The 135444-nt window shown below is 43.1% G+C and overlaps 1 protein-coding gene across 4 annotated transcripts; it reads left to right on the forward strand.

Moving 5' to 3' along the window:
* Window positions 1–6767: 6767 nt before the first annotated feature.
* DCX (doublecortin) lies at window positions 6768–106315 on the forward strand. Of its 4 annotated transcripts, none has more exons than XM_033137443.1 (7): window positions 6768–6897; window positions 8386–8776; window positions 28970–29310; window positions 81476–81578; window positions 93029–93166; window positions 99708–99805; window positions 105798–106315. In XM_033137443.1, exons 2-7 carry the CDS (start codon window positions 8413–8415, stop codon window positions 105852–105854), a joined length of 1101 nt encoding a protein of 366 aa, XP_032993334.1. In that variant the 5' UTR covers window positions 6768–6897; window positions 8386–8412; the 3' UTR covers window positions 105855–106315. The 4 variants fall into 4 exon arrangements, with proteins under 4 accessions (XP_032993334.1, XP_032993335.1, XP_032993336.1 ...); XM_033137444.1 differs by having other exon boundaries at window positions 99708–99802; XM_033137445.1 differs by having other exon boundaries at window positions 93029–93151.
* The last annotated feature ends 29129 nt before the right edge of the window (window positions 106316–135444 follow it).

Here is a 135444-nt window from a genome sequence, read left to right on the forward strand (position 1 = left end):
CTACGTTTTCTGGAATGTAATGGGTATACAGAATAATATATACAGCCTCTGGCTTCTTCAGCAGCCTTCCTCATTTCTGTCCCTTGGCCCTCTCCTCTGCAACCTCCTCTTCTGCCTCTGGTTCTGGACTGCTCTCAGCTCCAGCCTCTTCCTGCTCACTAAACCCTGTTACCTTTCCAGCTTCCATCACCTACTCCCTCGACTCCCTCTGACCACTCATCCCACCATCAACTCCTTGGCTCTGAGCTTTCTTCCCTTGGTGGTTGCCAGCTGGTGTCTCCCACCACTCCTGCATCCAGCCAGTCCATAGCAGTATATCTGATCCAGCTACTGCATGTTTGTATTCAGCTACTCAGAATAGACCCATGGATAGGCTGGCCCTGCCTTTGTCATTCATATGGCACTTTTGAATGCTAACACTTGTACAGTTTACCTCAGTTTGTGCAATTTATTTTAGCAAATCAAATCTAGCAAGATCTAATGTTAGAACACACTCATTGAAGTAAATGGATGTAAGTATGGGTCTACTCTGTGTATGACAAATGTTGGATCTCATCCATCAGCTCCATAATTCAGACATAAAGTTATGTCTAGAAGGCAGTACATTGTCAATGGCCACCTAGAGACTTGCAACTTGGTTGTGGTACAGTGAGATTCAAACCAGGAGTTTCCATGATGGCTGCTTGTAACCATATTTTCTTTCATCGTCCTTTTCCAAATAAAGGAGTGGGGGTGGGGGAGAAGGAAATCTCAAGGAACAGGGCAGCTATATATATATATAGCCAGATTTAATTGCTCAGGGTAAACATTGACTCTCTGCTACTGCTTGGCGGACAGAGCGTTTCCTTCATTTAGGCCAGGTAATTGGATTCAAGGAACTAAATTTAACCTACCTTTTTATCTAAATGAATTTATTGATGGGAGGAAAATGGATGCAATTCCAGTGCCTCAGTCACTGGCCATGTCTGAAGTCATTAAGCAATGATGGCTTCACAAAACCGCCTTTTCCCTCTACCCAGAGAAAAGTGATGTCATCAGGGACAGCATCATCATTGAGGCCCATTAGTGTCTCAACAAGCATCAGATTAGCTTATGTGAGGCTCCAACAAGGCACTGGCTGGATTCATCCTGGTGTCCGCAGGGCTGACTGACTCTGATATTTGACTCCAGAAAAAAAATAATGCATTTGCAGCCCCCTTAACTGAGAAAATCATGGGAGTAATGTTATTTTCATGGGGAAATCATGGGGGAACACAAACACATACATGCAGAAAGTGTTGGGGAGTAGTGATGTTGTCCAATGCGATGTTGTTGTGCCATACCACATCCACTGGTGTGAATGAAAATTAACATGTCATGACAGTTTCTCGGCCCCAAAGCCACAGTTCCGTAACAAAGCAAATCTAGTACAGTGGTACCTTGCTTCTCAACCGCTTTGGTACTCAAACACCTTGGTTCTCAAATGCTGAAAACCCGGAAGTAAGTGTTCCAGTTTTCAAATGTTTTTCGGAAGCCAAACGTCCAATGCGGCTGTCAGCTATTTTTTTCTGGGGCACCTGCACCAATCAGAAGCTGTGCCTTGGTTTTTGAACATTTTGGAAGTCAAACAGACTTCCGGAACGGATTAAGTTTGGTGCTTTTGTTTTTGCTATTTATTTTTGCATTTTTGTTTTTGAGGCTTTTTCAGTTTAATTAAGTTCTGCCTGCATGAAGGAAATGAAGGAAACGCTCTGTCCGCCACATGTTTTTTGTGACTGTGTGGAACCCAGTTCAGCTACTGAATGATTGACTGTGTGACTGTGGAATTGGATAGTCATCCAAACAATGACTATCATCAGTGCAGGTAAGAAAAAAAAATAATTTTAATTTTTATCATCTCCAATACTGTCTTATTTATTTTATAGTACAGTGCATTGATTATTGCTTTCATTTTATGGATCAATGGTCTTGTTAGATAGTAAAATTCATGTTAAATTCCTGTTTTATGGGTTGTTTTTAAAAGTCTGAAACAGATTAATCCGTTTTGCATTACTTTCTATGGGAAAGCGTGCCTTGGTTTTAGAACACTTTCATTTTGGAATGGACTTCCGGAATGGATTAAGTTTGGGAACCACGGTACTACTGTATTTTGGTGTGAAAGGAATAGAAGTGGAATCAGGAAAACTAACACAATATTCCCCATGTCTGAATGCACCCATGGAGGGAATGATTGCACATGATGTGCAAAATATGGATAGAGATTCCTTCCCCCACCCTTCCATAATAGCAGAAATCAGGCTCACTTAATAAACCTGATGGGCAAGAGACTCAGGGCAAACAAAGAGATGGTGATCTTTGCAGGCAGAACTTAATTAAATTGTGGAATTTGCTGCCACATGATGAGGGGTATCCATTAACCTGGGTGGGTTAAGAAACGGGTAGACTAACTCGTGGGAGATAGGTCACTGGACACTACAACAGCAGGGCTGAGGAACCTGCTGGCTTCCAGATGCTTTTGGGTTCAAACTCCCATCAGCCTCAATGAGCATGGCCAGTGGTCAAGGATGATGGGTATTGTAGTACAGTAATATCTGGAGGGCTTTCACATTCAGAGGTAGTATGCCTGTGAACACCAACTACTGGGGGGCAGCAGCCATATCTTCAGGAGCACCCGACTTCATTCTGCACATTATTTATTTATTATTAGTTGCAGTATTTTTATATCCACAGCATTTATAGACCACTTTTCAGGTTCACCTCACAAAGCGGTTTACGTAAGATTATTACAACAACAGGTATAGTTTTGGGGTTGGTTTTTTTTTTAAACATAAGTTGCAATAGAACGGAAAGGATAACTTGTTTGTTTAGAAAAAAAAGCTGTTACTGCTTCTGTTTCTTTTCCTCTCCCCCAGGGCCACTGCTCTCATTAGGCCAACTAGGCAGCAGCCTAGGATGCAGACCTGCGAGGGGCACAGTTTTATACAGATTAGTTTTTCCTTTTACAATATTCACATTTCCAACAATATTTTTAGTTTTATTATTATAATATTTTATATTAATGCTATGAAACCACTGAGATACCATTTTGGTATGTGATGCTTTTAATAAAGATCTTTGATGACACAAGCCTAAAAGGTTTAGCTGGGAATACTTCCCAAACTGAAGCTATGGCCCTTGCTGATGCAATTTGTAAGTTCAAGTTTGTGGTATCCCTTGTTATATGGTACAACATCCCTATGGAAGTCAATCTTACAAGCAAGCTACTACAGAATAAGGAAACTGGTTTAAATTCAGCTACAAGCCAATTGGAAGTGACCATCATACAACAACAACAACATTTATTAGGTTTGTGAGGTCCATGCCTTTACACAAAACACCATACAACACCATTAAAAAGTAAACAATAAAATTATTAAAATAGGTTTAAGATTTTAAAAGCCTGTGCCGCGCTGCCGCAGCAAAGGGGACAAATCCAGACCAAACAAAAAAAACAAAGAGGCAAAAAATGAAACCCAACAGGCTGCAGGTGTGTTGAGGGTTTTGATAGATGCTACTGAGATTGCAAAGGAGCTCGAAATTCTACCAGACTTTGGGACAGAACAAGTTAGAAAACAGAAAAAGAAACAGCAGTTTGAGAATGAGGCCCAAGAAGAGACACAACAAGCTCCAAAGCCACAATTCAATGTAAGTTTCTACGATGCTGTCTTAGTCATGGCCATACAATCTGTTCAAGAGAGATTCCAACAGCTACAATGTAATTTCGTATTTGGCTCCTGTGTGATATATAGAGTATCAACAAATCTGAATATATACTTAAGGCCTGCAAGAATTTAGGAAAACCAGTGATGCACAATGGGAAATAGGATATTGATGCCGAACATCTGTGCTGTGAAGTTACAGCAATAGCTTGAAGACTGCCATAGTCTATGCTACCACAAGGATAATTTCTTCTTATACTAGAGGAACCCTGCAACTTACGCAGGGGTTAACGTTCTGGGGATCATGCTGGAAGCCAAAATCATGTACAGTGGTGCCCCGCTAGATGAATGCCTCGCTAGATGAAAAACTCGCTAGACGAACGGCATTCGTCTAGTGGAAGCTGCCCCGCAAGATGAAAAAGTCAATGGGGCTGCTTCGCAAAACGATTTTTTTTTAGTGTGAAAACCTCCGCGCTCCATTGCCGCTTCACTAGACGAAAAATTCGCTCTATGAAAAAACTCGTAGAACAAATTATTTTCGTCTAGCGGGGCACCACTGTATGGTCAAAACAGATTGGGTGCAATGGTGGATGGGATTGCCAAAGTCTTTCCCCCTTGATGCCCCTCCAATGCCCCCTTTTACCTTTTTTATTATTATTTTACTTTCCCCCCAAGCATGTAAAGCTGAATGCACACAAGTTAAATGCATCTAGGTTGTGAGTTTACGGTTCAACAAAAACTCATTTGCCTAATGTTTCTGTTCCTCTAAGGATCTTTCTCACACTTCCAGTGTCTGACTAGTATTGAATACAGTTTCTCAAAACTCAAACTTATAGAAACTTACATATGCTCAACTGTGCAGTAAAAGAGACTTGTTGGCTTGGCAAATATATTAGTGTTGCCATATTTCAAAAAGTGAAGCAATCCGGACACAAAATCTACACTTTTGACATACCATACATTCGCCCGGATGCTGTTTTGGAGGGCTGAATACCGGCTACGTCCCGGAAATTCCAGATGTATGGCAACCCTAAACAATATCAGTTGAAGATGCCAGAGCATCAGTACTTGGCTTGAAGGAATTGGTGACCAAATTTCCGAAGGAAAAGGCATGCAAATTGCAATTCTGGTGTGTCTGAAATTGAAACTTTTAAGAGCCTTGAATTTTAACACCATAATTACCGGTAACAAGATCATTAAAAGTGATTTGTGTGCTAAAGCATTTTCTTTTGTGTTTGAGAAAGATAACCAAAGATTGTTTAATTACGTATACTGTACTTGGAATTGAAATTTAGACATCTGTTTTTGAAAATCGAAGTTGGCAATTTGGGGGTGGGGTACAAGTAGTTAGCGTCGCCAGGTCAGCTGTGCCTGTGGCCATTCAGAAGCAAGCAATGTGACACCACTCACACATGTAAACAGGGCCTGTCTTGATTGGCATTAAGGGGAGGCAGCAAAGGTGGATTTGGGGGGGTGTCCTCCAGTTGCACCTCAGGGGATACCACAACTATTATTTAGGCTGGAGCAACAGATGTAGGGGGCACCGCATAGGGCATTGCTGAAATTGAGACCCCCAAGGTCCACCACTGGAGGTGGGTCCACAATGAAGGCCAGAGCCAATTGAATAGAATAGCCCAGCATCTTTCCCCCAGATGCATTTGCAATTCCTATTCGCTCCCATGTACCCAAACAAAGACATGGAATGGGAGTACCTGAACAGCTGTTGGGGCTGAGTAACCATTTCCCACCCACTTCAGCCCACTGTTGGGCAAGACATTTGAGTTTTTTCTGCCTGCAACAGACAGTGTATGGGGTACAGGGTTATTTCTTCAGAGATATGCAATCAATTCAGTGCAATTAGTAGGTCACAAGTGGCTTTGCCAGATCACGTAAAACATGATGTAAAAGTAAGGAATTTGGTTCTTCTTCTTATTATTTTATTATTCCTGTATTGCAGGCTATTGGACTAGATCATGAGTAGGCAAACTAAGGCCGGGGGGGGGGGGCTGGATCCGGCCTAATCACCTTCTAAATCTGGCCCACGGACGGTCTGGGAATCAGCGTGTTTTTACATGAGTAGAATGTGTGCTTTTATTTAAAATGCATCTCTGTGTTATTTGTGGCGCATAGGAATTCATTCTTTTTTTCTTCTTCTTCAAAATATAGTCCGGCCCCCCACAAGGTCTGAGGGACAGTGGACCGACCCCCTGCTGAAAAAGTTTGCTGACCCCTGGTCTAAGTGGAAATAAGAAGGGCAAGCTTATCTCAAGTAGGTGTGGCTTGGAGGAGCTGATAATAAGGGATTGAACTCAGAAACAGGGAGGGGGTGTCCTAAATCAGGGGTCGTTAATATTGGCACCCTTCAGAAGTTGTGGACTCCCACACCCATCATTCCTGACTATTGGCTATGCCGGCTAAAGTTGATGGGAGTTGCAGTCTAATATCACCACATTGGGCACCATGTTGGCTGCTGCACCTGCTGTAAAAGTTGCTGCTGTTGGCAAGTGCCTAAGGCATGCCTTTACAACCTAAATATTTACCCATACTGTGGGATTGGGGCTGCTTTTAATCGGGGGAGGCCATTGCAGATCTATTGTTTATAATGGATGAAGTTGTGGTCTTTAAAAATCATTCCAACAAAGTACCTCCTTGTTCCCAGCCTTGTGGGCAGATTCTGTTATGCCATCATTTGCTCACAACCTCCCCCTCCTAGTCCACAAGTCAAGTGTGATTTTCAACAGGAATCAGAAATTCAGCTTACAAGACTTAACACCTTCATTGCATCTGCAAATTCGTAGCACTGTGGCGTAAATCAAATGTTGGCTGATTCCAGCTGGGTCTGGAAGGTCATTAGGACAAGTAGAGACAATGGGAGGTTCGCCTTGGAACATAGTGAACAATGCAGTCAAGATGTAGCTCCCTCAGCCCTCTTCATCTGCTTAAGGAAATGAAATCTGCTCTCTTTCCTCTGTTAAGTTTGGAGAGGGAGAATTTTAGAGAGTCAATCCATCATGAGCAGCAAGGCCACACTAACACAAAAATACTTTGCAGAAGGGCTCTGTGTGTGTGTGTGTGTGTGTAGTGACTCAAGGCACTAGGACCTAGGAGGAGTCCTAGCCAAACTGGCAGGAATTTCTTGCTTGGAGCTCAGACAACAAAGACAGAGTGTGGCTGGGTTTCTCTCTCTTAGCATCTCCACCCTGCGAGCTGAAAAAAACCGGTGAGTAGAGCTTAAGATTTCCCAGGCAGAAAGTAACAGATGCTAGATGCACAAGAGAGGGGGAAAGAAAGACAAAAATCTCTTGACTGCAAAAGTTGTGCTGAGGTTGCATTGTTTTCAGAACATTGTTCCTAGACCCGTGAGCATCTTTAAGTGCTGGCAGGGGGAAGCATTTTCTTAAACTTGGAGAAAGGAAGATAGGCTAGTGGGAATGGAAACTCCTTTTGCTACCCAACAGTGACAATAGGGTCAAAGACAGGTCACTGGCACTGAAGAGACAGGGCTTGGCTAGCCGGATGAGAGGCAGAAGGAAAGCAACAGCTTTTTCCAGGATTTGTACCTGATTGCTGAGTCTAGGGCTTTAATCCCATTTCTGTTGTGTGAATCTGTGATGAGAAGATGTGAGCTGCATGTTAATAGCCCCGCACAGCCAAATGGTAGCGGTATAAGGTTTCCAGGCACCCAGAGCTTTCTTTCTGGTTTGGAGTTTTCCATTGCAAGAGGATACACTCTCGTGTCTTAGTTCATGCTCAAGATTATTTCTGTCATTCCTCCACCCGCCCCCCTCTCCGCTCCGCTGCAGAAATTCAATTGACTCTCTTGTCCGCTCCCTCTTCCTATAGTAGAACTACGCCGCAGCTTCTGAACAATGAAAGGTGCGCTTGTAGTGGTGTGATGCACACACCTTCAGCAATTAAAAAAAATGCTTCATTAAGAGGGAAGGCGTGTGGGGGAGGGGATAAAAAACCCTCTCCTGATTAGATGATGCAGTAGATTAACTGTGCAGGGGGAAATCTTGCAATTTACCATAAACTTATTCCAATGCCATTTGAATGTCAGGGATTCCCACCCACTGCCCCCCAGATTCTAATATCTGAAACTGATAGCTAGATCAGAGGAGGTATCTGAGGGACTGGTCACAAAGAAGGCTGGATCCTAGCTATAGATATCTTCCTGGTCTATCAGCCATTTCAATTTATAGTCCCCCATTTGACATAGCCCTGTGATTCAGTCTATCGCTCCGTCAGTGAATGGGCATGTTGAAAACCATGCAAGTGGAGCTGGTGCTTCAGTCTTTGGGATGCTTAATCCCTCAGGGTTGCTTAGTCTGTCACTTCCTTGTATCCATCTACCAGCCGAAGTTCTTTTTTTTCTGCCTACATTTCTGTCCCTGTCTCACCTACTAAGCCAGATATAGCAAGGGGTCCTTAGAATCCCTGGGGCCAACTCCATGCAATTGGTTGCATATTATTAAGTCTGCTCCTTTGTATTATTGCCTAGAGTACACCCACCCTTCCCGGCACTTGAACCACACCCCCACATACAAGGAAGAAACCTTTTACAGTGTTACTCCAGGGGAAGTAAACCATAAGAGCAAAAGTGTGGGTTTCTTTCCACATCCAGGACCACCTATTGCCAGTTATTGGGTTGACTCACTTAATTCCTCCCTTTGCATCTTTCCCTTCTCCTGTTCCTTCTCTGCCTCAGCTTCACACCTCTAGGGCTCACCGAGCTATGGAACTTGATTTTGGACACTTTGACGAAAGAGATAAGGCGTCCAGAAACATGCGAGGCTCCCGTATGAATGGCCTGCCTAGCCCCACTCACAGTGCCCACTGTAGCTTCTACCGGACCAGGACCTTGCAAGCGCTGAGCAACGAGAAGAAAGCCAAGAAGGTGCGCTTCTACCGCAACGGGGACCGCTACTTCAAGGGGATTGTGTACGCTGTTTCCGGAGACCGCTTCCGAAGCTTTGACGCCTTGCTTGCTGACCTGACTCGTTCTCTGTCTGATAACATTAACCTGCCTCAGGGAGTTCGCTACATTTACACCATCGATGGCACCAGAAAGATTGGAAGCATGGATGAACTGGAAGAAGGTAATTAGTAGGAAACAATGATTGCTTGCTGGTGCAGGGAGGGCATGGGTGTGTGGAAGAGTTATGATCAGCTTAGAAAGCAACGCATAGGAGTCCCACTACTTCAGCCCTCATTAGAGGAGCACGGGTCATGATCCAGTATATGAATGGCAAGGGCCTGGTTCGCAGGATTGTTAAAAGAAGCAGTATTTCATCCATGGGTTCTTTTTCATGAATGGCAATAGAATTCATTCAGAACCTTGGGTATGGATCCTATGAAACTGCCTTTATTCCAGACTTTTGATCTATCTGGCCCAATATCTGATGGGTGGTACCTTTCCATGGTCTCAGGTGGATGTCTCCCTTCAGCCCCCCTTCCTGAGACTGCTTCACAGAAGACTAGGCACACATGCTCAGTTCCTACAGGGACTGAGAAGAAAAACAGTGCCTATTAAAAGGAGCATGAAGTTGTCCACTGGTTGTTTAATAAGGACTTTTCTCCCCATCATTTAAATGATATGCTGGGGGGGGTCAGCAATGCACAGTATATTTGCATGATTTCTGTACAAATTGTGGGCGTGCTTCTGTACTATGTGTGAATATGGGTGTGCTTGCATGTATGTGCATTTGAAGTCGAGTTCATTTGGGGAAGGAGGGTGGAAGGTGCCAGGTATTCAAATATGCCGCATCAATTATTGCCGGCTAGCGGCCTTCTCCTGTGCTCCCGCGGCACGCCAGGAGGCCCCAGCAACCAGGACCCTGCAGGACCCTGGGCCCTCCATGCCACCAGCATCACTTCGGCCGCCGACGCGGCCTGATCCCGGGCTCCCGCCGCACCCCCAGGTCGAGCGGGAGGCCCCTTATTACAAGCAGCGGCGGCAGATGGGCCCTGAGCCCTTGCTTGCCGCCGCCAATGAAGCGGGCCCGATCGTCCAGATCCTGGCCCTCCAACTCAACTCAAGCTTACCTACTTCCTGGAGACGCTCCTGGACCCTGGATGCACCTGGTAAGATGAACCTGCGGGAGAGAAGCGAAAAAGGGGGGGAAATCTGGCGGCTCTGCCGCTTTTACCTGGCCCTTGACCCCGCCCCCCGGCCTCTGTCCTTTGTCCCATCCTGGCCGGAGGCCGGTCAAGGGCTGACCTGACCCAAGGGGAGTGGAACCTGCCCAGGTGATCCCGCCCGGTGCCGCAAACACCGCCCACCTGGGAAGGGAGGGCGGGAATTGTATGTTGATTTTGTCTGTTTGTGGCTTTTGGGTGTTATGTTCAGTCTGTCCATAGGGATGTCCTTCTGTGGGTCACTAGTGAGGTTGCCTGAGGGCGGTATGTGTACAGGGCAACTACCATCGTATGGAGGGGCATTAAGGACCATGTCTGTGTTTAGAGCATGTGTGCATGTAAGTAGTCATGCCCAGTATATTTGCAGGATGCATGTTCTTGGGCCGGAAATATTACTAGAAAGCATGGTGTTTGTGTTATGCCGTTTGGGATTATGTCTGTCTGTGTGTTGATTTGGAGTGGGGAGGAGAAGGCTGTTCTGAGTATTCCCTCAGGACCATGTCTGCAATATCACTCTCCGTGCCGCCTTGTACCCAATGCATCAGTGCTTCTGCTTTGTATTAAAGGGGGTGTGCCCAGGATTTCTATAGGAGCGAGTGTGAATAAGAATGTGTATCCATGTGGTTGAAAAGTACTATTCCACATGGGTGTGTCTGGGTGAAGCTGTGTCTTGGTATGGTGCGTGTGAACAATTTGCACTACGTTCTGCAAGGTATATGCATGCATTTATGTAGCCATTCCTTACAGGCATAGTTGTGCGGAGTCGCCGGTCTGTAAATGTGACTCAGTGTCTGCAGCATGCAAAGTCACCAATTCCAAATGCCCAAACCTCACATTGTGAGTCATGCAAAAAAACCCAAAGTAGATTGCCTTAAACCTTGTAAGATCATTTAAGATGATTTAATAAAGCACATTGCTGATATAATCTTTAGTTTATCATTTGTGCTAAAGGATGCTTTTTTAATTGCTCATCATTACTGCAACGGTTTTTTAAAAATGTTTTGTAATACAAGTTGAGCTTTCTCATGCTTCCAGTACCTGTGGCTTTACAAAACATTTTGTGTGTGTGGGGGGGGGAGAAACAAGGTTGGAGGGGGTGAAAACCACAGGATTTGCCAACCATGTGCATCAGTGTGACTGCAGGGTGTGTCCCTTTGTTTGGGGCGACTGTGTTCAGTGTCTCTATAAGGTGCATCTGTGGCAGCTCAGGAGGGATGCTACATGGAGATGCCCCAGGGGGAAGGTGTGTCTGCTGAAGTGAGAGAGATGTAGTAGATGTGGGTGTGGATCTGTCAAAGGGGGCAGTTGGAGTGTGAAAGGGGGCGGAGCAGGAATGTTTGCAGTGCTATGCCTTTTAAAAGGAGGCAGGAATGGATAGAGAGATTGACTAAAAGAGGGAATTCAGGCTTGTTGATGCAGCAGAGTCTGGCAAGTCTAATATTTCTCACAGTGTTCTATGGCGAGTTTGGAGATTCCTGCAGGGGGTCATATTTTGTGATAAAGTGAGGAGTCCTTTAAAAAAAAAAAGATTGCCATTCTCCATGGTATATCTGGGAGGCAAATGAAAGGTTTGTTCCTAGTATGTATATCTAAATAAGCATCTTTAAAAGCCTTGATTGTATGGTTCCAGTCCTTTCTAAAGGTGGAGATTCTGGATATCCGTGCCTACAGCTGCTACCTTTTTTGTTTGTCAAGGTGGATGCACAAATAGATTTATGTTCATTGTGTTCCTGGATATGCAAAGGTTAAATCCTATGTTGCTTCTCATCCCTCTCAGGCAACGTTTCCATGTACTCTTAAGTTGCAGAGGTACTCTGCCACTTGTCTTTAAGCCACTGAGTTGCCATCTTGAATGATGTCATCCCATGGAAATGCTGTCCCTGAAGCTAGGATTTCCAATAATGACATCATGGTGTCAGCAATCAACCAGGCCTGCTTTGTTACCATTTTGCCATGGGCAGGAAACTGATGTGCATCAGACATGAAGAGGGCAACATTCAGTTGCGGTGGCTGCTGATGCTACTGAGTCTGCTGTAAGTCTTCAAGCTTTGTTTCAGCACCTGAGTTCCACCTTTAAAGCAGAAATCCAAGTGTTTTCCCCATTCACCTTGCCTCTTGGCTTTTTGTTAACACATGCGACTCCTGCTCTGCCTTCCTCTCTTAGGAAGCAACATCTTTGCACTACAGGAAAAGAAAGAGAGAGAATAAACTCACCTGTACATGTACATTTGTGTGTCTTTGAGAAGAGTGGGGATAATGAAGTTTGAAAATAGCTGGAGCAAAGCCACTGCAGTTGTTCTCCTCTATCTTTCTTACTTGTGCCTTATCCGTCTTTTCTTCTCTTCCCTTCCAACTTTATGATTCTGTGATTCTCTTGATCCTCCCCCCCCACTCTCTGGCAAAATCAAATTGGAATCTACTTGGGGCAGGGAGCTGATGTGTTTGCATTGCTACTCAGTAAAGTCCCATGAATATTGATGATGCTACTGAGATAATTAAAATCATAATCATAAAGCCACAATGATTTACTACTAAAAACTCATATGATATGGGATTTTGGGTGGGTGGAGGGGACACAATGGATTTGCTGCTAGAGTTACAATGGAACAATACCCTCAAACAAGTTCAGGAGGAGTTGTTTTACCCTTGCAATTATATAATTAATATTTGTCCACATGCATGAGTGCATACACACATGCAGGGGGCATTTGTGTGGAAGCCTTGTGGCATAAAGGGTCAGTGCATCTGGCTGTTAACCAGAAGACTGGTGGTTTGAGGCTGCCTAGGAATGGCTGTGGGCAGGATTCCTGCATTGCAGGGGGTTGGACTAGATGACCCTCAGGATCCCTTCCAATTCTACGATTCTAATTTTTACTTCCAATCCCTGAAAATTACTACTTATGCAGAATACTTTGATATGGCTATGGCAGGCTTGTTCATACATCACACATTTGTTTAGGCAAGCCTATACAGACATATAGATGTTGATGTGCTTTAATCTCTTTTTCCATTAATTTTAATTATTTTGAATTGTTTTGAACTGATTTGCAATAATTTTAATATTTCTTTCCATGTGCTTAGTGGTTTTACTGCAATCAAGTGGTGTATAAATTTTGTTAAATCAGTCAAATATATTATACTGGATGTAGGTGCAAGCTAAGATTACACAGGTTTGTATGAAAGAATGATTGCTTGTTGATTTGTACAGTTCAACTATTCTGTTCACAGGTCCACAAACTGTACATTTGTTGAATGTAACATGTGAACACCACTTGAATGTCTACATTTCATTTATCTTTCCTGGTATTTAAATGCAATGAGTTGTTCACACATTATATTGTGCACAGGTACAAGCTGTCTCTTTACACATGCACAAATGTATTTTCTTGTTTATTTGTACACTTCATCTATTGTGTAACACACAGAATGCCCATACACTTAATGTTACATGTGTATGAATGTACAGTTCAAATATTTGTTGACTGTACACTCATTGAATGTAACGTGCAGATACCCCTATGATGTGCTTGGGAAATCTGGCAAACTGATTTGCCTCTCTTGGTTACTCCGGTCCAGAGGAATTCAACCCAGTCCCAAAACACAGCCCTTCATTAAGCACACACCCTGCTTTCTAACAGCACTTTGCCTGGATCTACTGAAATACAAAAAGCTTTGTCGAAGCCTCATAGAATTGTAGAGTTGGAAGGGACCCCAAGGGCCAACTAGTCCAACCCCCTCCAATGCAGGAACTGGAACCTCTATTACTGTTCACATGAGGAGGAAGAGGGTTAGAGCCCTGTGCTTGTGTCACCATGTGTGGAGGTGTGTCAGTGGGTGGAGCTAATATTGAGAAATGTTCGGTTCCAAATATGGCCCCCACCCTCAGAAAACAATAGTTGCTGAACAAGGTTTTGCAACCTGGGGGCAATATAATGAAGTTGTGGGATTTCCTGCTACAAAATATGTGATGCTGATCACTAGCTGATAATATCTTCTAAAAGAGATTAGATACATTAATGGAGAAGGGAAGTTTATCAGTAGCTACTTTTTAGGATGGCCCAAATCAAACTTGGGGTGTCTTTGGTCCTGCTTTACAGGGGGCAGTTCTCTGTTTCAGGGGTGGAGAAGCTGTTTCAGAGCAAGAGCTATATTACAGAAGAGTTTGGACTTCAGGTGGGCAGTATGTGGCAGTAGGGGCTGGTCCAGAAGCAGAAGACCAGTGGCTGTGGTTGAGATTACAGTTGTACCTTGGAAGTCAAATGGAATCCGTTCTGGAAGTCCATGTGACTTCCAAAACATTTGGAAACCAAGGGATGGCTTCCAATTGGCTGCAGGAAGCTCCTGCAGCCAATTGGAAGCTGCAGAAGCTGCGTCGGATGTTCGGGTTCCAAAGAACATTCGCAAACCGGAACACTCACTGTACAATAGTTTTATGTTCAGCATCCCAGTTGGCATTTGAGTGGGAAGAGACAGATGTCTTTTCAGCCTGAGGACCACATTCCCTCCTGGGGAAACTTTTGGGGATCACATGGAAGTAGTGGGTGTGACCAGAAGCATCAGATTCGACTCTATTTGAAGATGTCCTTATTTGAAGGACTGCCTACTCCAAGTCAGGTTTAAGAATAAATATGTAGAAGCAAAGATGAGAGAACAGGAGCCTTGAAGTTACCCATCAATCATTAATGCCTGGAGAGCAGACTGAGCCTTTAGGTCACCTGATCTCAATCTCCCCTCCTATGTACTGTACATCTGCTTAAATTATAATCACTATTTCTAAATTTACACCTGTAATTACAATTCGGCACATGCAAATTTTATGCATACACATGTGCCTTTTTCTGCCTTCTCATTTGTCAGTGCAAAAATGGTCACAATAATAGAACCTCTGACAGGGCCGTCTTAGACAGATTGGCCGTCATGGCGCAGTGATCCCTCCGGCGCCTCCGACGTGCCGCCTCTCCGCCTCTGGGGCCACCTCCCTCCTGCGCTGGCCGCCCCTCGGGAGGGGGGGTGGGCATGTGGGGGATGAGGGGCGTGGCGCTTGAGCAGCGCGGGACTCTGTGCGCCCTTCCAGCGCTCCAGCTGGGGCTCACCGCGCGGGATGGGAGGCGAGGGCGGCCGGCTCGCAGCCCACCCGGGAGCGGCATGGGTGGCAGCGGCTGTGCCGGCGGCGCGCGAGCGCCCGTCTGCCTGTGGGGGCGGGGGTGGGGGCAGGTTGGGGAGGGGAGGGGGAGCACGGTATACCGGCAGGCTTGCGGGGGCGACCCTAGGGGGGCCGGTGCCCTGGCGCGTTGCACCAGTAGCCCCTATGGATAAGACGACCCTGACCTCTGAATACCAGCCTCTTATGTTCTAGCCAGTTTCACAGTCATTGGTTTCCTGAAGAGTTCAGATGGAGCTTGATGGATCAAAGTAAAGCATAATCTGCTTTCTCTGAAAGTTCTGTAAAACTGTAGTTTGAAACATGATTGACATAGCACTAGTACATTCAACATTTGTACTGCTAGGTAAAATCTTATGTTCTGCATGCAGACTTTGTAAAAGGTGTTATAGGACTTTTGACAGCAGGGCTACAGAACGCCCAGAATGACTAGGCTCCTTTGCCATCCTGGTGCCCTCCAGATGTTCTGGACTATAACTCCATCTGGAGGGTACCAGAATGGCATAGGTAGCTATAGAGAACTCAGTGAAATAATTCTGCTATGACTCTGGGAATGTGAATGCCAGTGCTATATTTAATGCCTGAAAGGGCTGTCGGCAGCAGAGTGAGCAGCCATGCTTCCTTGAGTTTGCTGAAGGCCAGCTAGAAATGAAAATAGACATTAATGGGCTATGATCTATGATATATTGCCAGCATTTGCACCTGATGTAGTAGTTATAGCACAATGCATTTCATTTCAGGGAGTGACTTTCTTGCTCATAGTTTGAGGCAAGGTTCATGCATCAGGAATGCTAGAAGAAAACAGGCTTCCATGAGGAAAATGAAGTCCTTTGCAGAGTAGGTTTGGCTATCTATCCTTGCACATTGGTTTATTAGGTTACCTTGTCCCAAACTAAATGGTTTCAAAATGCCAATGCAATGGGCAATGGTGGAGCTGCTGCATCTTCCACCTGATCCTTCCACTTGCCCTTTTGTATCTCCTGCTTCCTGTAGACAAACTGGATTTCAGTTTCGCCTCATGACAAGCAGGGTGGGAGGGTGTATGAAAGGATCATAGAATCAAAGAATTGTAGAGTTGGAAGGTACCCTGAAGATCATGTAGTCCAACCCCTTGCAATGCAGGAATATGCAGTTGTCCACGAAGATGAACCAAGTGAGAAACTTCATCTGTCTCCACCCTGTAACATTTTAAATTGTAGGCAGAATCTACAACAAGGTTGGGGAACTTTTTTTCTCCTGAAGACAGGATCCCTGAAGTGAAAGAAGTCTGTGGCCTGCTTTGCCAACTCACTGTAGAATGGGAGAAGTGGAAAAGGCGGTTGGGGGCTGGATGTGCTTTAGGGGAAATGCATGGGCTTGGTTAACAGGTCTGGTGGGCTGTGATAGGCCTGTTGACCAGAGGTTCTCCATGTTGGATCTACAGGTTGTGGTCTAGTAGCAACTCAACAGAGTCCATTCATTCATTCATTCATTCATTTTATGACTGACACATTTTATTACTGAAACCTTAAAAAGGACAATAGAACTAGTAAATCATACGACAATAATGCTAAACATACTGAATAAAAAAACCAAAATCCAATAAAGCAGCCACTGGAATGGCTTTGTGGAAAATCAATGTGTAAGCAGCTAGCAGATACGGAGGCATAAGGCAGCCAATTAAAAGGAAGACTGTCATCTTGTTAAGCGGCATAGATGCCAACTCCCTGGGGTGCCCGAGCACCCACAAAATTTCCCATGAAGGGGCCAGGCATCCACAAATTTTGGAGCCCCAGGCACCCATGACCACAGACCCAAGTTGGCAGTCCTGTTAAGTGGGGTCTGGTGAAGGGGGCAATATATGGACCTATCAGTCAAGGAAAGTCATATACCATAATTATTGCCTAATAAAGTTACACTTCACTGGGATAAGTGGCTTCATATGTTGTTTGCTCATGTGCACCACAAGAGCCCTCCAATAGGCAGCAAAGTCCATTGGCTTAGTACTCCCCTTCAAAACCTTAAGATGATGAGTTATTTTTTTCTTAAGACAATTCAAATTGAACTGTAGCCAACCAGTAGGGATGGATGGACCAGCCTATTTCTATTATCTGTCAATTTTGCATGACTTCAATCGTAGGTCCATTCCATCTTGGTTTTGATTAATTTAAAGGGGGGTGGGGAAACACGCACGTGAAAAATTCAGATGCAAATTGTATGGACTTTAGGCACATTGTTCCCAAGCATTTCCCCTCCGATGGACAAACAAGGCAGGCATGTAAGTAGGTCTGTAGCTTAGGGCTCAACTTGATCTGATGTTAATTTTGTGTGGATGCACATTTGTTTGGTTATGCAAATAGCATAACCTGAACAACCCCAGGTCCACCAGAGGTGGGGCGTTCAACTTCTTCTCATCCTTTCATGGACTTGTGCAGCTCCCCAAAGCCGTTGTTTGCAGACTTCCCTTGAAATGCAAATGGAGAGGTGGTTTTTGTTGGAATCATGGCAGAGAGAGAGAGAAAGAGAGAGAGAGACTGAAACTGCTCATCCCCACAGTCCAGAGGCTTCCCCATGCATGGCATTTACATAACAAAAGCATACATCCTAATTGCATTGATGCAATTATAGTCACATGTGGCATTGTCTATATAGGAAGCGGTGCTGGTGGTCTCTCCAAAACATCACAGAATCTGACTTCTATACTCCTTTGTTTCTATAGTATATTATTAGGGACACCTCTTTTCTAAAAGCCCAGCACATTTACAAAACATTCCCTTTTCTATCCAGACACACTTCTAGAATCCAGAAATATTAGCTGAATTAGCTTCAGCATGGTATGGTGGGTCCCCCCCCCTCTTTCTAACAGCTTGCGTCATTCTGAAAAGGATACAGTCGTGCCCCCTCAGGGGGGATGCCCTCCCTGCTGTGCAGATATTATATTATTTGTTATGCTAGCAGCTGTCCCTGGAGGGTCTGATTGATTTGTACAAACAAGGACAGAGGCTCTAGGAAAGACAAAGCTTGAAATATTTCAAACCTCAATATTTTAGGGGTTTTCAGAGCCTTCTTATGTGGGTTTATTTAAGGTTCAGGTGACAGAGGAAAGGGCAGATGTAGAGAAATTCCAGATGGGTTCTAAACATGTGTAATTCCCACTCAAATTGTAAATCCCTGTAAAGTGAAAGCTGAGAAATGCAATCCAAGTATGGCACATAATGGATGATGGGAGAGAGATCAGCTGACAGTCAGAGAAATTGGCTGTTGCCCTCTGGAGAGTATTCATTCAAATGAGTTTTCATGGCTGAATTTCAAAATGGCCACAAAGTGTTCATATCCAACTGATTGCCAATGCAGAACCTGATGCTTTTTTGAAGTTTGCACGCAACATGTTTGAGGTGTAAAATACCGGTATGTATTTTTATTTCAGGAGGTGAAAGTAATCTGTGCATGAGGCAAACACACACACTTGCAGTTACATGTGTCATGAGGTAAGATCGTCTGTAGCTCCCTGATGTCTGCCTTTTGTTGGAGCTGCATCAGCAGAGATCATTCCATATACAACTAAAGGGTTAATTCTGTTAGTATTCACAGGTGAAGAGGGGGGCAGGTAGAGGTGTTGCTTAGCAACCAAGCAGAGTACCATTATGTTTGCTGCTGAGGTAGCATGTGCTCTGATTGATGAATGAGTTCTTGATCTGTTTGTTTCGTTGAGTGTCTACCTGCTATGTATGAGGCCTGGAGTAAGAAAGACAAAAGCCCTCTGTATATGTCTCATCCAGTTATACAGTTTTTGTTCGGTTTTCCTCAGCAAAGTGTTATCAGCATTTCTTTCTCTCTTTTGACTCCGCCTCTGTTATTTAATTCACTTTACTAACACCTTTTCATCCAGAGAGCTACTTTCCCTCATAGGCAGCCATTTTGAGGGGCAGGTACCCATGGTGGCTCTTATTTTTCTAAGCCTACCCACAAACCAGAGGCTTCTACAGTCACACACATCACTCCATCCAGGCAAGAAGAGGTATCATGGTTCTCAGACCCACTATAGGTGTGCAAAAGTATGTGAGGAGGGCACAAAGAAGGGCTGATGAGGGGTGTGGCCCAGGGAGAGTCCTGGGGGCCATATACATACAGGGTTTTCAACCAGAACCCGCCGGAACCAAGGATGCCAGTTTGAATAAAATGTTGGAGAGGGGCAGGTAAGCCCCATCCCACATCACACACCATTTGAATGGCAATACCTATAAACTTTTGGGGCCCTCAAATATTTTACTGGGGGGGTGGGGGCAAAGGGACTTTGTCCCCTAGGAGTTGGCTGAGTTGGAGTTCTGGCACCTCTCAGGTGGGTGCCACTGCCATTCTAAAAGAATGGGGGTGGGGGGTGTTCATGGTGTGTTCCAGTATCTATTTTTCTAGAAAAATAGCACCAGATATATACATACATAATTTTATAGGTATGCTGCCTTTCCATTGTTAAAGCCATTAGAAATAGAACAAAAGTAGTCATAACCAGGCCCTTGCAGAGCCAGGCAGAGGCCCGGGCCAGGTAGATAATGTGGCCCCCCTTTTTTTACCCTGGGGATTTCAAGGCTATATATATATAAAGACAAAATGGAAAATGAAGATATACAATAGTGCTTGAACTTTCAGCGCTTTTACATATGTAACAAAATTTATAGGCTGCTTAATAAAATATAACAAAAGTCTACAATTGGTTTACACAGTGCCTTTTTTGTTTAAAAGATGCCGGCACTCACCATGAAGTTGTTACAGTGAGCGCCACACTTTTAATATTTGGGTGGGGGGAGGTTCAGTACCCCCAGGAAGAAAAGGACCGGATTTATATAAAATAGTAAAAAATGTTTACAGGAAAATACCAGTAGGATTTACAGACTATCAAAACAAGCAGGTGAGCAAACATAATAAAACTCTCAGTATACAGTGGAGCCTCGGTCTCTGAAGCGTCTCTGAAGCTGAACGATTTGGAATCCGAATGCTGAAAACCCAGAAGTGAACGCTTCGGTTTTCCAATGCGTCTCAGATGTCAAATAGCTTCTGAGGAGCATTTCTTCATTTTCTCCATTGAAATTGTTGAGCACCCATTGCGCCTCAGTTGTCGAATGTTTTGGAAGTCGAACGGTCTTCCAGAACGGATTACGTTTCACAACTGAGGTTCCACTGCATATATAAAATCAAGAGAGTTTAAGAATGTCTGCCTTGCCTAAACAAAAGCATTTTTAGTGAGCATCGAAAATAGCACAACAGAAACATTTGGTTGTAGAGCACAGGTGCTATCAGTGTTTAAAAGGGAAGAACGCAACTATGTCATAACTATGTCATAATCAGAGTGTGCTTTTCCCTTTCAAAAGCTCGGAAATCCTAAGAAAAGATGCAGACCCCAGGTCTGCTCTTTCTTCACCTCTTTCATCTCCTATGGGGTAGAATTAGGTTGAGAGTGGTCTGGAGGCAGTCTAGCACCAACCCAGTAGTAATGTTTTGAGTTCTGCCAGGCTCAAATCAGATTTCATTAAGATGAGGCATTTTCCCAGCCAAGGATTTAATGGGCTCTAATTCCTCCCAGCCATTATCTTCTAACTCTCTACTCTCCTTCCTTCCCATCTAGCTAGTGCTGCTCTAGTTAGTCATTCATTCATTCATTTGTATAGCATTCTTCAACCAAACAGGCAGTTTACAACATAAAAATCAAGTGGGAGAGAAAAAGGAACTTGAATTGAAATACAAGCTGGACAATCATTCCAGAGTCACACAGCCAATTCAGTCCTAATAGGCAACCATGATATCGCAAATGGACCTGTGATAGAATGGCTTTCATGCTCCCTTCCGCTCCCCTTTTAAAAACCATCAACTTTTAAGCAAACCATAGTTTTCCGTTACCTCCAAACTCAGCAATAAGTGATTTGTTTAAACAGTGGTTTCAGAAGATACTACAGGTTGATTGTAGCTTCTCCCAAGTTTGGATGTAATGTGGGATGGTAGGGACTTCCGGCGGCGACGCAATGGCGGAGCGGTCGTGGGTTGCCTCGGCTGCGAGGCGACCCAGCCCGTCCCGGGGGTTGGAGCCCCGCTACCGCTAAGCGGGGCTCCGATAGGGTGCGGGAAGAGCGTCCCGCACCCTGGGCTCCCCGGCTATGCCCACTATGGCTCCGAACCCTTCCCTCGCTCCCCCTGTAAAGGGGGAGTGGGGGTGAAGGGAAAACGGAGCCGGGCTTCAGGGGACAAGCCCCAACTGGGACGCGAAGCGGCGGTTGCCCCCGCGATGTGCGTTAACGTTCTACCTGTCAAAGTTGGAGTTTAAGAATCCCGGTGTCGTGAGTATTGGATTGGATCTGTTTTTGTGCCGTGTTGACGACCTGGGGGACATTTGGAAAGGGAGCCTGCCTCTTTCTCTTCGCTTCGGGAGATAGAAAATAACCAGCTTAAGAGACTGCTGTTACAGCGATGGCAACAAAGTATTTAAAATTTGATAAGTGAGACTTATGGTTTTCCCCTCTGGGGATTAAACTGGTGGACAGTATCTCTTTTTAAAAATTTTGGTTCTTGCGCCCTGGATTCGGGGAAAATGGCCGTGAAAGACTTTGACTGAATGGAAAGTTACTGGCAAGATGGAGAAGTCTGAGAACCGAAACTGCAATTTGACACCTATGCCCGCTTCTGCCATGCTCGGCTTTGTTTTTGACTTGGTTACGAACTGTGAAATGACCCATGAAGAAAGGACTATCTTATTGAGACTGGAACTGCTCAACGGAAAATTGGAGATATTGAACTGTCATATGTCAAAAAAGTTATATCCCACAGAGGAGACTGTACAGGAAATGGCTGCATTGGAGGAGAGCCTTGGCACAGAACTGAAGGGGCTGATTGAACAACAGGATGAAAAGGTATGGCTACTCCGGAGTAATGGATCGTCCCTTGGGGGTGGCAGACCCAGGACGGAGAAAATTGTTATAACTAACTCCCGAGGTGAGAGCTTGGGAGCGAAGGTGAGAACTTTATGTTTATATCTACAAATAAAAGAAGAATGTGATGATGAACCGGAGAGGCTGGGGGAAAAGATGTGCACCCTGATGTTCTATGCAAGGACTACTTTGGACTTAGTCTGGATCTGTGGCTATGTAAAGAAAAAGGATACTTCGAGGAGCAGCTCTGGAGCAAGACGACCAAAGAAAATGGACAGAAGGGGGATAGGGTGAATGATATTAAGGTATAAAGGAAAAGAATGTATTATGGTAACCTGAAACCGGTGTGTCAAGACTTTAAGTTTTTAGAGAAAGAAAAGAGGTACTCTAAATTTTTGTTATTAACAGCAGTTATAGGGAATGAAGATATTTGTTATGATTTATTTTGAAAATATGGGGATAAGAACCAGAATCTTGTGTGGAATTAATATTAAGTTATAACATGATCTGATCTATGTTAAGTTAAGAATGGGAAAATATTGTTTATTATGAAACAAGATTTGTTAAAAAGAAGCTTTTGATTTTAATTTTTAGATATTGGGATTTTTTAAGATTAAGATGGTATAAGATGTTATTAAAGTAATATTTGGGATTGGAACCGAAGGCGAAAAGGCAGGGGAAGTCTGTACCAAGATTCGACCAAGAAATTTTTTTTACAGCATAAGAAGAAGAATTATTGGTATTTGTGTATTTGTTTATTTCTAGTTGGGGGTGGGTTAATGTGGGTGTTATATTTGTATGTTGTTTGTTGTAAAACCAATAAATTCTTATAAAAAAAAAAGTAATGTGGGATGGTAGTTTGTTAATAATAATAATAATAATAATGGCAGAAGTGAATGTTAAGAAACATTCTCCTCGTCATAGATGTACAAAAAGACATCAGATAGGATCATTCATGTAGTGGGGAACTGGTTTTCAGTTGATATCTAAGACAACCAAATACATTTGCTTTGTATTGGAGGTAAGTGTCACAATCCCCCAAGACTCAGATTTCTGAGCATGTGGAGAGTGGGGGAATTTTTGTAATATATCTTGGGAGTGCCCTCCCTGTGGAACACCCTCCCATCAAATGTCAAGGAGATTAAGAACTACACAACTTTTAGAAGACATCTATCTGAAGGCAGCCCTGTATCGGGAAGTTTTTAACATGTCTGGGGAAACCTAGCCAGATGGACAGGGTATAAATAATAAAATTATTATTATTATTATTATTAACCAGACAGGCAGTCTGGTTGTCTGAGTGGTTAGCTACATACAATCTAGGAACAAAACAAAACAAAACAAAAATAGGGAGCCCTGCTGGATCAGCCAATGGTCCATATTCAGTGGTACCTCTGGTTACAAACTTAATTTGTTCCAGAGGTCCATTCTTAACCTGAAACCGTTATTAACCTGAGGTACCACTTTAGCTAATGGGGCCTTCCACTGTCACCGCGGCACCAATGTGCGATTTCTGTTCTCATCCTGACGTAAAGTTCTTAACCCGAGGTACTACTTCTGGGTTAGCGGAGTATGTAACCTGAAGTGTTTGTAACCTGACGTGTTTGTAACCCAAGGTACCACTGTAGTCCATCATCCTGTTTTCACGATGGCCAACCAGATCCCTACATGATAAGCCCACAAACAGAATCTGAACACAGCAGCACTTTTCTCAGCTGTGATTCTCAGCAACTGGTACTCAGAAGCATAATGTTTATGGCATTGCAATTAATATTCAGGGTGTGTTTCTTGAACTGCGGTACAGACACTTAGAGTTGTCAAAGCCAGACTTGCCTGTTATACTTCTGGTATTGCACTGAGTAGTAAAAGAATTTCAGCATCTTGAATGGTGTTGCATATGGTCCCTGGATAGGATTACGGCTGCGCTGTAAATATCATTGGGTGGGTGGGGGAAAGTTGACATATTTCCCACTCCCCTTCAAGAGTATTTTTGTCACTCATTCTCACCAATCCACTTGATTCCCAGTTCTCCTGAGCTGACAATTTGCATACCATTAGGGTATTCTAGTACCATGTGCGGATTGATTGATTGCCTTGATCCATCGACTCCCTGTTCAAGAAAATTTAAGTGATTTAAAATATATGCAATATAGTTCCATAAAATTCCATTTGTAAAATCCAAGCAGAAACAACAGTGACTCAATTAAAACAACAATAAAATGTTCATTATGGAAAGCCTAGCAACTTGGCAGAGATGTTGAACAGATTTTACCCCCTCCAAGGAGAAAGGGAGAAGGAAGGTTTGCTTGATTGAAGATGGAGAAAAACACATACACACACACATGACTAAATATATAAATGTATTTCCTCCACACCAGCTCACCTATGCTGTTGTATGAGAATTAGTGCTGGAGAAACAATAGAATAAGTAAGTGCTATTCATTCATTTGCTCTAAGCTTATTAGAGGCTTCCTTGTGCTATAAACCTTGCCATATGCTGAGTGAAATGAGCCTCTCCTACTCAGCATCCTGAGCTTTCTGTAAACACCTAAGGACATGCAAGGACACAGGCACTTGGGGAGGGTGCTTTGAGGAAACAGTGAAGAAAAAAGAAGTCAGCATTAATTAGTGACCCTCAATAAGGAGAATTGTAGTCCAAAATATCAAGAGGGAACCAGGCTGATGAAGACTTGTCTGGACCTAGTGCAGAAGTGAATGCATCTCTTACTAAAACACAGTGACTGACACCTGCTCATCTTTTTCTATAGAAGATGGACTTCTTTTTCCTTCTGGAGGTCATGATGCGAATCAGCATTTGGGGTTCACAGAAGGGATGTACAAAAGGGCCTTAATTGATTCTGACATTCACTCAGGTTTTCATCTGATATTTTCCTTTCTGCTGCAGTTGGTTTATTTTACACAACTTGTCTTCCATTTATCTGAAGAAGTGTGCATGCACACAAAAGCTCATACCAATAACAAACTTAGTTGGTCTCTAAGGTGCTACTGATGTGAAAACATACATATTCTTTTAATGTATATCATAGCACACACAATAGACCTGCACGGTGCTATTTTTCTAGAAAAAGAGGTGCTGGAGCTCATCATGAACACCTCCCTTGTTCTCTTAGAATGATAATGGTGCCCACCTGAGAGGGGCCAGAACTGAGTTCCAGCAAGTTCCAGCTGAAAAGATGTCCTGGATCTGCAGATCTCAGCCATCAACAGATACTGTATTTAGATATCAGTTACATTCCCTAGATGTTCCCTTTCAAAGTGAATGAGATTCCAGAGGTCCACAAAAAACCATCCAAAGAGTCTTGTGACACCTGAAATACAAAGTTAATGAATTGGCTAAACGTCCATCAAAAATCCATCTTTAGCTACAATTCCAGCAGTGGCTCCAAGAGGTTAATCTGGATGGCCTAGAAGCCTCCCTTCAACTCTTAATATTCTATGAAATAGATTCTTGCCTTAATCCATCAGTTTTGTATGACATGAGTGGGGAAAACCTGAGGTCCTGCCTAAGGTTGGTGGGGTCAGAGGGAAAAGTAGGCAGAGCAATGTAGGCACTTACTGTACCTCTGTACAGCCAGGCAAAAGGCAGAGGTTTTGCACACTCACACCTCTTCACCCCAGCAAGCAGGAGGTGTTACAAAAGTTCAGTGACAGATTCCAGCCAGGCAAAAGGTCTCACTTAAATAGAGCACAGAGCAGAGTGGATTGGGGGAGGCGGCATGGGGAAGAGCCCTAAGGGATGGATAGAAGTCCACATACACCCCCTGGGATTGATGATCGCTACCCTTCTCTATGACAATAATACTTGAATGTAGGTCACTTGCTCTGTGATAAGGAGAGAGCCTGGGGCCGGGGCAGGGCAAGGTTCATTCTAGATGCAAGATGCACAGAGTTCTGACATTGCTCCAGCAAAAAACATCCTAATGGTTTTCCCACTTGCACTGGAAGGTTCTCCTTTAATTAAGGGGGCCTAGCCCTCTCCTGTAGTCTCCTACTAAGGCAGAAATGAGGGAGTCTCTGGTCCTGCTGGTTTGTCTCTAATGGAGTAATCCAAGTCTGATGACATTAGTGCCACATTCTTGGGCTGGAGGGACACTGACTGAAGATGCTTATCCTGTAGCAGCATGCCTTTATCCTTCTGGTTCAGACTGTGGCTCTATGATCTGGAGATGATCTGACTCCTGGTTACCAATGGTAGGGGCAGGAAGAGATTTGGCCCATAGGCGTGTATGGTCCTCCTTCAGCCAGGGTGTTTCTGTGCTTTGGCCTCTATATATTCTTTTGAGAACAAAATTAAGTAGTGATGCAAAACATACTAGGCATCCTAATCTGGTGTTTGTTTACTCAGAAGTAAGGCCCAAATAAATTACTGTGCACAGGATTGTTGCTGTAGTCAGTAATATGATCACAGCTTTTAAATTGGCAGGCTGAAATTAATTTTAAATTACTGATTTTTATTCTAGCTTGTCTGTTGAATTTGGGCATGGTCTAATTTTTCCCATGTGATGAGTGAGCACAAGGTGTTGGTTTGTTAGATATGTTGCAATGTAGAGAAGTAATTATATCACTGACAGCCGTAGTATTAGTTGACAGGTTGTTTGATTGCAGTTGCCCCAAGGTCATATCTCTTTCAGTAGATTCAACAGTTCAGCAGAGACATCTTTCTATGGCTCCAGTTTTCATCAGAATAGCTGTTCCTGCAAGAAGCAAATCAGAGAGACAGATTCTCTCCCTTTATGTATATAAGAATTTCTTATTGTACATGATAACAAGTGCCTCATTTTTTATCTGGGATAGTATCCTCTTGGCAACTGTTCTGTTGGTTGTAATCCTTTGAGGAATGTTTTGAAAGTAGTTTCTTACTAAAATACAGATAACAGCTCCTTTTTTTGTTCAAATTCTGTTCCTCTTTATAGTTACATTAAATGCACTCAGCAATTAGGAAAATGAGTCTGAAACAGACTCCCACAAGAGGTGGTGGACTCTCCTTCCTTGGAGGTTTTTAAGCAGAGACTGGCTGGCCATCTGTCATAAAGGTAAAGGTAAAGGGACCCCTGGCCGTTATGCCCAGTTGCGGATGACTTTGGGGTTGTGGTGCTCATCTCTCTTTACTGGCCAAGGGAGCCGGTGTACAGCTTCCAGGTCATGTGGTCAGCATGACTAAGCCGCTTCTGGTGAACCAGAGCAGTGCACGGAAACGCCGTTTACCTTCTCGCCAGAGCGGTACCTGTTTATCTACTTGCACTTAGACGTGCTTTCAAACTGCTAGGTTGGCAGGAGCTGGGACCGAGCAATGGGAGCTCACCCCGTCGTGGGGATTCAAACCGCTGACCTTCTGATCTGCAAACCACAGCGCCAACTGCGTCCCCTGCCATCTGTCATATATGATCTAATTGAGATTCTTGCATTGCAGGGGGTTGGATTATATGACCCTCGGGGTCCTTCCAACTCTATAATTCTATGATTCTATAAATATGTGTGTTTACAATAAAAGCCTTTTCCTTAGCACTTCAAATGTTTATGAATGTTCGGTGACATCACAACCACCTCAGACAATCAAACAATGTTCCTCCCCTGGCCTTGACTGTTTGTCCCATTGTCTATGAGACTGCATGTCTCATATCACCTTATCTCTAATAGTATTCTAAACTCGTTCTTTGGGGAAAGGTTTTTTGGGCATGAATGGTTGCTCCCTTTGGAACTGCTTTTAATTGCTGTAGTTAACTTATTTTTTTAATGGTTGCTGCATTTTTAAAACCTTTCTCGCCCTGCTGTTTCAGTGTTTAATGGCTGCTTAATCAGTGTTATATTGTGCTTAAAATGGTCAAGTGTGCATTAAGTTTAAATTGGTGTCAATGAAAGTTGTTTGTTAAATCTAATTATAATCCGGAAGCAATTTTCGGTGAGCGTGGGGGTTGCAGTTGGGAAGGAAAGGGTTAATCTTCTTAATATACTTACACACACACACACTGCATCCACTGCACAACTATTAGTTTTATATATTTTTACGTATGTCCCATTGGAAACTGTCTTCTAAGTCCAAATGGGGAGACTAGGGAGGGGACAAAGAGACAGTGGTGAAGAGAGGAGAAAGGAAAGAAAGTAAAAAGGCAGAATGAGGGAAGGGAATGGATGGTATATCAGAGCCCTGCTCTTACCTGCTGCTCCACACCTGGGCTGCATTCACTTGGCAGTTTATTCCATTTCCCTGATGCTTCTCTAACTGTTCATCTCCACATTATTATTGAGCTTTCACATCACCTAAGAGCCACGTCCGGAAAACTAATGGAACACAGAGCATACTCAAAACTCATTTCCATGTTACCATATTTGATTCCAAAGGGGTGGGTGGTGGGTGGTATGTGTTTGCAGCCCTCTTTACCTGGAAAATCACAGAAGTAAAGTGACCAAATCTGGAGCGGTATGCCAGCGTGCAGATCTTTCCTGCTGTTTTCATTGAGGAATCATGAGGGGACAGAAGCACCCATGTGCGGAAAGGGTTGTTGGGGAGCAGTGACAATGACTTTCATTGTTGTTGTAACTAGGGGTTGGCTAAGCTGGCCCCTGCCAAGGGCGCTGGTGGGGGGTGGGGGTGCAAAAATCGCTCCTTGGGGCCTCAACAGAGGAATCTGAATTCTGGTGCGGGCCATTGCAGCAGCAATTGTGTGTTGGGGGTGGGGTGGGGGGGTGATCAGCCAAATTTCACCCATGGGCCAAACATTCCCCACCTCTGGAATAGAATGTGTGTCTGTGAGTGTGTGAGAGAGAGGAAGGAGGGAGGTATTTCTGGTACTACTGAAGGGGAGGGTGAATTTTGCCCTCCTCTGCTCCTGCTACTACAGCCTTTAAAATTACATAAATACTGGGCCCTCTCCTGGAATAACTGTTGCTGTATCAGGAAGGTTGATAAATTGATAATGCCCAATGAGCTTTTCCCACTGTTTTAGAAATCCACCTGTGTTTAAAAAATGTGATTGCAGGAGGAACTTCTCTTCCTCTGGCTCTACTTTTATTTGAAATACCCCATTGCTATATTGTCACTCCTGTTTTCTAACCCCTTCCCTCTTTTCCGTTCTCAAAAGGGGAAAGTTACGTATGTTCATCTGACAACTTTTTTAAGAAAGTGGAGTATACCAAGAATGTCAACCCCAACTGGTCTGTCAACGTGAAAACCTCCGCCAACATGAAAGCTCCTCAGTCCCTGGCCAGTAGCAACAGTGGTCAGGCCAGGGAGAACAAGGATTTCGTGCGCCCCAAGCTGGTGACCATCATACGGAGCGGGGTGAAACCCAGGAAGGCTGTCCGTGTGCTGCTGAATAAGAAGACGGCACATTCCTTTGAGCAAGTTCTCACCGATATCACAGAAGCCATAAAGCTGGAAACAGGAGTCGTCAAAAAGCTGTACACCCTGGATGGAAAGCAGGTAAGACCATTTTGTTCAAATGCCCCCAAGACCTCCAAAGTTTCACAACAGTACAAAGAGTGGAAGAAAATACAAACATAGAATTGTGTGGCGTTTTCTCCAGATACTTAAAAATACCATCAAATTCTTAACCAGGGAGCATCAGAATGGGAGACCCATTACAACACTGGTGTCTTCTCCTCTCCCACATGTTATCTGGAGTCTTCAGTCAGTTTAGAAGCCAGGATTGGAACTCCTTCCTAAATTAAAACAAAATAAAAAATTCTTATTTTGTTTTGACTACGGCAGACCAACACGGCTACCCACCTGTTCCTAAATTAAGACAGTGACCTGTTTGGAGGGTCTCATTTTCTATCCCACATCCACTCTTGCCACTTGATCATAAGGAAGCCCTACTCACATGATGGGTGAGCAGGTAAGCTGACTTGGTCATATGATGCTCGCGTCTACACTGAAGCTGTGTATACACTAATATCAGTCCAAAATAATTCATGTTTTTCCTTAACAGGCTGCTTTCAATCTAGATTGATTCTAGGTCCTGCCATCTTCAAGGGTGGGTGTGGCTACTTGTCACATGTTTGAAAACCCGCCCCTTGATTAAGTTATCCTTGCCTTTTGCACCCTGCACACCTCCCAGGTGAATGAAGAAGGAAGTGGGGTTTGTAGTGTTGGTGTACAGCCACCCACAGTGTCATTGTCCAGGTGTGGATATACTCACGAGCGCACAGGACAGCCTACATCTGTTTTCAAATTACAGTGCAGTATAATGCAGAATCAATTTGCAAGAAGTTTTGTTTTTTAATTTTAAATGAAACCAGTTTCTTGAACTGCTTTTCAGGTGCAATTCAGCAAATAAATAAATAAAACAAAGCAATGCAATAGATCTGGATTGTGCGTAGACTACATCAAAAAAGCAAGTACTGAGTCTCCAATTTGTTCTAGAATAAAATGCCACACAGTCTGAGTGGCATAAGTTAGCTTCCTTCACAACTGCATCACAAGTCATTCTACGGAAGGTTCCTAGCTCAATGGTAGAGCACCTGCTTTGCATAAGAACGTAAGGAGAGCTCTTCAGGATCAAGCCAAAGGACTATCTAGTTCAGCATCCTATTCTCATAGTGGTCAGGCAGATGCCCATAGGAAACCTGCAAGCAGGACCTAAGTGCAACAGTATTCTTCCAACTGTCAGCTGGTCTTCAGAGGCATATTGACAGCCTTCTCTGCCCCGAATTTATCTAATTCTCCTTAAAGTCATCCATGTTGGTAGCCATCATTATATCCTGTGGGAGCAAATCAGGTCCCAGGTTCAATCACCAGTTAGGCATGGGATCCATCCCTGTCTGAAATCGCTGTTGTGAGACAGCATAATACTGACCTAAGTGAACAGTGGTCTGAATCAGTATAAAACTCCTTCCTTCCTTTCTCCCACATACATATTCACCCTTCCCCACTTTATGCTTGACCATTAGCCATGCTGGCTGATGCTGAAAGAAAACTGTTCTCCACCCAAAGGGTACCATGTTGGAGAAAGCTGGCTTAATTCATAAGCAGGAACCTCCTTTTGAAACCTCCTTATTTCTCCCTGGTGAAAAAATGAGAAAACCTAGTATGTAGTTATACCTCTTAACCCAGTATGTTCAATATATGGGCAGCTAAGGGGAGTGGGGTAGGGGCAGCTGCCCCCCCCCTAAATCAAGTAAATCAATAAAAATATTTAACTGAGATTCTGCACCCCCAACATAAAGCCACCCCCTAACACAAATCCTGGCTATGCCCATATGGTTCAATATGCTAACATTTAAATGTAGTTAATGAAAAACTGGGAATCCTTAGCTTAACATCCTTCAAATATTTGAAAGCTGCACAGTGCAAGCCTAAGCATATTTCCTCAGATGTAACTCTCTCTGTGTTTCATCAGAATTATTCCCTAGTCAGCAGGCACAGGATTGCAGCCTTAGCCCCTTCACACTCTACAATTTTATAATCTGTTGCAATATCCTCTTCTCGTTTCCCTTACCCATGTTTTTCCATATTCCTTCTCTGATGCTAAAGCCATGCTGACTAAGTGAACATCTACTGAAGCCTAAAATTAACCTGCCAAAGTGGCCACCATCTGTTCCTATAGAAGCCAGATTTTTCATGCCAGTGGTTATGTTACTAAATTGTCACTGGTATTAGTATCAGGCGGGAGAATGCAGCCAACCATTGGAGGAAAACAGATGCACCAACACCACTGTCCTGAGCACCACTGAACTGTGAATATTCTCCAAAGGATTCTCCCTCCGCTGCTGCTGCTGCTGCTGCTGCTGCCACCACCACACACTTTAAAATAAACAATGCAGGCAGATTGTACCAGAGTATTATTTTGGCTTTAGGGCGCAGTCTCAACAGTTCTCAAGCTTCACACTAGTCAGAACGTTTTAAAGCAAAATGGGTTGCTCTCTGTCTAGAAACAAAGTGAGTTGGATGAGTGGGTAGAGATCATTTGGGGTGAACAGATTCCCTGGCATATTGCATCCCATTATTGCTGTGGAGGAGTCAGCTGAAAATGTACTTCTCTTTCCTTTGGGTTTATTACTGATATTTTCCAAAAGTACGTCTGGAATTGGCACATGGACAGTTTCCTGAAGCTTTAAAGTGTCCTGCTGTTCACTGGTTATCTCTCTCTCTCTCTCTCTCTCTCTCTCTCTCTCTCTCACTCACTCTCACTCTCACTCACACTCCTCAGTCCCATGTTGCTGCTTCTAATGTGTGCAGATAAATTAGAGTGCAAAAAGGAATGTGGATGCAATTCCTTTTGCACTGTACTTCATCGGTAACTGAGGGCTAATCCACACTTCCTCTGGTCCCACTGCTTTTTCCTGGGGATAACTGCTCTTTAGTGTTCAATCTGGCTTCACCCGGATTGCCATTTATTCCAATCTATCACTAAAGAGCAGATTTTCCCTTGGAAAGGAGCGGGCAACAAGCTGATGTGTGGATGAGCCCTCAGACTGAACAAACACAAGGGACTGAGAACACACATGTCCAGCAGCCTGAATGAAGTCCAGAAATAAAATTTTAAAATTGAGCATAGGAAGCTGCCTTATATTGACTCATACCATTGGTCCATCTAGCTCAGTATTGTCTACACTGACTGACAGCAGTACTCCAGTACTGCTGGAATCTTTTTCAGCCCTACCTGGAGATGCCAGGGTTTGAACCTGGGATTTTCTGCTTTCAAAGCAGAATCCCTAGTGCTGAGCTGTGGCCCTTCTCCATAATGCTAATGCCAAACTCTCTATCTAGCTATCTATATACATACATTCAAATAAACTGCACCTTTCTTTAGGGCTACTTTTCAAAATGAGGAAAAGGACTTCCAGGTGAGCTGATCTAGGACCCTCTGGACTCCCTGTCCTTTAACTTCCCTACCTCCTAGGACCTCTTCCCCGTCCACATCTCTTCCACAAAACTTCTCCTGCCCACAAAACTTCCCCTGCCCACAAAACTTTTCCTGCTCAGCCAAACTGACAATGTTGCCTTCCCTCACAGACTTTGGAATACAAATATTTTTACAGCTTTGTTCCGACCTGTTTGCAATGGAGGGCAAGGGGAGTAAACTAGGGATTAAAGTGACATAAAACTCACAGAGCCAGTGTCCTAATTGCTCACATTAGTGAGCAGGCCTGGCGTGGAAATTTTTAAAGGGCATCAAAGGAGTTTCAAATGGCATCATTGGAGACCTGAAGGAGCGTCTCCACCCCTTTGTTCAGCACGGACACTGAGGTCCAGCTCCGAGGGCCTTCTGGCAGTTCCCTCACTGTGAGAAGTGAAGTTACAGGGAACCAGGCAGAGGGCCTTCTTGGTGGTGGCGCCCGCCCTGTGGAACTCCCTCCCATCAGATGTCAAGGAAATAAACAACTACCGGTACCTGACTTTTAGAAGCCATCTGAAGGCAGCCCTGTTTAGGGAAGTTTTTAACATTTGATGTTTTATGGTATTTTTTATATTTTGTTGGAAGCTGCCCAGAGTGGCTGGGCAAACCCAGCCAGATGGGTGGGGTATAAATAATTAAATAATAATAATAATAATAATAATAATAATAATAATAATAATAATAATAATAGACTTCCTGAAATCTCCCTAAAGTTCCATTCTTTTTCCTAACCTCTGACAGCCTGAACATATCAAGTTCTTGACTTGCTCATCAATTGAATGGTTCCATTGGGTTATAAGTAATGGCTTGAGAATGTACAACATGCCGTCAGGATCTGCATGTTGTGCAGGGCCTGCTGGAGATTATGCATAATAACCAGAGATTGAACAGAATTCAGCCAATATATACACATTCCCCAAGGTCATGGTCAGAGGCAGTAATGCTTCTGAATACCGACTGTTTGACACCACAGGAGAGGAAGATGCTCTTGTTCTGGAGTCTTACTTGAGGGTTTCCCATAGACATCTCGGTGGTCACTGTGAGAACAGAATGCTGGACTAGATAGGCCATCAGCCTGGTCTAGCAGGCTCTTTTCATCTGTGAAACGCGCATAATTCTCTCTTAATGAACAGGTTATTTGCTCATTCTGCACATATAAGATGGGCAGGGTATAAATAATAAATAAATAAATAAAATTATTATTATTATTATTATTATTATTATTATTATTATTATTATTATTATTATTATATTTGGGGGAAGGTTATAATATGCACCTACCAAAAACAAATGGGGAGGAGGAACATTGGCTTGTTGTTCCATAGCTTTTATTTTCCTGTCTTTAGCTAAGTGCTGCTGCTGCTTCTAAATGTTACCTGTCTTTTCCAATGAAGTTATATACATATTCATGTGTCAGGACATTTGTGGTTTTACACACCAGAGATTTCCAACCCTGTTAGAATGTTTCCCTCCAGCAGTCTTTGCCTCTACAAGGATGTAATGTGGCAGGTGATAGGTGGACTCCAGATACCTGCTGGAGAAGCAGATGCAAATTTGTACCAAGGCTAGGTCACTGCTAGATTCTGCAGAGCTCTGTGAATTTGCCACCATTGCTTAGATGATGCGTGAAGTGAGATAGTTTAAGCAGTGGAAGAAGAAGAAAAGTTAGTGAACATCTGTTTCCACAGAAGGTACAAATACAAATGAAACCATTGTTTCCAGAGCTATGGTGGTGCCATTCTTCAAGAAACAACACCTAACATGATTGCTTCAGACCCATAACATTGGCTACATATTGACACGTGGATATTCAGTAGTCCAGGGGCCACTAACCTGGTCCCCTCAAGATGTTGTTGGACAACAACTCCCATAAGCCTCCACTAGCATAACCAATGGTCAGGGATGATGGCCATTCCTGCTGGCTCATACTGATGAGGGGACCAAATGTTGCATCCTTGAAAGTAGACAAGGTCCTCAAATCCAGAGAGAAATGTGGGCTTGGCCAGAGGATCACAAGGATCCATAGAATTGGATTGGCCAGGTTTGGTATCTAATATATTAGGAGTCTGTTGTTTTGCAGCTCAAGCCACTGATATCAGGGATAATATCAATTGTAAAATGGTGTAGAGAGATTTAAAATGGCACCACTAGGAAGCAGATCTTTTTCAATGAACGATGACCTTTCTATTATATCCTACTTTGCAAAATGGAAGATAATTTAAAACCAGTTTGAGGGACAGTTTATAGTGCATACACAGAGGAATACACACACACACACACACACACACACACACACACAGCAAATATACAGCAGCTGGAACAGTGCAGAAGGTCACAGCTTTTGCAGCTCTGCTCCATTAAGAACAATGGAAATGATAAGTGGTATTGACTCCACAGGAATAATTATGCAGCCAGCCTGCCTGCAGGGCAGCAGGGGAGAACAGGACGGTGAGGTCCTTCGTTTCTATCCCCCATCCCTCGCCATCTGTTCTCTGCCCCTTAGCTGATATCTAGTCCACTGGCAGGGCCTGAGAAAGCTTGTTCTTCTCTTGGCAATCTACAGACATCAGTCCCTACCATGTGCTGATGGGCTTGAAGGCTCAAGAGCCTGGTAGGGGTACTTGACCTCAGATACCATGTCTGGTAGAAGGGCAAATGGCACAGTCTTTCCACCCCTTCTCCTTTTTGACTAACTTACGTATATAAAGTATTTTCTTGGACAGTGAAATAAACATTTTTTAAAAAGCTGGATGGAATGCTTGGTGTAATTCTATGTGCCCTATTTCTAAGTTATGTGAATAGAAATAAATGTATTCGTACTCTCCTCCTCCAACATCTCATGGCTCCACGAAGAGTATTCTTATGTACTTGGTGAATTTCTGGGATACACATTCTTTTACTTTTCTGCCAAACCTTTCTGCATTAGGCTTTCTTGATCTTGGTCTAAGAACTTATGGAAGCTTCTACTGATCTGATCTTCTTATATTTCGATTTACTGCATGCTCTAGGTTGCTTTGTTGGGTGTTTGTCAAAAAAATCAAGACATGCGCAAAAAATGAGAAGCCAATCAACCAAACAAAAAACCTGGTTGGAACAGTAAATAAGGTTGGGGGTCAACTATTAATTTACTTCCAATATTTACAGACTGCTTTTCACCATAAATGGTCTTGAAGTAACCAATTTTTAAAATGTGTGTCATCTTGGCTAGTAACTATTATCCTACTTACCTTCCATGAATTTCTCCAGCCCTCTTTAAAGCCACCCAAATGTGTGGCCATCACTAACTCTTGTGGGAGCTAATTCCAAGGTTTAACTATGTGCTGCGTGAAGAAGTGCCTCCTTTTATCTGTTCTGATTCTTCCAGAATTCAGTTTCATTGGATAACCCCATCAGATTCTAATATCATGAGAGATGGGGGCAGGAGACCTATCTCTGTCCACTTTCTCCAAGCTTGAGGTTTCCAGGCCTGAGGGAGCCCTGAGCAAAGTGTTCTCTGGTGGGTCTCTTTCTCCATCAATGGACCCTGGAGGGCTTACCTAGAGAAAGAGAGCAACAGTCCACTATGTATTACAAGATGGCTTAGCTGCCATTTTATTTTCACATGATGCCCTGAGACAATGTCCCACTAGGGGCATTATGGGAAATTTAAATTGCAGTAGACTTAAAAGGGGCTATATCAGGCAGCAGCCCTGGGCCATACCAGGATGCTGGGCAACGGCAACTGCCCTGGGACACCAGGTGCTGATGCTGACCCAGATTAAAAATTACTTGAGTATATACTGAAAGATATATACTCTTAAACCTGAAAAGCTTTCCTGGAGAGTTCATTTCTGGACAACTCAGCTGTAATGGGACTGAAACACTTCCTCTCGCCTTCCTAATGCAGCCATATCAGAAACCTTATCAACTGCTGGCAGACTGCAGGATTACATGTAAATGAAGTATCAAAGGCTAGAATTAGAATATTAGCTATGATGAATATGAGTTTTGCATGCTCAAGTGGGCTTCACAGTGGATTAAAAGCACCCTAGCCTACATCTCTTAATTCTTGCTGAAAGTTTAAGGCACCGTTTTCACTGAATTTTAATATGGTGTTATTACTTTCTATGATACTATGGATTTTCTATTATTTTAGACAACTGCAGTCACTGAGGTTTACATCTGGACAAGCATATGTCAGGATGAAATGAAAGCAATGAGACTATTATAGCCAAACATGCCAGTCTACAAACTGCATTATTGCCTGTGTAGGGAATTTTTATTTTTAACTTTTTGGCATCATTTGTTGTTCAAAATTTGAAATGGAGTTTTGCTGATGTTGCTAGCCTAGATCTTTAATCCTTGTTTTTCAGTGAGATTAGGGACTTGCCATCAAATCACCCATAATCACCAATGATTGCATGTTCTCTGCATATTTTTTTAAGCAGCAAAGGAAACTCTCAGCTGTGCATAATAGCAAGGATTTGGACACCTCTTAATTACTAATGTTAAGTATTCAATTGGCAAATCATCCTCATTGCATGCTAATTAGTGTCACGGTCCAAATAAGAGATGGGCACAATATAGACTACAAGCGCTATGAGGTCCAAGACGCCTGTTTTAGAAACTATTTGTGCAGCCAGTGTGGTGTCCTCCAGATCTTTATTGGAATACAACTTTCATCATTCCTGATCCGATGGGTGTTGGCCAAGAGTTGACAGTGCCCACTTTGCTGCCATCACTGCCATAAACAACTGAAAATATATATATAATCTATAGGCAAACAAGAGTACCAAGACAATACAACTGACTGGAGAAAATATTGCATAGCCCTCATGAAGAATTCCAACCATAATGTCTTCCTCAGGGTCTTGGTCTCAGTGCTGCCTTTGTAGAATTCAGTAGGGAAAAGGATGGTGACAAAACTCAAACTGTTGCCCATTGGGAGTGATAAGGGGGAAGGTAAGGAGCCCAAAAATGACAGGCAAAGCCAGAGCAAAATAACACCCAGCACCAACCAATTTTACTTCCTCTGCCCCTGTCCTGGACAATCACTGGACTACTTGTAAGTAAGAAGATAAGCAGGCCGGAGCTTGCTAAGGGAAGGCTGTGTTTAGTGAGGCAGTGCTCCCTTTGCCTTTATGGGCTAGCCTCCTTTGACAGCCATGTTTGTGCTAGAGCTAATAAATAAATAAATAAAACCCAGAGTCTCATCCTGCAAAACCACAGGTGTTTTGAAGGCCCACCCTCAGCACGAGAGACTCTCCAATGGCAATATTTAGGCCATGAGACAAAAACCTTCCTGATTCAATGTCTCCCACCTTCCCTTCTTCACGTGCTTCCTTCCCATAACTCATGGCTTTGACTGGTGTGTGTATTCCCATTCCCCCCAACCTCCCTTTGTGTAGTCTGGCAGCTGCAAGGACCAGTTGCTAGGTGACAGCCTCTGCAGCACAAAGCGCTCCGGCTGGGCAGGTCAGTCCTGCCATTTTCAGACAGCTGTGCATAATTTCTATTTGCCTTTCTCTCACTGTCGCTAAATCACAGGGAGCCGAATCAGCATAAAACATCTAATGGAGATTAAAGGGCTGCACTTATTCTCATTGCTTTATTCGTCTTTAAAAACACTTCTTTGGTGAAAAGAGATTACACATGGGTAGGCTTGTCTTTGACTAGAGCCAGACCAGTGGGGTTAAAAATTAATGCCGGCCCAGAGTATTTTTTTGGCATTTAGGGTGTGTTGTGTGTGTGTGTGTGTGTGTGTAAATACACTCAAAAGATTGGATTACTCATTGTGGACAGGCAAAATCAAATAACAGGTGTGGTGAGATTACCTTTGAAGGAGAAAGAGCTGTAGCCTGTGGCAGAGTACTTGGTTCGATGCCCAGCATCTGTAGTTTGGACTGGGAGTGTCCCCTGCCTGAGATCCTGGACACCTTCTGCTGGTCAGTGTACACAGTTATTGAGCTGTATGGGTCAGTGGTCTGACTCTACAGTATAAAAAGCAACTTCCTATATTTCTGCAAGGGGGCTATGAACTTAATATCCTTTTCTTTGTTAATAGGGAAAAATGCTTTTCTGCCACTTCAGGGAGCCAGTTGGCTGACCTATGTAATCCAAGGGTGTTCCCTTTGTAATTGAAGAACCTTTGGCCCTCCAGATGTTGCTGAACTTCAATTTGCAGCCCTGGCCATCAGCCATGCTTGCCTAGGGCTGATGGGAGTTGTAGTTCAGCAACATCCGGAGGGCTGAATGTTGCTCGCACCTAATATAGAAGGCCATTCCTAGGTAGGTTCCAGGGAAGGTGGGGGAGATGACTGCTCTAACTGAAACAGAGTTCACCAGCATGCAAAGTTGAGATCCATTCCAGAGACACATTCTGTCTTTGTGCACTGCTAGAAGATCAGATCCAGATTCCTTAGATGGCATCATTGTAATCAATGTTAGTCCTACTCAAAGTTGACCCACTGAATCCCATGGGATTCAATGGCTATGTGTCTGTAAGAGTGATGATTACAGAGAGTGAAAAGTCTTATCTTCTATGGGCAGGGAGCAGGGGAAGGTGGGTGCTGATTTTCAGATTTGAATGAAATTGTAAATGGAGATAGTCAGAGGCATAGCGAGCCGCTTGGCTGCCGGGGATGGCAAGCCAAGCGGCACCCCCCTGGGGGTGGGGCCTTGCTCCGTAGCATATGCGTCATGATGCATGCACTATGGAGCGCAGCCCAGGCAGACTGCTGCGGACATGCACAGTCCGCCCGGCACCCCTTCCGTGCGGCAGCTGCTCACGCAGAAGGGCTGCCGGGCGGCGGCTTGGGAGTCACACTCACGCGGGGGGTGTGTGTGTGGCCGGGTGGCGGCTTAGGAGTCAGTCCGCCTGGACTCCCAAGCCGCCGCCTGGCCACCCCCCCGTGAGTGCAACTCGCAAGCCGCCACCCGGCATCCCTCCTGCATAAGCAGCCACCACACAGAAGGGATGGAAAAGGGGTGCCAGGTGGCAGCTTGGGAGTCTGGGCGGACGGCGCATGTCTGTGCAGGCTGCTGCAGACATGCGCAGTCCACCCGGATTCCCAAGCTGCCACCCGGCGCCCCTTCCGTGCAGCGGCTGCTCGCACGGAAGGGCTGCCAGGCGGTGGCTTGGGAGTCACACTCATGGGGGGGGGGTGGCACAGAGTATCACCCTCCCCAGGCTGGAACCCGGGGGGCACCGCCCCCTACGCTCCACCCTTGCTACGCCACTGGAGATAGTTCTAACAGATGAAGGTAGATAAACAGATGGTACCTGAACATGAGCACATGAGTGGGTTGGCCATTTGGAACTAGGATGATCTTCATTCTAATCCTCTTTCACTCAGCTAACCCTTTTCCAGCTTTTATTATAATGCTCACACACCTTGACTGAATTTATTGGAAATTAGTTCATGGGCTATATACAGACTGCAGCTGGATCTGCTGGGCTTTTGTATCCTTAACAGTAGGGTTGCCATATTTCAAAAAGTAAAAAACAGGACGCCCCAAACGTTGCTGAGCTTTTTTTAAGGAAACACCCAAAATTGTTGAGCTGAAAAAAATGACTTTTCGGTTGACTTGCCTAGGATCCAGGACAAAGTGCTGCTTTTTGGAAATCCCTCCCCTCCAGACATCAATTCGGAACACAGAGGTTGACCTTTGGGGGGTGAAGCCAAACGGTTGGAGGATTACAGCACCTGCTGTGGCTGTAGAGACCAATATGTTTTATTGCAAGTGGGGCAGATGAAGTTGTGTTGCTCCGCTACTGGAGAGGAAGAAACATCTCTTAATTGTGGGCTTTGGCCTACTTGTCAAATACCACCCACATCACAAAAACATAGTAGTCGCAGCGGTGTTGCATTCTTGCCCATCTGTGCATTGGGAGGAAGGATTTGTATATCTGGCTCTGCTAGAAGTAAGAAGATTAAATCCCTCAATTAGCATAGGATTTGACACAGCAGATAATACCACGGAGCCCACTGAGGTTTCTGCCTCTTTTTGATTTCCTATCAGGCAGTGCAACAGCTCAGATGCACCAGTGCTAATCAAGATGTCGTATGCTTGCTCAGACCTTAGCTTTTGCAGGGGCTTAAACTCAGAGCCTGTTTTAATGGAAGAGGCCATAGCACAGTAATAGAGCATATATTTTGCATGTACAGCATGTCATGATCCAAGAGGAAGCCCACCAACAAGGAGGGGTGGTAGCCAAGATGAGGCAAGGTAAAGGTCAGAGGGAGTTCAAGGTATTGGTTCAGGACCAAGCACAGTGTTCCTGTCACTGAGGCTGGACATCCAAGTTGTCTCACCTAAGTTCTGGAGCATCTGACTGAGTTTCAAAGCAGTACTAGATGATTATTAGTCAGAGGGCAGTTGCCAGTTCCTTTGTCTGTAAACAATGACTTCTTTGTGGCAGTAGGGGTTTCCACCTGTGGGGATGTCTGATTAGGGTTCCCTTGGGGCACTGAAGAGTCAGTAGACCAGCCGTCAGAGTCTGGCAGCTGAGGTGTCTCCTGAGGGCCCAGGGGACTAGAGCTCTGTTGTCAGCAGATCTACAGAGCATGGATCCATCTTCACCTCAGAGCTTCAGTTGCCAAAGGACTCTGTCTCCAAGGAAACTTTATCTGGGGTCATGGTACCAGATCCCAAGTATCTCCAGTTAAAAGGTGGAAAGGCTAGGAACATCCTCTGCCTGAAGCCTTGGAGCACTATCAGCATAGAAAATACTGAGCAATTGGGATTGTTGGTTTGATGTAGTACAAGGCACTTACAAGGGGGGCAGCAAGTAGTTTGTCTGCATCTGGCTAGCTGAAGCTTTCCCACCCCTGCCTTGGAGCACAAACACATGGAGTTTCATTATACTGAGAGGGGCCACTGTTGCATCTAGATGAGTACTGTCTGCAATGACTGGCAGTGACCTCCTGGGTTTCAGGTAGGGATCTTGCCCCAGCCAAGTCAGGTAGCTGCCAGTTTAGGCTTTGGAGGGTCATATGTGTCAAGTTCCAAATAGTATTTATAGACCACATGGGGTATGGATGCTGATCAGAACGTGTACCCTCCAAAGCCTAAACTGGAGGCACATTATATGTGGTTCCTTTTTGCATGTGCTAAGCTGCATCTACAAAGACAGGAATGAGGCTTTTCCTCTGAACTGGTACATCATGTCAATGTAGCTTTGCCAGTCTCTGTGGCTGGCTGGTCCTTTGGAAGGAATGCTGGATGCATGTGGCTTATTAATTCCGCTGTCAAGTCTTTTCCCAAGCTGGCCCTTTGTTGTAGCTTATTTCTCACCGCAGAGCTCTTTTGATTCCCAGCCCCCTCCTCTCACTGGAGCTTCAGTTCCTCTTGGCTGCTTCTTGCTCACCCCATTGTTACTCCATATTCAGCCTGGAACTGCATCTCCCCAACATGCACGTCCAGACTATTAGCAAAGTTGGTCCTTTCTCTCTTTTTCTCCCAAGTTCATGTGACCTGTGCCTTTCTTGGATCCAAATACTCCAGTGCATTGACTCAACTCATGTAAAAGAGACAAAAGAATCAGCAAAACATAAGCTGGACTCACCAGAGCCAGCTGGCAGTTCTGTGTGTGTGTGCGTGCGTGTGTGTGTGTGTGTGTGTGTGTGTACACGTGCGTGCATACAGAGGGGGGAAGGTGGGTCACCAAACTGTTACAAATGCTTGTTTTGATCTTAAAAAAATGAACTAGAGTTCACAGAAACAGTTGTGGCTTTCCTTAGGAATTATACTGCTATGTCATAAAGTCCTGTGGAGTGGGGGCTGACACATCCACATTCTGAAAACTGTAATTTAAAAACCAGCTGAGTGTGACTGAACATGCCCTGAATGATACATTCAGCAGAATCAAGGATGCATGCTTTTCCTAGAGTTACATGCCTAAACGCTTTACATATACATCCATACGCCCACCCACCCCTTTTGGTCTATAGCGAACTAGCATGGCAGAGGTGGAAGTTCAACCTAGCCTTCTCCCATGCATGAAACCATGGCTCAAGACTCCATCCCACTCCTATCAGACAAGAGTCTTGAAGACTCAGAAGATGCAGAGGATTTGCATGTGAACCAGAAAGCAGCTGCCCCCTTAGAAAATTTTGATATTACTTTCCTTTCAGAAATAGCATTTAGCAGTACATTTTTATAGGGACATTACTGTCTTTTCTGAAGATTAATTTTTGTTCTGATTCAGCAGTAAACAGTAGGTTTTCCTGGGGAAAGCGTTGAGACAAATTAAAAAGCTCTCAGACCTGTGCCTAGTAATCACACGACAAACAAAAGTGTGAATGAGCCCTTACTCTTATGTTCAGGGGCCCAAGGGGCCAGCAAACTCAGCAGGGGGCCAGTCCACCGTCCCTCAGACCATGTGGTGGGCTGGAGTGTGTGTATATATATATATATATATATTGGGGGGGATGAACGAATTCCTATAACCCAGAGATGCATATTAAATAAAAGGACACATTCTACTCAGGTAAAAACACACTGATTCCCGGACCGTCTGCGGGCCGGATTTAGAAGGCGATTGGGCCGCATCTGGCCCCCGGGCCTTAGGTTGCCTACCCCTGGGTTAGAGCATGGTGTAGATCAGTGTTTTTCAACCTTTTTTGGGCAAAGGCACACTTGTTTCATGAAAAAAATCACGAGGCACACCACCATTAGAAAATGTTAAAAAAAATAACTCTGTGCCTATATTGACTATATATAAAGTAATTTTCCCACGGCACACCAGGCAACATCTCGCGGCACACTAGTGTGCCGCGGAACAGTGGTTGAAAAACACTGGTGTAGATAACACCAAGGTTGCAGGTTCAATCCGTATATGGGACAATTGCATATTCCTCCATTACAGGGGGCTGCGACTAGATGATCCTCAGGGTCCCTTCCAACTGTGGAGTTCTATGGTTCTACGAAACCCTTTTTATCCGAGAAAGATCTGTTCATGGTGCTGAATGCAGGTTCCATTATCAAGACAACTCTGGGCAATGGAAAGGGAAATAAACTAGGATGACCCTTGGTATCACATCCTTTGGAGGGCCTAGTTTAATTATTTGATCATCCTGATAGCCATACAAACTAACAAACCGGTTATGAAATGTTTATGTTTTGGCATATAGTCATGTCACTTTCCTGAAGAAAGGAGAGGAAAGTTTATCCTGATGTTAAGTAATATTTACATTAACATTCATTATGCATAGAGCAATTGGCCAGAAAAGGGAAGAAAGCAGGAATGTTTGATGCTGTAGGTTATTTTTGTCTATATTTGCACTACAATTTAAACTAATATTCAACTTCCTCCTCTAAGTGTTTTTTTTTTTTATAGATGTTTCACACAGCACAGGATGACATGCATGCACACACACCCCAATTTTATTCTCATAGCAACTGTGAAGTAGGTAGGCTAGGCTGAGAGACATACATGAACTTGCAAAAGCCAGCCAGCTGGTTTTGTTAGGATTTGAACCCAGGGCTCCTTGGTCCCAGTCCAATGGTCTAGCTAGCCAGTATACCACACTGGCTTTCAATATGTTAAGTATTGAACCGTTTTCCCTTTTGGCTAATGAGATGTCATTTTGTTTACACACGTATGCTTACTTTTTAAAACCCCATCACAAGGTTATCTTAATATATCCAAAGCATACAGTTACACTGTGGACAAGTTTCATTTCATCTATATGCTTCTTTTCATTTTGAGTTTGGACCATTAAAAACATGTGAGATCAACTGCTGGTGCATGTTCATAAGTGTACTTGCTTACTTTAAATTGTTATATATCCACAAAAGTTCATACAAACATGGAAAGCTATCTTATACTGAGTCAGGTCTTATGTAGCTTAATATTGTCAACACTGACTGGCAGTGGTTCTCCAAGGTTTCAGAATAGGGCCACTCCCAGACCCACTGGTGCTCTATCACTGAGGAATAGTCCTTCGGGTATATTCTTATTTATTGAATTTTTATATCGCCCTATACCTAGAGGTCTCAGGGCAGTTCACAGGACAAAATCAAAATATAAAACCACAAAAATATATAGTAAAAAGAAAAACAACAACCCAATACCCCCCCTCCAAGAGCCACATTTTAAAAGGGCATAGGATGCCAATCAAATCAACCGAAGGCTTGTTTAAAAAGGAACATTTTTGCCTGGTGCCTAAAGGTGCATAATGAAGGCGCCAGGCGAACTTCCCTGGGGAGAGCAGAGAAGGCCTGTTCTCATGTTGCCACCCTCTGGGCCTCTCAAAGAGGAGGCACACAAAGAAGGGCCTCAGAAGATGATCTCAGGGTCCGGGTAGGCAGTGGCAGAGCAACATGCTGCAACCAGCGGCATGACGCGTCACCCGCGGGGGCATGACACACGTCCTAGGAGCATGGAGCATTGCCTGCCTGGGTGTGGCGTGCATCCCGGGGTTGCATGTCCCGGGTGTGTGTGTGGCCACGATGGCACCCTATCCCCAAATGATACCCAGCGTGGTGCGCTCCCCCGTCCCCCCTTCGTACGCCAGTGCAGGTAGGTTCATATGAAAAGAGGCAGTCCTTGAGGTATTGCAGTCCTGAGTCATTTAAGGCTTTATAGGTCAAAACCAGCACTTTGAAGTGGGCCAAACAGGCTCCATGACATGGAAGAGGACACTCGGGCGATTGTGTTAATACCCGAAGCCATTTGGGTGTTCCAGAGGTCGGCCAGGGCTTCGACAGGGGCACCAGTCATATCAGCTGGAACCCCCCCCCCCCCGGGGACCGCCCCTCCAACAAGCATGCAGTGCTGGATGAGGGATGGGACATGCTTACCATGCTTGCCACTCCTTCCCTCTTGGCACTGGGCACAATAAGGCCCTGTGCTGTGGAAGCCAGGCCAATCGGAAGTGACTAGGATATAAGCTGCAAAGAATAGAGAGTCAAATCTATACTAAGCATCTGTTAGTTATTAGCATCTACAGATGCAATCCTTCCGACTTACCAGTAATTCTCTTTAGCTTTAGCCTTTGCAGTTCTGCAGTATGTTTGACCCAAATATCCCCATTATGGTTTTCATATTTTTACACTTCCGTTCACATAAGTTGAAAGGGCTTCTCCTGATTCTGTTGCAGGAGTTGGTTTAGAGAGCCAGTTCATGGCTCCTTATCAAATTGCCAGAGCCCCAAAGGCTGTCTGAAAACACCCTCAAAAACATTCTCCATAGACCCGCCCCGTTGCGTCTTCTGCTTATCTCCACTGCTTAAGTACTTACACATTCAAATTCATTTAGACACAGGGCTCCGGGGAATCTTTATCCTCATACTGATAATAGGAGCATTGTTTGATTTGTTTCAGCCATTATCATTTTCTTTTGGTAGGATAAAAAAATAGAGAGCATTGTATCCACTTAAGTACTTCCATTATTTTATGGTGAAAGTATGTAGTGATTCTGCTGCTGTCCAATGAAGATGCTGCCACCCAGTATTGCTGAGGTTGGAAGAAAGGATGAGATGAGATGAGAGGAACCATGATCTAAAGCTGTAAAGATTCTGCTGCACCAGCATGGATGTCTTTTAAAGGGGACCAGCATGGATGAGCCAGTGTGATGTAGTGGTTAGATTGTCAGACTAGAACCTGGAAGATCAGGGTTCAAATCCCCGCTCAGCCGTGACGCTCCTTGAGTGACCTCCGGCAGTCTCTGTCTCTCAGTCTAACCTACCGGTACCTCACATGGTTGCCATGAGGGGGATGAACCATGGGATCCTAGCAGTTCGAAAGCACGTCAAGTGCAAGTACATAAATAGGTACCGCTCCAGCGGGAAGGTAAATGGCGTTTCCGTGCGCTGCTCTGGTCCACCAGAAGCAGCTTAGTCATGCTGACCACATTACCCGGAAGCTGTCTGCAAACAAACCCTGGCTCCCTCGGCCTATAGAGTGAGATGAGCGCGCAACTCCAGAGTCGTCCGCAACTGGACCTAACAGTCAGGGGCACCTTTACCTTTTACTGTCTATTAAATGCTCCTGTGTGCTGCTATACACATATATTCTGGCATCTGGAGTTAGGAACTATGAAGTTTATCAGTGGCTACTAGGCAAATTTATTTGTTAGAAACCATTGGCCATCACAATGCAAACAGTATAGAAGTTTATTTTAGAATAGGTGGTCCCCAGCACATGGGATCCTATGCTGTGCAATGAAATTTTGGGCTGTTGGGCTGCTAAGGTAAACTGCAGGTGAAGCACATTTATTCCCATCCATCAGCAAGTAGCAGATTTTCTCTCTATTATTAAAAGAGGAAGCTACCTATTCCTTGGAGAATTAATACAAGGAGCTATACAGTACCTAATGAACAATATTTCCCACCTCTTCGTGGAACAGGTATGCAAATGACATTTTGCAGGTATCCTGGCATATCTCCCATCCAAATATGCTGTGGGCATAGTTTTAAATCTCAACGCTATAATTGCCTTCCTCAGCATAGGAATTGATGATTCAAATGAAGCTCGAAGTTGGAAGAATTAGGGCAGACAAAAGAAGAGCAGTGCATTTGTAAAACTGGAATTTGCTCCCACAAGTGGTAGTAATGGCCTTAATTTTGGGTGACTTTTGAAAAAAGATTTTTTTTATAAAAAAAATTCCTTCCAGTAGCATCTGGAAGGAATTAAAGAAAAAAAAAGAATTAGACAAATTCATGGGTGATTTGGGCTACTAGCTATGATGGCTTTGTGCTGCTTCCATTGTTGGAGGCAGTATGTCCCTGACTACCAGTTGCTGGGTATCATAAGTGGGGAGAGCACTGTTGCACTAAAGTCCTGCTTGTAGGCTTCCAATTGGGGCATCTGGCTGGCCACTGTGAGAACAGGATGCAGGACTGGATGGGCCTTTGTCTTGATCCATCAGAGCTCTTCCTATGTTCTTATACTCCATTTAAAGAACAGTGTGATGGTCCAGTTTCCTTCCCAAAGCAGCTGTTTGATGCTGCCCACTTGCTTGGAATGGTAATTGAACATTTTTTCCAACTGTGAGCCTGAGCTGCTGCTGCTATTGCTGCTGCTGCTGCTGCTGCCGCCATAACCAAGTTGCCCATAAACTCTTTGTTTCGGCAACTGCTGCAGTGCAGAAAAAAGCAGGACAGGCTGGGCTGCAGCCAACCTTCTGGATTTGTTAATAGGGAAAGATGTCCAAAGGGAAAACTTTTGTCAATATGCCCTTCCCTTCCCTTCGCTTATTTGTTTTGTAAGGTGAGAAAGACCTCCATCTTTTTATTTTAAAAAAAACAACAACAATTTATTTCCTTGTTGCTTGGCAGCAATCCATGGTTTCAAACATTCATGGTACAAATTTAAATAGTAGCAGCAATCCTGGGGAGCTACTGATCAGCAGCAAATCTACACTGCTAGCAATGCTTCTGAAATTCTCCTCCACTTAATGTCTCACTGGATTTCAAAGCTCTGAATTACTTGGTCTTCTTTCAACAGTGGAGTGAACGTATTAGGAATTCTCCACCACTCCATGAATTTTTTTCCAAATTAAATTTTCTTCAAAGCATGGTGTAGTTTATTTGCATCTTGCCATTCTACTCTCTGCATTGCCAAAGCAACCCAGGTACTACCTGCACAACCTACCGTGCCAATTTATTGCACTCTTTATCACAATGACTTTACATAGGAAGTTGCCTTTACATAGGAAGTTGCCATTGGCCCATTTAACTCAGCACTGTCCACCCTGACTAGCAGCAGTGATTCAAAATTCCAGACAGCCCCACCTGGCAATGCCAGGGACTGAAGCTAGGGCCTTCTGCATGCAAAGCAGATGCTCTATCACTGAGCTTAAGCCCTTCTCCCCCTTAGTCAGGGGGACTAAGGTGGGAACCTTTGGTGGCAGATTTACCTCTGCCTCTTGGATCACTCTGGCTCCTTAGGGTGACAATTGTCAAATTCCATTGGGATCTTCATTCTTGTATGAGTTTAACAGATGGGAGAATATCACCAGCTCTGTATTTCCTGTCATATTGATGTATGTAACTTGGCACCCCCCCCCCCATTTTACAACTCCTGAAGGTACATTTGTGAGCCATGGGCTAGCAATATCAGCAAGTCTCTGGTTTTGCAGGCCAGAAATATGAATCTTGGGGGTTTATAACACATCTTGCAAATAAAGGAAATATAATGACAACCAATTGGACAGTGTTCTTGAAGCTACTAACATGAGTTTGGCCAAACTGCGAGAGGCAGTGAAGGATAGGCGTGCCTGGCGTACTCTGGTCCATGGGGTCACGAAGAGTCGGACACGACTGAACGACTGAACAACAACAACAACAACAACAACAACAATGACAACCAAATTCTTCCACGGCTTAGATTCAGACAAAGTCAGAAAATACTTCTTTTCCCACCCCCCATCCATTCAGTCAGTTCCTAAATACCCTCTCATGCATCCATTCATTCAACCAATCAAACCCCAAGCTCCACCAACCCGCCAGTGATTCTCCAACCCACCTTCCATCTCACTCCACATAGCTTGAGGGTAGGGGAATCAATGGCAATAGTAGGTATTGATTTGGATTGAACGAGAAATGTTTCAGGGTTGAGGAAGAGGCTGGACAATGTTGCTCCCCTGACAAGTCCGTATTGGTTTGAAATGGCTCAGAATAAACTATGCCAAAATTACCCAATTTTTCTAAAGCTGGAGGTGGGGGCTCAGCTCTCTAACCCTCTCAACTACTGCTAATGTGGGCTGCTCTTTAACCCTCTCAACTACTTTACTCCAATTGCTGAATGACCACTGAGAACACACATTCACACCCACCCACCACCCCACACTCATAAGGAAAGAAGAGCTGCATTGAAATGGTATGAGGAACATGACAGATGGTGGGTAATGATGACAGATTGATTCTAGATTGACATTGATAGAATTTCACCCTTTGGCTCTTGAGTACCTAATGCATTCCAATTTTTTTTGCCGTGGCACCTTCAAGATACAAATGTTTTTATTTGCATCTTTCTCATTTGCCTGCCAAATAAAAGTGAAGACTCTTCAAGTTCTACATTTTGTCAAAACATAACTTTGTTGATTTGCTTCTGCCTATATACAGAGAAGGTCCAGGTCCCCAGAAAATCTGAGGACTATATTTATATTGAGTTACCAAATCCAGCCCTTAGCCTGACCTAGCCAAATGAGAGCAGAAGGGGTCTAAATCATTTCCCTGAAGACTGCAAAGGGATTTTCTATGGACATAGAAGGCAGCAGGGAGCTGATGAGCCTTTGCATATGGTTCGGCCATGTGGCAGAAGGAATGCGACATGTCCAAATAGCTAGGGCCTTGAAGAGGTCTCAAATACCATAATCACAGGTGCAAAGTGGACGGATTATCTTTGATGCAGAAATCACTGTCATAGGCCATCTGAACATTTTCTATTACTGCCTGGCAAGGTGTGTAAGTAGATAAATATGAAGCAAAAGCAGAGTGAAGGGAAGGGAAGAGGTAAGCAAAATCCTTGACTGGCACTTTTGGAACTTATGCAGTGGGGTTCAGAAAAGACCAGTACTATGAAGAAGATACCTGAGTTTTAATTTCTTTTTTTTAAATTATTTTAAAATAAATTATTATTATTACTATTATCAACCATTATTCATCACTTACTACATAACATGTCTCAAAGCAACTTACAATTGTAAAAAAAAAACCCAGCAACCTCATAATGATGCAAATATAAAACAACACAGAATGATATGCTTACTAAAACTGCAATATTATCCCGCAATATGATAAAATGACAACTTCTAATCTAACCCATTTCAATGCAAAGCAAATGCAAAGCAATTGCAGGGAGGATAATCAATTAAGTATCATCTCCAGACTGAAAGTAACAGCAAATACTGATAATAACTGCTGGATTGATTTTTGTTCCGGACATAGGATAACTAAGCGCTCAACCACCATTTCCCCTCTGATTTCCACTTTGGGCAAAAAAACTAATATCCCTACTTCATAGTGTCTAATGCTTCCTCCAAAGTATGCTTCACAATGTATCATTTAAAGCACCAATGGATCCAGCTTGTAGGACAGATCCTTACCTCCCTCAACTCCCCACGGGTCAGCTTTGACAGGTGGTTGGGGCCATCCACCTGTCAGTCACTCTGCACAATTAGGAGGCCAGGTGATGACTTCAAAGGGGCTCCCTTTAGTACCACTTGGGTCAGAGGTAGAATGAGCTCCTTTGAAGGTGAGCAGCTAGCCAGTGGCAATCAGGAAGAGAAACATTCCCATGCAACAGGTGATGACAGTGATGGTGGTGTAAAAGGTAAATTGGGGTGACCTCAAACCTATCTCTCCCAACCCCAGCGTTTGAAACTGTTGGGATATTCAGACAAAAGAACTTCACTCAGTGCATAATTAAAACTATGGAACTCACTCCCACAGGACTTTAAAAGAAGATTAAGCAAATTAATGGAGAATAAGGCTATCAAAGGCTACTAGCCATGATGGCTTAACTTTGCCTCCAGTCAGAGGTAGGAATGCTACCTCTGAACATCAGTTGCTGGAAACCACAGGAGAGGAGAATGTTTTTGTGCTTAAGCTTGCTAGCTTCCCATGGGCATCTAGTTGACCATTGTGAGAACATGATTCTGGACTAGATGGGTGACCAGCCTGATCCAGCAGGTTCTTCTAACATTCTTATGTTTTGGCTTACACTCTTATGACGCCACTTGCATGGTAGGAATACGTATGGAAATATAGTGATAAAGGTACGTTATGAATGGGTGGGTGAATAATAGCTGCAGTTTCCCTTCTCTTCCTTTCCCTCTGCCTCTGCTTTCTGCTGTTTTTGATGTAAGCTCCCAGGTGATACCTCTTCCACCTGCACCAGTCAAGCGGTCCAGAAGGAGAAGCTGGATGAGAACTAGTGGATATTATTACGTATATAAAATCTCTCTACTCGAATATCATTTCCAGAATCTCATAGCTGGAGGTCTGGCCCCAAACCTGGTTAACAAAAGTTGTAGCCAAAGAAAAATGCTGGTGGGTTATATCCAAATAAGACACTGAAATTCATAGATCTAAGTTAGTGATAGTCATTATTTTCAATTAGTCTACTATGAATAGGAATAACATTGGTTACAAGCTGATGCTTCCTCAGTGCACTTTTAAAAAAATCCATTATAATGTAGTTAAAAGTGCATCTGCTATGGGGTAAGATAGATATGTAAAGCTAAAATATAGATATCCAAGATACACATTTTTTTCAACATGATTCTTTTATCTGGGAAAATCTGATTCCACCGAATATTGCATCATAGGAGGCAGGGGGGAAGGATAAATTTCATCTGATAAATAATTACAGAAGCATAAATAAAACATAATTTATTCTTTTAAAAATATCCCTCGGGTTTGGCACTTCTCCAGAGCTCTTTAAAACATAACGTGAGTCATGTAAACCCAATGATGATTTTTCAAGACAACCACAAACTCAGCTAATTTAATATTGAAACGGCTGTGATAGATGATTTAAGGAGTAATCTTTCAAGAATTGAAATGCAAGCCAGCAAGCCATTCAATATACTGTCTTAGAGCTCAATAAATCATGTGTTGGAAAACTTGTTGATTGCCTGTTTCCTGGGTATGCCCTTCCATTTTACCATAGCTCAGTAACACGTCCTTTGCATGTAAAAGGCCCCCGTTTTAGTCTCCTGAGACTTTACTTAAAGGGTGTTTGGTGTGAAGGCTGTAGAAATGTTTGGAGAGCTGCTGTCAGTCATAGTAGACAAGGGGTGGCGAACCCATGACTGTCCAGATGTCATTGGACTGCAGCTCCCATTGTTCCTGACTATTGGCCCAACTGAGGACTCGTCCACGTTTCTGTGTGTACTGGGATTTCTAGGCACGGTTCTGAGAGGTTTTTCTTTCCTTAGGAAAACACACTGTTTACTGCTGAATCAGAACAAACATCAATCCACAGAAAACCCAACTGGAATTTGAACAAACATCAGTCGGGTTTTCTGCAGATTGACATTTGTTCTGATTCAGAAGTAAACAGCAGGTTTTCTCAGGGAAAGTGAGGAGACAAAAGAAAAACGTCTCAGACCCATGCCTAGAAATCAGAGGACAACCGGAAGTGTGGACAAGCCTAACTGGGGCTGATGGGAACTGGAGTACAGCAACATCTGAAGGGCCACAGATGGTCAGGAATGATGGGAATTGTAGCCCCAAAACAACTGGAGACCCAAGTTTGAGAAATGCTGCCCAAACTTGGCCTAGCAAAGAGCATATTATTATTATATATTAAATTTCTACACTGGCCTTCAACTGAGGATCATTGGGCGTTTTACAATATAAAAGCACAAAAATACATACCATAGTAACAGACAAAACAACAACAACCTAACACCCAAGCCATTGATTCAGTTTTTGTATACCATTTCATTGTGTTTGTATCATTTCAGGACTTTGATTCGGATGTTTATGCATGATTTATCCCTGCTATGTAGGATGATAAATTTGCATGGATCACAGTCTCAGTCAGCTACAATAATACCAATTTGTTGATTGAGCACTGGTGTACATCTTCCCATGTTTTACACCCCTCCTGCAAAAGTTAGCACACTGTTGGCCATATGAGGCTTTGTTGCCATCCTTATAGATGAATTGTTTGTACAATTTTTATTTTAGCAGTTGGGTGGCTGGATGGATCAGCAGTTTGACAATGAATAAAACAGCTTCATGTGTCATTACTAAATAAGAAAGCAAGGCTCATGGCTAATGTGGGGTGAGGAGGAAGTGGAAGATCATGAAGTGAAGGATCTGTCATGTGCTGCTTGCACACTAGTGAATTATCCAATTCCTGTCCAAGCTGGGGATGCTTGAGTAATTTATTCTTTGCAGACTCTGATGCAAACTGATCTGAAGTGAAGCTTCTGAACAGAAGCACAGATGAGAATATATTGGTTCTTTTGATTTCACACTTCTCTGACTTTTTTTTAGAGAAGTCATTTAGAAATGTGTATTCATTCATTCATTAATTTTTAAAAAAAAATGGTTCAAAAGTACAATTTATATATGTATCTAAAATATTGGTGGTTGGTGTGTTTATAGGGATTAACCCGGAGGTGGAGCAGAACAAGTGAAGTAGATATGAAGCAGAAATAGACTTATCCATCCACCCCAAGAAAACCTCCTTTCCATGTGCTTTCCAAATTCTGCCACTCATTATGCACCACTGGAGAGGGTAGTGAAATGCTGAAGCGATCAGCACAAAGTGTAAACAGAATAAAATATGCATCAGAAGAATTAAATATGTATTGGGTTGGATTCTACAACTGTAAACCTGACCCTTGGTGGGAAAAGAGCTCACTGTCTCTGACTCCATTCACTTCTACAGATGTTTCCCAACTGTGCTCCAGAGAGAACGGTGGAGCTGTTCAGTGGTTCTTCAGTGGTAGACTAGGCATGACTGATAAATTTATCTACAATGATTGTAACTTTATCTACAGTGCATAGTGATTTTATGGTAGATACATCAGGGTATTTTGGAAGACAAATCACAGTGCAGAAAGCATTCATTGAGGATGGGGATCTTGAAAAATACCATACTACTAATGCTGGGGTGAAAGTTGCTAGTGATGAAGATTCAGCTTCAATTTGGGGGCACCAGAGATGGGTAAAAAAAAAACACAAGGGAGGGGTCCACTGCCATCACTGGAACCCCTAGTGGTTGTCATCTTGTCCCCACTCCTGCAAAGACCTAGAGCCATGCTATCCCTGAAATATCATTACTCTGATCATTATCTTGGGGTTGTTGTTGTTGTTCAGTCGTTCAGTCGTGTCTGACTCTTCGTGACCCCATGGACCAGAGCACGCCAGACACGCCTATCCTTCACTGCCTCTCGCAGTTTGGCCAAACTCATGTTAGTAGCTTCAAGAACACTGTCCAACCATCTCATCCTCTGCCGTCCCCTTCTCCTTGTGCCCTCCATCTTTCCCAACATCAGGGTCTTTTCCAGGGAGTCTTCTCTTCTCATGAGGTGGCCAAAGTACTGGAGCCTCAACTTCAGGATCTGTCCTTCTAGTGAGCACTCAGGGCTGATTTCTTTAAGAATGGATAGGTTTGATCTTCTTGCAGTCCATGGGACTCTCAAGAGTCTCCTCCAGCACCATAATTCAAAAGCATCAATTCTTCGGCGATCAGCCTTCTTTATGGTCCAGCTCTCACTTCCGTACATTACTACTGGGAAAACCAGTAATGGGGTAGCATCTCTCAATCACTGCATTCATGTTATGTATATGGAAACAGGAAGGCAGATAATAAGCACAATGGCTTGGTTATACCTTTGCTGCAGCGGTGGGGATCTTTTTCCTGACTAGGGGCCACATTCCCTCCTGGGGAACTTGGGGGTGTATGCCAATGGTGAGTGGAGCTAGAGTCAAAGGTGGGCAGAGCAAATGGGTGTGACTCTTGCGTTTATGAGGCCACATGAAAGTCAGAGGTTTCTACTTCCAGACTCATCAAGGCAAGCAAGAGCCATCATCAAGTTCAAGGACATATCTCAACTCAGATAAAAGTACATACTAAGTACTGCTCAGAGCAGGGCTGGTGAGGAGGTGTGGTCTAGCAAGGAGGTGTAGCCTGGCCAAGAGTAATGCATTTTGCATCCAGGACAGATATCTCCCACCCCTGCTGTACACATTTACCACAAAAGATATATATTTAAAAACATATATATCTCATAAGTTAATATGCCATACCCATAATTAAACCATACAATTGTCTATAACCATATGCAACCAATTTCCCACTCCTGTTATTCTTTCCCAGTAAGCAAAGGAGACACCAAAGAGATTTCATTACATTTAATTTCTATCCTTCCACAGCACTGCTACATGTATGTAAATTTTGGACCCCTCATCGCTACCCAGCGTTTATTTTCCCATTGCCTGATTCTTAGAGTCTCCTTGCCCCACCTAACTTGAAGCCTTGCAATTAAAATCCTAGCAACTGCCAATAAATTATAAATAAACTCAGTTTCTTATTTGAATTGAAATGCTTTCAGATGAACTAATACTGCAGTTTCTGGGTCCATTGGTATAATTTTGGCTGTCTTTTAAAAGGTGGTGTGCATTTATTATATATTTCTCGAAATATTTTTAAACTACCCTTCAGCAATTGGATATTGGGGCAGAGTACAGAATAAGACCAAATAGGGCATACAGCTATAAAAACCACAATCATTAATATATAAACTATAAAATACAATTAAAAGGATGTTAAAAGGTTTAGTTTAGCTTCCAGTACCATTGTCCTGGATTGCTACCACATGCATTTGCTGTCAGCCTTTGTTTGTTTAGTTAGTTATAACAGTGATCATTTTGCATGGGAGTTCTGTTCCTGGCTCCCAAGCATGGCGGCGGCAATGCACATAAACCCGTTCTGCTCCACCCCATCCCCTTTCTGCCCTGTTCTGGGCCCAAAAGGACCTGCATATCAGTTGGTTGCCACCTGTATTTATTATTTGTACCTATAGCCCTCTCTTCACCCATATGTTCCCAGTTAACAGAGGTACAAATTATCAGTAAGATCATTTATGTATTTTAACTGTTTTTGTGGAGTACTCAATTCAAATAGAAAACCCTCTCAGCAGTTTACTCCAAAAGAACTGTCAAAAGGGTGATGTAAGCAGCATGAAACCCCTTTTTCCTGTGTCAGCACTTACAACCTCAGTGCTTATCCAATAATTGCCACCAGCTTTGCCATGACAAAGTACAAATCTGATTTGCACAGAGGTTAAGAGCATCTGTACACTGTCTCTGCAGTAGCTAAGGGCAGCATAATTTGTAATTAAAGTCTTTAATTTCAGATAATCTTCATTAAGACTATAATATTTCCTCATATCCAAATTCTTTCAGGATTGATTGTCACAGATGTATAGCAGCAGGTTTTGTTTTGTTTTTGTTTGTTTGTGTTGTTTTTTTTTTTGCATCAAGTACTTCTTTGGAGGACAAGCTGAATGTAAAACAACCAAATAGAAAATTCTTTCCAGTAGCACCTTAGAGACCAACTGAGTTTGTTCTTGGTATGAGCTTTCGTGTGCATGCACACTTCTTCAGATACACTGAAACAACCAGTTAGATAAAACAACCAGTTAGATTTCTTACAGCAAAGGAAGATTGAGAGTTCAATGGGTATTATTGCATGCCACCCCATTCTCTGACCAGTGCAAGATTCCAGGGGTTCCAGGCACTTAGCCAGGGTTCAGTTTCCTCAGAATGAGGCACAGCAGAGACTGTGGTGTCTTTAGGATATATGGTTTGTTTACACATATATACAACCTGAGCTTCTGATTGAGAGGCTCATAGCAATAACACAATCAGATCCTACTTTTCCCATAGCCATAGCCTTGGATCCCAGCAGAAATATGTCATGGCTCTGTCTCTGCAGTTGCTGCCTACTTCTAGCCCAGCCCATCCACACAATTCCGCACTGGCTTTTGACCTCATAAGGACCAGACTGTTGGGGGTGGGACCCATTTGTCCTCTGTTACCTTAATATCTCATACTTAGGGGCCATTAGCAAGAAGCTGGCCTGGGTATTCCAACAACTGAATCCTTGCTGGATCCAGGAATGTGAAAGGACTCAGACATACAGCCTAACTCCTGCCCAACTCACAAAAAGCATATTCACACATTTGCAATATGAATATTGGGGCTTTTTGATTGGGTAATTAAGTCCATATTTTTAGGGAAGATCTGTAAACCTAAGGAATAGTTATATATGGCGCAGACTTGACAAGCACATGCATATTAGGAGAGATTCAAACTGAAATGCTACTACATTTTCATGTGTGTGTTTTTTATTGAACTCATGTGGGGAATTGAATTTAAGACGGGGGGAAATGAGAAACTGGAATAACTGAAATCATCATATTTACCCATTTCTATCAGCCTGCTTCAGTTCCCCACCCCTACCATAGAAGGCAGGCAGGCGGAGCAGCCATTTTTCATTTATATTCATCACAAGTCTGTGAAGTCAGCCATTAATGTTCCAATCCTGCGGATAGTTTAAAAGATAACGACTTGCTGTTTTAAAAAAAAAAAGTCAGGGCATAGACAGTGCTGCCATGGTATCTTGACACAGGTATTATCTTTTCCTAATCCTGTTTAAAGCTTGAGTATGAATGTTTTCCATCTTTTACTCCCTCTAATGCGGCGTGCTGCATCCTGATTTCGGACAGTGATCCCTGCAAACAAATGAAATCTGTATATTGCAAGGCATTCATACAAAGTGTCGGCAAAGCATGAAATTTTTAGTACAAGAGTGCGTTGGGAGAGTGGTGAAAATTTCACGCTCAACTATGCACAATGATCTGAAAGGATGACATTGGGGAAAGTGTGCCAGCAATGATTTGCAGTGTGTTTTATTCAACACTGATAATGTCTCCATTTCCTCTGAGTCAAATGTGTTAGCCAGAGTTATTTCATTATTTACTAGATATTTTAAAATGTGAAATGGCCATCAACTTGGATGGCTTTAAAAGAGGAGTGGACAAATTCAAAGGCTATTACTGTAGCTCCGTGCACAAAGCTTTGCAAGTTCAGTGCTATGCCTTTGCCCACAGTTTGATTTCAAATTGTATGGGTAGAAATGGGATGTCACGGGATGGTCGGGTGTTGGGGACTTATTCCTAGGTAATGCAGTCTCAACCAAGTAATTGTCATGCATTTTTAGGGCTGCCACATGTCTGGAATTTTCTGGACGTAGCCGGGATTTGTCCTTCGGAAATGGCGTCTGGGCAGAATTTTTGGAAACTGGTTAAAATGTCTGGGAAAATCCAGGCATATGGCAACCCATATTGGAAGTTTAGAGTTTTGGCAAATTTCCAAAAAAAAAAAAACCCCACACAAAAAAATAGCTTTAAAACTTTGTGTTCGGATTTTCACTTCTTGAAATATGGCATCCCTTTGCAGTTATTATTATCATCATAGCACTTGTGCTGAGTTTGTATCCTGTTTCTTTCAATTGTTTAATCAAGATGGCTGCTAGTCCATTTATGCACTGGAGAGTTACCTCCATTGAACGCAATGGGAAATATTTCTGAGCAGGCCCCTGCAGGTGGGGGGGCAATTTGTAACTTTATTCTACCAACACTCCCTCCCAGGGCCTCAAAAAAGCTCTGCACAGGCCTGCACCTGAGTAAACATGCATAGGCTTCCTCCATTAATCAGTTCAAAGTAAGGCCATTGATTGACTTTAATCAAATTATATAAAGTTAATAAATCATCATCATCGGATAGGCGTAATATATTCTTTGTGTGTGTGAAATTAGTTCAGGTAGATAAAAACAGCAACTTTTAATTCTAGTTCTAGGAAAAGGTCTCTTTCATTTTAGAACTGATTTCAATGAAATACCGGTAAGCTAATGGAGAACTTACTGGTAGGCAGCAACAAGATATGTGTAGCTGAAGTAAGTGGTGCGCCTTTGCAATTAATTCTGCATGCCTGAGTCCAGGGTAATGTAGCAAATGGAAAACACTTGTTAAATCATTCTAGTGTGCTGATATTATAGTGTATTCCATGTCCTAGGCATAGGGCATACTTGCATGTAATTGTGAGGACATTATTATTATTATTATTTTATGAATGTGATCCAGTAGGGTTCTTCTTAGGTTCCTATGCGCAACAAGCCTCAGAATCCTCTGTAGCAAGCTGGAGTCATCGGATGCACTCAGGAGCCCATCAACAGGTCAGTTGATGTGGAAAGAATACCTTTAAGGTACAGGTTGGACAATCACCTTAGCTGCTTTCAGACCTTCAGTGAGCGTGGAGCGTGAATGGGCAGCAGGTTTCTGTGTGCTGTGCTTGCCCCCAATTCATGCCAATCCACTTGAACATCTGCATAGAGTTTACGCGCGTGCAACAGATATCTGTGGAGGGTTGTCTCCTAAACTGGGACCTTGCCTGACTACATGGACAATAAGTGTCCACATGCAGAGGGAAGGTTAGGAATAAGACTGGGGTCTGCTGACTTTATCCATTTCCCCCACCCAACTCATGTTCTGAATGTCAGAGAAGGACTCTTGTGTCATCATGTTATGTAAAATATTACAGCTTTTGCCACAACAATAGTGTATGTGTGTGATTGTTATTGATTTTCAACCAAATATGGACAGAATATTAAGTTTCCCCAACCCCCCCCCCCCCCCGAACAGAAGATTAGTACTGTATGTCTGATTTTGCCATAAGCTGTGTGCTTAGTTGATGGATACTAGTCTTCTGAGTGTTCAATCTGGACTTCACAACTTAAAAGTAATTCCAGTAAAACCTGTGGCTTTCCAAAGCCCAGAACATTGCAAGAAGAAAAAAGAAGAACATAACTGTAAATGTGAGGAAGGGCTGTGAGATACATATAATCTTAGCCTAGCAATAGCTGAAACCTGCTATATTATGTAAAAAAAAAAAATTTAAAATGCCTAGACCATGATAACTGTAAAGAGCTGAGTATAGAACCATAGAACTGTAGCATTGGAAGGGACCCAAGGATCATCTAGTCCAACCCTCTGCAATGCAGGAATATGCAGCTGTCCCATATGGAGATCGAACCTGCAACCTTGGCACTAGCAGTAGTAATACTTTAATTTCCATAATTAATAATAATTTGGTAATTATCTTGCGATTTTGAATCTCGGTTGAGATGAATAAGTATAGTTTGAGTTTCTGGAACTGTTAGACAATAGGTAGCCTTGAGAAAGTGCAATGGTGTGCCTTTGTGGAGATGGGGAATTGCTGTTTTAAGATTTAATGCTGCCTACCTGATGGTGGCAGCAGTCATGAAATTAGAAGTCACAAAATTAGAAAACGCCTGCTTCTTGGGGAAAAAGCAATGACAAACCAAGACAGCATCTTAAAAAGCAAAGACATCACCTTGCCGACAAAGGTCTGTATAGTTAAAGCTATGGTTTTCCCAGTAGTAAACAGATCCTGAAGTTGAGGCTCCAGTACTTTGGCCACCTCATGAGAAAAGAAGACTCCCTGGAAAAGACCCTGGTGTTGGGAAAGATGAAGGGCACAAGGAGAAGGGGACGACAGAGGATGAGATGGTTGGACAGTGTTCTCGAAGCTACTAACATGAGTTTGGCCAAACTGCAAGAGGCAGTGAAGGATAGGCGTGCCTGGCGTGCTCTGGTCCATGGGGTCACAAAGAGTCAGACATGACTGAACGACTGAACAACACCTGCGAATTTGCTATTTCTCCTACTCCTTGCTCAAGTTGCACATTTGTAAATAAAAAAGTATGAAGTCAGAAAGTGTAGATTAAGTGCCTTAAATTTGAATTGTGTCTTAGTAGCAATCCAAAAGAAATTTTCACTTGCTAAAAAAAACTAAAAAGCATTGGTGTTTATGAGATCCTGGGGGGAAAACATGAATTATACTAAATATTGCATCACATTTCTCCTTGCCCTGTGCCTTCCTTGGGGTAAGAGGAGCAGTAGATCCATTCTTAAAACCATCTGCCTCCACTGTTTTCCCCTGGGCTGTTAGTTGGATGTTCGGATCCTCTTCAAATGAATTTTTCCTGATTCCCAAGAGCAAGTGAACGTGATAGGATTATAAATCAGGACTCTCTCTCACCGTAGAAATATTTGCACTCACTCCAATTATGCAGCCTCCTATTTTAACACTCCATCTATTTCAGTCTTACTGCATCACTTACTCAGTTCATGTAGTAACCAGAGACTTGATTGGAGCTTGTTTCTGGTCCAATGGAGGTATCAGGGTGTACTGTATATACAGTATGTTATATATGTATTTAAATTGGGCTGTGGGCCTCTTCACACTTCACTTTCTAAGGGGTGCACCTAAAAATGGAATATGAGCGTGGCTCACATTTTCAAAATGTGTTCAAAAATACATGTGTCACGTGTACAACTGGGGCCTGAAACTTGCAGTCCAAGAGCCACGATTGCAATCGGCACTCATCATTCTTAATCTCTCTGGATGCTACAAGTCCATTTTTGCTCTCTGCAGAATCACAGGGCTGTATCTGATGTAGCACTAAGTACCGCATTCCATCAGCACAAAGATTTCTGCGTGTGCGGTGGAATCCTTTCCACCACCACACACCCTCTAAATTGGTTCTAGGGACGGCACGGTGCATGTACATAATAGAGGAGATGGGGCAGTGTCAAGAGCCCTGTGGTCATGACTGACTTGGGACGGGGGTGGCAGTTGTCATTAGAAAGAACAGGAACAGAGGCAGAGAGGATGCTGGGAGGCAGGGAGTCCTGCTGGCCCTCGTCCTGCCCCAGCCATGGAAAAGAGAGATTGTCTAGAAATGAGGGAGGGTTCAAAGAGGGGAAGCTGGACAGGTGAAGGAAGGGGAACCAGAGGAGCTGTTCTCCATCATGTCACTGAGAACTTGATGCCACCCCTGCTGTTGGGAACAGACTCATTCCCCACCCCCAGAAAAGCATTTACCTCCAGGCACACCAGTCTCATGGGGAGAAAGAGTATTGAGAATGAGCATGCCACATCACACCTTTAAAGCTGGTGGGAGGGGCATGACGGTTTGTTAAGATAACTTCTCAGCTTTAATCTGGTTTTGGACTCCTGATGCTTTTTCTGGAACTCTCTAGTCATGCATTTGGCGATCTGCACCTGTAGCCTGACCTGTACCATTGAAAGCCTCAACTAAGTCAGTATTTCTTTCTTCAGATGTAAGAGCTGCTGTTGTAGTTTTTGAGACAGGAACCAAGACCGGGAGTTCCCCTGTGCAAAGATATTTGTGCTGGTAGAACACATTGGTTGATTGGGGCAGATCTTGAAAACACAACTGCAAAACAGAGGACTGAATCTGGTTGAGGAAGATTCCACAACTGTCCCTACTTGTGATACCATGAAAACAAGCATTTCAGTTTAAAGTGTTTTTAGTTGTTGTATGTGTGGTTTAAGAGAAATCAAGGGAAAACAATGCAACACAATGCTGAAGTGCTGTGCCACTTTACAAAACAATGAAGGTTTTGGTATCTTTAAGGAAGCTACTGTATTTACATTTGCTGAAATCTAAAACACCACTGTTAAGGCAATAGCTGCCATTCCTGTTTTTCAGTATAGCTTCTGGTGCAATTTAGTTGTTAAGCAAGTCTGTTTTTAGCCTGTTGCTAATCTCTAAAACTGATAGACTAATACAGACCTGTGTGAAAACTGAGATTTAGCCAGTCAAAGAGTTTTCTCAGCCCCTTTCAGAATAGCTTAGCAAGTGACTTTCTCCCTAATACCTTGCAGCTAAGGAGGTTTGGGAGGAAGGCAGTGAAACCAGAATGTCTTAATTAGGGTGCTCTGCTGGCTGAATCTTTATCTCATATTTAAAGACTTGCTGACAGGAGGTGGTGAATGCAAGGATATTTATAGCCTAGGTTAAAATTCAGGAAGATTAAAAGTTTGGGAATTAACTTGTTCCTTTCTTAGAAAACAGAGCCCAACACTTAGTTCTCTTTAGGCTTACATATGAGAAGCAACAGTCACCATTAAAGGTAAAGGGACCCCTGACCATTAGGTCCAGTCGTTTCTGAGTCTGGGGTTGCGGCGCTCATCCAAGGGAGCCAGCATGACAAAGCCAATTCTGGCAAACCACAGCAGCGCACGGAAACGCCGTTTACCTTCCTGCCGGAGCGGTACCTATTTATCTACTTGCACTTTGACGTGCTTTCAAGCTGCTAGGTGGGCAGGAGCTGGGACTGAGCAACGGGAGCTCACCCCATCGCAGGGATTCGAACAGCCGACCTTCTGATCAGCAACCCTAGGCTCTGTGGTTTAACCCACAGCGCCACCTTGTTCCTTTCTTAGAAAACAGAGCCCAACACTAAGTTCTCATTCAGCTTACATATGAGAAGCAACAGTCACCATTATCTACCTGTAAATTCCACTGGAGCAACACTGGAGTTCTGAATAGAGAGGGGCAAATATGACAGTTTCAGTTTCTCTGTTCCTTATATTCCCAATCTTAATTTCAGCTCTCCACATTTCCACATCACATTTGGGGCTCAGGTTCCAATTCCATCAAAGCCTTAGAAATAGTGCAGAATAAATTTCTTCAGAAACGTTTATTTCCCTCCCTTCAGGAACCTCTGGAGCTCTCTTATGTACAGAATTAGGGTAGCCAACAATCAAGGCAAGAGCTGACGGCGCCCAGCTGAATTGCAAGCCTGTCAACCGAACGTTTTCCTGCTTTGTGTTATTTGGAATGGAGTAATAACCAATAATGGAAGTTTATATGACAAAACCTTATAGATAGTTATTACTTCTCAGAGTTGAATTCTACACTTACAACGAATAAGAGACATGATTCCAGAAGACAATTGCATTTAACTAGGCATTCCATGGTTCCCATTTCTTGTTAATGTGGCCTTTATATAGGAATCCAGCAGATTGATTCCCGAAACCTTTGCTAATTCCTGGAAGCAGAATTACTATAGCAGAAACAGTTCCCTTTCCTTTGAGTGACACTAACAGAATTCGAAACAAAATAGAAAATTCTTTCCAGTAGCACCTTAGAGACAAACTGAGTTTGTTCTCTCTAAGTTGCTACTGGAAAGAATTTTCTATTTTGTTTCGACTATGGCAGACCAACACGGCTACCTACCTGTAACTGGAACTAACAGAATTGTTGTACATAAAGTGGCACTTTATGTTCTGGCTGCAAGAAAGATAAGAAAGAGATAGACGATATCACAAGTTGCACAAGAGATATGGAGTTCTAACGGAAGTTAAGCTGGGTATATGTTAGCAAATGATACTTATGAACTCTGCTGTCCTCTCTTTAAACCCTTGATGCCTTTTATTATGTAATCGTCATATGCTGTCGGGTATGGTTTGCATTTTGGCAAATTGAAATTAAATTGCAATGGTCTTTGTTTAATTAAAATATTTGATGATGGTTACAGTAAAATTATTTGATGATGATATTACCGCATCAGTTTGTGATTTCTTTTTAAGTCCTCATGGAAATTCATCACCATGTTGGTGTACCTTTCTCCTAATATACCAATTGACTTCTGCTTCAAATTAGCAGCAAACAGTGGGTTTTCCCAGAGGAGGCAGTGTGAGAAAAGAACTTGTCAGGCTCGTGTGTAGAAATCATGGGACAAGTGGCAAGGGCAGAGGCAAAAGGGGGGCAGAGCAATGAATGTAAACTTCACCTTTGTACAATAGACTAGTTTCTACATAGACTCACAACCCCTCTCAGTCCTCCATCCTGACAAAGAGGCATTATCAGAGTTCAAGGACACCTTCAGGTCAGAGAAAGATGCTTGGGTTTAAAGCAGGAACAATGAGGAGACGTGGTCTGGGGAGAATTCTAAGTTAGAGAGGCCTAGAGGGCCACATTTACCCTTTCCCAGCATGGTGTCCCCCAACCCTGAAGTATGGTTGGGTTTTGCATTTAAAATGCAAAATAAAAAAGAGTTGGCTTACCTTGCAAAAACTGCAAGAGGCTGGGTTTGTTTCTTTATTAAGCTAGCCAAATGTTTTACAGGAGAGATCCTGTTATGTATGGGAACCAATAGGAGCTGTTCAACCACCTTACAGGGTCCGCCTCCTGGCGCGACCTAGCCAATGACAGACGAGCTTGGTGGGCGAACACTCCTATCAGAAACAAGCTAACTAACAGAGTTTGGCAGCAGCCAGTCAGTCTGGCTCGGGCAGGCTCACAGGCAACATGGCTTGTTCTTGAAGTCTAGTTCTGTTTTCAATAATAAAGGGCATTTGGAACCAACACAGCCTCTGTCTCTTGTCCTAGCTGAGTATTTAACAGATCCACACATTACGGGTGACTAAAATGACAGTACTGTATAGAGATAAGAGACAAAAAAAGGACTGAAGGCTCAGTAAGAAGATTTGTCTTCTAGGGAGAGCTATAAGCAACTGACCTCTTCTAATACATGAAGATAAATTGGAAAGACCTCCTCCAGGGGAAGAAGACATTCTCCAGCAGTTTCTTGAAAGGGAGGGGGCAAAACATTAGAAATGGTCATAGCACGGCTTCTTTGACTTTTCCTCCTAATGAGTTTTGTTGGGGTGGGGTCTGCTGCTGCTGCTGCAAATGACAGCAGCAGTAACTGTTGGCAGCCTAGCCACCATTTTGCATCATTCTAGGGAAAATGGCAGCCCACACAGACACACACACAGAGAATATTCAGATATGATTCTGCAAAATGGCCTTTTTTACGGGGTTGAGAAAAAAGAAAAATATTTTGGTCTGCCACATTCTGAGCCATATGCTTGTGCTAAGTTTATGAGGTAGAAGATAGAGAGGCAGTCCTTTTTGTAGAAGAAATGAACTGATAGTGGGACATTAGATTAGTTAACAGGATTGGATAGAAGATTCTTGTCATTGCTGTTTTTATTGCACCTCCCTGCAAATGCTGAGTATGTTTTCAATTACTGCACCTTTCTGTGGCACATCAGCTCAGGCATTTCCTAAATGGTCAGAGGGAATTAATGTTTATAAATGCATATTGCAATGTATTAAAGTGGATATTCAAATGGACTAGTGATTTTGCCTCTATCTACACTACATATTTAAAGCAGTATCCTACCATTTTAAGCAACAATGATGTAGGTATGTCCTGTGTTGTCACATTAAAGGTACAGGGACCCCTGTCCAGTCGCGGATGACTGGGTTGCGGCACTCATCTCGCTTTATTGGCTGAGGGAGGCAGCGTACAGTTTCCAGGTCATGTGGCCTGCATGACTAAGCTGCTTATGGCGAACCAGAGCAGCGCATGGAAATGCCGTTTACCTTCCCGCCAGTGCGGTACCTAATCTACTTGCACTTTGATGTGCTTTTGAACTGCTAGGTTGGCAGGAGCAGGGACCGAGCAACGGGAGCTCACCCCGTCGCAGGGATTCGAACCGCCGACCTTCTGATCAGCAAGCCCTAGACTCTGTGGTTTAACCCACAGCGCCACCCGCCACCCACATTACTGGGCAGAAATTGTTAACGGCATTAAGAACAAAAGAACATAAGAGCCTGCTTGATCAGGCCAATGGTCCAACTACCCGACCATGCTAATCTCACAGTGGTCAAACAGATGACTGTACGAAACCTGCAGGCAGAATTTGAACACAAAAGCACTCTTCCATCCTGTGGTTTCCAGCCATTGGAAGTCAGAAGGAAGAGCATAGCCATTGTAACTAGAAGCCATTGATAGCCATATTTTCCATGAATTTGTCCAGTCCCCTTTGAAAGCCATCCAATTGGTGCTGGATTGCAGCCTAGCCTTTCGTATGTTGTGGAGGGTGGGAGTGATTAAAACTTGCTTTTGCATTGTGAAGGAATCAAAGGTGCTGCTCCAAGGGGAGAATTTTAGGCTGTTCCTCCATGCGTTGGAGTAGCCTGCTCCAACAATTCTAAAGGTCGTGAGGTTTTAGAGAGAGGATTGGAAGCTCTTCTGGGCTGAAGCAGCAGGGGAGGGCCCCAGAACAAAGGAAATAAAGAAATAAGGAGACTGCAGTCTTAAATTGTAGTGCACTCCAGAACAGCGAGTGAGCCTTCTCTCCCTCCAACAGAGGCAGGGGCTTTTTATTGTAAATTTGTACATCGACGTAAGCATTCAAACAACCAATAACCATTAAACACAAGAGCACTTCCTGGCGGGAAATATCTCCAGGGAACGTTATACTCAGGGCACTTCCTGGCGCGCTTTTCCCAGAGTGAAGGCAACTCTGTATCAAGCGTAGCTCCATGTTCGCGGCCGGCCGGATCTACTTCCTTCCTCCGCGCGCGGCAGCACAGAGGGATCGGCAGGGCAGCGGCTGTGCGCAGGAGCGCCGGAGCGTATTCCCACATCCATGGTGGCAGAGCCAGGGCTCCTCTGTGAGGCCAGAGATACCAGTACAGTGGGCGCTAGGGTTCCAAACATGATCCGTGCAGGAGGCACGTTCGCAACCCGCAGCGTTCGCAACCCGCAGTGCCGTGTCAGCGCACACGCAGGTCGTGATTCAGTGCTTCTGCGCATGTGCAAAGAGCGATTTAGCACTTCTGTGCATGCGTGAGCGCTGAAACCCATTCTTGAAATTAGTACACACAATTGTGCAAGCAGTTCTGCATAATGTACACCGGAGAATAAATTTTCCTCTAATGGAGTATCTGCAGATCACTCTGGTAGGGTGCCCCCAACAGTGGCTTTCTCCTGGGCCTCCCCCATGGCCCCTGTTCCAGGCTGGCTGGAACCCTGAAAGCCAGAGCACTCTGGCTAGGGACTGGAAAAGCAGTACAATATGTTGTTGCTGGTTCCCTCTTGTTCCCTTTAATGCCAAGCAGAGTGGCTGTGTGCCAGCCACTAAGGTAGTAAACTGCCCACCGACCCTCCATGAGCCCTGAAACCTCTCCCTCTCCCTACTCTGTAAATTTTGATTAGCACCACATGCTGGAAACTCATGGCTTAAAAGAGCCCTACTTGTAAATAGATACTATTTGTCAAAATAAAAAATAACTCAGGATCTGAAGGAAAGATTTGGTCTCCAATCTGTCAAAAGGGTGATGTAAGCAGCATGAAACCCCTTTTTCCTGTGTCAGCACTTACAACCTCAGTGCTTATCCAATAATTGCCACCAGCTTTGCCATGACAAAGTACAAATCTGATTTGCACAGAGGTTAAGAGCATCTGTACACTGTCTCTGCAGTAGCTAAGGGCAGCATAATTTGTAATTAAAGTCTTTAATTTCAGATAATCTTCATTAAGACTATAATATTTCCTCATATCCAAATTCTTTCAGGATTGATTGTCACAGATGTAAAGCAGCAGGTCTTTTTTTTTTTGCATCAAGTACTTCTTTGGAGGACAAGCTAAATGCAAAACCACCAGTTAGATTTCTTACAGCAAAGGAAGACTGAGAGTTCAATAGGTATTGTTGCACACCACCCCAATCTCTGACCAGTGCAAGATTCCAGGGGTTCCAGGCACTTAGTCAGGGTTCAGTTTCCTCAGAATGAGGCACAGCAGAGACTGTGGTGTCTTTAAGATATATGGTTTGTTTACACATATATACAACCTGAGCTTCTGATGGAGAGGCTCATAGCAATAACACAATCAGGTCCTACTTTCCCCATAGCCATAGCCTTGGATCCCAGCAGAAATATGTTATGGCTCTGTCTCTGCAGTTGCTGCCTACTTCTAGCCCAGCCCTTTCACACAATTCCGCACTGGCTTTTGACCTCATAAGGACCAGACCAGGAGTCAGCAAACTTTTTCAGCATGGGGCCGGTCCACTGTCCCTTAGACCTTGTGGGGGGGGGCGGACTATATTTTGAAAATAAGAAAGAATGAATGAATTCCTATGCCCCACAAATATCCCAGAGATGATTTTAAATAAAAGGACACATTCTAACTCATGTAAAAACACGCTGATTCCTGGACCGTCCACGGGCCGGATTTAGAAGGCGTTTGGGCCAGATCCGACCCCTGGGCCTTAGTTTGCCTACCCATGGACCAGACTGTTGGGGGCGGGACCCATTTGTCCTCTGTTACCACTTCCTCTGTTACCTTAACATCTCATACTTAGGGGCCATTAGTAAGAAGCTGCCCTGGTTATTCCAACAATTGAATTCATCAACGTGTTAGTGAACCTTTTTTCTAATACACCAAATGATGTTTGCTCAGCTGAAACAGGGAGCTTCTTTTACACCTTCGTCTCCAGGGGGATCCAATGGACTGCTTGAGTGGGTGGAATCAATTCAGTGATGGAAAGTTCTTCACTGGGAACTGTGAGATACAGTTCAGCCATTCACCACATACGGCAGCTGCATTCAGGTCCAGAACTTCCTTACACAGAGTGCCGAGCTCAGTGGTTGTACCTGTTGTGGAAGAGGTAGGGCTGCCCTTTGCCCTGGATCTTAGACAAGTCAATAGAAAAAATGTGTAATATATATGCGCTCAACAGCTTTCGGGGTGTCCTGGTTTTTACTTTTTGAAATACGGCAACCCTAGGAAGAGGGAATAGGAAGAAAAGTGCATGTGCATGTGTTTATAATGGAATATCTTGGAAGAGGGCATGATTAGCTTGTTGAAACCCACTAGTAATAATAATAATAATAATAATGCCCTAAATTCACATACCACACAGCCTATATACTTTGTGATTACACATGGTAATAAGCAGATCTCTGAACATTAATCAACCCAGTTTTCACAATCATGGGCTCTGGATGGTGGAGCTATGAACCACTTATTATAAATGCATATCAGACCGAGAGCACTTAGTGTGAAGATTTAGCTTAACACATTGCTTGCACCTTTCAGTGTCTGCTGAACAAAAAAAGAGATCCCATTAAACATGTATTGGATACATTCAAAGGGTGGGGGAAACTGGTGAAGCTGACATGCAGGATAGTGTCATTCATCCATTGTGGGAGCATAGCGTGGTTGGAAAATTTATCTATAAATTATTTCTTAAGATTCTTGCTGTAGGCACCATATTGGGAAACCCAGATAGCTGTCCAAATTATTGTAGCGCGAGAGCTAGTTCTCAAAGTCAGTAACACCTCCACCCCTAATTCACACTGCGGATGGACGGATCTGTCAGTTTTGGTTCTGTCTTTCTCCTTTTCCCAATGTTATTTGTGTTTCAGGAGCAATTTGGAATTTCTCCTAATAAACACCGTACTGTATGCAGTTTTGACTGCATTTTTTTAGCTAATACACTTTCTCCCAATTTGCATCTTTTTGTAAACACTGATTGGTTGGAGAACTGCATTGCAAAATTCGGATATGTGCAGATTCTGAGGGATGGTTGCATTTCACTTCTTGTATTGTTTCAGAAAGTGCAAATCTGGTAGATTCACCTTTTAATGCAAACTAAATTCCATTTTTCTCTCTCTCTCTCTCCCCCCCCCCAATTCCTTAACAGACACACATAAACATGAGCTCTGACAGAGGCAAGACCAGGTTGTGGGCTTGATGCCATAATAACAACAATAACACCAAGGCTGACATTGATTTCCTTCAGCATTTATTCCAGCAGGGAGCTATTGATATCAGCAGGAAAGGCCTCCATGTGCAACAGCTATAGAATTTAATGAGAGACGGTCATGCTGAGTGAAATGTTCCTACGGAGCTGTCAGATACCAAAAACACATTCACATTTCATAGTTTCCTCTTCCTGCTTTGAGGATTTTCCTTCAGACACTAAAGACTTCTGTTAAAAAGTAACCACCCCATCAGTCACTGAGTCCCTTTCCCCTTAAATCATCTCTGTGAGATGATGCAGGGCTTCAGACTCTCTCTTCCTCCCCTCCTCCCTCCATCCCATCTGCTTCACACATTAATGTTGATGGGTGTGCCTGGGATTTTGAAGAGAGAGAGGGAGAGAAGTGCACTCCAAATCTGGCGTGTATTGGAGAATGTGTTCTGCACTGATTGTTTCTATGGTTACACACTAGAGAGCTGAGAAGAGGGGTGTGGATTGTGAGGAGACCCTTTAATTTGCACAGAAATAGCCAAATGAGAAAACTGAAAAGCAGGAGCAGATAAAAGCCTGTGGTGCTCTTAATGCTAAATGTGGGATGGGGAACTTGTGGACCTCCAGATGCTTTTAGGCTCCATCTTCTACTAGCTCTAGTTGGCATGGCCAGTGGTCTGCAGTGACTGTGGGAGTTGTAGCCCAGGGGTAGACAACCTAAGGCCAGTGGGCCAGATGCGGCCCAATCGCCTTCTCAATCTGGCCCACGGACAGTCAGCGTGTTTTTACATGAGTAGAATGTGTCCTTTTATTTAAAATGCATCTCTGGGTTATTTGTGGGGCATAGGAATTCGTTCGTCCCCCCCCCAAATATAGTCCAGCCCCCCACAAGATCTGAGGGACAGTGGACTGGTCCACAGCTGAAAAAGGTTGCTGACCCCTGTTGTAGTCCAACCATGTCTGGAGAGCAACAGTTTCCTCATCCCTGAGCAAAACCAAGCTTTGTTCCTTGCCTCTTTGTGATCCTCCCCCTCCCCCTAAGCACGGGGTTGTTTCTGCATTGTAGGAAGCGGAAAACGTATGGGAAGGCATCAGTAAGGGATGGTAGAGAGTGGGGACGGGGTGAAAGAGTAATGCTGGGATCTTTGTTGCCATGGAGTCAGCAGACCTGATGTCATGTTCTTGCCTCCCATTGCGTGGCGATGTCCCAGGAAGTAAACCCTGTGTTGCCTGTGTTAGCATTGCCATCAATCTTCACGGACAATCATGAATGTGCAAATCAGTCTATTTTTGGTTAGTGCCGTTTTTGCTCACAAACCCGTTCCACTCTATTTCCACAGTAGTCTGCCATTTGTTTTTGTACAGGCAATGCCCCCATTTGCACAGGGGTTGCATTTTGAGGCACCACGTACATCAGCAGGGTGAGCATAAACCTGCTCTGCCCCCTTTCAGTGTTGAAAACGGCATGTGCGCCAGCTGTTGCACGCATGCCAAACGTGTGCAAATGGGGAGCTGCCTGTCCTTTTAAAAACCCACATGAAAATTCACATCTAAACAGATATTTAAATGCCTATCTTAAAATATGTTTTCCCTCTCCCTAGATGCTCATTTCTAATGGAGTCTTTTGGAACTTTTGTTAAGTGAAAAGGCCAAAGTAGAACAACTTCCTAATCCACACATTAGTCTGGAAATGGTGGATCAGGTCTGTCAGTTCCTATCAGAATTCACTAAGATTACATTCCTTGAGCATCCTTAGCATAAGGAAAATGCCTTGACAGGTGTAGTGGTCATATCCAGTGAAGCCAATGAATGTTATTAAATGTAGCTTTGTACCTCCTTTTATGAAGTGAGTTCCTGTGAACTTTTAATACCTGTAAGGGTCACTGGAATGACAAGGTTCTCCTTCTCCTGATGGAGCATATACTGGTGGAAGAAGCAGAGCATGCTGGGAAGGTAAGGTAGATGATGCTCTTAGGTGCCTCCAGACAAGGCAGAGTTCCAGTCAAGGAAGGGAATGAAGTGGTGATTCCTTACTTTGCATCTAATGTTTGAGGAACCAGCTTGCCACCAGAATCTTCCTTCCAAGCTAACTGGGTCTCCACTTCTTCTGTTCCTTCCGTTTACAATGTTCACGGGGTGCGTGGGAGAGTAAACAGTAGGGGTGGTGGTGTATATTTGCTAGAAACAAATAATAATAGTAATAATAATAATTTATTATTTATAGCCCGCCCATCCGACTGGGTTTCCCCAGCCACTCTGGGCGGCTCCCAACAGATTAAAAACAGAATATAACATCAAACATTAAAAACTTCCCAAAACAAACAAAGCTTTCCTCCCTATAGTATGCTGTTTCTGCAACTCCTTACAAGTGGTGGAAGGAGGGAAGTCTCATTAGCTGGAAGTGGACAGAGAAACCCAGGAGTTTCAAACATGTATCTGGACTTTACCCATAGAATGTGGAGGAATAGGAGAAATTAATGCTTGTTTGCCATCGACCGGAATGAGAATCTACAACTATTTTAGTATTAATGCTTCAACATGTTTGCAGCACTGACCCGTTGCCAGAAATGTTGACTGTAGACCAATGAATCTCTTCTCTAACACAGGTCGATAATCCAACCTCTGACACCATTGGCTGTAAATACAATGTTTATATGGGGGAAAATAGCATCTCAGCTTGGGACTAATTGGATTTCTCATGTTTTGGAGGCACCAAAAGTTCACCAGACATGTTCAATTCCTTTTTAATGTTTATATTGGGCAACTTGGCAATTGGCCAAGTTACATTCAGCTTTATTTCAAAGTGGCACACAGTTGGGGGGTGAGCAAGCTTATTATATAGCCTTTAAATAGAGCAGCACTTATTTATTCATGCGAGAGGGCTGAAATGAATGCACCCCACAAGAGGAAAAAAATCAGCAGAAAAATTATAGGTCCAAACTGTTTCCTGAAAGATTTCCAAAATCTTACCTTTATCACACCATTTTGCTGATGCTTGAAATTCCAATCAATTGCATTTTGGGCACTGTTTTATAATGTCTTTTCTTCATATCAGTTATGGCATAACAGGGCTGCCAGTCCAATCTGACTGTGTGTAGTGTCATTTGTGAAGCTAGTTTGGAGTGATGGCTATGACCTCACTCTGAATTCATTTTGTTCACCCTCAGTGACATCATTACATACTTGAATGACTATCTGACATCGTCACTGCTAAGAGAAAGTGGATTGTTTTGAATTTGTTTATTTAACTCAGTCTCAAAAATAAACTTGGCAAGCGGTAGCAAATGTAAATGAGCTAGATTCTGCTGCCTAAAATGAAATTCATGAGATTTTAGAAGGAATTTGCTTCATGAAATAGTCTACAACTCGACATGGTCTTTTCCTCAACATTCTCCATCTGCTGACTTCCTTCTTCTACTCCAGCTCTTCAACATTACTAAAGAAACAACTGTTATATTTTGGCATCACAGATGGCATAATGCACAACATCATGTGTTACAATTTTTTTTTTGAAACCACAATACTAATAGTGAAAGTGCCACAAGTCATAGAATCATAGAGTTGGAAGAGACCACAAAGGCCATCCAGTCCAACCCTCTGCCAAGCAGGAAACACCATCAAAGCATTCCTGACAGATGGCTGTCAAGCCTCCGCTTAAAGACCTCCAAAGAAGGAGATTCCACCACACTCCTTGGCAGCAAAGTCGTGTGTGACGCAACACGCACCTAGGCCTTCAGAAGTTTCATTAGCCCTGGTGAAACCTCTTTGTCTTCCTTCCAAATCCCTCACTTTTGCTTGCAGAGAAACCTTCAAGTAGTCTTAGAATTGGGCAAAATGTCTATCATGCCTGTAAACACCAAATGACATTGTTGAGCAAGATGGAGCCAATGGCCTGACCCAATTTAAGGAAGCTTCCTGTGCCTGTACTAACTAGAAACAACTAAAAGAGGCAAAGAGAATAAAAGTTTATGTTAAATAATCAACAAGTAGGAGAATGACTGAAGAATTCAAGCAGAGCAGGAATGGGGAATCTTTATGATGCTTTGGGCCACATTTGCTTCTGGACAACATTCCGAGAGTCATATGTCAGTGGTGGCAAGGGCAGAGGCAAAAGGGGGGCAGAGCAATGAATGTAAACTCCACCTTTGTAAAGTAGACTAGTTTCTACATAGACTCATAACCCCTCTCAGTCCTCCATCCTGACAAAGAGGCATTATCAGAGTTGAAGGATACCTTCAGGTCAGAGAAAGATGCTTGGGTTTACAGGAGAGACCCACACATTACGGGTGGCTAAAATGACAGTATACAAATAAGAAATAGCAAAAAGGACAGAAGGCTCAGTAAGATTTGTCTTTTAAGGAGAGCTATAAGCAACTGACCTCTCCTAATATATGAAGATAAATTGGAAAGGCCTCCTCCAGGGGAAGAAGACGTTCCCCAGCCGTTTCTTGAAAGGGAGGGGGCAAAACATTAGCAATGGTCATAGCACAGCTTCTTTGACTTTTCGTAATGAGTTCTGTTGGGGTGGGGTCTGCTGCTGCTGCTGCTGCAAATGACAGCAGCAGCAACTGTGTCATCAGCCTAGCCACCATTTTGCATCATCCATAGTGTCATTCCAGGGAAAATGGCAGCCCACACAGACACTCACACAGAGAATATTCAGATATGATTCTGCAAAATGGCCATTTTTCAGGGGTTGAGAAACAAGAAAAAAAAATTGTCTGTTACATTCTGAGCCATATGCTTGTGCTAAGTTTAATGTATATCATTAAATTAGGATTGATGGATTATTCTTACATGTTTATGGATTATTAGCATTGTTAAAGGTAGCTGACACTGTTTCTTTTCGTTATTGTTTTTTCTTTTGTTCTAAGAAAGGGGAGGGGGGGCAGAGAATCTCAAGTCCACCGCCCTCCAAAGGTCTTCTTAGAGCCATTTCAGCTCAGCTATGATTTTAAGATTAGAATTTCATCTTTAAAGCAGGCAAAATGTACATTTAGAATATTTATGTCTCCTATACTCTGCATGTACCAGGAAGGAAGTAGATTGTCCAGGTTCCCATGCTTTCTGTTAATCATACAAATTTCACACATTAAATCCAGGAAATTGTGATCTGTAATGTGCCTTTAGGGAAACTCTAATGGTCTCCAAGAATCTCTATCTTAAAGTTATAGTTTGGTGTAGAGAAAGACAACTCTAAAAGGGTGTGTGGGGGGAAGGAAAGTAGGAAGGAATTGCAATACATGCAAAGGACGATGATTAAAAATGTAGTAGCCAAAAAATACCAGCCTTTGACACCATTGCCACCACTGTCCCATTGACTTATTTGCCCCACAATTCCCTACCCCAGCCAGTCAACGCATCTGTTCTTCCTTTTGTGCTACTGAAGGACCTGCCTAATTTTGTCCAACTTCAGTCTTCTTCCCCTCTGCTGTTTTTGCTGCATCAGTATGACCTACAACTATTCAACCAGTGCTCAGTGTCACTGGTGGAGGAAGGGGGGTGCAGTCCACCCCAGGTGACATCGCTGCACCACCCCCTGGGATGCTCACCCCGTCCTGCAGGCAGCTAGCCCTGCCCCCGGGTGCATAGCATGTGCGCTGCTCCGGGTGCTGGAGCAGCTAGCTCCGCCTCTGCTCAGTGTTTCCATTTCTCAAGATGGACCAATTGCATAAAGGTACCATATTAAATGTCCTGCTATTACCCATTTCATTCATTGCAGTTTCATTGTTTACTCACTGTGTACAAAACAAAGGGAGCAGAGGCCTTCAAACAATGTAATCTTGCAGCTTTTCTTTGTTGCTGTTGGCTAGAAAGCTGTTGTGATGACATTATTGCCAGTGCTGTGCTTATTCCAGCTTCAACAGCTTGCTACCTTTGCAAACAAGCTGCTTTCATATTTCCTGTTCTTTGACTTAATAAATTCATCGCTAGGAGCATAAAGAAGCATTTAGAACAATTAATGATGTGTTGGATATCTGCTTGGATATATTTGCATTGACATGCCCTTTCTCCTGGGATGCCTCTGCTTCTCTGGCTAATTATTGAACTTAATTAGAACAGCTGATGGGGGGTGGTGGACACAAGTAGCAACCAGTCTATTAAAGTGTGTCAGGCTTACTTAGAGGTAAAGGTATTCATTAGCCTCAGTTTAGAGTCGGCAGAGGACATCACCAGTGTTACCGGTAAGTTTCCCATCAGATTTAAATGCACACCATGTGCACTGGACTCTGTTACAACACATATATTAGTATAGCACACCAGCTGTGCACATGCCCAACCCATATATAAAACAGAGAGAGCACAACCATCACCAATGCACCCATCTTAATTTAAACATACAAGTTGACATAAGCCATCCAACTTTCCAGATAAGTATCTACACAAAATTGCCATTTAGAAGAATCATGTACAAGTTTAGCCAGGGCAGTGAAGTCCTCAGACCATTGCATGTTGGCAAGTGTTCATTGTTGGCGGATGTTTATTTTTCCAGGTTTGGAATATAAGTCTTTTAGCAACCATAAAGTATGGCATGTGTAAGCCACCTTCAACATAAGAAGCAGCCCCTAGCCAATGTTTTAAATAATAAACACTGCATGCAGATGAACTGAGAAAAATGAGAAGTGCACATACTACATATAGGAAGAGGCAATGCTTTACTTTTAAGATGGAGGGGAACTGGATTTTTCCAGTTTCTCCATAACCATTGATATCCAAGAAGACTGTTAGTGCAGATAACATCAAGTTTGCTCCCCCCCCCCACTGTTATCTGTCTGTGCCCACGTATGAATTGGAAATGTGAGGGTGGGAGGAGACACAAAACAGCCAAAACATAGGAAGCTGCCTTAAACAGAGTCAGATCATGGAACCATCTAGCGTAGTGTTGTCTACACTAAGCAGCAGTGTTTCAGGAAGTGGATATTCCCAGCTCTACCTGGAGATATTGAACCTAGGACCTTCTCCATTCATGCAGGGTTCTTTTTCCCACAAAGCCACAGACATTTTGTAATTGCATATGTCCACTACTCCTTGTGTTTATGCCTACTGCTCTTTAAGTTTATCAAATTATACATGGCGTGGAGAAAGAACAGGGCTTCTCCTTTTCTCATAACACTAGAACTTGCAGACACCCAGTGAAGCTGAAGGATGGAAGATTCATGACCTACAGAAGGAAGTAGTGCTTCACATACCACTTGTTTCACTCACTCCCACAAGGAGGCAGTGATGGTCATCAACTTGGATGGCTTTAAAAGAGGATTGGACATATCCATGGAGAAGGCTATCTGTGGCTACTAGCCATGATGGGCATGTTCTGTCTTTGCAGTTGGAGGCAATGTGCCTTCTAATGCCAGTTGCTGGAAACCAAAGAGGGAGAGTGCTCGGGTTTTGCTTGTGGGTTTCCTAGAAGGCAACAGAATGGCCACTTTGAGAGCAGGATACTGGACTAGGTGGCCCATTGGCCGATCCAGCAGGCTTATACTGTATGGTTTTTTTCCTGAAATTCTGAAATGTTAAAGAATGGAGCTGTGGGGGAGTCCTGATTTATCAGTTCCTCTTGAAAGAGAACATCAAGCCATTTAGAACTCCAAGCTCCAGGGAGATCTTTGAATGGGAAGAAGTTCAGACATTCTCCCCTTAGCAAATTTGATGGAGAGAGGCTGCACTTATGTGGGTAAGGGCATGATGTGTGTTGCCCATATCAGCTATAAACTGAGTCTCATTGTTTTCACCATGTAGGTGAATCGGTGGGGGTGGGTGGGTTGTGGGAAGAACCCCACCACCATTTAACACAGATCAGAATCCAGAAAAGTCTTATTTCCCCCAAAGTTCCTGGCTTGGAAAATGAAAGATGTGTGAAAACCAAAGAATTGTAATGGCAACTATTCTGTAGTTTTATCTGTCTGCCTGTTTGGTTTTAATCTGCAATAATAGTCACCCATCTGAAATGCTGAGACCCATCGAGGTAATGGAAAGCTTTGCGTCTGATTTATTATAGCCTGAAATTAATTTATTCACAGTCCAATTCAGATCAGTCTGTGGCAATGGAGATGAACTACTTCTGGCTCAGTAGGCAGTAAGCTGATGTGCATAGTATACCCACTAGGCATGGCACTCTCTGCAAATACGCAGGCAAACTGTGAATGCTACAACATGCCTTGTGTAGGGCATGCCTGGTACTTAATTTGTGCAATGGAGGAGGGTTTGAAGTCCAAATCCATCTTGAGGGCATGCCCTAATCTTGGAAGGATGGGAATGGATTGTGAGCATCCAGTGTTTTAGGAGAGACATTCTAAACAATCTGTACATAGTGGTTGGCTAACCTATGGCCCTCTACATGTTATTCAGCTCCAAATCTCATCAGCCCCAGCCATCATGGCCAATGGTCAGGTATAGTGGGAGTTGTAGCTCCAGTGCTCAGGTTCTGCTAGGGGGTTTCCTAGAGATATCTGGTTTGCTGCTATAGGAACAGGATGCTGGACTGGATGGGCCATTGGCCTGATTCAGCGGGTTTTTCCTATGCTCTTACGTTCATTTTCATGTAATTATACAGGAAAGTTCTGTGCATGTCTGTGCTGAAGTAAGTCCCATTATTTTTTTTCAAAAATACAGCATGGCCCACCACATGGTCTGAGGGACAGTGCACTGGCCCACAGCTGAAAAAGGCTGCTGACCCCTGCTCTAATCAGCCAAGACAGGCACGGGTCAAGGAGGCAAGTGGTGGGCCTTCCAGCTTGGAGGAATCGGTCCACATTGGCAGGGAGTATCCGATTGAAGTGGTCCAATATTGGACCCGAGGACAGTCAAGGGGCCTCCAGTTCTGTTACTGTCTCCAAATTGACAGAGAGGTCACAGCAGAGCAGCAAGACTTTCTCCGCAAAAAACCTTGCAAATGCCTCACAGCTGAGTCTAATTTATATTTAAATTTGGCTGTCCCACTAGGGATGTTAAAGACCTAATTATTCTAAAAAGTTGTGCCGGGCGAGAGCTAGCAGATGCAATGGAAGCTGAGAAGTAAGACTTCTTGGCGGCTTTCACTGCCATCTCATAGGCTTTCATAAGCATCCTATAAGATGTTATTGAGGCTCCGCCGCGAGCACGCCGCCATACTCACTCTAGCCGTCTGAGGTATCGTTTCATTTTCCAGAGCTCCTCAGTAAACCGGGGGCCCAGTTTCGGCGGGGTCGCAGAGGGCGCTTAGGTGCAGTCTCATTGATGGCCGCCAACAGCCGGTTGTTCCAGCTCTCAACAAGCTCATCTAAGTGAGCCACCAGGGGGAGCAGGGCCTGATGGAATCCATCAGGATCCATCAGCCACTGCGGGCGAGCCCAAATATTGAGCAAGTTGGGTTTTTTTGAAACCCTCTTTGAAGAAACTTTTTGTGCAGAGGCTCTTGTTTCCCATCCTGGTGGTTCTGTTGTTCTGACTCACCTTAAATCTGAGCTCTGCAAAGATTAGGTGACACGAGTTACTCTGAAATTATTGCTGTTTCCAGTAGATTCATGAAGAACTTAGTTATCTTCTTGTTACTGTGTAATCGTAGCTGATTTTTCACATGTAAGGTAGAATTAAGTTGTCATGACTGAAGCTACTGAGGAGCACATGGGAGCTTTTTCTGACACCTTGCTTATTATTTGTGTTGCCTCCATTGTTCTTGGCGCCCTTTGACATGGCAGGATAGTCAAGCACCCCCATTGCTCTTATGTAACCATCATCTAAAGAAGGAAAGAGCACTGGTGGGCACATGGGATCCTGTCTTGCTGTTCCATTAGCAGGCAAACCAAACAAGTTTATCCCCTATCCTTAACTGAGAGGGGTGCAGGACTGGGAAACCTGCCTGGATGCCCATAGATGTCACAAATAAAATTTGGCTTGTGAAATGTAGACTAGAGGCTAAGCCCACTCAAATCAATGTGTTCATATTTATCATTGAAAGCATATTTGCCCTGCTTGTTTAACTGGAGGAAAGGAAGGGACCCAGTGAGGCTTACAAATATCAGTGAAATACACTGCTCTCTGGTTTACAATCTAAAAGTCATATGGTAATTTAAACATAAAGGGGATCAGGAGGGAAGAGGTGCAAAGCCAACTCAGGGACTAGTTCTTAGTTACCGAGCTCTTGCAAGAACCAGATGCAATAGAACACAGTAGGAGAGAAGGGCCCAAAGGTTGCTACTCTCTTTTTGCTGAGGGGGAAATACTGTTGCCACTACCATTTTGCATTATGCAAGGTACAGTCCCTCCAAATGTCCCTATTTTCCAGGGAGGTCCCTGATTTAGAGAAGCTGTCCTAGTTTCTGATTTGATCCTGGAATGTCCTGCTTATCCTTAGGACGTCCATGTTTTCATTGGATAAATTTTGGAGGGTGTGGTAGGATGTCCCTATTTTCACTGGAGAAATGTTAAAAGGTATGGAGTTATCCAACCCCCGAGCCATCTGAAGGCAATCCTGTATAGGGAAGCTTTTTAAAAATGTTTAATGTCTTATTATATTATTATATATGTTGGAAACTGCCCAGAGAGACTGGGGCAACCCAGTAAGATGGGTGGGGGATAAATAGTAAAATTATCATTATGGAATGGGATGTCCCTATTTTCATCAGAGAAATGTTGGAGGGTATGAAGGTGCCTGGTCATTGTCTTCTTCTTCTTTACAAAAAAACCCAATAGTTTATCCTTGTTTTTTTTCCTGAGAATATATTACATTTTGCAGCAGGCTTTTTGGAAATGAAGAAATAGCAATGGAGGGAAGGGGTAAAAGTTGCTTTGTGCTTGCATGAAGCCTGTTCTGTAAGTGTGTGGTATGAACTAAAACTACAATGAATGACTTTGTTCTCTCAATAGGTGACCTGTCTCCACGATTTCTTCGGTGATGATGATGTGTTTATTGCCTGTGGTCCAGAGAAATTCCGCTATGCACAGGATGACTTTTCTCTGGATGAAAATGGTAATATCAATCACACTCTTGTTGTAGTATCTATAAATTTGTGTGTTGTAGGAGGCAGGGTTAAAATCTTTTTGTACCTTTAACAGCATGAAGTTGGATTGCCCCAGAGGGCTTTTTATTTTAGATATGTGGGGGTGAATGCATGCACAGATAAATACTAAGGGTGTGTGCCACTTCTGTGACAAGGTAAACCAAGGTGACTTGGGGAAGACTCATATTTCTGAGTTGGATTGTGCAGTTAACAAGGCATCTTGAGGTGTAGCAGGCACTCCCTAAGCTGCAGAGTGACCCTGGCAGTTGAAAAAAGTGCACAACCAAAACCCACCTGGAACGAAGGATTCAACCAAATTATTATGGCAGTAGAACTCGTTTTGTTTGCACAGAGGGACCTCCCTCTTCTTCTCCATAGCACTCTACACGAATCTGCTTTAGAGGGTTGAGGGAAACCACATAATAGATTTAGTGAGTGTGTGGCTGGAGGAGAAGGGGAGAAGATTCTGTTGCACAAGGATAAATCCTTGCCCTGATGGGATCTTCCCGTTAGTGCTGCTTTGAATACAACCCCAAGCTGACTGGGGAAAGTCCTAGAGCTCAAGAGGGCTAGGGGTGGATGTGGTGGGAGCTTCGTTTTGATGGATAGGTCTAACTTTTAATCACTTTTTTCCCCCTGGAGCATTCGAATAACAGTGACAATTTCATTTTGATTTTTGGTAGCGGGTAAAAACAATGGCTGGCAGTCAAAGAAGTTTTACTCAGAGCAGAGCTACTGAAATTACTTGGCCTAACTTAGTCATGTTCATTAATTTCAGTGGGTCTACTCTGAGTAAAAACCACTGTATGTTTATTTTTCACATGGATCTATGCCTCTCATTCTGCAAATCAATGACAAATTCTTCATTATAACCCAAAAAATCTCAGGGTTGGTGGACAGAAACCCACATCCAGAAACCCTATTGGAGTAATAGGGTCATTTTGGTGTGTGTATGTGTGACATTTTCCCCACCATGGGGAAGGTGTTCATGTCCCGCCCCCCTATTATTCCTATTGTACTAATACCCAAAAGGAAAAGTCTTCCTTTGCAGCTACCATTTAAAAATTGGACAGGCTTCCTCTGCTCAGGAGTGACAATGCCTGCAAATGGCATCCAGTTCCATGAGAAAATGGAAAGTTATAGCTTTTATAAAATAAAAATAATAAAAATATAAAGGTGCCCTATATGAAAACCATTGAACATATTTACCTATACTTTGGCAGAGTCAATCTATTCTTGAGGTTCTGCTATGCCTACAAATTTAATCCACTTCTGAGAAAATAAAAGTTTATAGCCACGTTTAGATTCCCTGTTATAGTGAGGAGGTGGGCAGGGGACAGACACACCTTTGTTTTTAACAGACATAAAATTTTGATCCTGAATAACAAGTCAACTTGGAGGGATGCTGAGTAGCTCTGAAACAGACTAGGCTGCTTCCCAAAGTTAGAGATATAGTGTTAATATGTCAAATATTGTGGTGAATATTGCACTGGAGAAGCAGGAGAACGCAGAAGGACGCGTAGCTGGACACCGCTCCAAGTGCTAAACTGGTTTTGAGGCTTTTCCAGTTAAAACCAAAAGCCCAACATGCACACCTCTAGAAAAGGCAGCTTGAATTTTATATGCACTAGTGGTTGTTTTGCTGTCTGTGAGTTTTCAGTCTCCCCTCCCCACCAACATCAAGTATGTCTGTCCAATGTTAGTTAAAGCTTAGGAATTGTCCACCTGGGTGTGGCTTGTCTCACTTTTAAACTTCTGCTCCTGAGTATCACAGCATATCTCCCTTGTCCACTTTGAAATGCGTGAAGAACTGAGAGAAATGATATCCTCCGGAGAAATTGCACATGTCTTATCCAAACTGCCTCTCCAAATGTTGCTTTAGTCAAAATCCATTGATAGCCTAAGAATCGGCAACCTCACCTCTTCCTTGAGAAATATTGCTAAAGCTCTTTTGTCTCCTCTTTAAAATCCTATTTTGCTTGAAGGTGAAGCCCAACATTGGCTCTGAATTGTACTTTCGGCAAGGTTGTGGTGGTAGCATTTGAGACGGGAAATTCCAGCAGCCCAATTTTCTGTCTTATTTGTGCCATGGCTCACTCTGTGCTGGCCTCAAGCCACTGTTAGGAGGCAGACTTGATGCCTGTATTTCAAGTGAGAGGATAAAATACCGGTAACCTTTCAGAATATACTATTAACTGGGATGTACTCACTTATGTAACTACGCACCAAATTTCAGATTCTCTTATGGGGAAATGTGCTGCTATCATCGTTGATGAAACCCTAGTGTCTTCATAAATGCGCAGACAATGGACTGAAAATGCAGTCCATGAATGTAGATGTCTGGGTTTCCCACTGATTGAGCAGTTTACGCATGTTAGCATCTAATGGGCAATGACAGATTTGCCACAAGGCAGAATAGGTGGTCTCATTAATGGTGCCAACATTATACACTTCACAGGAGTGGCAGAATCTGCCAGGAAATGTCATCTCATTATAGCCATATGGATGCTTTTTGTATAAGATACTTAATCACTCCCATTAATTTTTTAAAATGTTGATTTGTCAAGTGCTTCAAATGCAGGATGGAGCACCCCAAGACCTCCCCCCTCTCTCCTTCTTTTTTGTAAACCAATGCTCTGTTAAACGAAATCTCTTGAACTCAGTAGAAGGCCCTATATAGCTCCTTATCCACCTTCCAAATTGAAAAGTAAATAACACTATGTAGAACAAGCAAATCTGTGCAAGTTTAGCTTAAGTTGCATAATTAATACTGCTTGCAGCATTCAACAAACCTGCCTGGGAGATGAATGGCAGTCACCCCCCCCCCTTTTCCTGACATAGATCTTCAATCACCCCTTCTTCCCTGGCATGGATGGAGGCACTATTTTGTGGTTTACCTCAGGTACCGGCCCTGATTGCATTGAGCCCCTCAGTGGGCAGATCCAGTGTTGCTGGCTTCTCAGCCCTCAATTAATTATCAGCAGTTAATTAAGAACCTCAGCAGGAAATGTGCAAGCCACCAGGACCATAACAGGGTCTAAGGGTCTCAAGTCATAATGTATGCTTATTATGCAAGCTCCAAAATGTGTCCCAAGAAAGCTGACTCACCCCTCCCTCGCTGCCTCCCAATCTAAAGTCTTTGCTAGTTTCCCCATCATTTCCATTTGACTGAGATGGTTTTTTGGTGGGTGGCAGCCCTTGGTTTTCCTCCCATCCCTACACACACACGTCTCAGTTATCGTTTATGGAATCAGAAAGTCTTCATGGAACTTACATGTTGGTTTGGACCCAAGAGTCTTATGTATATTTTAGCAGTTCTCACAGCTCCAGGGAAGTTCTCTCTCTGTCTCTCTGTCTCAAGACAATTTGGAAAAGAAATCCTGACAGGGCAACTTGACAGGAAGCCCAGCCTGAGGTGTCTGAACCCAAAGAAGACTGGGCATTCTGCCAACCAGTGGAACATTTTGCTTGCAGGTGCTCAGAGCTCCACATCTCTTTTCAGGTTCATGGGAGATGCAAAAACTAGAAGTTGTTTAATGTGCATTATGTGTTGCTAGTGAGAGCCCCATTTGAATTCCATTGTATTAGCTTTTATTATTTATTAATTAATTAGATTTATATCTTGCCCTTCCTTACAAAAGAGCCCAGGGCATCAAACAGACAAGCCATGAAACAGTTAAAACATCTAAAAAGCAATTCCAATGCAGATGCAGACTGGGAAAGATCTCTGCTTAAAAGGCTTGCTGAAAGAGAAAGGTCTTCTGTGGGCACCAAAAAGATGACAGAGGTGCTGCCTGTCTGGTATTCAAGGGAAGAGAATTATAAATGGTAGATGCTGTCACACTAAAGGCCTGATTCCTATATTGTACTATATGAACCTCCTGACAAGGTGGTATCTACAAAAGGCCCTCGTCTGCAGACTTCAATGACTGGTTGAGTATATAAGATGTGAGATTATCTTACAGATATCCTGATCCCAGGCTATAGAGGGCTTTATACACCAGAAGCAGCACCTTGATTGTGGCCTGGTAGGTAACTGGCAGCAGTGTACATGAGAATGTGACTGTTAGAAACCACACCAGCTTTGGCACATGCACACCCTCTCACACACCACACCATACCAGCTCTGCAGTCTGACTTGTGTGGGCCAAAAGGGCTTCAGACTCACAAGCATCTTCTCTTCTATCACCACAGCAGATAGACCAAACAGCTGAAAGTCTCTGCAGCCACTGGTTTGGCTGTTCTACGTCATGCTGCCCCCTCCCTTGGACCTCCAAGGCAATGTGGCCTGTATTCAAGACACCTGCAGCAACAAAATGCATCTCTCTCTAGCCCTGGCATTAAAAAAGAAAAGAAAAGTCAGTAATAACATATTCAACAACTAACAATTAGCTTTCCTGACAACTAAAAAACTCTGTCTAATGATAGGGTCAGCCATGGTAGCAAAAGCCAGAGCAGGCTACCTTGCAGCTGCACCCAGAATTACAGCAGTGAAGGAATAACTTCCTTAAACCAAACCCTGCCATCCTCAGGGGCAGACCTATGGCAAAGGTAGCTGCAGCCTTGAGGTGCTTCCGCCGATGTGAGCTTCAGCCCATATGTTATCAATAGAAAAGAGAAGCACCAGGCACCATCTACTCATGTGTAAAAGCATCAAAACTGTGTCCTCTTAGACCTTTGCCAGCCACACACACATTGTTCACAGTGGACAAAAAGCTTAAATGAATAGAGAGAATCATGGATAAGAACAGAGGAAGAATCTGTTTTAAATGACTTTATACCCAGAATTTGGTGGTTCTGACCTGGTCGAGCTTTGCCCAGATGTTACTGCCTCTTGCACATGTTTATTAAAAAGCCCAACTAATTATATGCAAAGTTACACAAGCAAAAACTATGCATATGAAAAGAGTCAAGCCCCACACAGTACTATATTTCTGCAATATAATTTCATAAGAATAAGTACATGAGTATTTTTATACATTGTTGTCTGTATCTGTTTATGTGCTGGTTACTTTGGAAATATATTAATATAATATACATATAATAATGTGAGCATTGTTTGTATTCTTTTAGCAGAAAGAGTAAAAATCAAGGAGCAGGATGAGTATTAGGGGGAGAAAACCCACATCTGTATGGATGGGCTCAACATCAAGATTTCAAGAAAATTTCACCCCTTATCTCAGTCCAAGCTTTCCTTTCCAGTTGCTTGCTTAGTTGTTTGTTTGGGGTCTTCCCCTTCAAATAAATTCCTAAGGCTGCTAACCCCCCACCAGAAATACAGTTAAAATATACAATACTCTGCATGTTTTTAATTAGTGAGGTTGGGCAATTGAATGTACCTAACATTTATTGTTAGTGTATCATATATAATTAATATTCATGCCATTCCATCACATTTTGGTATATAATGCAAATCAGGCATTTGATCTTCCCATTCTTCAAAACAAGTCTTTGGGGTGAGGAGAAGATGCTCTGTGTTACAAATTTATATTGGGCACAGAGAAATGATACTTCATTTTGGATGGATAGGCAGATGAATAGATAGATAAATGCTGTTTTGAGAGGTTAAGTAGTGATGGTTAACTGGTGTTGGTCCCCAGCATTCTGAAGTACATATTGGAGTTCTGTGAGAATTGGGTTGCCCCAGGGTTGCCCTGGTGTTTGATAGGGCCCATCTGCACTATACATTTAAGGCAGTATCATTCCACATTAAGCAGTAACTGCTTCCTTCCAAAGTATCTGGGAATTGGGGCAGTGTGAGTAGGATAAGGGTCTCCTAATGACTTTCAGCATACTGAACAAACTACAGTTCCCTGGATTCTTTGGGAAAACAATGACTGTTTAAAGTGATAGGATTGTGCTTTCGATGTGTAGTGCAGATGGGGCTATAATATGCATCCAAGCGCCTATATAGGCATTAGAGTCTCTGAATTGGACCATGCCCTTGCCATCCTCCTTTCTCAGGCTTTATTTCACAGCTCAGCAGCTAGAGTTGATATGTCTGTGGTGCCTGATGTCCTGCAGACGCATGTCTCTTACTGTGATGGCTTTTGTCATGATGACATGAGTAATTCTGCTTGCCTGACTGGAGGATAGCAGACAACGTGAGGGACATCGGCTGCTGCCTGATGTGATGTCCTGATGCTTGACAAGGCAAAGTATTCTCTATCTCATGTTTCTCTCCTGCATTCACCTCCCTGCTTCTGTGCCTCTGAGCTCCTGTGAAAAAAAGGTTATTCCATTTCTTTTAAATCTATTAATCTTGGCAGTGTCTTATGGCCCCCCAGCAAGCCTGACTCTTGGAGATTGTTATAATCTTGCTTTCTGCCTCTCCAGCCCCCATGCCTAGCTCTGATGGTTCGGTTCTGAATATATTGGCATTTTCCATGGTGACATTACATTATAGTACCATCTCAGAAGATGCCATATTGTTGTCGTCCCCCCCCCCCCACTAATTGTAAGGAAACTTGGGGGGATTTATTGCCAACCTCTGTTCTGACTCTCTCTCTCTCTCTCTCTCTCTCTCTCTCTCTCTCTCTCTCTGTGTGTGTGTGTGTGTGTGTGTGTGTGTGTGTGTGTTCTCTATTTTTCAGTTTAAAAAAATACATGTAACAAACAATTTCCATATACCCTCACCACCCAAGGAACATCCCATGCATATACACAGTAAATGAAGACTGTATCAAGCAGCTTATAATTAATTAGAGTAGTTAAGGGTCTTCTACTCTTCATCTTAACACACTGTCCCAGAGTAAAAAATTGGTAGCTGGTGGACGGGCGGGACAACATTCTCCTTTCCAGTGTAATGAATAAGCATGTACCATATAGTTGTCTTTGGTCTTTGTGTTCCACCGGAGCTAAGTTAGTTGCTGTTTTCCAGTACTGTTAGAACTGCCATATGTCTGGGTTTTCCCGGAGACATCTGGGAATCGGACTGACAAAATGGCGTCTGGGCGGATTTTTGCCGAATTGGCAAAACGTCCAGGAAAATGCTAATGTATGGCAAGTAGGACGATAAAAAAAAAAAGATTTTAAAATTTATGAAAGCACCCAAACAGCCTCAGCCAACATAATGTTTCTCAAAACAATAGCAGCATATGATTCAAACGACTGCAGTGGCTTTCTTTTCTGGAGGAAGCATCAGCATCAGCAGCATCCTTTACTCCAGCACGCAGATGCAGCCTTGGCCAGATGAGTACTGGATGCTCTCCCTCGTCATCTCTCCAGGAGAGATCTTTAGCATCTCTCTGCTAAGGAGAGGTTTCCAATCGGACCTCGCAGCCAGCAGTGAAGGCTGGGAGGACCCTGCAGGAGGGCCAGGGCCACCTTTCCAGCAGCCACTGCCTCCTCTCGCAGCTCTAGGGTGCAAATCACTGGCGCCCCACCACCAACATAGAACTCATTGCATATTGCTATAGAGAGGTGTGTGTTTTAGCGGGGAGCAGTAACCTCCTCCACTAACTATCTTACCGGCCAAGCTTCTTCCTCCTCCTCTGCTGACAGGCTGTGGGTGGGTGTGAGTGTGCCAGGAGCTCATGTGCAGGAGAAGCACTATAGGCTCGCACTGGACGTGCACAAATGTTTGTGCCTCCCTGTCTGGATTTTTACTTTTGGGTGTAATAATGTTTCCAGATGCAGACATGAAAATGATTAGTAAGTCCTTAAACAATAAATCAATTAACAGATTTAATAAAGCTAGCCTCAGAATAGGTTGTACCACTTGTCTTGTAACAGAAGGAATTTCTTCAAAGACTAATTTCCAAAATAATTGTACAGGTTTGCATTTCCACTGCATATGGATGTATTAGCCTATCTGCTGACATCCTCTCCAACATAAAGCATAATAATAATAATAATAATAATAATAATAATAATAATAATAATTGTATGCCACCCATCTGACTGGGTTGCCCCAGCCACTCTGGGTGGCTCCCAACAGAGTATTAAAAACACGGTAAAACATCAAACATTAAGAACTTCCCTAAACAGGGCTACCTTCAGATGTCTTCTAAAAGTCAAATACAGTGGTGCCTCGGGTTACGAACCTAATTTGTTCCGGAGGTCTGTTCTGAACCTGAAACTGTTCTTAAGCTGAGGCGCACTTTTGCTAATGAGGTCTCCTGCTGCCGCCGGCACGCGATTTCCATTCTCATCCTGAGGCAAAGTTCGCAACGTGAGGTACTACTTGCGAGTTAGCGGAGTTTGTAACCTGAAGTGTTTGTAACCCAAAGCATTTGTAACCCAAGGTACCATTGTAGTTATTTATTTCCTTGACATCTCATGGGAGGGCGTTCCACAGGGCGGGTGCCTCTACCGAGAAGGCCCTCTGCCTGGTTCCCCACAACCTCACTTCTCGCAGTGAGTGAACTTCCAGAGGGCTCTCGGAGCTGGACCTCAGTGTCCAGGCTGAACAATGTTGATGGAGACAGGTGTGTAGTGTGATCTGTGAATTGTTTTTAAAGTATTTTCTCTCATTTTAACTAAAACTGACTTTAAAGGCCCCCCCCCAGTTTTTGCCACACCGTGTTATCAATTTCACAATATAGATCTGATTCACAAATAGATTTTTATGAAATTAGATCCCCTGTCATTACATCACAGGTAGTCTTTTAGATATTTGGTAACAACTTTTTTGATTCTATGTGTAATTTAAAATCAGTTGTTCAATAGTTTTTAAGGGTCCGGTGGCTTGAGATAATACAGCTGGGTTAGCAAGGAAATGTATAATTTGATGTATGGACAGCGAATTGATTTCAAGGCATTTTCTGTACTCCAGTAAGAGGTTTCATTCACTTATAGAGGTCTCTTTTTGTGTGTTGTCCCTTTTGTTTCCTGCCTTTGAAATGTGTTTCTCTAGAACTGTTACAAAATGAATAATTGGACACATTAGGCCTACTGGGGCCAATTTTTTGGATCTTGAGGTTCAAACTTGTAACTCTGCTAAAGAAAAGGGACTCAATATATTGTTGAGGATAATAGACTGGTATGTTAAATAGGGTAAGGTCTCAGGTCTATTTTTATTAAAAACAGATTATTTTTTCATTATTACATGTGCAGGATCATGAACATAATAAATTTGGGGTCCCAAGTCCTCCCATATGTGCCATCTTGGTTTTTTTGCTTTGCTGTATAAAGTTAATTGAGTTAAATTCTGTTCGTTTGTTTTTTAATAGTAATTATGGATTTGATCAGGGCATCAAAATTCTTTTTCTTGCAGAAATATTCTGTAGGGATCTTCTTTTTTATATTAAGTGCATTGGAAAGGAGTTAGCAGAAAGCACACCCTCCTCAAGAGAAAGAAAGAAAAAATCCCAACTACCTTAAACAGCAGCAACAAACACCATTATTTTATTTTGGCATTATTATTCATCATTCAATTTTGGCGAGAGTCCGAGGATGACACCTGGGGTGGGCCACACTCACCGCACACCCCTTCCTCTGCCAGTTCCCACAGGCTTACATTCTAATAAAGAAGCAAACAAATAAAAATACATCACACAAGGGAAAAGGGGCAAGGAGGGAAGAGAATAAAAGCCAAAAAAAACCCCTCATGCCCCCGTGTTTAGAGAGCTGAGGTAGCCTGACAAAATGGCTGCCCTCAGAAGACACTGGAGGGAGAGAAGGCCTAATGGAGCTGGCCTGTCACAGCTCTGCTTCTCAGCTCTCCCTGTGGCTGCCCTTGATTGGCAGTCTCCTTTACCCATAAAATAAATAAATGGAGATCCCACCCTCACACTGACACACCCACCCCATGAGCCTTAAATTAGTTATGCAATTTCTATTCTCCCAATCAATCAATCAATGCTATTATGAACATCTACCGATGTTTCTTAAGGGAAGAAATTACGGCCTTGTGCTTTAGAGCAAGATCTACAGCCCCACTTGCAGTTTTAATTATTTCCTTCATTGCTATAGTGAGGCCTCTACTCTCAAAGCAGTAGCTACATTCTGCCACTCCTCGCTAAATTCCTTTTAAAAATTGCTGTAAAAGCTCAACAGTTGGAGCTAATTCCTTCTCAGAGGTGTGGTTTGATTTTCATGCTATTGCAGGACACTCTCTATTCACTGCTGACCTGAAATTTTTAGATTAGCTGATCACAATGAGAAATAGGAGTTTTTCTATTTCTCGCCTCCAAGGCTCTGAAGCATTGCTTTTTTATGCTAAATCAGCAATAGCACACTGAGGGCTGATTAAGGTTGAAAAGTATTTTAATTTGGTGGTGTGAGTGGGATTAGATGATCTAAACCACCATTTTATGTGATGATAAGATTACTTTGTTCCAGCTCAGACCTTGTGATCCGAATTGTGGGTTCGCTGCGGAATCTGTAGGTTAAATATCTGCATAGTTATATGCAATATGATGTTTGGGATTAGATAGTGCCAGGAATGATCTCATAGTAATTAGACCAGGTTTTCCAGGAGAAAGTGTTGGGGCAAAGGGAAAACTGCTTGGGCCCTAGCAAGTATGAGACAAGTGGGAAACCACTTGAGCCCGTGCTTTCTAAGGCTTTCTAAGACAAGTGGAAGTTTGGTCAAGCCATTAGACAAGGCTTGCTAAGAAGTTGGGGAGGCATGGTTCCACCATCACCAGGATGGAGATACTTCCTTTCCTGCAAGGAAGTCTGGATGTGTCAGAGGGGTGGAAGTTCCTGTTAAGCCTGTAGCTGCTGTCCATAAACCAAGTAAGCACTAGTTAAGAACACTGACGGAGGAAGAGGGGGCGGTGGGAGCGCACCGCCCCAGGCAGCGCGATCCCGGTGGAGTTCCATCGCGGCTGCTCCCCCACCCACGCTGGGCGCCCCGCCCCCAGAGGCAACGTGCCCCGCCCCTTTGGGCAACACACCCCGCCCTGAGACGCATGCCAGCCCCGCCCCCACCTGCTCTCCGCCCCCGGTGCCGGAGCATGAAGCTCCACCACTGGTCAAGAAGAATCAACTCCAGAACTCTCCAGGAGTCCAGGGAGATGGAAGAGAGCAGAAACAATATAGAATATAGAAATACTTTATTGTCACTGGGGAAAGAAGAGAAGAATCAGGTTGATTTAATTGACAGTGGCTCTCTAAGGTTTCAGGCAGAAATCTTTCCTGCCTGAGGATTCCAGGGACTGTTCAAATGCTGATAATGTGCACTACTGCTGAGCTATATAGGCCTCCCTCGATGTTTAATTGTAATGCCATTCTTTAAAAAACAGCATACTACCAGGTCAGGCTTCCTCAAACTCAGCCCTCCAGATGTTTTTGGCATACAACTCCCATGATCCCTAGCTAGCAGGACTAGTGGTCAGGGATGATGGGAATTGTAGTCTCAAAACATCTGGAGAGCCGAGTTTGAGGAAGCCTGCTCTGGGTTCTGCAGATATGTAAGACACTTAAAGGATCAATGCAATCACTTACTTTGTTTTTGTGTGTTGTTTATCAGAGTGCCGGGTAATGAAAAGCAACCCTCCAACTACTCCAGGCAGCAAGTCCTCCCCAACACCTCAGAAGAGCTCTGCAAAGAGTCCAGCTCCTGTGCGCCGGAGCAAATCCCCAGCTGATTCAGGTAACCATCAGGATGGTGAGTGACACTTCTTTTCCCAGCAGATAAATGTTGGCTCCACCTAGATCTGGGTGATAAGTTAGCATCAGGGTCATTGAATCGATACATTTCTTACTCATGTGTCACACAGGGCTGGCAACAGGCGCTTTGTGTCATTAGACATCTGCCAAGGTCCATAACCTGGCAGAGATTCTCTAGAGAACTGGCCCTGCCCACCTGTTGTTGCTCCTCCTCCTCACCACAGTCACCTGGCTGTCTTTTGACCAATCCTGACTCTTCATTGCCAACTCAGAGTAGGGGTGCATGTTTCTCATTTTTCCAAGGTTACCCAGGAACACTTGTTGAAAGCTCATTGAAAATCTGAGCACACTTTATCAACTGAATCACCTTTTTCTGTATGCTTGTTGACATTCTTCAAAAAACTCTAATAGGTTCATGAGACAGGACTTGGCCTTGCAGAAGCCATGCTGGCTCTGCTTCAGTGAGGCTTGCTCGTGTGTGTGTGTGTGTGTGTGTGTGTGTGTGTATCTCACCAGTTTTCCTGGGACAGACATTTAGCTAATCAGCCTGTTATTCCCAGGATCCTGATTCCTGGGAGGCTGGTCTAAGGGACAAGTTACATAATTTTGTATGAAGACCAGCAATTGCACATATGATGATGATGGTGGTGGTGGTGGTGATTATTATTATTATTGTTATTTTAGAACTCTTGGGTGGATGCCATTGGGACCCAGTGATTTACCAGTTTTTACTTTGCCTATTAGGCCTAGAACTTCATATCTCATCACTGGTCTCTGTCTTAGTTCCTCAGCCTCGCCTCCTGTAAAGGTTCTTCAGGCAAGAATATACACAATTTTTGCTCAGGACACCTAACAGAAATAAAATAAAATATAATAAAAATCCAGCAAAACAGTAACATGCAAAAATAAAAAGATGCAGAAATTTGAGAGTAAAGCCTATTACTAAAAATATATAAATTCAAACTCAGATCTATGAATGGCACATTTCTTGACTAACAATGCTAACAAAATCAAGTCTTCATTAGCCAGAACATCCATTATGACTTGCCCAACATGTTTCACCCTATGGATGTCTTCAGTGGGTCATATACACTAAAAATCTGTATCTTTTTAAAATAAAGAGTTCCACAAATTCATCAGGGCAGTTGATTAGCCCTAAGGTCATAGATCACTTCAGTGCCCTACAATTTAACCTACACATAAACACAGAATCTAAGACTATAAGAAGACCCTGGCTGCTGAATCAGGCCAAAGACCCAACTAGTCCAGCATTCTTTTCTCACAGCGGCCAACCAGTCACCTCTGTAGGAAGTCCACAGGCAGGATCTGAGTACAATTCTCAGCAACTGGTTTTAGAGGCATGCTGCTGCTTCTGACCATGGAGGGAGAACATAGCCATTGTTGCTTGAAGGCATTGACAGCCTTAGCCGCCATGAATCTGCCTAATCCTTTTTTAAGCCATCCACTACCTCTTGTGGGAGAGACAACTTTTTCTGTCTTGAATCTGCCCCCAAAGGCATCGACATCCTGCTAGTTCATATGAAACAGCAATGTTTGGTTTGGGGGGGGGGGGGTTTACATGAATGACAAATAGGCTAAGTAAGTTTTGATTTGTAACAAATTGGAAGAGACACATGAAAAGAGAAAAAATGGTGCTGAATAAGGACACCATGAATAAAACATTATCTGGCCTGATTTTTATGTGATGCTTATCTATTTTATTTGGTTGAAACAGCATATTCCTTAAACTTTTTATCTGTGACATGCCTTGACAACTTATTCCTCACCCTTACATGTTGCAGTCATTTGTTCTTTTGTTTGACCCAGACGTCTTTTCCAAAATCTAATGAAAAAAGAATATTAGGCTGGAAATAAGCTCAGCTTGATATGTGCAAAACATCTGAATATTTGCTTATCTTTCCTGTTTTTTGCTTGTATAAGAAACAGAGTGTCTAGATGAATTTATTCATTCACTGTTTCTGCCACCCCCATGATAATCTATGCCAGCACTAGTGATACTTGCTATATTCATGCCAGTGACTGAAATTTTAAGACTGGTGATGACATCAGACATACTATTTATAAAGAAGTCACAGCTGTTTCTTCACCTGCAGTAGAAAAAACCCCTCAGCTTCTATCCAGTTTTGCAGCTTGTATTATAGTTTTGCATTGTGCATGGATGCTGTCAATTATTATTATTATTACTACTACTACCACCATCATCAACCTTTCAGCATTTGCATGCCACCTTTTCAGGGCTAGCCCTCCGATGGCCGTTCACAGCCTACTAAAACAAAAATGCATCACAAAACATCAACAACAAAAACGCTAGGGTAGTCAGTAAAGCATTGCTAAATTTATATTGTACAACACGTAGATATTAAAAGATATTAAGTGATTTATAAATCTTTTTAAATAAAACAAAGGGGAAGAAGGATTTGCATTGAATTTGCACAGGTTAATTTATACAAAGATGCAAACGTAAAATGTAAATATATAATATGTACAGATGTAAAGATGCAATCCATTTCACCACAGTGGGGACAGAGTGTGACCTGGTGGCTTGTGCGCCTGATTAGTCTGCTGTCCAGTTGCTTACTGTGGATGGGCAACTTCAAGGCCCCTCCCATCTTCTTTCCCTTCTTTCTTTTTAAAGCAGCTTGGACCTGGCAGCCCTTCCAATAGAGGACTGCCCTCTTTAAAGTAAGCCACTTGACCACAGTATATAAATCCACAACCTGTACTGTAACAATAAATCATCAAAGACCCCAATAGACTGAAACAAGTGTTACCTGGAACATCATGTTATAGCATGGATTGCTGCACAGCTACTACATATCCCTTTCCTGGATACTCCATTCCATTCATCTGGCCCCTCCCCTCTTATGCTTTTAGTGGGCTCCAACCCCTTTAAAAAAGTACACAAGGACCTAATGTAAGAAGCAATTACTTGACCCAAAGCATTCTCAAGTGATCAGCTGCACTGTGCATTATGAGAAACAGGGAAATGTTCTGTTTTTAATAGAGAAGCTTGGAGTCTTTAAAATGAGATTTCATAAGATTGCCTTCAAGCAGTGTTATTTATTCCTACTTCCAAGTTTTATTTGAACCATAATGACCTATTCATTCTGCTATTATTTCATGCAACAGTCTGAAGCCATACTCAGATATGATCAAAGCTTGCTTCTTAGCCAGCCCTGCAAAAAACCAATGTAGCATCTTTCAGTTAGATGTATTTTGTCATCCCAATATATATCAGTACTAAAAGATAGTTTACAGAAAAGTTTAAATGTATGATTTATTGGTGGCAGAGTGTTGCACCCTACTAGGATGTAATCAGATCAGACTCTTTAAAATGAATGGTCCTATGTTGGTCATGTCTATTAATTTCAGCGGGTCTATCAAAAACATTTTTTTAATGCCCGTGCAGATTTTCTTTACAGCAAATAACAAACCAATCAAGAATTGTAACTATACTGTGACAAAAGGAGCTTTCTTCCAAGGCTCAACCTAGATCAGGTGTTTTCAAAGGTGTTACGAGAGACACCCTTCAAATAAAAAAAGAGAAAGGGCAAAGATTCCCCAAGTGTAACCAAAATGACACCATTAGGAAAATTAATCATTTTCTATAATGAAGTTCAATACAAAGGAAGGCCTCAAACGCCCTACTTTTAATAAAGCTAATGCATCTAATTAGACGTAGGGGAGGTCAAAGGAAGCTAGAGCTACTTTCAAAAACAGTGGAATCATTTTGCAACCAAATAGGTAACCAAAATATAAACTGAATTCTTTCAATAAATCCTTTCAATAAAATATGCAAATTGTCCCAAATACTGCAAATAATACAATTTCTTATTTGATCCATATTCGAACACTTCTGTAAAATATTGCTACATACATACACTTTCATCTCCAAGCGGTGAGAGATTTTATTGGTCTGCATACCATAGGTTTGGTTTTCTAATTTTCTGGGAAAGCCCGTGTCATTGTATAAAATCCTCTCATCGGCTTCCAGAAAGGACAGTCAGGGAGATTTTGGAGTTCAGGGAATGAGGGCAAATATAAAGAAAACACACACACACACACACACACACACACCCCTAACACTTCATAGCATGTCCAAGGCAGGAATAAATAATTCCTCTTTCGGGCTGGGCAGATAATTTTACAAAAATTGGGGTGTTTTTGTTGTTGTTGTTTTTTTGAGCTCAGCACTAGTTTGTACTAACTGGTATTTGCCAGTTGACTTTCCAACCCTAGCTTCCTAGCTATATCAAACCTTTGTTGTGTGATGTGGAGAGGATTCCATGTTGCTTTAAGGCCAATTAACATTCCCATGCCCTTTGCAAGTACCAGGGGGAAGATCCATAGGACATTGATTTTAAATTAAAACATGACCTTCTCATGCTAGTGTCTAGCAGGCTGAGCCTGAATGGGGAAGGCACAATCTTCTAGCCAATGAGAATCTGGATGGGTGCTTCTCATTCATTGCTTCCCTAAAAGCCTGCAGAGAAAGGGATGCATTTTCACAAGACTGCAAGATCTAGCAAAACATCCACAGAATGCCAGCCTGGCTTGATCTTTTGAATGTTTACCAAGAACCCTTATTACAAGTGGATCTATTGCGGTCTGGATAGTCGGCAAAGGAGACTTCTATATTATTACTTAATGCTCTGGTTTGTATATAATGTAGCAAATATTGCATTGTTTTCCTGCCCTCATCCCATATTTGCCCCCCCCCCCAATCTTATGTTCTCTACAACAACTCTGAGGCAGGTTAACGTGAGCGTTTTTGACCCAAGATCAACAGGTGAGCTTCATGGCATTTCGCACAATTCTTATTGCAAATATAACAGACAGAAAGGAAAGAGACAATGAAAGATCCAATCATATTAACAATAAGAATAATCCATCAATCCTAATTTAAGCATATGTATTAATATAGGTAGTCCATACATATACATTGTTGTTATAGCACATGTGATAGAAAGAAGGGGGTTTCTTCGTAGAACTTAAGCCTACTTCTCTCAGAGCTGGTAAACCTGTATTTATAGTTTAGGAAGCCAAGTTGAGAACATGTTGGGGAATTTTCCTTAAACCAGTACATTCAGAGCACATAGCACCTCACCCCAAAGAATAATAGGAACTATAGTTTGTTAAGGATGATGGGAGCTTTAGCTCTTATGAGTTCCCCGGATTCTTTGGGTGAAGCCATGTGCTTTGAATGTATGATTGAATGGATGTGACTCAAGTCAGACCTTTGGTTCGCCCAGCTCAATATTGTATCTACACTGACTGGCAAGAGCAGTTTAGGATTTCAGGTAACAGTTTTTCCCAACTCAACATGGGTATATCAATGATTGAAACTGGGGCCTTCTGTTTGTAAAGCATGTGCTCTGCCACTGAGCCACAACTTTATCTATAGATAGTACCTCACATGATTGAATACTTCTCTGTACAAATGCATATATAAATAAATCCCTGCAGATAGAAAACTAGCTAGGGCAGAACCCTTTGCCTGACACCCAGCTTTCAGTATGGAGGGATTTTTAAAAATATTTTTTTTTTTTGGTACAGTCGTACCTTGGTTGTCGAACGCCCTGGAACTTGGACGTTTTGGTTCCCGAACGCAGCAAACCCGGAAGTGATTGTTCTGGTTTGCGAATCTTCTTTTGAAACCCAAACATCTGATGGGGCTTCTGCAGCTTCTGATTAGCTGCAGGAGCTTCCTGTAGCCAATCAGAAGCCACAATTTGGTTTTCAAATGTTTTGGAAGTCAAACAGACTTCCAGAACAGATTCCGTTAGACTTCCAAGGTATGACTGTATAGAGGACTATTGATTTATATGTGCTGCTGAGTTGCCACCTAAGGAGGTACCACTAGGATACAGGATAAGATATGTTGGCAAGAATTGGGGACAAAGAGAAAGAATTGCTGTTCAACTCCAGGTGGGACAAAATACATTGATGTGTTCACAAAGCTATAGATAAGTAAAAGGGGGAGGGAAAACTGCTAAGGTTATCTGGTAATGACATATAAAGATTTTCTGTGGAAGATCTGCTGGCCTGGATTTTTTCCCCTTTTGTGGACTAATACCATTTTGTGACTTTGCAAAAGTGCATTGTGCTGATGAAAGTTAAAGAAGTGTTAAAGTGCAAATTTAAAGTGCACAATTTTCAGTTCCAATTTTATCTTTCTTTGGAAGGAAAGGAAGGATTTAAATTCAATAAATAAAAATAATTCAATCAAAACTATTTCAAACTCAGCATCTCCTATCCTTCTTGCAGCACATAAGTCATGTTTTCAAAAACATGACCTGTTACTTGCAAAGCAAAAGATGTGTAGACAGACAGACAGACACCTCAACTGTGAGGTTGGAAAAGAAACTTCATCTGAACCAGTAAATCATGATTTAAAGTTCTGTTTTGGAATTATGCTTCATAAACTGGAATGTTTTAATGGGAAACTGAATAGGCATTAATATATATATATTTATATTGTCTTTGTTCATTGCTGATTTCTCCTTTGCTTTGTACAGCCAATGGAACATCAAGCAGCCAACTGTCCACACCCAAATCGAAGCAGTCTCCAATCTCCACACCCACCAGTCCAGGAAGCCTCCGTAAGCACAAGGTATTACGTTTCTTATACCTTACTAAACCTCCTACATGATTATTACCTGCCTGCACCACTGCAAGAGTTTGCGAGGGCGGGAGGGGTACCTGGACTGCTGCGCTGGAAATAGCCAGATGGTGGTAAGGCAGTCACTGGCTAAGCTGCAGTCTAGTAATTATAAAGGATGTCTATGCTTGATTCTGCATGGGGCTGACATTTTGGTTGGTGGTGCAATCAACTGTCAGGGCTCACCCACTCTTCTGTGTCAGTTTCCCCCTGGAAAACCCAATCTTCAGCGCTGAATTGGAGCAAATTGGGTTTTCTGCAGATTGATGTTTGCTCCAATTTAGCACTTAAGAGTGAGTCCTCTGGGGGAAAGCAGCAAGGAAAAGGCAAAACCACTTGAAGCCATGCCTAGAAAGCACAGGACAAGTGAGAAACTGCTCAGACTTGTGCTTTCTAGGCATGAGAAAAGTGGAAGTGGAAGAGCCCTCATACAGAATTCCTATTGCGCCATGCTGTCCAGGCACAGACCCACTCTTTAAAGCTCTGTGTCCAAGTGTGGGTTTTTTGTCCAGACTGTGTTTTACCATTGAATTGGAGCAAATGGCAATGCATAGAAAACCCAATTGCCGTTTGCTCCAATTCAGTGGTAAAACATGGATTCTCCCAGGGAAAGTGCTGGGACAAAAAACCAAAACAAAACTGTTTGGACATGGAGCTTTAAAGCCTGGGGCTATGCCTAGAAATGCAACACAAAAGGAAGTCTGGATGAGTCATTAGTCTCAGCTGTCCATCTACATTTTAGCAAGAATAGTGTATTGACCTTCCAGGATTGTTGTAAAATGTAAAGGTTACTGAAATCCTTTGAAAACAAACATACAGTGTGTGTGTGTGTGTGTGTGTGTGTGTGTGTGTGTGTGTACACATACACATACATGTTTTTGTGCATGATGTGTAATGTTTTCAAATAACTATCCAGACAGAGATACTTGTAAAAATGATTGTCATTCTGGAAAGTACATTCTTTCATCCTCATTTATATGTACAACAGATATAGTCACCTGTTGTATGTCTTGGGTGAGCAGGAAATAAGGCATATTGTATCATGAAAGCTGAAATGAATAGAAAGTGTTGGTTAAGAATAGAGACATTGTATGTTGTGATCATAGTCACTTTCTACTCCAGACAATGGCCTGAGAATACCCTCATCATTGTTGTGGCATTCCACCCGCCAAGCCCCCAAACCATGGAAATTGTTTCCAGTTATACATTACTACAAATGATTTCCATTGATTTGGGATGAGCAAACATCCCACCCCAGGAAATCTCCTTCATAAATTATCCAGATTAATAAACTTGATCAGTTTCCAAAACATCATCTCCAAACCTCTGGACCTATTTAGATTATTTCTAAATAGCTAATCTGGTTATGTTTCGTATTTGACCAGAAGTGAAATGGATCCATAAGGGTAGACTCCCTAAATACAGGCTTTAATTACAGGTTTGTTGCAATTTCCTGACATCTCTTTCTCTGACTTGTTAACACTCTATTTCTCCACATGAATGCTTGCAGGCACTGAAAAAGTATTGTGCAAACCAACCCTTAATAAGGACAGTCAGTCAGCAGGAGCTTTCAGAGATGGTAGTTTACATCAAAATTCTTTTCAAATCCTAATTGTGTGTGTTTCCTCTGCCCAGATTTTTCCCACTGTATATTTTCTATAGGAACTTTCTGCTGCCATCATAATGAGATACAGCCAAGTGAGACCCTGGTGATCCTCTACAATGTCTTCTTAAGATCAGTGAAAAGGATGACAGTTCAGGGGCAATAAAAGTTCCTTTGAGCAAGTGATGCTTATACATGAATCTAAAGGAACTGAAATGAATGTGATGGCTCTGTGTATTAACTGCATCCATCACTAATGATGATTTTGTTCAACGTTCCTGGGGCTTCATTTGAATGGTGGTTTTGATTGAAACTGTAGCAGAAATATATTCTGAAACAATACCACATGCCACAAGCTCCCTCTGCTCACCAATGAAACCAAAAGTGAAGGTTTTAGGTCCTAAACCTATTCATTCCCCACATTTCATCAGCATCCAGTTCACATAGCATTTCATTTTTCACCTGTCTATTTCACTTTCTGGAAGGTGTAGATTTTCAAGGAAAGATCAGCACCAGAAAGGCAATGAAAAAGGGAGGTACTCCAACTATGTCACCTGTAGGCTGTAGTGGACCACAGTGGAGCAGGTGCTGTTACCAGCTTACAGAAGATTTCGGGTAGCTGGGATGAGGTTTGGGTTCTTTAAATGCATTCATTGAAGATTTAAAAATACAGTATCAGGGAAAGACCTTAGTTATATGAAGCCCTGCAGGAGGCCAATTGATGCCCTCCCCACAGCCAGTTTAAGTCCTTGCCCAGCTTTGGGAAGGAGGCAGGATGACTCTAGGACCCTGTCAGAGCCCCTTCACTCCTGAATGGTCAGGAGGTTGTGGACTCTCTTTGCTTTGAGGTTTTAAAGCAGTTGTTGGGTGGCCATCTGTCATGGATGCTTTAGTTGAGATTTCTGCATTGCAGGGGTTTGGACTAGATGGCCCTTTGGGTCCCTTCCAACTCTAAGAGTCTATGCTTCTATGACTGAGTTTACTTGTGTGCCGCTTTTTGCACAATAGCTGCGCCAAAAGCAGCTTACAGCAAGCATTTGAAACATCAAAGTAGAGAGAATTGAAAATACAAATATACAAAGTGCAGAGCATGTCAGTAAATTAAAATTAAAAAATCCATGCACTAAAACAATTTTAAGGTTCATGCCAGGTGGTCCTCCCTGAGGAGACCATTCCATAAACAGGAGACTACTAGAGAGAAGGCTTATTTTCTTTCCCCCACACTCCATTGGAGATGGCATTCAGTGAAGAGCCTCAGATAATGATATCAGATTCTTGACAGGTTTATATGGGGAAAGGAAGTCCTTTAGGTATAGCAGTCCTGAGTCATATAAAGATTTAAAGGTCAAAAATAGCACTATGAGTGGAACCCAGAAACCAGCTGGCAACCAGTGCTGTTAGGACAGAATAGGTGTTATATGCTCATGCCTTTTCCTAGTTAACCATGTAGCTGCCACATCTGCAGTAGCTGTAGTTTCCACACAGTCTTCAAAGGCAGCCCCATTTGCTAACTGTCATCCCTGACTACTCTCTATGCTGACTGGGACAGATGGGCATTGGAGTGACAAATAATGCTGCTAAAGATGCCCTTGTAACAGCGCTCATGAGCACTTAGTCCCTAGGAAGATGAAGAGCAGATCAGGAAGTGGGCTAGAGGTCAGGAAAGGCATCCTAAACTGGTGTTAATCCAGAACTGGTGCTATATGTTCATACCTTCTTGTTCCAGTTAACAATCGGAGAGACACTTGTGCCTTGCAACACTTGGCTAAATGACCAAATATGAGATTGATAGGACTCCTTAGAAGGTCACGACTCCAGCAGACCTCTTCCTTTATGCTTAGAATTTAAAGTGAAATATGGAGAAAAGCTTCATCAAAATTTGCGGAACTTCTGGAAACATGCTGAGCAGTAGAGCAGGGGTCCCCAAACTAAGGCCTGGGGGCCCGATGCGGCCCAATTGCCTTCTCAATCTGGCCTGTGGACAGTCCAGGAATCAGCGTGCTTTTAAATGAGTAGAATGTGTCCTTTTATTTAAACTGCATCTCTGGGTTATTTGTGGGGCCAGCCTCGTGTTTTTACATGAGTGGAATGTGTGCTTTTATTAAAAATTCATCTCTGGGTTATATATATATATATACACACATACATACACACACACACACACACACACACACACACTTTTATTCACGTAGCCAACAGGCCATTGCGACTAAAAATACTGATAAAACAGATAAAAATACTGGAGAAAGACCAGTCAAGTACACAAATATATAAATATACTGATAAATCATATGAAACCCCCAGGCTAAAAGGCCGTTCAAATGGTGGCCTCGTTCGAGTTGTCTTTCAAATTGTGGCCCTTAGTCTCATTGCCCTCTCAATGAATCTGGCGACCTTCTCTGTTGTCTGGATGTTCTGGTCCGCTAACAAGTAAAACATTGCAGCCGCTGATGAGCGACCTGGGACAGAAAGTAGGAGGGGAGTAATAATCTCGCTCCTCAGGTCTTTGTACCAGGGGGGCATCTCTGGGTTATTTGTGGGGCATAGGAATTTGTTCATATATGTTTTTCAAAATATAGTCTGGCCCCCCACAAGGTCTGAGGGACAGCGGACCAGCCCCCTGCTGAAAAAGTTTGCTGACCCCTGCAGTAGAGCATATGCTTTGCATGCAAAAGATCCCAAATTCAATCCCTCGGACTATAAAAAGTTCATGTCTGAAACGCAGGAAAACCATTAAAGCCCTAGACAGAAAATAACTTTTTGAGTCTGTGTTTGGATCAAGCTGTACTAGCTACCCAAATTCCTACTATAGAGCCAGAAAATCTGGACTTTGACAACAACACTACTTATTGGAACTGGGGGGGGGGGGTCTCTGTCCACAAGCAAGTGGAAACTGGGCATACCAACCACCCCACTGTATCTTTTTAGTTCATCAAAATGCTCAAATGCTGGCAATTCTACTCCATTAAGCAATGAAAGACATGCAGATAATGACAATGTTTTAGCAGGCATTTTTCTATTCCCTTATAAGGACACTTTTTAAAAATGTTGAGATTAATGCTACATTCTGCCAGCTGCAAAGAAGTACTGTATAATTGTATGTTGCTAGTGCTGTCACAGTAGCCTTCTGGGACAGGACTGCCTGTAGCAGCTCTAGGGTCTTCTAATTTTCCATCCCATGCTCCCTCCCATGCTCCTATGACGGATCATGGTATTGCATGAAAACTCATCTTCAAACATAGTGTGATGGCGTTGTTCTCATTTGCAGTGACAGGTGGATCGTGTGAAAAAATGGTTCACCAACAGAGGAAAATATCTTCCTATATACATAAAAATGTAAGGGTGTCATCACCTAGCTCCAATTTCAGGATTTGTAGTGCCACATCACAATCCTGATTTTGTATGAAATGAGGGTGGGAGAAAGTGAGAAGGGAAAAGTGGTGGTTTAGAGCAACAGAAGATGCTTGAATACAGCAAGGATAGAGAAAGCTAAGAGGAAAACAATGGTTTTAAACAACACTAAATGTTTGAGTGTTGTTGTTGTTCAGTTGTTCAGTCGTGTCCGACTCTTCGTGACCCCATGGACCAGAGCACGCCAGGCACGCCTATCCTTCACTGCCTCTCGCAGTTTGGCCAAACTCATGTTAGTAGCTTCGAGAACACTGTTAGTAGCTTCGAGAACAATGTTTGAGTAAAGTACCTTAATACAATGAAATATTTGAGGGCCCTGCATCCTTTATCTCTCTCACATGAGGCAGCTGAGGAATGGAATAGAGAAGTTTCGGCATAGTGAGAAGGATGGTACACTGAAAGGGGAAGAAGTGGCTGTTCTAAACAATGACAGAAGTCTGAGTAAAGTGGAGATGGAAAGTCACACAGGGAAAATGGCAGTTTCAAACAATGGCATGGCAGAGGTTTGAGTAAAGTAAGAATGGAGCAAAAGTGAGAGAGAAAAGTAGCAATTTTTAACAATGGAAGAGGTTTGAGTACAGTGATCAGGAGATGGCAATGAAGGGAGAGGAAGAAGCAGTTTAAAACAAGATTTGGGTTAAAATCAGAATTCCCTGGAAAGAGGAATAGATTTTTAAACCAGTCTGAGAATTGTAACTCTGTAAGGGGAACAGCGGTCAGTTAACTACTCTCAGTACCCTTAGCAAACTACAGTTCCCAGGATTATTTGGGGGAAACCATGTTTAAAGTGGTATGACACTGCTTTAAATGTATACTGCAGATTGGGCCTAAGTCTGCAATGATTATTTGTGCACTGAGTCACTGAAGCAATTCCTCATTGATGCAGAAGAGGCTAATTGTGGGAGTTAACACGTTTTCCCTTTCTCCTTACAGGACTTGTACCTGCCTCTATCCTTGGACGACTCTGATTCCCTTGGAGACTCCATGTAAAGAAACCCCCTTCCCTGTGTCCACACTCCATTTTAGATATAGCACCACACTTCTGCCAAAAGGAGCAGTGAGGTCACTGGTGCAAATCCAAGGATACAAAAGTTATGTCTTTTCTTTTCTTTTCTTTTCCTTTCCTTTCCTATATTTCTCCTCTGTGCCACAAAACCAACACCTATGAATCCACAGAGGTAAAGGGATACCGATCATCTGAGTAACTTCATAGGAAAGATAAGTGGCCATTATTGGCAGCTTGAAGTCAGAAGGCTTGAATCCTCATGCTCTTCTCACACATTTTAGCTCAAACGTTTCCTTTTCTTAAAAAAACACCCCTATGATGTACTGGCTTTTTTTATTTGGCTGCCAGTCAGGTGACAAGTTTCTTTTGCAAATGTTCCATTAGCAACTCTGTCCAAAGCCCAAGAGTGGAAACAGGTCTATCCACCAGCACCTTCCCCCCACCCTTCCAAATACCAATGAATACCAGCAACTCTGCAAAAGCAGACCTGTTTCCAATGTTGGGTCTCTGAGTTTAACACCTACATATTGTCTGATGTTAACTCACAGCCAGTGGGAGGCAACTCTTGTCTCTTTGTGAACATCCATATAAGTACAAGTGTGACTGGACAATGCTAAGAAATAAAGAGCTACATATCGTGATTTTCTCCTCAAATAGGACACAGGGATATGTTTTAATAAACACACAAATTGTTTTAGCGGGGTGGGATTTGGGAAGCCACCCTGCTGGCTCTGCTTGCCAACTCGCTCTCCATCTTTTCCTCTTCCTCAGTTGTACCTCAATCTCCCAACCCACTCAGCTGAGCAAAATTCACCTCGGCCTCATCCCCTCACCCTACCATATTCTCTTCAATTGCCCCAAATCACCTCAGCCCCATCTTTTCCTTCCCTTCTGTCTCACATCAACCCTTCCAATGTGCTCAGCCCTAACTTTTTTCTTCCCTCTTTGTCTGGTCTCCCTCCAAATCACATTAGTCTCTTCTTTTCCTTCTCCACTTCACCTCAACACCCCCACTATATCCATGCTCTCAGCCCTGTCTTTGCTTCCTTTCACCTGAGCACCTTGGCCCTATCCTCAAATCCTTTGTCTTCCACCTATACTCAAGTCCTACCACCTGCCCATCCTCACCATCAACCTCTCTTCCCCCTCCCCCACATTTTCGATCAGATGGAGCCAGCCCTGGTCCTGTGGCACCCTACGGCTGCAGAGGTGATGCCCTCTGCTTTGAGGCCATTGGTCACACAAATAAGTACATTTATATATACATACATATGACCAGCAATAAACATGGTCTGGTTGATACGAAGTTACTGAAATGGTATCTCTCTATCTCTGTGGAGACTGTCAATGCCTTGAAAACAGCCAACACTGAAAACACTGTGAAAAAAAAATTGTTTTCAGGTCTGACACCTTCAGCTTATTATTAATTTTTAATAACAAGAAATCCATACAACTTTTATAGAGGAAAACAAATGTTAGCTGTGTCTTAGAATCAGTTCTTCAATAACCTTTTTTAAAAAAGAAAACTGGTGACTTTCTTTTGCTTTAAAAAAGAAACAAATTTTTAAAATATACAAAAAAAAGGTTCAACACAATAAGTGTTTTGAAGTCACTGCCAAACTGACATCAGAGGTTCATAAAATGGGTGGGGTCTGCATGGGGTGGGGAAGGGATATCACAATTAATTCAAAATGGTTAATATTTTGAGAGTGTTTGTAACATGCTTAAGGTTATGTTTTTACCTTTCTGTATTTCAATAATTCTAACTATGGTCAGATGCTCAGACTATAGAACTGTTAGGATGTTCATGATACGGTATTATAAACTTTTATCTTGAAGCGGTGCATTATAGTGAAATGGGAAGAAAAGGAATCCATTCAATTTTTTAAAAATAATCATTGATGCAAAGTTCACAGTTTTATACAGACCTGGCCATTTTATTTCCTGGGCCTGGATACAGGTACCAGATAATACTGTGCATTGCATTATTCCTTATTTGTAGGAATAAGCTCTCCATAATCTTGCAAAATGTTATCAGAGCAATACCCATATAACCAACCTTGCGGATTGCTTTCCCCGCTCTCCTTTAGATTCCTTTGCAAACTGTTGTGAGTTTAGAATGTATTGCAGCAATTGTACTTTTGATAAGGTTATGTTTTCATTTTGCAATTTCATTTTGTGAGCCACCTTGGGCAATTTGCATAAAGTTGAAAGGCATATGGAAATTACTAATAATAAATAATACTTCACACTGGGGTACTTAACTCTACAACAACTATTGGCTATTAGAGGAAGACAATGCTTGGCCCAAAGTTGGTATTTGGTGATTAGCTTTTGCATTCCTTACCACTGGCATCTTTGTGATTCATGTGGATAAGCCAAGCTTGCTGTTTTGTTTTAATTCTTTTTAAAATAGAAGGTTTCAGACTACCCAGTGGCTGCAGTTTTAGTAGAAACCCTGCATCACAAGGGCAAGTGAGAATCTACCCTTTGTTGAACCAAGCAGTTAAAACCTAGGATTTCCTTACCTCTATGCCATTGTTTGGCCAAAGCTGTCTAAACTTTGGTTCAGAAGATTTAGCATTCATGTAAGTTCAATGGTCAGATCACTGTGGAGAAGGCTGGCTTTGAGGACAAAGCATAGGGAAGGCCTACAGGGCAAAAAAAATTCCCCAATGTGTGTTTGATATCTGGCAGATCTGGTGTATGAATTGGAGCAGGTCTCTTAATTTCTCGGTGCCTCAGTTTACCGTATCTGTCAAATAAGGACAGTAATACTTTCTCTACCTCATGGGGAGGGATTGGGAGGGTTGGCCAGTGAGTCCTTTCATTGATGCCATTAAATATTTTTGGATCATCTGGTGGGAAAGTGCTGTCTATGACCTCCTAGGGACTAGTGTTGAGGAAGACTTTGGTAAGATTGTGGGGTTTCTTTGGTCAATTCCAGTGATGGCTTCTTGGGGTTAACTTAGAACTGTTGCTTGCTAAAGCTGCCAAGTGGCCTTGACACGGAGCCAGTTCATACCCACAGTTGTCAGCACCAGAAGCAGCAAACTCTGTATGCTCACTGACCTCACTCCTCACAGAGGGGCACTGTGTACCATAAGAGGCTCTGAATCCTGGGCATGAGCGTAGCATAGATTGCGAACTGCTGAAGCCCACACTCCAGTCTACTTGGAGGTGTGTTTTGCTTGTGATGTTTGATCTCCTGTTCTCTCTTCTCTCAGTCTTGATAGGCTGCTCCCAATTGCCCCTCAGAGTGTGACCGGGGCCATGCACTGGATGAATGTGGAACTGAGGAATTGTTTTCTGTTATAATATGATAGGGAAGCAGTACTCCACCATAGCACCATTCCTTAGTAACATGGAGGAATAATGCAAATATTGCTCCATCCAGGAACTAAAGGTCTTTGTAATAATGTACAATCCATTCTTCACTATTTCAATAAGCAGGAAGAAAATGATCCGCAATACAGAACACACACCACCTCTCCTTTTCCTGTCCCCTACCCCCCAAAACAGATCCTACACACAATTGGGTACAGTCCATTTGATTGCTGGTTTTGTGCAAGGCCCAAAAACTGAGCCTATGATTGGCAGGAATACTGTAGTCTTTTGAATGTTATACTCTGTTCTCCCCTCTTCATCATGTCCACAGGAGACAAAGCTAGATGGTTAATGCTGTTAGCCACAATAGCTACATGTAACCCCAGAGGCAGTAAACCTCTGAATGTCAAATGCTGGAGGCAAACAGTTGGGAAAAGCTGTTGACTTCATCCCCTGTTTGTAAGCTTTCCAGATGCTGGCCCCTGTTGGTAGACAGAATGTTGGGCTTTTGGTCCAATCCAGCAGGGCTTTTCTTATATTCTTAAGTAGAACATTGTTTACATGGAGTATGTTTCCCATTTACCAACAACAACAATGTGTTTATTTAAACAAGTAATACAGCTATAGGCATTTTTCTTTGATTGCACTTAATAGTGGCATATCTGTGAGCCTGGACCAATATGGACTCCCTTGCCTGATGTGCTCCAATAATGCACATCACTCTTCTGAATAAGGGCCTGGCAAGATGAGGCTTTTGTAATAGTTTGTGTTGCCACGCATTGCATCAGCAAGCAGATATACAGCAGCCTAGTGGAAAAAGAAGGTAGATCTTTTTTTTCCACAAGGAAAAGAAAAGCCATTCAGACCTGCAAAAGTGAAACAGGGTAAAGGGCCAGACTCCCAGGTTTTAGAAGCAATTCTTCAGGTAAACGTTCTTGAACTGTAGGTAGAAATCAGTGACCATGTCGGATGTAAAACTGCCTGTATAGTTGATGTTGCATGAGTCTTTATACAAAAATAAAAATAAAAAATGCATGCAGAATAGCAGTGTGTACAATGCTAGGTGTGTTCAGCTCTTAACTCTTAACTAAAAGGTTATTTGAAAAGAAAGAAAGAAAGAAAGAAGGATTACAGGGCAATTCTCTTATACCTGATTCATTGATGCAAGCACATGAGGTGGGTGGTCTCAACACTAACACTAACCCAGCAGTGACTGTCTAGGAGGGTGGTTTTCTGTATTCTAGCTGGGAAGAACCATTTCTACATTGGCTAATCTCTTGAGGAACCTCTACATTTCAGAGGATGTTGTGAGTGTTCTAGGGTGTAAATATTGTACACACAAAAAGCAACAACTAGACAGGTCTGTGGGGCCTATCCCAAGTGAACTGAAAGTAAACCTGAGAACTGGGGCTAGCTTCATGTTTGGCAAAGTGTTTGCTGATGGACTGCCAATGCTCCTGCAGCAGGCTTATTTGATGGTTGTATGCTGGGCAGACGTGGTGCTCTGATAAATGCTGAGCATTGGGAGTCCTCAAGGCCTATTTTAGTTTGAATTGAATGTTTCGTTTCCCACAATATCTCTGACTGATGCTACATTAGGACCACAAGTGACTTTATAATGGCCATATAGCATTTATTGAGTGGCTTGTGCAGGCACCTGCATGCACCACCATTGGGCATGTTGTTGAGACTACCCCAAGCTGAACCATGGTTGCCCTAGAGCACACACAACATTCTTCTGCAGTTAGAGAAAATGCCAGAAGATTGGGAACAGATGGCAAGCTCTAGGAAATGCCTGGCTGCTATTACTTATTTTCTCACTGAATAACTGTGACTTAAGTTCTAAAGGACATCCAGAAGTTCCTGGAACACAGCTCAGAAACCTCTGATCTAATCACTGGCAGCATGTCTCTGAATCGCAGTTGCTGGAAACCACAGGAGAGGAGTGTGCTCTTGTGTTCACGTCCTGCTTTCAGACTGCCCACAGGCATCTGTTTGGGCACTGTGAGAACAGAATGCTGGATTAGATGGGTCACTGACCTAATCCAGGTACAGGACTTCTGTGTTCTTAGTGGTTTCCCATTTTTGCCCAGTCAGTGGAGCTGCCCATGTACATAAAGGGTGAAATAGTTCTAGATAGTTGCTGGGGTTGTTCGCCGGCTCCCTATTCCCCCAGTATCAGGTTCTTATGTAAAATTAATTATACACCATTGCCAAACACAAGGCTCGCCTGAGGCAAAGGACAAGGAAGTACCACCCCCACCATCCCATTCAGTGCAGAAGCTAACTGCACTGGCAGATGAATCTTACTGAAATACTGACAACAACGTGATAGTGTTCTCCACCACACCTGAGGGCAGCAGGTTGGTTTAAGAGGTGCCTGAGAGACTTGTGGCTCACAACAGTAATAGCCAGGGGGATCCAAGGGGCACCATCTCCTGAGTGAGGCAATTGCCTTCTCTGCCTAATGGTGAGGCAAGCCCTATTACCAATGTCGGAGGCAGTATGTCTCTGAATACCAGTTTCTGGGGATCAAGAGTGGAGGGGGTGTTGTTGTGCTCTGTTGTGTTGTGGCTTCCCAGTGGAACATCTGGTTGTCTTCTGTGAGAACAGGAAGCTGGACCAGATGGGCTTTTGGCCTAATATAGCAGAGTTCAAACACCAGTCTGCCATCTCCTCTTTCAAAATTTGTTTAAAATTTCCACACAAAATTCTGTACGACAAGGTTACTGCACTAATTCTGCTGCAAAAATTCACTGCTAACTTTCCCTTGGAGGAGGTGTGCCTTTGAACCAGGGATTAACTGGAATCATTCAAAGGATGCTGTAATCCAAAATCAAGTCCATTCATATTCTCAGACATCTGTCAGGGATTCTTTAACTGTGATTCATTGCAGGAGGTTGGACTATCAGGCATGGCCAAATTTGGCCCTCCAGCTGTTTTGGAACTACAACTCCCATCATCTCTAGCTAACAGGACCAGTGGTCAGGGATGATGGGAATTGTAGTCCCAAAACAGCTGGAGGGCCAAGTTTGGCCATGCCTGGACTAGATGAAACCTTGGGATTGGAATCTACAGGGTTGGGGATAAGGGACAGTCTAAGTCTGCTATGCTACTGAGAGTTATGCCTTGTATATTTAACCCACCCTGGGAGCAAAACTGACTAAAGGGTGTGCTAGAAACAACAGTAGAATTGACTCCCTTGGAAGGTGGTGGGCTCTCCTTCCATGGAGGTTTTTAAGCAGAGGTTGGGTGGCCATCTGTCATGGATGAGATTCCTGCATTGCAAGGGTTGGACAAGATGACCTTCCCGTCCCTCCCAGGTCTACAATTCTATGATTCTATGAACTCTTTGAAGGATGGGCTAGAAATTGAAATAATAGATATTGAAATGCTTAAGACTAGTGGTTGTTTTGCAGGTGTATTATGCAACAGATCGGGCGCAATAATAGTGCATTAGTGGTGGATTTATCCTGGGCCATTCACACATCATTCTACTTTGTCAGTTGTTTTGTGATGCTTCCCCAACGTTATTGCCATCTGGAAGGGTGCTATAACAAAAATGGAATACATACACACCCTGGAACATTTGTGGTATAAAAAGGATTTCAGCAGGAAGGATTTCAGCAGGAAGTTACAGGACATGCACTGATTGGAAACAAAATAGTATGTCCACCCCAAAGCTTTTGCAGGCACAAACAGTATTGGAAGCAGGATTGGGTATCTTTGCCCCCAATACAATCATGAGCACAAATCATCATAAATGCACAATGAAAAGGGCATCTGGAGTGTCCCTATATACAAACAGACAGACAGACATAGCCTCCCATACTGATTCACCAATTTAAATCATCTTCCCTAATGCTGCCATTAACTGCAGAGGGGGGAGGGATTTTCCTTTGTTTGGGAGATTCATATTTAGGCTATGGCGTTGGGGCAATGGATTCCATCCCCACTCCTGCCCCATTACAACCGTGATCCAGATCCCACAACCTCAACATGGAATGCTCCCATCCCATAAAGTTTGACTCTTAGGACATTCATCTCTGCGTTTGTTTTATAGTGACCCAAAATTGGTTGTAAATATTTAAAGTTAAATCTGTTAAGACTTGGCACATTTCTTTGAGAGTGCAGCTAGAAGTGTGAGATGACCATCTGCCCTAAAGCTATTTGAGTGCCTAACATCTGTATATATGCAGAAAGGACATATGTAAGAAACTGGAGCTCTATACTTAAAAGTTTTTTGTTAAAAAAAACAAACACCCAGAGAAGTTTTGCTCACCATGCAGCTGTCACATTTTGCTTTCTGTTTTAACACACACACACACACACACACACACACACACACACACACACCAGCTGCAGATGTCTAGCATTCAGCCATCTTTCAAAAGGAAAATTGAACAAGACGGTGGCATTAACACCTAGGATTTAGAACTCTGGGTGGTTTCTTATCTGCTCAGCAAGTTTGGCTACCAAGTTTCATTTCTATGTATCTGTAGAGTTTCCCCAAGTTCTAGCATCTTCTCTTGGCTTGCCACTGCAACTTACAGCCCTAAATCTCCCCTCTTTCCCCCCCTTTCTTTCCATACCAGTTCCTCATTCCTTGCTGAGGTAAGAGAACCACCTTCTTTCATTCCCTTCCTGCAATCTATACCTCTTTCCTCCACCTTAGCAAAGTCCTTTCTTGAGGTTTACTTGTTCTCTTCACATCCATTTCAGCTGTCCCCTCCACCATATTCTCCCTGATACGATATAGCTGTAGAGCCTCCAAATCTTGCATTTTCTGCAGTGGCTTTGCATGCATGGTGACATCCATAAGAGCATTTCCCTCATGTGCCCTTAGCCTGGGTGCTTCCACATCCTGTCAAACCAACTGAGGTATCACACAAATAGAGCCCACAGCTGCCACACAACTTGTATACAGCAAAAACTGCATCACTGAAATGTTTTAAAAGAGAAAAAGTGTTGTCAACTATATCAGATTGGCAGTGCCAAACCTTCTCATGGTCTTTATTTTGACCATTTGAGTTGGTTGGGGGTGAAGCAAAGATGCTTTCAAAAAGAGTAGTGAGTCCACCCAAGAATCCTCTGTGCAGAAACAAGAAGCTCAGATGACTGAGTTAACAAAATTGGTGCTCCTGGTTCAGGACAAATGAAACATCTCTTCACAAGATACCCAATTCATTTATGCAATTCACAGTCCTTATCCATGGTGAAAGCTAGCAGTTTAGATGGCTTTAAAAGAGAACTAGACAAAATCATCAGAAGAATAGGGTCAACTTCCCACTTCTCCCTCTCCTTGTGTAGGCATCTTGTCATCTTCTGGCTCCTCCAGATGACCTCTTTATTGAGAATTCAACATGATTTGCTTGCTCAAAACTTAGGAGATTAGAATGCCCAGTCTTTACTGAGGGAAGAGTTATACCATAATGAGCATTCATCCTGATTCGCTTCCTGGGTGCTTATATCATTAGTCTTTTATCCTATGCTTTCTAGTGATTCCCCTGTCACTTCCCTAACTGCAAAAAAACTGTTTTTGTTTTAAAGTGGATTTGCAACAGAACAAGCCATTTTATTAATTTCATAAAATTTATATACCACTTGATTGTAAAAGAAATAAATATCAAAGCGGTTTGCAAAAAGATAAAACAATAAAATGGGGGGGGGGGAATACAATGCTATAATATTTTTTTACAGTGCACACCTAAATATATTGCATGCAGCTGAATTCTTTCCGCCAGATACCGGCAGTCTGCCTTACAGCAGCGGTTCTCAATTCTACTTTCCTCTGAGCCACATTTTCAGAATAAAAATGTGCTTGTGCTACACTGGATTTTTTTTTTTTATTGATAAGAAATACATTAGAAAACAAAAAGAAAAAACTCCCACCAGTGCTTGATTTGTAACATAGAACACTATAATATGATCACGGGACATCCAGACAGTATAAAACAATGCAGCCACATAAGAACATGCATCATTCCCAAAATATAGTATTGATTGTCCTTGAATCTTCCTGCCGTACTTGCCATGCTCTCCTGCCACACCCTTTGATAACCATGGCCTTACCGATCAGAGTTTTGAGAAGCACGGGGTGGGGGTGGGGAGGTCCAATATGGATTCATTGGTGCTGCTCACCACCAGTGTTCTTAACCATAAGCATGCTGCACATTGACAGAAATAGCCATAGTAGCAATCTCCCAGTAGCATCTGCATGGGACACATACGGCCTTCTGGAATCTGATCTATAGCTCTTTTGAGAAGTGGACTGTGTCAAGGGAAGTAGTCAGCAGAAACAAATCCTAATGGCTTGAGCTTCTGAGCTGATTTCGTATGATTCTTCTCATTCATGGGGAAAAAAAGCTGCAATATAATATAACCAAGAGGTCATAATGTATTTTCTTCTATAGTTGTTCTTGTGTTGGGTGGGGTTAGAATAAAAAAGCATGGGATTTTTAAAGGGTTAATAAATCAAGGTGGAGTTTAAAGTTTAGCTGGCATACTTTAAACTCCCTGTACAGAACCTTGAAGGTGATCTCCTTTGTGCAAGCTGTTGTATTTTACAGGGTCAGGTAATTTTTGTTTCATTTAAATGACATATTTAATGAATGGGTGTTTGTAAAAAGGATGAATTAAATTAAATTAAGGGTGGTGGGGGTTTTTTTGTCTCTCTTTAGCTGATGTAATAGGTTTTCATAAGCCTATGCAGAGTATCAACACAGTAATATGATATATTTGAGGAAGGATTTTCATGGTTTTTATGTAGCTGGAAACTGGGTTGCATTTTCCTTTTTCCTTTTGGTCCAACAAAGATCACGTCCCTTTTAGCAGATCTTCAAGATGTTTTTCATCTCATTAAGATGCCTCCCCCCATCACCTCTGAGGAACATCCATGTGGAACTGCATCACAGAAAGAAGTCAACGCATGTTGAGACTGTGTCATGAAATCAATTTCCCCAAGCCTCGCAAATCTGGTTTGCTAAAACACTATCCCAATGAAAATCACTCATTTTTAGTAGATAGGCAACCTGAGAAAATAGGAAAGTTAAATGACCTCAATTTGGGATGAGGAACCTCAGGCCACACCCCTCTCCCCAGACCACATCTCCTCACCAGCCCTGTTCTGCACTCTACTTCAGTGTCTTCACCTGGCTGGAATGTGTCTGTGAACTGCAATAGTGCCACTTGCTGGGATGGAGGATGTGTGTCTGCGTGTGTGTGAGAGGGAGATGTGTTGTCCCATCCACATCTGTCTCTAGTTCTGCCCACTACTGGCATGCTACCTCCAGAATGCAGCCCTCAGGCTGAAGAAAAAGTCCCCATGCCTGACCTAAATGTAGATCACATCACTTTTTTGCACAAAAAAGGGGGAACCTTCAATACATTTTATGATCAAGAGAGCTTGTGTGTGATGCACCAACCATTTTTTAGGGACAGGGATGTTGTCAGGGGTTGGCTTTATTGGGCATTTGTGAAGGTCCACACCTCAGTAAGGGACTCTCTGATCCTGCTGTTCCTCCTCCTCCTTGCCATCATTGTCCATTTACCTCCATTATGGGGTAATGAAATTGAGCATCAGGCTCTGCCTACCTTACATTCTCTTACTCTATGTTGCTGATTGTGTGGATTGTATCCAGAGGAGAAAGGTGAGTTGATGGGTAATGAGGACATGGCCAAGGAGGAAATGGGCCCACTCAGAAAGAGGGGTGCATTGAAACCATTTTCCCTGAGGAGCTCCCCAAACCTGAAGCCAGCATTGAGCATGGAGGTGGGCAAGCATTTGCCGGTTGGCCAAGGTTTTCCATTTGACAGCAATTGTGAATAACTTTTACCACTTAAGATCAGATAGGACTCCACTTGCTTTGATGTTACACCTTCCATCCATTTATGAAGCTTGCAGCCTGATGCTGTGCATGTTTGTTCTATAATGAGTGGAATATCACCTGAGTGATAGTGTCTACATTCCCCATGAAAGTCATCCACGCTTGTAGCCACATGAAGGAAGTAGCTTCCAGGAGTGGTTTTGCATGACTGCAGTGGCATGATTCGTACCCCCTGTGCTCAGGCAGTTCACCACCGGGAAACCACATAAACCTTTGGGCTTATGGGCAACAACTTCCTTGTTCCTGTGGCCACTGGACCACTCTTCATGGAAATGAACTCTTCTGGAGTTCAATAAGGACCCCAGCAGGAGGCAATTCTATTCTTCAACTTTTTTTAAGCGCCTTGGTCTCAGTCAGGTAAATCTACTCTCATGCTTGACATACCACTTGGGGATTTGGAAAAGTTCTCCACATGGCAAATTATCATTTTAGGTTCCACACCAAGTCACCTCACCCACATCTTCTTGTAATATATTGCAGCTTTAAACCAATGATTCTTCTTTCCTTTCTTACAGTGCATGTTTTGAACGGATTCCGCATTCTACATTTGTGGTGGGTTGCTTAGCATTCTGTCCATTTTTTTTAAATAAAAAAATGTGCCATTCAACTTGTACAGAAAACAATTCTATTGATGGACGTTTTGGGGGGAGGGGATTCCTTTTTTATTTAAAAAAAAAAGATTCAGCTCCATGGGTAGAGGTAGAACTAGGATAATTAGTTGGCAGATGTCAATTAGTGGTGGTAGTTGTAGACATTTTAGCTTGCTATCGAACAAGCTTTTGAGAGTAAATGCATGGTACTGACATCTCATGGTTTTAAATCACTTTCCCTTGCTTTCCCTCTGTCCCTCAGTCTCTCATGGTTTTAAGTTAAAGATAAGGACATGGAGAAAATGACAGAGCAAAACCTAAACCATCACTGATTGTGAACGTTTGTAACATACAGATGCTGTTCAGTCCGCTGCCTTTCTGTATTGTACCGTTAACTCCTCCCAAGAGCGGCCTGCTATGGTTTTATCTCCCCATGGCATCAGAGCATTATACCCAGTGCAATTCAGGATTGTTGTCTTGGTGAGGTTATTTTTTAAAATAATAATAAAATTAATAATTAATAATAATAATAATAATGTAAATAATCTAGCAGATCTTCATACACCAATTCTGGAGTAGGGAGAATCCAATGTAACAGCGCAGTTTAGGAACGCTACGAGTTATAAAGTTGTTCCCTCCTCAACAGTTGTCTGTGATCAAAGAGGGCTTATTATTTCATGTGTCTAGTTAACATGGTTCCTGTGTCGATAAAGAACATAACAAGCAAAGACTTAGAACCTGTGGTTCTGCCCACTAACTAGTGGCTTTTATGGGACTTGCACAGAAGACAAATCCAAACGGATGTACCCTGGATCCATGCATCTTATGCCTCCTCCCCTGTAGGAGTCTTTCGTAGGAGGTTTGATGTTACAAAGCCACTTTACATTTCATTAGAAACTCCCCCCCCCTCCTGTGAAGTGTTGTGAACTGTTTTTATTGCTTGTTATACTCCACCTAACCCATTCCTCACCTCTCTCGGATTGTTTCTGTGGTTGGATACCATGCAGCGGAGGGACCTGTCCACTCTGTAGCTTTTGCTCTCAGTATTTGTTATGCATTTTTTCTCATCTAAGTGTACATTTGCAAGGTGCGTGTGATGTCATTTTCCAAAATAAAATTTGGTTTCAATACCGAAGCAAAGCCAGGCCTGTGGATTACTATTTATCTTTCCCGTTGCATTTTGTTGTTTTTAAGACTGAGAAAACCATCATTCAAGGAAGATTCACACACGTATGTGTTACACACACACACACACACACACACACACACACACACACTTTTTGTCTTTCCTCCAAGGAACTCGAGGCAGGGTACATTTCATCCTCACCACAAGGTTGTAAGGTAGGCTAGGCTGAGGGACTGCAACACAGGAAATTGCTTATTCCTAGCTCCAAGTATTTCCCAATGTAGCTTGCTCTGACGGGCAGAGCATTGTCTACTCCAGGAGGTGAGGAAACCTTGAGCCCATGGGCATAATCCCTTGAGATGTTTTGGGACTACAACTCCCATCATCCCTGACCACTGGTCCTATTAGCTAGGGATGATGGGAGTTGTAGTCGCAAAACATCTGGAGGGCTGAGTTTGCCTATGCCTGGCGTAATCAGACCCAGCATAGGTTGCAGTTTGGCTCCTTAAGCCAAGCCACACCCTCCTTTCCCCCCATCACCCATGTGGCAGCAGGTATGCGGCAGGTAGAGTTGGTTTGTACATTGTAAACTCTGTAGTGCAGTTGATCCCAGTGGGATTCCTGTAAACACTGAACAGCTGATGGGGAACCCCACAGTGCAGCTAATACCTGCTCATGTTGGCTTGCTGTGCTCGTGCAAGTGCAGCTATTCCTTTTCATCATTAGCTTGAGCAGAAGCCAGTGATGCAAAGATTTAGGACAGATAAAAGAATGTACTTCACACAGCACACAGCCAAACTATGGAACTTGCTCCCCAAAGAGGCAGTGGTGGCCACCAACTTGAATGACTTTAAAAGAAGATTAGACAAATTCATGGAGGACAGGCCTACCAATGGGAGTAGGAGGTCACGATCCAGTCCACCAGCCAAGTCCTGTACCTTGGCCTATTCTGTCACTAGCTCTCCAAGGTCTGGACCTCTTACCTGGTCATTCTACCTGCAGATGCCAGCGATATGGAACCCAGGATGATGATGATGATTATCATTATCATTATTATTTGCATACAAAGCATGTAGTAAGCACTAAAACAGTTATTCCTCCCCTCAATCTAAGGCATGAGAACTCTGGATTTGCCCTTTAAAATATCCGCAGCCGTTCTGAACTTGCCCACAGTATCAGTTCCTGATAGGCTGAAATTAATCTGGGCACAGAAAATGGCAGAATGTAGCAATATTCTTTATGCATGTTGACCCATCCAGATCCAAGAGGGATGGATCAGCAGGCTTGGAATGATTAGCATACACCACGTAGCTTCCTTACACCACCTAGCCCAGTATTGCCTAATCTGACTAGCAGCACCTCTCCAGGCTCTCAGGCGGAGAGATCCTTTTAACTGGAAACACTGGTGGCTGATCTCAGGACTTTCTGCATGGCAGCTCATGTACTCTGCCACTGACCCAAGTAAACCCAATGAGCTTCATGATTGGGAAGGTTTCCTGCCTGAAATCCTGGAGAACCACTGCTTGTCATTGTTGACAACACAGAGCGAAACAGACAGTGCTCTGACTCAGTATATGACAGCTTGCTCCATTATTCCATTTTTGGATTACAGCAACCCTCCAACATTAATTTGGCCCCCATATGGACTAAGAGACCAGTTCAGTTTCATTGCTCTGGAGATCCAGTGGTTGAATGTTGCTCTTTCTTCTTGCTTTCTTTTCAGCAATCACTGGAGAAGGGCCTTTGCTCACTGGCAGAGTATCTGCTTTGTATGCAGAAGGTTCCAAGTTAAATCCTCAGCATCTCCAGGTAGGGTTGGTAGGTGGGACCCCTGCCAGTGTAGACAATACTGAATTAAATGGGCCAATGGTCTGATTCAGTGCAAGGCAGTTTCCTATGTTCCTATGCACCTATTTCAATACTTCTTTCTTTTTTCTTTTTTTCTACCTTTGAATGAAGGCCTTCACCAAAGATTCAACATGAGGTCCGTTTTGCATCTCATCATTAGTTGTTGGAAACATAAACATCAGTCCATGGAAAACTCTGATTCTGTTGGCTAATATTTCATGGTCAAAAGCAGCCTTTTGTCCATCTTCTTTCCTTTCTCTCTCCCCATCCCCTTTGTGGTCACCTTACCCGAAAGGCAGCTTACTCAGCTCTCTGGGCAGCAATTATCCCCATCCCATTAATGCATAATGGAGACAGTCCTGCAACACATCAGTTGCTGTCATATATTGGCACCCAAATGCAATATATCATCTGGTCCGCCTAGAAAAAACAGAGGGCAGAGTGTACAGTTTTCTAATGCTTTGTTGTGAGATATGACCTTAAAAATCAGTGCCTCTTTTGAAAATGCAATCCCCGGGTGGAACTTGCCAATAAAGCATTCTCTTGCATTTTCATAGTGATGATAACAATAAGAGCGTGGAGGCAAGATGGGAACCAGAGTTGGAGAGGAAATTTCGAGCACAGGCAGCTCTTCCTTTGCCTTCCCTGACCCTCCACCCCACAATGCTTAGCCAATTTTCTAAAATGAATGAAGGTTCTTGACATGAATAGGGTTGGAACAAAAGAGCCCCCTGCACCATTAGATTCTCTTCATTAACATTTCATCTGCATTTATTCTGAGTAGGGGGGTGGGCTCAGCAGGCTCTTCACTACACCATGAAAATGAAATGGGTTATTTTAAGACTAATAAAGCGCAATGAGCCTATTATGAAAATCAGCCTTCAATGTATGTTTCGCTGTGAATTTGACAATTGATGGGGAACCTTTGATTTCAATGGGGAGATATCACGAGCAACCAGCACCTCCTTTTTTGAAGCAACTGAATTAGGAAGCCGCCTTCTACTGGCTTATCATTCCCTGCACCAACTGTGAGCAAAGTTTCAGCTTGTGGGTCAAACTTGGCCTCCCAGACTCCTCCATACATCCCATGAGCCCATTTCTATCAAACCCTATGTGATGTCACCTGAAATCACTTTTCAATTGTTTAAATCTGCCTCACCAGTTTCTGCAGCTTCCTTGGGTTAGAATTAAGTTTTTATACATTTTACATACAAATGTCAGGTTCTGCACTTAGGAAGAACCAGCAGCACAAAGGTAAGATGGGTGACTCCTGGCTTGCCAGTAGTAGACCACAAGCTTAACATGAGTCAACAGTGTGATGCAGCAGCAAAAAAGGCAAAGAAGTATAGCGTCCTGATCAAAGAAAGTAATAGTACCACTCTATTCTGCCTCGGTCAGACCACACCGGGAATACTGTGCCTAGCTGTGGATACCGCAATTTAAGAAGAATATTGACAAGCTGGAACATGTGCAGAGGAGGGCAACCAAGATTATCAAGGGTCTGGAAACCATGCCTTATAAGGAGTTGGGTATGTTTAGCTTGGGTAAGAGGAGAGAAGATATGGTAGCCATCTACACATATCTCAAGGGCTGTCACATGGAAGGTGGAACAAGCTTGCTTTCTCTTGCTCTGGTGAGTAGGACCCAAAGCAATGGCTTCAAGCTACAAGAAAAGACACTCAGGCTAAACATCAGGAAGAACTTTCTGATGGTCAGAGCTGTGTGACATTGAAATGGACTCCCTTGAAAGGTGGTGCACTCTCCTTCCTTGGAAGTTCTTAAGTAGTGGTTGGATGGTCATCTGTCATGCATATTTTAGTTGAAATTCCTGCATTGCAAGAGGTTGGACTAGATGATCCTCAGGGTCACTTCCAATCGTACAATTCTATGGTTCTATTATTGCTATGTGGGTGGCCAAAATATTTCACTTACTTTGCCTTTACGGCGTTACAATACTCTGTTGGTTTTTTCTGTAATAAACTGACAGAGCTACTCCTATGAAAGTTCATTAACAGTGAAAAGTAAAACACTTAGGAAAACTATTTCATCTATAAATATCTTTTGATGGCTGAGATATGCATGCCTATCGTGTGCTACAATATATGTAAATATTACTGTATCACCAGCAAGCAAAACCGCAGAAATTCCAGATGAAAGCACAAATGGAAGCCTGAACAAATTGAGGTATGTGAATATACACTGGAAAATGATTTCCTAAAACTCTAATAGCTGTACATGCAGACTGGTATCAAAGGATTGAAATGAACTTCCCTCCCCTTCTCTCTGGAAAGTGCTCAATTGCTATTTTTAACTTCTGCTCCACTCCAGCTGTTGCTTGTTGAACAGATATGGTCCGAATCAAATAAACCATTCATTTCCTCTCCACTCACTCCCAGTTAGGACTGTCAAAATTCCAGGATTCTGTGGTTGGTGGTTTTGAAGGTGGAAGCCAGATATATAGTGTTATGGGTTAGTGGGGGGAGGGGGACAGGGATCCTCTAGATCCCTGGGTGCCAGATTTCCTCTCCAGATTCTTGGATGCTGGGGTTTAAGCAGAGATGAAAGGATGAGATTGGTTTTCTTCCAAACAGAGGGGCAGAGGGAAATGATGGCTCTGCCACTAAGCCATCTACAAAACAAAAAGCCTACAGGTACAGAGGGGAAAGTTGCTAGGGCAATTTGGGCATGGTGCCACACAGAAAAATTGTCACCTTTTTAAAGCTAGTTTTGGAATAGCAGAAATAAGGGGATGAGTTGTTTGGCAAGGGGTTTGTTGAGAAGGAGAAGCAGGAAACAGGTAGAACATCATGAGGGGCGTGAAGGTCAGAACAATCTTGGTGGGCTAGCTGAAGGCAGGCTGGGTCAAAGACATGGAGATGTCTTGGAATCTGATGCTTCACTGCTGTGGGGAACAGCCCCTCTTGAGATGTTGAACGCTGTCAACTCTGCACTCCCTCTATTGAAAGCTTCTGGTATAAATATGTAAAAAAATAAACCATATTTCTTAAAGACACAACAGTCTCCACAATCTGGATTCACATAATAAATAATTAATAAGCCCTTTATTACAAGAGATGAGACACAACATAACCAGACACTGAAAAGACCTTTCTGGCACAATGATTGACAATTGGTACAAAACAGTTTGGGCAACAGCTCTCCTTGAGAGATTGACAAATAGGCTATGGCTGACACATAGATCAAGAAAGATGGCTTTACCTTGGTGTGTCTTAATTTCACATATATGCCAGTATACCAGAAAATGAACAATCCCTGTAACAGCATTTGGCTCAATCTGGTTGATCTAAATTTAAATTTAAATTACTATCTTCACTTTGAACCCCCCCCCTCCCACGCTCATCAGTATAGTCTCACTGTAACATAAGAGGAAAAATTACTATTACTCATACTTATTCTAAGTACCACCACAAGGGCTCTTGATTATGCGTTTATGTGATGTTGAATGTTGTCTATTAACCCTAACCTGTTTCCCCTTTGTTACTGCTTTTGTTTAAACCACTCCATGTACCAAGAACTTGAACACTGACCACTAATAAAGAGCCATAAAAGTTAAAGGTAAAGGTCCTGACCATTAGGTCCAGTCGCGGATGACTCTGGGGTTGTGACGCTCATCTCGCTTTACTGGTCGAGGGAGCCGGCGTACATCTTCCGGGCATGTGGCCAGCATGACTAAGCCGCTTCTGGCGAACCAGAGCAGCGCATGGAAACGCCATTTACCTTCCTGCTTACCTTACCTATTTATCTACTTGCACTTTGCCGTGGTTTCGAACTGCTAGGTTGGCAGGAGCAGGAATCGAGCAATGGGAACTCACCCCATCGCGGGGATTCGAACCGCGGACCTTCTGATCGGCAAGCCCTAGGCTCAGTGGTTTATACCACAGCACCACCCGCGTCCTTAATAAAGAACCATATGTTGTAGATATTACTCCAAATTTGCGATATACAAATGACATTAGAAGACTTGGTCTTATTTATTTGTATCACTTATTATTCTTATGATCCCTGTTTATAAAACCCAATAATAAGATGATGATGATGATGATGATGATGATGATGATGATGATGATGACAATATAGCATCCTGCAACAGGCCTGTCAGTAGACTCGTGATATGCTCAGGTGTGGTCTGTTGCTCTGGCTGAGAAACTGACCTGCCAGACAGAGGAAAGATGAGTCCTTTATACTTCTACAATACCTGACATCCATTTACCTTCCATATGAGATGCGCTAATGAATTGAGACAACCTCTCTAGATCCACGAAAACATCTGGAGATACCTATTAGATTAGAGTCTTTAATGTGAACTATAAACTGGTTCTAAGTAGTGGTTCCAGCCCTTAAGCTCCTGATACACCTTTTCCCATTAATGGCAGACTAGCTGCTATTGTTATTGATTGTATTCTAGTTGTGTTTATAACAGTATGGAAAGTTCCCCTTAGATAAATGTTATATGCGATTTCTTTTTCATTAATTGATATAAAGTGGCTGGGTGAGGAGGAGGAGGAACATGGGATTTTTATTTTTTTTGCCACAGCACTAATTTTCTTATGGACAATTCATGCTGGATTCCAAAGCAACCCAAGGCTTCCACAGGACATAGCTTGAAAAACCAATGTTTAACAAATCCTAAGACACAGCCCACCCTCTGGTGCGTATGCATTTCTACAGCCTGCTGCCTCAATTGTGAAACCCCACCAAAAAATAAAAACCCTTATATGGCAAAATACTCAAGGTGAACCTTATAATAAATGTGAGCCAGATGTGAACTCCTGACTCCTGAGAATGCCACTAATGTCATAACAAGTGAGAAAATAAATGCAGATTGCCTGTCACAGAAGTGCATAAACCAGCCAGATCTCATCAATTATATTAGCTTTTCATAAGGGAGAGAGAAGGTACTGCACTGATCAGAATTTATGACTGGAGGGTGCTTCCTCAAAGCACCACAGCAAGAGCAAATTCCTGGAAAAGTATTCATCTCCCTGCCTTTCAGATGAGAATAGAGTCATTAAATCTCCACTAATTCCAGTATCTTTCTGTTGACCCTGAGTTAGAATAATCTTTGGCCATGGCATCACAGTTGGGGTGGGGTGGGGGGTGTTCCAAAGACATCCTGCTTCTTCTTTTTGACGGTTACCAGGATGTTTTCATCTACAAATGGTAGTTGAACAGATTCCCTTGGAATGAGATGAAGGGAAAGAGTTCAGAGGAAGGAAGGCTGCCATTATGGATATTGGTGTATATATGTGTGGTCAATGCCAAACATAATATTATAATCTCCTCTTCCTTTCTGCCCTCTATTAAGAAAAAAAATTGCAAAAGAAATAGTTCATTTATATAAGCAACATTTACATAACTATCAAAATATCATGATGTATCCATATACAAAATGTAATCATGGTTTAAAGGGTGTAGATATCTCCAGTTACTATGATATTTTAAGCGGAGTGTCAGTTTACACGAGTGAAAATAATATGTACAGTTGAACATTGTTGATTGTTGGAATATAAAATTCCAAGACAAACAGACTTCGTTTTTCCAATAAATTTGTTTGGTGCACTTTCTTCTATATATATTTATAATATGTGCATACTGCCAATGATATTATTCTCCCTATGCCTTTATCCCATTGCAAGATGTCAACTGATTTCTCTCATTTCCAATTTCTTTCTATGACTCAAGGACCATAGCTGCTGGAAGGTCCTCCTTTTCTTTTCCCCCCTCTTCTAATTTCTAAAGATGTGTAGATTGTCTTTTACGGTAGCTACCTCCGAAAGCAGCCTCCATGTACGAATAAAATATGGAGCAGTAAGAAACTAAGTGCACACGATAATAACATGTGTATCTTATACAATGCAAACATAAAGATAATAAAACCAGCTATAATAAACTGCCTAATCAAAACAGCGTAATAAACCAACTTAAAACCAGCTGAAGCCTTACAAACCCTCCAGCCAGTTAAAACCTTATAGCAGTGGTTCCCATTTGGTTGTCTGGGAATCCCAGAGGCTTCACGTAACCCACCCAGGGTGTCCATAGCACCATTCACATAACAAAAACGATCATAGAGCTACCAACATTTTCAAAAGTAGGGAGTGCATAGCTTGGCTTTTGAAAAACAGGGGGTCTGTAATACTTTGCTAAGTGGGAACCACTGCACTTATAGGACTGCCTTTTTCCTTGAGTCCCTGGACTCAACTTGGGGCTCTCTAGAGGTTTTGCTGGACTCCAACTCTACATGAGCCCTAGCCAGCATGGTCAATGGTCCTGGGTGGTGGGAGCCATAGTCAAGCAATGCGTGGCATTCCACAGGCTTCTTGGCACCAACTAGAACATAGAAGCCCTGCTGGGTCAGGCCAAAGGCCCATCTAGCCCAGAACTCTGTCCTCACAGTGGCCAACCAGATGCCCATGGGAAGCTTGCAAGCAGAAACCAAACATGACAGTGTTCTCCCCTCCTGCGGTTCCCAATAATGGATTTTAAGAGGCATGTTGTGTCTGTCTGTGGAGGTAGAACATAACCATCATGGCTAATAGCCATTGATAGCTTTCTCCTCCATGAATGTGCCTAATCTCTCTTAAAGCCATCCAAATTGGTGGCTTACCATATATGAAGAAATGCTTGTCCTGTGTCAACTGGTAGCTTTGACAGTGGTGGGGAGAGAGGAAATTTCTGTCAGGAGAGTGGTAAAAGAAAAATGGTTACAATCACATCTCTGTGCTGTGGTCACGATCCTGACTGGGGCCCCTTTCTATTTACAGAAGTCACACAGCTCCAATTATTGGGCTCTCCCAGAATGGGTGGGCATGGATTCCTCCCAGGGGGTGGCGACTATGGGTATTGTCATCATAATGGATGCATAAAGAATATAAGATCCTTCTGGTTTGGGCCAAAGACTCATCTAGCCCATAATGACAACGTAATTACAACATAATTTACGTAAGTTACATAATTTTGCCACAGAGGACAGCAAGATGGACAACGTAGGTTTTGGTGAACAGCGAACCACAGTGGAATGGAAGCATTGCTGCATTCAGGGGGAAGGGAATAAAAATGCCTTCTTACATTTCTAATCCCCGCCCCACAAACACACATTACTTTTCTATTCCGTGTCCTTTGCACATGCTTAATGGGAGAATTGTGAGGGGGACAGAGCAGGGAGCCTGTCGAACGGACTGTATTTGATGCCAGCTGCAGTGACTTGCCTGAAAAATTCAATACCTTACAAAGCAGGAAGGTTAAGAGGGAGATTAGGTCAGTGTTGAGCAATGCTGCCACCTAGAGAGCAATTTACATTTCGGTTTCCAACAACTTCTAATGCAAATACTGCTCTTCCAAAGGTAGAACAACTAAATGGCAGAGATCCAGGACAGGTTTTACAAACACATTTCACTGCGATGCCGTAGAACTGTGAACTCTGTTGTTATGACCTAAGAAAATTTCCCTGCTGGGTCAGTAATATCACCCACCTGGCACAGCGTTCTGTCTCCGGGCAGGGTACTGTGAAATACCTCAGAGAATTTCTCAGGTAGACCATGGTGGTAATAGCCATGCCCTCTTTTATTAGGGTGGCTGTGTGTCTACAGAGGGCTATTCTCTATTTGACAGCTTCCCAAGCCAAGTTCGCTTTAAAAATAAGGAACCATCAACATTCCAATAACAATTCCAACACGAAAGAAAAGTGGGAGGAACCTAAAGCAACCAGTGTGGCTGCATAAGGAGCTTACAGGTGAGCTGAAGAAAGGCATGATAAAAAAACGAAAGAAAGGGGAAATCACAAAGGAAGAATATGCACAAGAAGCCAACAGTTGCAGAGAGAAGGTCAGGCAGGCTAAAACTCGGAATAAGCTCAGGCTTGCAAGAGAGGTGGAAAATAATAATACTGATGATAGAAGAAGAAGAAGAAGAAGAAGAAGAAGAAGAAGAAGAAGAAGAAGAAGAAGAAGAAAAGTTTTTTTTTATTATTCGAAGCAAGAGGAAGGACTACAGGTCCCAGAATTCCCAGCCATTCACAAATAAATCAACATGTGTTGTAGTGGTTATAGCATTGGACCTGGGAGACCAGGGTTCCAATCCCCACTGGGCTACGAAGCTCACTGGGTCACCAGTTACTGCCCTCCCAACCTTGCCTACCTTACAGGCTTGCTGTGAAGATAAAATGAGGAGGGGTAGAACTGATACCATGAGCTTGTTGGGGGAAAGGTGGTTTATACATGTAAGAATGAATGAATGAATGAATTTTGGGCTCATTCCAAGACTGGCTTAGCACTTTTAACAGATGTGAGATTTTCCATTCAGAAGGAGAGGCCTGTGCAGAGCTTGCCTGAGGCCTGGGGCAGGAGTCTTGCTAGAATAAGGTTATAAACTTGATCAAAAAAGCAGCTGGCCCCTGCTGGCCTGCCATCCCCAGCCGGCTTAGCTGTCTGAGTCCTGGGGCAAGTGTACCCAGCTGCCCACCCCTCTGCATGGGCCTGGGGAGACCCATGTACCCCACATTGAGATCCTTTAAGAATAAGGTGGGCTATAAATAGATAAAGCCTCTGTTGTGGCAGTGCATGACAGCCCCTGCATGCTGCATCTAGTGTCAAAGCCAGAATCAGGCCCAAGCTGAGGAGCGGCAGCAGGTGAGGGGATGTGCAGCCCAACATCACCACTGACAGAAGCCCCAGGCCTGTGCAGCACAGCTATCCAGTTCCAGCATCTGAAACTCCACACTAGGCATTGCACTGTGAGAGAATTAAAGTGACTGTGATAATTAGGCCAGCTGCATGGTCTCTGTGCTCCTGTCAGTACTGTGTCAAAGCTTGGACCAGTCCCATGGCCAGCAGAGGAGGTCCCTACCAGGGATCTGGGGCTGCAGCATTTACCCAAAGATGCCATGTGAGGGCACTCAGTGTGGTGGTAGCCAAGGGAATGCTGTCTCTGGAAGTGCACAATTCCGTGTATCTTACATGGCTAACAACATCCCCTTTTTGTGGTACTTACCTGTGGTAAATCATTGTCCATATTCTGCCTTTGTGCACAGGAGTGGTGTCTTTTTAATAAAAATAAAAAATATTATGCAAAAACAGGCATGGGAGTTCTACGGGTTTTTGCCCACTTCTAAGCCCTTGCCCAGGGCTCTTGTGGTGGACTGAGGCAACCACCTTGGGCAGTACAATCCCACGGGGTTGTGCCTTGTCTGCCACCGCTGGGGTTATGCAAGATCTTGTGGAACTCTCATGGAGCTCACTCACAAATTGAACTCACACAACTTAAAAGCCTCATTATCACCTCATTTGCTCACCAGAGTAAGGAAGGCCCAGTTAACCTGGTTCTCTGGCAGATGGCACCTGAGGCCCTTTAAAAGGGATTTAAAAAGGAACCAATTGCTCTTTAAGTTCATCATTTCACCAGATGGACCAGTCTGGTTCACTTTCAGTTCTCAATTCAATTCAATTTCATCCCACCCCCACCCCCACCCCACATTCCGAATATTACAGGCTGCTGTGCTGAAGTATAAAGGATGTTTAAGAACACTAAGTATACATCTAAATGCAGAGCCTGCTGAAGGTGAATGGTTTAATTCATTTCCCCCAACAACTCTGATCTTTAAGCTTAAAGACCCACAGAGTATAACTAGTAAAAAAGCACATGTGAGATTTTATTTATTTATAAAAAAATATGTGTATACTGCTGTGTCATAAAAATGTACCGAAGTGGTTTACAGCAATAAAACATAAAACCATACAATAAAAACTGTATAAAAGTTAAGAAACAGGCATCAGTTAACCATTTTAGAATAATATGTTCTTAATTGCCTGGATAGGCCTGGCAAAATAAAATGTTTTCAGCAGGCATTTAAAAGCTGGCACAGAAGGCACCTGTGGGATATCTAGTAGCAAACTGTTCCACAGGACTGGGCCAATGACACTAAAGAGTGGCTGGGGAAACCCAGTCAGATGGGCGGGGTATATATAATAAATTATTACTATTACAGTGGTACCTTTGTTCTAGAACTTAATCCGTTCCGGGAGTCAGTTTGACTCCCAAAACTGTTCGAAAACCAAGGTGTTGCTTCTAATTGGCTGCAGGAGCTTCCTGCACTCAAGTGGACACCGCGTCAGATGTTTGGCTTCTAAAAAACGTTCGTAAACCGGAATGCTTACTTCCAGGTTTTCGGCATTCGGGAGCTGATTCGCTTGACAACTGAGCCGTTAAAGAACCAAGGTACTACTTTATTATTATAAAGATTCAGTTTCATGTTGCTGTCAAATGAGCCTCACCAACTCAGGGAATGACCAAGGATGCTCCTGCAGATGCTCCTGATAATCCATCTGGGATTATAAGGATCCAGACATTTCCTGAGTTATCTTGGACCTAAGTTTTTTCCAGGGCTTTGCAAATTAACAAAAGAACCTTGAACCTCGCTTGGTAGCGGATGGGCGGCTAGCGCAGCTGTTTCAAAAATAGTGTCTCATGGTCTTGACCAGAAGCTCCCACCAGCAATCTGGCCACCGCGTTCTGCTCCAGCTGCAGCTTCTGAAGCAGAGCCAAGGCCACCCCCACATAGCATTGCAGACGAGCTAGAAGTAGAAATCCTTCAAAGTTCTACCTCAAAAGAAATTTAATTTATGTTCCGTTCACCCAGGAAATATGGGAATTGCTTTCAGGTGTAGTTAAAAAAAAATTATTTCTTTAACCAAGTATGCGGACTTTATTAATTCAAAATTAATTCACGCCAAGCACGGTCCCAGAGTCCAACAGTTACCAAGACTCGGTCAGGTAAGACTGCACCACCAGCTTGAGCAGCCAGACCAGATTCCTGGAGCTGAGCCTGATGGCGGTGATCAAGAATCCTCTGCACCTGAAGCTGGCAGGCAAGAGCCAGATGACCAAAACCCAGCAGCACCAAGGCCCCATAGAACCAAACCTGGAACTGTTGCAAGTTAGGGAAGGGGTAGCCAACATGGTGCCTTCATTGCAAGGGGTTGTGGGGGTCAGACCTTGTGGGGGGCCGAACTATTTTTTTTGGGGGGGGGGAATGAACGAATTCCTATGCCCCACAAATAACCCAGAGATGCATTTTAAATAAAAGCACACATTCTACTCATGTAAAAACACCAGGCAGGCCCCACAAATAATCCAGAGATGCATTTTAAATAAAAGGGCACAGTCTACTTGTTATGTATTGAAGTTCTCACCCTAAGCCACTAGGGGTGTGTGTATATAGTTCATTCTGCTGCAGTTTTCACTCAGGTCCGCACATGCAAATGAAGGGTTGAAAGTGACTTTCGGGGATTGGGCAACTACAGAAAGTTGTTACTGTTGCTTGTAGCTGAGTTCTATATAAGCAGGCTGCTGAGCCCTTCAGTTCAGTCTTGTTCCAGCCTGAGAATAAACAGAGCTGCTTGGAGAATCACTGTGTCGCCTGCTATGTCCACCCACTATTTAATACTACTCATGTAAAAACACGCTGATTCTCGGACCGTCCGCAGGCCGGATTTAGAAGGCGACTGCGCCCGATCCGGCCCCCAGGCCTTAGTTTGCCTACCCATTGAGATCAGGCACATCCAACTCTCAAGAGACTGTGATCTACTCACATTGTAAAAATACTGGCTGTGATCTACCCATTGTTATTGACAGGCAAAGTTGTTGAGCTTTTTTTTTTTTTAGGGGAGCTAAAGCTTTTTCCGGGGGGGGGGGATCTACCACAATCTACCACAGACATCAGGGATCTACCAGTAGATCACAATCTACCTGTTGGACCTGCCTGGACTAGATGAGCCTTTGGTTCCCTCCCCAATCTCTTTCTGAATAGCTAACAAGAACTGGCATTGATGCTAGTCCTAGTAGTAGGATTATGTCACAATCTGGCCTCCTGTTTCTTACGAGGTTTCCTCTACAAAAGAATCTCTCTCCCCCCCCCCATGCCTCATTCTCAGAGCACTTGCAAATCTGTTTAGAATTTATGGATGCTACAGTTGAGATTTCTTCATTGCAGGGGGTTGGACTAGATGACCCTCAGGATCCCTTCCAATCGTACAGTTCTATGATTCAAAGATTCCATGGGTGTGGGGCTTTGAGCACTGATGGCAAGGTGGCCAAGGATGGTGTGTGTGTTTTTCTTTCCAGTGTGAACATTTCTCCAGTGTCCTGCAGCCCCCCCCAGGCCGCTCGTCGTTCCTGATCTGAAAAAAGCTCATTATGTCTTCCCCTGGGCTTTGACTGAAGTGTGGACATCTAGGAAGGATGCAGAGTGTGAATCACAGGTAAGATGATTTGCAGAACCAAAGAAAGAGCATTCACAGGTACCCTTCATCTACCTCAAGCAGTGTTCCGCCAGGTATTCACCAAAGGCTTTCTCTTTCCTTTGATAATTATGGAATCCAATTTCTTTTCTCATTAATTGATGGAGGATGATAGAAAGAAATAATACAGTGGTAACTTTTTTCTCAAACTTCATCCATTCTGGAAGTCTGTTCCAAAACCAAGGCATACTTTCCCATAGGAAGTAATGCAAAACGGATTAATCCATTCCAGACTTTTAAAAACAACCCCTAAAACAGCAATTTAACATGAATTTTACTATCCAACAAGACCATTGATCCATAAAATGAAAGCAATAATCAATGTACTGTACTATAAAATAAATATTGTAAATGATAAAAATCAAAATTATTGTTTTATCTTATGTGCATTGATGATAGTCATTGTTTGGATGGGGGGCTTTTATCCATTTCTGCAGTCACACAATCAATCAATCAATCAATCAATCAGTAGCTGAACTGGGTTCCACACAGTCAGAAAAACAAATTAACTGAAAAAGCCTCAAAAACAAAAACACAAAATAAATAGAAAAAACAAAAGTGCCAAACTTAATCCATTCTGTTTGACTTCCGAAATGTTCAAATAACAAGGCGCAGCTTCTGATTGGTACAGGTGCCCCGGAAACCATAGCTGACAAATGCATCAGATGTTTGGCTTCCAAAAAATATTCAAAAACCAGAACACTTCTGGGTTTTCGGCGTTTGGGGGCCAAGGCGTTTGAGTACCAAGGCGTTTGAGAACCAAGGTACCACTGTACAGGACAAATGCTCTGCACAACACTAATGTTTACATGCAGCTGTACTTAAGCTACTATCTGTCAGATAAAAGGAAAACAAAAACAAAAACGTTCTATCTAAGAAATGTCCCGTTTAGATGGTTCTATCTAAGAAATGTCCTGTTTAGATATAGCTAAAATTGTAGCAGATGTTTTGGCAGGATTTTGGCTCCCCGGGGTTGATGCAGTATCCTTGACTTGAACCATCTTGCCATGTAAACAGGTAGCAAAGCCGTTTCTGGATTGTGGTGTGGATCCAAACGCTTCCTCTCTTGGGTCCCTTCTCTGAACAAAACTGCTTAGATTAGAAAAAATAAAATAAACATGTTGCCTTGGGGAGAATCCCTGCTGGAAACGAACTCATGTTTTATTAAGCAATTCGCACAGGGCAATTTTATTAATAATTTATGCCAAGCACAGCCGCTGCTGAAAAGAGGTTAACTAACAGTGTTTGCTGTGTGTTTGCAAAAGTTGGGGGCTTGCCGTTGGCACCCAGAAATAAAACAAACAATAGTTTGCATGTGCCACTGATGGAGGGGAGCGGGAAACAGGGTGCAAAGCTTGATCCCAGAATGCTTGCTCATTTCCCCACCAGGATCAATGGGATTTGAAGCATCAAATGAGCAACCCCAAAATGAACTTGTGAGAACAATGGAACCCCCTCTGATCTGAGTATGCTGAAAGTCGGGGAAGAGTATATCTAACCAGCACTTGAAATTCAGGAAAGGCAAAACGTGATTTTCTAAGAATGAAGGCAGAGGTAATACAAAAAGGGAAAGTCACAGCAAATTCTTATTCAAGATTTGACCCATTCTGCCCTGGTTTTGAAAGTTGTCACCGCACCACCAGCACAGATGAGCAGCCCAAAGCTTTTTTCAAAACAAGGTTGGGCAACTGGATCCACTTGGGGGGGGCAGGTATTTTCTTCCCCCACTAAGATCTCCAAAGGGGATGACTTCCTGCACTATTTGTTTATTTATTGCATTTATCTTCCACCTTTCCTCCGTAGAGCTAAAGGTGACATACATGGTTCTTTGCCCCCACACCATTTTATCCTCACAATAACACTGCGAGGCAGGTTGGGCTTAAACTGAGAGGCTTGCCCAATGTCACCCAGGTGAGCTTTCATGTGGCTGAGAGGGAATTTGAACACAGGTCTCCCAGGACTTGGTCTGACACTCTAACCACTACACTGCTACTAAGGCTCACGCTAACTGTCTGATCATTGCAAACAACCACCCCTTCCAAGGAGACAGTGGTGGTGTATTGGTTAGAGTGTTGTACTAGGCCTTGGGTGACCAGGGTTCAAATCCCCACTAACCCATGAAACTTGCTGAGTGACCTTGGGCCAATCGCTGCCATTAATCCTAACCCCTCTCACAGGATTGTTGTGAGCATAAAGTGGGGAGAACTGTCTACACCACTTTGAGCTCCTTGAAGGAAAGTTGGGATATAACTGTAATATAATAATGATAATAATAATAATAATAATAATAATAATAATAATAATAATAATAGTTTGCATGCAGTTTTTAATTAGAAATGCAAGCGATCTTGCAGGTGCATTACGTTTAAATGATCAGCATGAAGTAGGAATCCCATGAAAGAGAAGGAAAGAAGTATCTAGCCTCTGCTTGATCATTTCCCTCATTCTCTGACTTCTTCTAATGATAATCTGTCACAAACAAACTT

The sequence above is a fragment of the Lacerta agilis genome, chromosome Z (genome assembly GCF_009819535.1).
Source record: "Lacerta agilis isolate rLacAgi1 chromosome Z, rLacAgi1.pri, whole genome shotgun sequence".
In the NCBI taxonomy this organism is placed as follows: domain Eukaryota; kingdom Metazoa; phylum Chordata; class Lepidosauria; order Squamata; family Lacertidae; genus Lacerta; species Lacerta agilis.

What these genes read in the sequence shown, in the direction of transcription:
- DCX (XM_033137443.1), top strand. Translation starts at nt 8,413, where the DNA reads ATGGAACTTGATTTTGGACACTTTGACGAAAGAGATAAGGCGTCCAGA. An exon ending in ACACCCTGGATGGAAAGCAG is followed by an intron (nt 29,311 to 81,475) that starts GTAAGACCATTT and finishes TTCTCTCAATAG; the next exon opens with GTGACCTGTCTCCACGATTT. An exon ending in GCCTCCGTAAGCACAAGGTA is followed by an intron (nt 99,806 to 105,797) that starts TTACGTTTCTTA and finishes TTCTCCTTACAG; the next exon opens with GACTTGTACCTGCCTCTATC.